The following is a 144,179-nucleotide window of genomic DNA, read 5'->3' on the forward strand; positions in this document are numbered from 1 at the left end:
ATCAAATATTTTTCCGTACTCTATGTGAATTGAATACAGGACTATGCATTCGTCTGTACTTCTGCCTGAATACTATCAAATATCTGCATATCGACTAATTTAGACCGTGTTAGTCAATATGTTAAATCGTGAAAGCATCACACTCAGAGCTAAAAGCTAAAATCATACGCATTTCTGTAAAAAATGGTACGCAGCTTGATTTCTTTCACAGAGCTAGGAATAAACTGAGTAATAAATGAGGTGCACCGTGAGAAAACCAGCATAGTGCGTTTGCGAATAACATGGATCCATGCTGTTTGTTAACGGTTTCTCTAATTGCAATAGGCTTTAAAAGCGAACAGCATGGATCCTGGCCAGGCTGAATGGATGCGCACGCTGGTCTGAATCCATGCTATTCGCAAATGCACTATGTTGGTTTTCTTATGGCACAGCTCATATGTTTTTTAATCATGGCAAACATTAAACTATCTTCCCTATATGCCTGTACTCAACAATTGCTTGTGATTTACTCAACACACATCAGGACCCAATTCAAATGAGAGTAACATTTTCCTGAAGGCTATATACCAATTAAAGAAATTGTTCTTTCTTTCATATAAAATTCAGCTACTTCAGAACAATTTTGATATAATTTTTAGATTATCATTCCGTCGTAGACATGTTTTCCACAAAATATCCATATATTTACTTCAAGAAAACGAAATGAAAAAGGGAATAGTATGCAGTGAAATGCAAGTCAACTGAAGTCAGATACCCACATATTGCCGCATTTAAAAAAGCGGTCCTCAGAATAACACCCTACTTTCGTTTTCAGGTAAACAAAACAATTCGAAAACATGCGAATATTAGCATGAAAAGTGTCCTATTTTATGTAAAATTCATTCCACGAGTGAAATAATGTCCATTTGCCCCTCCCACTCCCCCCACCCCACCCCATCCCCATCCGGTTTACTCGCGAATGCGCGAAAAATGGGGAAAAGAGGATCTATTTATTTGGGACTTCTTTCGACTACACCACGTACATATGCATATTCTTGACCGTATTCTACACCACGGAAGCACATTTTTGATCGAATTACTGCAATATAATCTATAGAAGAATATTGCCAGTGCTGAATAAAAAATCAAAAGGAAATTTGGGATTATTTTGATGCAAGAAAAATATTTTTAGTAAAAAACTCAAACTGCAAAATAAGCTAAAAATGAAACCCCAGATTAGCCGGGGCGTATGTTCTCCGTGACGAATTGATAAAAGACATTGCCTGCAGTCATACGTTCCCACCTCTGATAATTCATGTGGGGAAGTTGGCAGTTACTTGCGGAGAACAGGTTTGTACTGGTACAGAATCCAGGAACACCGGTTAGATTAACTGCCCGCCGTTACATGACTGAAATACTGTTGAAAAACGACGTTAAAACCAAAACAAACACACAAACAAACATTTTGGCTTTTTTTATGAGAGAAATTTCTTCAACGCAATACCAGTGGGTCGAGACGGACCAGAATGAGATTAGGCAGACAGTATGCATAACGTTAGTATCAAAGAAGCGTCTTTAACAATGTCTATTAGACATGTTTGTTGGCATCATTGTGTTGGAACACATAAGTATTACTGAGAGTTTATTTATAGAGCGCTTAGTGTGAAACTGGTCTATCTGCATAAAGAAATAGAAACAGTTACTAACATAAGAAGTTGTTGGTGCTTTAGGTTTCAAACGGAATTGCCGAGTGACTAGACGGTCAACTACCTTAAATGGTTTCTTTTTGAGCGTTTACGTTGCATTTATACCTGAAGTGGATGTGGGCGTTTTTTTTTAGTGTTTAAGAGATTGTTTGTGTTACGATACAGGCGTTGTGTTTGTTTGTTTGTTTGTTTTGGGTTTAATGCCGTTTTTCAACAGTATTTCAGTCATGTAACGGCGGGCAGTTAACCTAACCAGTGTTCCTGGATTCTGTACCAGTACAAACCTGTTCTCCGCAAGGCGTTGTGGGGTTAATTGGCTATAGATAACAACACTGTAAAATTTAAGAGATTTTTTTATTCCAGGAGAAAGTTACATGCTTTAAAGGAAATCAGAGAAATAGGAAGTCAACTCACATCTATTGTAGCGACACTATACAGTTGATCTAATATTTCTTAATGAAAATTATAAAATACTATAAACTAGTCAGGTTATATATTACTTCTGCTGTCAAGTTTAGTAAAATATTAAGGATATGTGTATAACAAAAATCTACCAGGGAAATACTAATTGGACGTATAAGTGCAGTTCATATGCGAACTGGTTTCAGAATGTACTAGTAAATCGCAGTCAATTACAGCGCAATTATAAGAGAGAAAAAAATCAACATACGAGAAATATATACATATTATTCAAAAGTCTTATATAAAATGTTGATAATATCTGAAAGACCTATTAATAGCTTAAAGAATCATTCATATGACGCTGTTTTGTTTGTTTGTTTGTTTGTTGTTTTTTTTTTTTTTTTTTGTTGTGGCGCATGAATACTAAATCTTAAAAATGGTGAATATGATTATGTTCAAATTGCCATAACTTTGTTTACTGTCTATTTATACTGAGACTTGAATGAACTTTCGTTTAAAGCTGTACAATATATTCTTTCTCTTATTTATTATTATTGTCATAAGGATCTCTGGGTATTTCCTCTTTTTGATTTGTAGGGCCAAAAGTAGCACAGTTTTTTTCCACATATTAGTTTTAGTCAATATTCAAACGTTTTCAAAAATAAAATTTAAAACAAAATGCATTGACATATTTCCAGTATGCGGCTGTCTACAATGGATTGCTATATTCAAATGAAGAAGTGTCGCATTAAAAACTGATAATTATAGTACATGGTAAGTTTAAAATCAGAACGATTGAAACAAAGGAAAGAAATAAAAAAAAAATCTAGAATTTACATTGAACAGAAGAAAAATGTAATCTAAAAAGAAACATAAACACAGTGAAATATTTGTAGGTGTTTTACCTTTCAAAAAAATACATCCAATAAAGTTTAATAATGATACACTTATTGATAGTATCTTAAGTCTGTTAACGTTAAAATTCTTATTTTTTGAAGGTTGAAGTTTTCACTGTATCACCTGGGCGTTTGTCCATTTTATCATTTGCGTTACAGGAAGCCTGATGTTGTTGGAGAGTATTTGGCGGACTAATTGTTATTTTTATTGGATGAATTAGGGTCTCTGTCTAATTCGTCAGGGTTATGTAATGTAGTTGATTTATCCGTTCTATCATCACTGTTTGTTCATCTAGTTCTTTGCGCCGTTTTGACTGTTTTCTCTGGAACGATCTCCATTTGAGTTTCCTTTGCCATCGTTACTGCCTGACTTTGCAGAACAGGCAGACTCTTCTTTGTCAAGGGTAGCAAGTAGATCCTTATTGTCGTAGTTGACATTTGTCTCGAGTGTTACCTTCACGTTTCTCTTTCCATTTGCTCTGCCACCAGCCACGTTTTGTCTTCCTTTCTTGATGAGATTCATTATCTTCTTAGCCGTTTTAGCGTCGACTGTTTCCTCCAAACGAAGTACTCCTTTGTAATCTGCATTCTGCTCTCCGCAGCCAGACACATCGTTGTTTGCTGAACTTGCCTCCTGATTGGCTTTCTCCGTAACACCTGAGTTGTCTGATGAGCCATCATCAGGTGGCATTGTTGGAACTGCTCCTCCCGTCCCGGTTCCATCGTTTGATTCACCTCTTTGTGCTTGTACATCCTCTGCGAATGCTACAACTAGTAGCATGGTAACTGACATTGTTATTATCAGACGCATTGTGAATCTGAAAAGAAACCATCATCGACGTATTATTTGATCAAAAATCTATCTATATTTATCATTTTGAGCCTCGATGTCTGTGTTTGCAAAAATAAACTTGATACATGAGTTTGAATCACTGACAAACGCGCGTAAGCTATTCTTTTTCTGAAAATTACTTTGATGCAAAAGTTTAAAATGTACTTATATTTTTTTTTCTTTTCTTTTTTTTTTTTTTTTTTTTTTTATTATGTCCGTTATGCGGTAGGACACTAAGACGTTTAACACTTTGCTTAGCACTTACGCTGAAATAGCTCGCTCGCTTTCACAATTTCCTTAGGTTTAAAGATATCTAATAGCTATATTTCCCCTTAGATATTTACGTCGAATATATTTAACTTTACTAAATATAAAAATTAATTGTTTATTGTAGCAGTCCATTATTTAAAAAATCCGTATTTTTAGCGTCAGTACACATTTATGCCGTGCTCAGCTATACTTGTATGAAGTCTGTTCTATTTCAAACCTAATGCATAGTACAGTAGACATTGTATTTAACGACCATCCAAGGGACTACCAAACTATGGTCTCTTAAAGCAATGAAGGTAATACAATTTGCTAAAATACCAGATCATGTGCTGTGTTGCAAAAAAGAGAGATAATTTTTAACATATTAAACATGTTTCTTTTCACTAAAATCTATCAAATGACAACGCAGACCAGGTGCAGTGTCGTTTTTGATGTCCATTCGCTAAATGTACTATTAATACTTATGGATTTATTAATTTTATGTAAAACTATATCTAGTATTTGTTCAAGTTTTCAAATACGTGTATGAAAACTGCGTCTGGCAAACCATTAATGAAAACAGTTTTACACAGAAAATGGTATATTTTGCCTAATAATTCTATGTAAACTCATTGATTGATGAAACAAAGTTATAGAAATAAATACAAAATAAATAGATAAATAAATAATTTTTTTTTTATTTATTTAAAGAAATAAAAGTTTAAAGAAATAAATAGATAAACAGTAGATAGCTAATTAGATAAATAAGTAAACAAATATAGAAATATAGAATGCAAATGTTAATAAAAATATTACCTCTTTTTGATTTGTAATCTCCTATCGACAGAGTTAACTAAGGCAGCTGTTCAATAACGTGCAGACAAGTGTGTGCCCGGGTATGATCTAGACGTCCCTATATAAAGCTGCACTCAACAAAGCCCGTTTCATTGGACCTATCTCATGCAAACAATGATTTACAAAATAGGGTTTTGAAACAACATAATAGAACTACGCTAAGCCAAATAATTTAAGAATGTTTTAAAAAACAAAGCTACAAATGATGAGCGGGAAAGCAGAAATATGGACTCCTTTTTTTCTTCTCGTTTTGTCGTCTCAATGAATTGCAGCGTTGAGAAGAGAGTAAATTAGAAAAAAAAATAAGCAAAAGCACCCGTGTTATTTGAAATTATGTTTGTACAGAGTATAAAGAAGGAAGAAAGAAAACAAAATACGCCCATACTTTAACGAATATTTAAAAAAATCGTTACATTAAGAGGCTCTGTAGAAAACTTGAAAGCGCGGAAATTGTCCATATGCTTTTTTCCTGTAAACCCGTAAACGGTAACCTAGGATTTTTTTTTTCAAAACACCTAATACATTAACAGATTCATTATTAACAAGGCAGTCTGAAAGACAGCTAAATCTCCCGCCACTGGTATGGATGGTGATAGGGTAAACCTTTGAGCTTGAGCTGTGACCTTGACCTTGAACTGACATGGCTGACCCATGTATCCTGCTCATCGTCTAGATGAGGTGATCATTTGACCCAAATTTCATTAAAATCCTTCAAGGGGTTTAGGAGATACAGAGCTCAAACCTTTGACCTTGAGTTGTGACCTTGACCTTGAGTTGACATGGCTGACTCATGAGTTCTTGATGAGGTGACCATTTGACCCAAATTTAATATAAAGCCTTCAAGGGGTTTAGGAGATACAGAGTGGACACAAAAGGAAAGGCTCAAACATTTGACCAGGCGTTGTGTCCTTGACCTTCAGCCAGTATGGCTGACTTATCAGTTCTGCACATTGTCTTGATGAGGTGATCATATGACCCAAGTTTTAAAAAATTCTTTCAAGGGGTTTAGGAGATATAGAGCAGATACGAAATGGAAGGCTAAAACCTTTGAACTTGATTTGTGACCTTGACCTTGAGCCGGCATGGCTGACTCATGAGTTCTGCACATCATCTTGGATAGGTGATAATTTGACCCAGCTTTCACATGAATTCTTCAAGGGGATTAGGAGATACAGAGCGGACACAAAATGGAAGGCTCAAACCTTTGACCCGGCGTTGTGACCTTGACCTTGAGTCAACGTGGCTGACTCATCAGTTCTGCACATTGTCTTGATGAGGTGATCATTTGACCCAAGTTTGATGAAAATCCTTCAAGGGGTTTAGGAGATAAAGAGCGGACACAAAATGGAAGGCTCAAAACTTTGACCTTGAGTTCAGACCTTGACCTTGAGCTAACATAGCTGACTTATGAGTTTTGCAAATTGTCTTGATGAGGTGATCATTTGACCCAGCTTTCATATGAATTCTACAAGGGGATTAGGAAATACAGAGCGGACACAGAATGGAAGGCTCAAACCTTTGACCCGGCGTTGTGATCTTGACCTTGAGTCAACCTAGCTGACTTATAAGTTTTGCACATTGTCTTGATGAGGTAATCATTTGACCCAAGTTTCATGATTATCCTTCAAGGGGTTTAGGAGATAAAGAGCGGGCACGAAATGGAAGGCTCAAACCTTTGACCTTGAGTTGTGACCTTGACCTTGAACCGACATGGTTGACTCATGGATTCTGCACATTGTCTTGATGAGGTGATCATTTGACCCAAGTTTCATGAAAATCTTTCAAGGGGTTTAGGAGATATAGAGCGGACACAAAATGTTACGGAAGGACGGAAGACGGAAGGACGGAATGACGGAAGTACGGACGGAGACCATTCCTATAACCCCCACCACTCGTGGCGGGGGATGAAAAATGCATACTAATTTGATGACGAGCATCGCTGAAAATTGACAAAATTTTCTACTTGCCTTTTTAGAATAATAGAGCTACCTAAAATTTGCATTAAAGTCAGCCGGACCCACTAGGAAATAAGTAAATTAGATTGCAGTTGCGACTTTAGGCGTATTGTAAGAGAACGTTATTTATTTATTTATTTATTTATTTATTTATTTATTTATTTTTCTTAATGAAAAAAGTAGTAACAACAACAAAAAACAATAAAGACGGTATTCGATCAAATAACTACTTTCTGTATGCTTTAATTTTGCTTTAGTATTAAGCATTAATCTACTTCATCGGTATTCATGTAATGCAGTAGGTTACATCACGTAGACTGTCATGGCCTCACATATTCCAACGAAATATATTTTTAATACCTATATCTTTCGACTGAATAATAATATACCTGGAAAAAAAGTAGACTTTAGAAAAACAAACAATTTCTTAAAAGACCAATATACGCCCGCTTTGAAATACACTACAGTATACTGATAAATCGCATGATGAGTTTTAACCTACTTGATAAATAATACCAAATTATGGTACAAATCTTTTAATTTATCTTATCTATTCCCTAGTTTTGAATCATATTATTTTACGTTCATGAAAATTCTGTAACAAGAAGTTTGTTAAATACAAATGAAAAACGCCTCTTTTCATCTGATATACGTCATTAATAATTAAAAAAAAATAAAATAAATAAAAGCGTTGTCGCAACTTTTTAGACTTCATTATATAGATCTATACAGCTTTTAAAGTGTTAATAGAATTGGTTTTTAATTGGTTTTCAAAAATGCATTTTGATCGTGGTATTTGCTGTAAAGTATTAGTTTAAGCCAACATTGTAAACCCTTTTTTATTAAATAGTAATTATGTCTCCTTTTTCCATTAGATCACTTTAATACTTTTGAATATCCCACTTTATTCAGATTTCTTTTATTATTTGCCAAAATTGCAGAAAGTTTTTCTAATGACATTTACATTCAATACTGAATTGAGCCGCACCATGAGAAAACCAACATAGTACATTTGCGACTAGCATGGATCCAAAGCAGTCTGGTCAGGATCCATGCTGTTTGCTTTCAAAGCCTATTGCAATTAGAGAAACCGTTAGCGAACAGCATGGATCCTGACCAGACTGCGTGGATGCGCAGGCTGGTCTGGATCCTTGCTGATCGCAAATGCACTATATTGGTTTCCTCATTGTGCGGCTCAGTTATAATGTCGAAAGAAGTAAAACGTTCCTCTGTGGCTCCTTAAAGCTCCGTATGTAAATGTAGTGAACCCGTATTGACAATCGGCAATTTCCGTACGTTTACGTATCTTCCATGCGTGATTTCGGCATCTTTCGGCCATAACAGTTTTTTTTCCATAACAACCGGAGATTGCCGAATACGCGTACGGAGAATACGTAAATGAACGGAAATTGACGATTGTATAAATTTCGAGTTCACTACCTTGAACAAAGGCCAATTTGAGAAGTTAGTTGACTGGCTGCAAAAACCCTGTGGTTTATTTATATAGGTGAGCACTAAGGCAGGTTCAACTGTAAATCAAAGTAACATAGCATACGAAATGCGCAATGATTGCACTAAATTTGAGTAACTTCATTTAATGTGTTTGAAACTAATAGGTTAAGCATTGACCTTCAGATCATGTACGACAACTTTCAACAAGGCTTTGAAACTTAGTTACAACATGACAGATTATATGTTATGCACACATAAGAATTAATTGGTTTCACATTTTTCTCATTCATAATCGAAAAGCATTTATAACGGGGTACTGGAGGTAAACTGCCTTAATAATTTTAAAAGGTTTCTATTTAAGTGTGTATTGATCAAGGTGGGAAAGTTTCTATAGCCGAGGCAATACAGGCAATATTAGGGGACGCCCATTAGAAAATGTTTTTCTTGAGTAGGAAATCCTTAATAGTGTTTAGAAACACAATTTCAGGTTCTAATGATCATAATATGACCAAACTTTGATTTTAAAGAAAGGCCATTTTAGCCAAAATCTGGAGTCCAGTAAGCAGTTTTCTGAGCTTCTCGGCCTAGAGTCGCCTACCCAACTTTCAAAACCTCACACAAAAGTCTGTAACCACACACCTGAAATAAAGATATTGCAACATTAACATCACTGTATGTCTATCGTTACAAACCATCTGCAATACATCTCTAATATCTAGTTTTCTGTTTACAAGACCTGAATTTTGTGCTCTCCCGGTCGCGGAAACTGATGACGAAAAAAGCTAAATTTGCCAATTTTCAAATCGCTGTAGAAAATTCCCTGCAAATGATAGCCCCAACAGCTACACTGTTCCATACTCCAGTAACACTGCAAAATCTGAAAATAAGCTCAAATATATGTGCCATCCATACCGTTTTTTCACTATTCCAGTTTTCCTGAGGTCCCTGCTAAAATGACAACCCCACTTTAAGCTAGCTCAGTGGAAGCATGTATACGCACATGCAAGTCATTACGTCATACTATCAAGATCAAGGCTACTCAACTGATTTTCTTTAAATAAGTGAAACTCAATTCCAGCCGCTGAAACTTCAATTCTAGCAATTATTATTATTTTAAACTTCAAATATCTACTTCAATCCGTAAATTGCCTCTTATTTGTAAATTTGACCTGGCCAATTCGACACTATAACAGCTCAAAGCTGTTTACTGCCTCCTTTATGTTTTGATTTTACTATAAAGATTTTTGGTTACCATAATCCGTAACTCATACGTTTGTTTTACTAAACCGGCTAAAATGTCGAATAAAAAGTATAAAAAGATCCTGTGGAAGCAAAGAAAGTAACCAAGAAGAATAATAGCAGACTCGAAAGTACATGTGGAACCCCAAATGTTAATCGGGCGTTAATTAAATCTCGTACAACTGGGTCCAGATGAAAAGATGAGAAAAAAGGTAATTTTGTGATATATTTAAATTTCAAATTTGTTCAAACAAGTATTCATATGCATTAACCTTTATGATCATTTCAGTACTGTCAAATAAACATCTGAATGTGCTGACTGAATATCACATGTGGTTAAGAGCACAGGAGTCTGAAATTCTATCAATAAGACCGTAGAAGTCTATCTTTACAAAAAATACCCCCCCCACCCATATATATAAAGTTTATTATATATATATATATATAGGCGGTTTTTTTTGTAAAGATAGACTTCTATGGTCTTATTGATAGAATTTCAGACTCCTGTGTTAAGAGCTATGAATAAATACACTTATTTTCCTCACAATCATAGTAAACCAATATAAAGTCAACAATGAACATTTTACCGCGTTTTCTACCATATTTAGAGTTGTTTATACTATTTTGATAATTAAGAAATAATAAATCTATATCTCATCGGTGATTTGTCGCTGAATAAATCACTGTTTGGAGTTCAGATGCGAAGGAATTATATCACGAGGGCGTAGCCCGAGTGATATAATGCTACGCATCTGAACGACAAACAGTGATTTATTCAAGAGCAAATCACTAAATGAGATATATTATTTCGATTCTAACACGTTATCAAAGACTTTAAAGTACACCTTGTCGGCATGCATTGGATATTTGCCCGTTTTCAATCGGGTTCTTTTCCAGCGCGCCGTTACGCCGCTTGACGCTATGACGTAATAGTTGTGACGTCAGAACAGTGAATTGTTGTTTAATAAATCACTGTCTCCAGCCTTCTTTGTTTAATAGGAAAATGAATCGGATCGTGTTAGAATATATGATATATTGCTAAAAGTAAATAAATCGTTAACCTCTACCCTTCTTAGTTTCTAAAATGGACTGGTCCATCATTCAGTTTGGGCAGTACCATTTATTATTTGAAGATGTGTTCATTGAAAATTAACTGACTGAATAGTGAACAGTGCAGACCATGATCAGACTTCACGAAGCTTATATACTATCGTCTTTGGAATGACGCTACCAGGAATGGAACCCCGAACTCCAGGACATAAAGCAGACACCCTAGCACTGAATATTGAGGCGGATGAGACTGGGATGTTTGATGAGCAAATTGCATTTTATACATTTTTATATATATAACATCGAAGCTGAAAGATTTTGTATATGCATGAAGAATTCACGATTCGTTTCCTACTTTTCTCACTGTGGGGAATCACAGGATCAAAATAATCTCTAAACCAAAGCTATGTTTTAAAGAACATGAATAAATTTCCTACCATGATAAGGTATAAATATTTCAACATAGCCTAACATATGACCTGGAACAACTGATACGTATTAGACCTTCCTATTATGACTAATGAAAATTGTTAAATCATTATGTAGTTGACAATGATGATAGATCCTGTAATTACAAACACAAAGGGCAATAAGAAGTCTGAGTGTGTTGAATTTTCCAGATAAAAAGATTACTGTAACTGAAAAGTTTGTAGTTTTAGGATATATCTTTGTCGCCATATAATATAGGCCTACTATATTTAAGATTTACAGCAAAAGTTGCTTCAATATTATCCCATATTATTCATAAATTTATTTTTGTTTAAAAGACCATTTTGATCATGTGATTCCCCGTAGTGTTTCCCAGGATATGTTTTTTCAGAGAAACGCATCACTATGGTTAATATAAAACTAGGTCTAATATGAAACATTGTCCATGAAACATTACGAATATACTTTGTAACTGTAATTTTGTAATACGAGTGCAAAAGGATTAATTATTGCTTTAATCTGCAATGTTTTTGTTTGTTTGTTTTCGGTTTTACGCCGTCTTTCAACAATATTTCAGTTATGTCACGGTGACAGTTAACCTGGAATATGTACCAGTACAAACCTGTTCTCCGCAAGTAACTGCAAACTTCCCGACTTGAATCAGAGGTAGAGGACGAATGATTTCCGACACAATGTATTCTATCAGCTTTATTCTAACACGATCCGATTCATTTTCCTATTAAACAAAGAAGGCTGAAAACAGTGAATTATTATACAACAATTCACTGTTCTGACGTCACAATTATTACGTCATATCGTCTAACGGCATAGCTTTATTCGACTGAGTAGATTTTGACGGACAACGGATAGCGTATGCCTTACGGGCCTTCGACACCCGGGGAATTAAAACACCAATGGTGGTTTTTCCGTTAATTATTAGGGGACGCCCATTAGAAAATAAGAGGGACTTGGCCTGTCAGATTTTTCTCAGACTCGTTTCAATTTTATTTTAAATAGGTAGGGGAGACCGGGGCTAGTGCGGCCCCATTTTAGAAAAAGCACAATCTATAAATGGTTTATACAGCCAGATCTCTGAAAATGTATATTTAAGTAAAATATGATGAGACTGTACTACTCCCCCTATTCCTTATAGTGTTTCTTTATCTCCATAAGGGTAATTTCTGTTCAAAGTGATCAGGTCAAGGTGACCGAACTTGCCCCGTGAAGGGGCAAGTTTGGCCACCCCAAGGGGCAAGTTCGGCTTGTCGAGACTTTATTATGCAATGTTAGTATATCACGGAACCATTCTGTAGATTGACAAATTAAAACATATTTATAACTCTAACACCATATAGTTTTTTTACTTTGAACAACAGCATGTGTGTTTATATTCACATTAAACATGAACTTGAACATTGAACTTGAACAGTTAACTTTTCCTGAATCCACAAGTCTAGAAACCCTGAACGTAAAAAAACTCTCTCAGTATATCTTTTTTTCATTTTGCTCTTATCTGTATCAGAATCACAGTTATGCATGTTGTGTCTGCATATTCTACATGTGCCCATATTTTAAACAAGAAGCTGCGTTCAATAAACGCTTGATGCCCCCGGCATCTTGTCGATACAAATCAACCTAAGTCCACAACGAGGTCAAGTTCAAGGCCAATCTGAGGTCAGGTGATGTCTGAAGACGAGGAATAGTTACAGGGTACATCTGCATTAGTATCAAGTCATTCTAGTAAGGGGTATTGATGCTAGACGAAACGGTCCCACTTGGTTAACCAAGAGATGGCCCATATAAAGCAACCTAAGTCCAAAATGAGGTCAAGATCAAGGTCAAACTGAGGTCAGGTGATGTCTGAAGATGAGAAATGGTCACATGTTACATCTGCATTCGTATCAAGTTATTCTAGTAAGGGATATTGATGCTAGACGAAACGGTCCCATTTGGTTAGCCTCGTACGGACGGACGGACGGACGAACGGACGGACGGACAGGACAATCACTATATGCCTTCTGCATCAGTAGATGCCGGGGGCATAAAAACAGTGCACTCGATCCATTATTCGCTAGGTCTACTGCTAGCCCAACTCTCACGACATACTAAGCAAAAAATATCCGTCACAACTCTGAGTTTCCTTTTTGTTTTATGTTCGATTTACTCCTTGAATTGATTTTGGTTTTTCTTGATTTCTATTGGTGTATTAGATTTCGGTAGCCCTTTGTCTGTTTCGTTGTTTTGTGTGACTTGCTTTGTGTAGTTTTCCACTTGTCTGGGTCTTTGATACCCGAATTTCATATTTGATGTAGCTTTATCCGGCTCGGGTGACTTGTCGATTTTTTTTCAAATAATCTTGTAGGGTTGAGCGTGGTACACAAAACAGTTGACTTGTTTTCTTGTATCCAGCAGAAATACTGTTGTAGTGATCTAACGCTTTTCTCAAAACGTCTTCTGATGTGGTGTCGCTACTTTTCTTCTTGTACGTACGCACCATGGTTAATTCTGAAATAAATAAGTAAAAAAAAGCTGTATTACCAATTTAATTATAATTGCATGTAGATCTATAGTTGCAACTGTTTCAAGACTAAAACTAAACAGCATTTCTCAAATGAAAATCTAACCCATGCACGACTATTATTCTACTAGACGTTAAAACTTGATAATGAAAATCTTAATATAAATGCCAGACAAATATTTCAACTTGCTAGATCTGCACGTGAACAAATGCTTTATTGTAATAAATAAATAAGGAATAAAACAATAACCATTAGTAAAATAGGCCGGCCAATAGATTGTTAGTGCGAGGCAAGTCCGGCTATAGGCCGAACGTGCCCCTTCTCAAAAGGCCGAACTAGCCCCAGACATTTACGAAATGTTCACGTGGCACCTCCTTGCATGGTGCAGAAAAATGAAATGTGGATGGTTTTATATTAAAGCCCAGTAACCTATGATAAAACATGTATAAAAGTTAAATCCGAATCTTAGCAGTTCTCAAGAAAAGTAAAAACTTAAATAGATGTGTAAATTTTACTCACCAATTGAAAAAATGAAGTTTCGGTTTCAAAACGACATAAACCATCACACGGCGGCCATTTTTGTAATTACGTTGATAAAAGCTTCACAAGTGACGTCACAATAGTCAATATTGATGACAGCTTTTTATCTTGGTTCACGCGCTATATATAATTATATGCCGAACATAACCCCGGCCTCCCCCTACATAAAAATTTGGTGCGAAACATCTATATATAAAATATAGTGCATGAAGTATAAACTCGCAATTTAACTGTGAGAAATTTTCAGTATTTATTCAAGATCATATCATATACTAAGTTTGTTCTGTGTTTTATCAGGAATAAAGTTTTTTTTATCCTACACAAATAATTCTAACATCATTTATTTTTCAAAACACAAATTGCCTTACCAAGCGAAAATTGAAAATGCAAGACATATAGGATTAGTAGGAAACGAATAATGAATGAGGGGAAGTAACTCTTACATCCTTATATTTCTTTGCATTACTGAGCTATACATCTTACAATGTAATGTACTTTATCTTTTGAAATTGAAATTAATATCTATAAAAAACATAAAAAGAGTTCAAAGGTCATGCATTTTACATAAAAGATGTTTAAAGCATTAATATATAAAAATAAATATGCACAAATGGATAAAAGCAGCAGGTTATGCACAATAAGAACTTAATTAAGCAAAAGGGTCATTTATTTTTCATGCCGTTTTTGAATTTAGTTTTAAATGGGCAACATAATTACTACACGAGAAGCAATATAATATGTGGATATCCTTGCTGGAATGAAAGTCAAATTATAACAATACTGTCTTTCAAACTGTAGGATATGGAAATCAATAATATCTTGTATTTTTGTTACGAGCGAATCGAACGTATTTTTTGTTTAATATGTAGACGACCCGCCCGCTTAGCTCAGTAGGAAGAGCACGGACCGCGGGGTCGTGAGTTCGATCCTCGGGCTAGGCGTATGTTCTCAGTGACTATTTGATAAAAGACATTGTGTCAGAAATCATTGTTTCTCCACCGCTGATTCATGGTGGGAAGTTGGCAGTTACTTGCGGAGAACAGGTTTGTACTGATACACAACCCTGATATTTCAAAACCTCAGAATATTTTAGAAAATTGCTAAAAAAAGAGAGGGCCGTGTGCTTGAATTTTTGCTTGACTGATCTGAAAAATCTGGACCTCACGCAAAATTTGCATAATAGGAGTCTATGGGAAATCTAAACTTTCATTATACCGTTTTCGCGAATAGAAATGAATAATAAATAACTTGATGGCTCCAAGTTTCCTATGAAATATGGTTGTGATTCCAAATTTGTGTAAAACTTTCACACTGGGCGACAGAATTATGAAGCGCAAATTAGAGGAGGCAAATGCATTATGCCATTGTGGAAATATTCCATTTATTTAGAAAGTTTAAATATTCAAACTGGCCATATACCAAACCATTACTTAGGGTGGCCAAACTTAGCTGTGCCATGACTATGAGACTTGGTATTAACATTAACCGATTATATGTTATTCGTTATTGTCTTGAGATAACCCCCCCATTTTTGTCCGAAGTACATTATACATGTACGTAGTCGCACACACATATATTTACGCCGAAAAGGTCTAATTTAGACCGTGTTAGTCAATATGTTAAATCGTGAAAGCGTCACACTCAGAGCTAAAAGCTAAAATCATATACATTTCCGTAAAAATGGTACGTAGCTTGATTTCTTTCACAGAGCTAGGAATAAACTGAGTAATAAATGAGCTGCACCATGAGAAAACCAACATAGTGCGTTTGCGAATAGCATGGATCCAGACCAGCCTGCGCATCCACGCAGTCATGCTGTTCCCTAACAGTTTCTCTAATTGCAATAGGCATTAAAAGCGAACTGCATGGATTCTGACCAGACTGCGTGGATGCGCAGGCTGGTCTGAATCCATGCTATTCACATATGCGTTATGTTGGTTTTCCCATGGCACGGCTCATATGCTTTTTAATGGTTAACAGTAAATTATTTTCCCTACATGCCTGTACTCAGTAATTACTTGTGATTCACTCAACACACATCAGAACCCAATTCAAATGAGAGTAACATTTTCCTGAAGGCTATATACCAATTAAAGAAATTGTTCTTTCTTTCATATAAAATTCAGCTACTTCAGATACAGTTTGATTTTGATACAGTTTTTAGATTTTCATTCCGTCGTAGACATATTTTCCACAAAATATCCATATATTTACTTCAAGTAAACGAAAACAAAAAGAGATATTGAATAGTATGCAGTGAAATGCACGTCAACTGAAGTCAGTTACCCTCATATTGCCGCATTTCAAAAATCGGTCCGCGCAATAAACACCCTACTTTCGTTTTCAGGTAAACAATTCGAAAACTTGCGAATATTAGCATGAAAAGTGTCCTATTTTATGTAAAATTCATTCCACGAGTGATATAATATCCACTTGCCCCCCGGTTTACTCGCAAATGCGGGAAAAATGGGGGGAAAAAGGATCTATTTATTTGGGACTTCTTTCGACTACACCACGTGCAGTAGTCTGGCTACCGACTAGATAATCTTTTTTTTTTTTAGAAAAAAAAATCTGTAAATAATTCTGACTTCATCAGTCCTGGCTCTGATTACCTAATGTTTTGAGAAGAAAAGGGACATAATTATACAAAATTTGAATAGTCTCAAGAGTTCTCTCCTATGAACAAAACATAAGGTCTGAACACAGGCTACACGTGCAGATGCACATTCTTGACCGAATTCTACACCACTGAAGCATCTTTTTGACCGAATTACTGCAATATAACCTATAGAAGAATATTGTCAGTGCTGAATAAAAAATCAAAAGGAAATTTTAGATTATTTTGATGCAAGAAAAATATTTTAGTCAAAAACTTAAACTGCAAAATCAGCTAAAAAGGAAACCCCAGATTTGGCGGGGCGTATGTTCTCCGTGTGGATTTGAAAAAAGACATTGTCTGAAATCATTCGTTCCCACTTCTGATAATTCATGTGGGGAAGTTGGCAGTTAATTGCGGAGAACAGGTTTGTACTGGTACAGAATCCAGGAGCACTGGTTAGATTAACTGCCCGCCGTTACATGACTGAAATACTCGGATGACAAACGGCGTTAAACCCAAAACAAACAAACATTTTGGGTTTTTTTTACGAGAGAAATTTCTTCAACGTAATACCAGCGCGTCGTGACGGACTAGAATGATATTAGGCAGACAGTATGCATAACGTGGATGTAGGACATTGCCCCCCAGGACATTTGCCCCCCAATGAAAAAATGAACTGCTGGACATTTGCCCCCCAGTTGAAATGGCAAATTGGACATTTGCCTCCCCCCCCCCCCCCCCCCCCCCCCCCATTGCTTACCTATAGAAGAATATTGTCAGTGCTGAATAAAGAATCAAAAGGAAATTTTGGATTATTTTGATGCAAGAAAAATATTTTTAGTCAAAAACTTAAACTGCAAAATCAGCTAAAATTGAAACCCCAGATTGGGCGGGGCGTATGTTCTCCGTGACGATTTGAAAAAAGACATTGTCTGAAATCATTCGTTCCCACTTCTGATAATTCATGTGGGGAAGTTGGCAGTTAATTGCGGAGAACAGGTTTGTACTGGTACAGAATCCAGGAGCACTGGTTAGATTAACTGCCCGCCGTTACATGACTGAAATACTCGGATGAAAAACGGCGTTAAACCCAAAACAAACAAACATTTTGGTTTTTTTTTTACGAGAGAAATTTCTTCAACGTAATACCAGCGCGTCGTGACGGACTAGAATGATATTAGGCAGACAGTATGCATAACGTGGATGTAGGACATTTGCCCCCCAGGACATTTGCCCCCAGGACATTTGCCCCCCAATGAAAAAATGAACTGCTGGACATTTGCCCCCCAGTTGAAATGGCAAATTGGACATTTGCCCCCCCCCCCTTGCTTTTTTTTGGAAGGGACATTTGCCCCCCCCCCCCCCCCCCCAATATTTGTGTCCTATATGCCAGTATATATAACTGTATTTTTTGTTGTTTTATTATCAAAATTACTCTAAAAGGCAATTTTCAGTAAAAAAAACTGTTTTATTGATAATAATTTGATAAATATGTTAATTACTTTCAGGTGTTAAGGTAAATAATAGCATATTATTGAGTAATAAAAGTGCTCATAGCAGCGTTATAATTTCTTAATTAGTGCAATGTTTTTAACACTCAAACTTGTTAATTTGGCAATTATCTACTACAAAATTGTATAAAACAAAGACATTGTCCCCTAAAATATGATGAATGTCTTGTACCAAGTTCCTAAAAAATCACTAGGGGACAAAAATATTGGGGGGGGGGGGGGGGGGGGAATGTCCGTTTCAGAAATAAAATTTGGGGGGCAAATGTCCTATCTACCATTTCAACTGGTGGACAAATGTCCAGCAGTCCAGTTTTTCATTGGGGGGCAAATGTCCTGGGGGGCAAATGTCCGGATCCCGCATAACGTTAGTATCAAAGAAGCGCGTTTAACAATGTCAATTAGACATGTTTGTTGGCATCATTGTGTTGGATGACATAAGTATTACTGAGAGTTTATTTATCGGGTGCTTAGAGTGAAACTGGTCTATCTGCATAAAGAAATAGAAACAGTTACAAACATAAGAAGTTGTTGGTGCTTTAGCTTTCAAACGGAATTGCCGATTGTCTAAACCGTCGACTACCTTAAATGGTTTCTTTTTGAGCGTTTACGTTGCTTTTATACCTGAAGTTGATGTTTTTTTAGTGTTTAAGAGATTGTTTGTGTTACGCGTTGTGGGGTTATATGGCTATAAATAACAACACTGTAAAATTTAAGAGAATTTTTTATTCCAGGAGAAAGTTACATGCTTCAAAGGAAATCAGAGAAATAGAAAGTCAACTCACATCTATTGTAGCGACACCATACAGCTGATCTAATATTTCTTAATGAAAATTATAAAATACTGTAAACTAGTCAGGTTATATATTACTTCTGCTGTTAAGTTTAGTAAAATATTAAGGATATATGTATAACAAAAAATATCTACCAGTGAAATACTATTTGGACGTATAAGTGTAGTTCATATGCAAATTGGTTTCAGAATGTAAATCGCACTCAGTTACAGCGCAATTATAAAAGAGAGAAAAATCAACATACAAGAAATATATACATATTATTCATGTCTTATATAAAATGTTGATAATATCTGAAAGACCTATTAATAGCTTAAAGAATCATTCATGTGACGCTGTTTTGTTTGTTTGTTTTTTTTTTTGTTTTTTTTTTTTTGGCGCGTGTAAGACCTTGGTACGTACTAGAACGCATAAATATTAAAACTTAAAAATGGTGAATATGATTATGTTCAAATTGCCATAACTTTGTTTACTGTCTATTTATACTGAGACTGGAATGAACTTTCGTTTAAAGCTGTATAATATTCTTTCTCTTATTTATTATTATTGTCATAAGGATCTCTGGGTATTTTCTCTTTTTGATTTGTACGCCCAAAAGTAGCACAGTTTTTCCATGTTAAGTTTAGCCAATATTCAAACATTTTCAATAAAACAAAATGCTTTTTAAAAATATTTCCAGCATGTGGCTGTCTACAATGAATTGTTATATTCAAATGAAGAAGTGTCGCATTAAAAACTGATAACTATAGTACATGATAAGTTTAAAATCAGAACGAGTGAAAAAAAACAAACAAAAGAAAAAAAAAGAGAAAACAAAAATAAAAATAAATCCAGAATTTACATAGAACAGGAGAAAAATGTAATATAAAAAGAAACATAAACACAGTGAATTATATTTAGGTGTTTTAACTTTTAAACAAAATACATCCAATAAAGTTTAATAATGATACACCTATTGATAGTATCTTTAGTCTTTTTATGTTAAAATTCTTTTTTCTTTCTGAAGGTCGAAGTCTGAGCGTTCATCCATTTTATCATTTGCGTTACAAGAAGCCGGACGTTGTTGGAAATTTAAATAGAACGTGTAATTGACGGAGTAATTGTTATTGGATTAATTCAAGCCACTGTCTAATTCGTCAGGGTTAGGATGATGTTGTTGATATATCCGTTCTATCATCACTTTTTGCTCGCCTCCGTGTTTCCGTCGTCATCACTGTCTTGAGAGCCGCCACTCTCAGCACTTTTGCTTCCACTGGCGCTATCAGCATCGCTGTTTTGGCTGTTTTCTTTGGCGCTATCCGTAGCTGCGCTTTCTTTTGTATCGTCACTGCCTGACTTTGCAGAACAGGCAGACTGGTCTTTGTCAAAGATAGCAAACAGATCCTTTTTGTCGTAGCCGACACTTGTCTGGAATGTGATCGCCACGTTTTTCTTTCCAGCTGCTTTGCCACCAGCCGCGTTTCCTTTTCCCTTCTTTATTACATTCAGAATCGTTTTAGCCGTTTTAGCGTCGACTGTAACCTCCCAACTAACTTCTCCTGTGTAGTCTGCTGTCTGTTCCCCGCAGGCAGACGCATCTTTGCTTGCTGAATTTTCGCTCTGAACGGTGCTGTCTTTAGATTGAGATTTAACCTCGTTCTCCTGATTGCCTCCATCGCCTGATGCAGATTTTTGAGGTGGTAAGGCCTCTGTAACAGCTACAGCCAATAGCATGGCAACTGACATTGTTATTATCAGACGCATTGTGAATCTGAAAAGAAAACATCATCGACATATTATTTTATCAAAAATCTTTCTTCATTTATTATTTTGAGTCTTGATGTCTATGTTTGCGAAATAAACTTGATACATTTGGTTGAATCAATAGAAAAAAAGTTATGACTAAAGTCGAATCACCTCGGTCTTTATCCTTCAATCTTAGCAATCAATATGCTCAACATGTTTCCGATATGGAGGACATAGCCATTTAAACAAATCTTAATTGGATAATAGTATAATGACCGGTTGCAAATGTTGCTATACATGCACTACCACTGAAATTTAACAACTGACTACTTATGCAAATTATTCATGTATCTAATAAAATTGCATAAATATAACGCGGATTTTCTACATTTGAAATACATGTAAATATGTATAGATACAATATTTTAGTGGAAGGCATTGAATATCTTTAACCCTTACCCTGCTTTTCTATAATGAACTTATCAGTTTCCTAATAACTGTTGAAAGGAGTGTTAACCCAAAAAAATATAATATTATGTATATGTATATACTGCATTGATGAATGGCGAACAGTGTACAGATCATGATAAGACTGCACGGAGGTGAAGGCTGATCAAGATCTACACTGGTCGCAAAGGCAGAACCAATCATGTCCAGCATGGTAAGGAAAGACTGATAGAATCTGGCCGCATATGTTTTGAAAATGTCATTTTTAACAAATGCAAGACCAACTATTTCTGCTCTTGCTGAATACAAATGTAACTTTTGCCATTCATGCGTTTAGAATGTTTTACTTCTAGAACATATACAACACAGCTTCCCAGAATGGCATTGCAAAAACGTCAAAACGTGCAGTACTGATCCTTCTGGCGGAATTTTTGATTGAAATTTCATATTATGGGCCGCACCATGAGAAAACCAGCATGGTGCGTTTGTGACCAGCATGGATCCCGACCAGCCTACGCATTGAAAACTTGTTTTTAATCCTAAGTATGGTATCCTAAGCTTCTGGCTCTAAAACATTATGCATTTGGGGAATAGAAAGCGTTCTAAATAACCCATCTTAAGTAAATTGTCTCAAAATCGTGATATTACGTTTGCTTATAATAACAACCCAAAAGAGCACATATTTTTTATAGACCATTGCAAGAACAGCTGCGTCTAAAACATGTACATTTTGCCGCATTGTAAGAAGATAAAACGTTTTTTCATGTCTTTTCTCCTGTACAGCGGATGGTTTTGTTCCAAAGTTGAAATGTTTGATTATGTGTAAGAAAAGATTCCAATAAGCATGGCATGGCCAGATGAACTATTGCTACAAGAGTTTAATTTAACGAAATGCTTATGTTAACACAATCAACATGCCTAGATATCTAGACTATTGTACTATCCTAATTATATGTAACAACGAATTATTCCTCACTAGTTTTGCACAGGAAAACAGTAATGTGTACTGTCGTTGCATTCTTTAGTTGTTTAAATAAATTTGATCAATGTTTGCGGACTACAACGGTTCCCTTTTATAGACAGACGCATAGCTAAAGTAACCACCAGCTGATGAAGTTCCATTGCCATCATTTTGATTTTTAGGACATCTCATAAAATGGAACGGTGACCAGGCAGCTAATGCTTTACAGTGAAATTAAGTTATAATTGAGCCGCGCCATGAGAAAACCATCATAGTGCGTTTGCGACCGGCATGGATCCAGACCAGGCAGCGCTTCAGCGCAGTCTGGTCAGAATCCATGCTGTTTGCTAACAGTTTCTCTAATTGCAATAGGCTTTGAAAGCGAACAGCTTTACAATTCCTTACACATTTAGTTATTTGATACATTTTTTTAAATGAAAATATGAGTTGATATATAAACAGCTTGTGCTCTTTTCGCAACATCCTTAAATGTAATTATCCTGTAAAAAATGGTAACTTCTGTCTAATCTGTGAATTATACGGTTGATATTTAGAAATAAATAAATAAATAAATAAATAAATAAATAAAGTATGTAATTAGTATCTTACCTTTTCGTAATCCTCTTTTGAACGAGTTTACTACTATTTGCAAACAAGTGAAGATCAGTATGTGCCCAAGTACGATCCTGCCGGCCCTATATATAGCTGGGCTCAACAAAGCCCGTTACATGGGACCTATCTCCTGCAAACAAAAATTTACAAAATGTGTTTTCAAAAAATGCAATAGAAGTACTCGGGGCCAAATAATTTCAGAATGTTTATAAAAAAACTACAAATTATCAGCGGGGAAGCAGAAATATGGACTCATTTTGTCGTTTTGACATCTCAATGAATCGCTGCGTTGGGAAAAAAGTATGTTAAAATAAGTAAGCCAAACTACATGTGTGATTTGAAATCATATTTGAGCCGCGCCATGAGAAAACCAACATAGTGCATTTGCAAATAGCATGGACCCAGACTAATCTGCGCATCCGCGCAGTCTGGTCAGGATCCATGCTGTTCGCTTTCAAATCCTGTTGCAATTAGAGAAACTGCGGATGCGCAGCTGGTCTGGATCCATGCTGGTCGCAAATGCACATTGTTGGTTTTCTCATGGCGCGGTTCATTTGTACAGAGTTTGAAAGAGGAAGAAGTAAACAAAATACGCCCTTACTAAACCGTTGTCTGCAATTAAGTACAGTAAACGAATATTTAAAAAATCGGTGTCTGATATGGAGTACAGTAATAGTCCCTGTAGAAAACATGAAAGCGCGAAAATTGGCCGTATACTTTTGTCCTGTAAACGGGAACTTACGGTGTTTTTTTTAAAACCACACAATTCATCTGCAGATTTATGATTTAAAATGCAGACTAATTTGATAACGAGCATTGCTGAAACTGTAATTTTCTACCTGCCTTTTTAGAATAATAGAGCTGCCTATAATTTGCATTAAATTCCGCGCCGGACCCACACGAGAATAAGAAAATTAGATTACAACGACCAATCCATGATCTATGGCATTATTACTGTGACTAGGCGTATTGTAAGAGAACTTTTTTTATCTATTTATTTATTTTTTATTTTTCTTAACGTAAAAACAAAACAAAAACAAACGTATGTTAGAACAACAAAGGTGGTATTCGATCAAATGACTTCTTTATGTAGGACTGAATATTGCGGAGTTAATAAGCCTTTCAATGTTAAATTTCTGTAATGAGCTTGTGCATCTTTCAGTTTGGACACTGAGTACCACAAATTGTAAAAAGGGGTACTTACTAAAACGTTTCTGGTTGAATGGCGAACAGTGCAGATTTTGATCAAACTGCACGGTATGCAGGTTTATCATGATTAATGTCGCAAGGAAATCGTTTGTCAGGCATGATAAGTTAAGAATTAAACTACTTCATGAGGAATTAAATATATGCACCAGGCTTGACATCAATAAGACTCTCATTGCCTACATTATTTCCAACGAGATTATTTTTTATTACTAGATACCTTTGGACTGAATAATAATATACCTTGAAAAAACTAGACTAGACAAACAAACAATTACTTATTAGGCCAATAATCGACCACTTTGAAAAAAAAGACCACCACAGCCTACTGGTTATTTGCACGAGGAGTTTAACCTACTTTAATATTAATAAATAATACAGAATTATGGTCCAAATCTTTTTTATCTATCTTAATAAGTATCTATTCGTAATTTTGAATCATATTATTTTGCTTTCATGAAAATTCTATGACAAGAAGTTTGTCAAATACAGATAAAAACTCTTCTTTACATCTGATATAATTATCCGTCATCAATAATATTGATAAAAAAAGCTAAGTAGTCTAAAATAAAGTTTAACGCGTTAATTTTAATATTTAGACTCGATTATGTATAAAGCTATAGTGTCAATTGTATTGGTTTTGAATAAATATTTACATTCGCCCTATTCATTTCCATTGAAATTTCTGACGTTCATAACATATTAATGTTACATGCTACAAACTATATGCAATTCATACTGTTATATAATTTTAAATGGAAAGAAATATAATGTAAATATAAGAAATGAAACTTTTTTTTCGGTGTTACCTTCGTTTGCGATTTCGGCATTTTTCTGCAATAACAGAAAAGGTATACAGACACTAAATAGAAAAACGGCGTGAAAAAGGGGTAGTCGCATAATAGCGGATACAAATAGTCCTCTTTTTTTTTTTTGATTTTTAAAGCTATTTTCCTTATTTTCTTTGCATTTTTCTTTTTGCTACAATCACATGACAGATCTATGCTTGACATGTAGTAGCATTTTCATAAAGAAATAACAACATGACAGAATTTCTTATGAAAACTTAGATCATACACCACCACTATAAATAGGGGTCAATTTTTAAGCTAATTTTGTACTTTTTGTGTTTGACTGAAATTATTTTTCTTGCTATTAAACATGACCCTCAATTTTCTTTTGATTTTTTATTTAGCAAGGACAATACGCTTCAAGAAAATGTAATTTACAGACATTTATAACTGGCCATGATGTTGCGGCCATTTAAAATAGGCCAATTTTATAAAGAATAAAGAAGAACAGCTATTTGGTGTGTTATAATCAAAAGCAGTTTTGCATAACGACCAAAGAAAACCGAAATCGCGTAATGAGAACACGAAAACGAACGGAAACGAACGGAAATTATCGATTGTCATTTCGGGTACTACCTCAAAACACATAAAGCACCAGTGCATTTATGACGTGCATAATTACGTAGTTGAAAAGCACTACTTTCACATACACAGCCATAAAGGGCAGTAATTATCCGTATTTGAAACTCACAGTCAGCAATTATTTGAGAAAACAATGATAGAAAAATCGAATTTAATTAAACATAGACAGATTTTATGTTTATAGCAACAAATGTGACAGCTACGTAAATTAAAGCATTGTGATAGTTTAAATCATGAAGTACTGAAGAAAAATTTTGGCAATTCTTGTTACAGAAATGGTGAATCGTACAGTAAGTTCAGATTGTGAATGCGTTTCTTACAGGATTATATATAGTTTACGATTAACACAATGATATTCAATTGCTTGCACCATTGACCTGCTGCGATTTTCATGATATCAATAAAGAATATTATACTAGTTGATATTTATATCAAAATTTTTATTTGAATGATCTTAGACGCACGCACAACGCAATGTATCCAAATTATCTGTTAAACAGTAGGGGTTCTTTCGCTTGAATATTAGACATAGGAACGCTAAATATTGAATTGGGCGTTCAGTTGTTTGTTTTGAATTTTAATTATATATTTTATTTTGTTGTGTTTAACGTCGCACCGACACAAATTTAGGTAATATGGCGACTTTCCAGCTAAGATGGTTGAGGAAGACCCCCAGGTGCCCCTCCGTGCATTATTTCATCACGAGAGGGTACCCGGGTAGAACCACCGACCTTCCGTAAGCCAGCTGGATAGCTTCTTCACATGAAGAATTCTAAGCCCCGAGTGAGACTCGAACTCGCATCGATTTGGGGAAAGTGTTTTCAAGTCAGCGACCTTAACCACCTGGCCACGGAGGCCCCTCTTGTATTTTAATGTATAACAAAAAATATATTATATATTGTATATAATATATATAATATATTTATGTCTTCAGATAACCTTTACTGAATAAGAGAGTCGTAGTTGTACCGTCTAACCTGTATGAAGCAGCCTAGGTAGGGAACTGTATAATATGTCTGTCTAAGGCAGGTCACTGCTGCAGACAAGTTAAAATGAGCCGCGCCATGAGAAAACCAACATAGTGCGTTTGCGAACAGCATGGATGCAGACCAGCCTGCGCATCCGCGCAGTCTGGTCAGGATCCATGCTGTTCGCTTTTAAAACCTATAGCAATTAGAGAAATCGTTAGCAAACGCACTATGTTGGTTTTCTCATGGTGCTGCTCAATTCTGTTTAATATTATTTTTTTGATCCTCGTAGTCAAATGATAGATCTAGAAATCTTTCTCACATTTTGTATGACCACGGCGACATTTTATGGGCACTAAGGCAGGTTTAACTGTAAATCCGAGTAGCATAGCATGTGAGATGCGCAATGATTGCACTAAATTTTAATAACTTCATTGTACTGTGTTTGAAATTAATAGCATTGACATTCAAATCATTTACTGCATGACAGATTATAATGTTATGCACACATAAGAATGAATTAGTTTCACTATTTTTTCCATTCATAATTGGAAAGCGTTTATAAATAATGGGGTACCGGAGGTAAACTGCCTTTATAATTAAGTATTTTATTTAAAGGTGGATAATCAGATTTTGGCCATGTAACGGATTTGTTCGAAACTTCAGCATCTGATCATTTACACTCATTTATGTTCACTTAACACTTAATACAAATTAGATTTTCACTGGAGGTATTTTTAAAATTTCATTTTCCTATCCTGGTTGCCCAACCAAGATAGAGTTATTTTATCATAAGTATAAATTTGATAAACATACTTTGCCTAAGGAAATGTATAAATATTAGACATATTGTAATATATTTGTAAAATATTTGCATTAAAAATTATGTATCTAGACGGAATTCATTAGAAACGCAAGTTTGAAAAATTATTATTACCTCCCTTTGCCTGTCTTGGTTGCGCAACCAAGATAGATTGGAAATAAATGAATTCAGAAGCTACACACAGCTTTTAAACTTGCATTTTGGTTCAGATTGTTCAATAATTGATATGTCTATCAAATGCAAATGTAAAACTAGACATTGTATCGAAATAAAAAGGAAATACCCAGCTTTTTATACACTTTCATATTAAAGGGGAGTAATTACAAAATTTTATAAAAATAATAAAATATACATTTCAAATAGGAATCTAACTCTATGTAATCGGTCTTTTTGTTCCTAAAATAATTCTCTACCAGAATATACAAAAAGTAAAAAAATGTCATTAAATGTTGTTTAAATGTGATTGACCACCTTTAAGGGTCGTTTAGTACGAATGTGTATTGATCAAGGCGGGAAAGTTTGTACAGCCGAGGCAATCCGGACCTAACTTTCGGCTCGAACATGTTTGCTTTTCTTGAGTAGGAGTTCTTTAAGGCTTTAGTGATCATAATATGACCAGACTTCAATGTTAAAGAAAGGCCATTTTTAGCCAAAATCTGGAGTCCAGTCCCTTTAACTAGATCTGACATTCAGGGTCCAGTTGTTCGAAACTTTAGCCGACTGTTGAACAAATCGCCTTTTAAATTTTTATTTCTTAACTCATACATTTGTTTTACTTAGTCGGCTAAAATGAATAAAATCTGTAAAAAGATCCTTTGGAAGCAAAGCATGCATCCAATAAGAATAATAACAGACTCGGAAGTACATGTATAACCCTAATTGTTAATCGGCGGTTAGTTAAATCTTCTGTTAAGATTTCATAAGACTGGGTCCAGATGAAAAGAAGAAGAAGAAGAAGAAGAAAAAGAAGAAGAAGAAGAAAAAAAAGAAAAACCGGGCAATTTGTGTTATTATATTTCAACTTCAAATTTGTTTAAACAAGTATTGATCTGCATTAACCTTTGTAATGATTTCAGAACTCCCAAATAAACAAATGAATGGGCTGATTGAATATCACATGCGGTGAAGAGCTCTGAATAGATATAATTATTTTCCTCACAATAAAGATAAACCAATAAGAAGTCAACAATGATCATTTTACCACGTTTTCTACCATATTTAGAGTTGTCTTTACAATTGTGATATATAAGTAAATATATTGTTAAAGACACCGACCTCCAGATCATATCATACCAAAAAGAAAAAAAAATAGAGATTAGGAAATTATAATATTAAAAACCGCCTTGAAACTTAGTTGCTGACAGAGTTTATGTAATGGAAACACATCAGAATGATTTGTTTACTACTTTATCCATTCAAAATTAAAAAAAGAAAACGTTTGTAAAGGGTTACCAGAAGTTAACTGCATTTTAATTTTAAATCTTTATAATTGAGCCGTGCCATGGGAAAACCAATATAGTGGGTTTACGCAGTCTGGTCAGGATCCATGCAGTTCGCTAACGGTTTCTCTAATTGCAATAGGCTTTAAAAGCGAACAGCATGGATCCTGACCAGACTGCGCGGATGCACAGGCTGGTCTGGATCCATGCTGGTCGCAAACCCACTATGTTGGTTTTCTCATGGCGTGGCTCATGTAATTTATTTTCACGATAATGAAGTAGATGTTCCTCCTCGGTGTTTTAGTCAAGAACGCTGGAAACGTTTTTTTTATTGCCGAGAGGGTCAGGGTTCGCTTCCCGACAGGACCATGTTTTTCATTTTCGATTTGGCATTTCTAGGGTAGTTTCACGTTCTACTGTTCATGATATGACTAAACTTAGAACTTTAAGGAAAGATCATTTTTAAACAAAATCTGGAGGCCAGTGCCTTTAAGCGAACATGGTCGCGGAGCATATGACATGCAAGGAATTGGGACATGTAACATCTTGCACAACTCTCCTGAAATTTATTTTTTCCTGTTCAAGTATTAATATTTAATAAACGGTGTAAATCATTAAGGAAAAGTTTCTGTGTTACATGTAGAATACTAAATTATTTGCCTTTTGCTTTTGTAACAGCGTACTTATACATAGTCTAATCATATAGGGATGCTTTTCAACTACTGTGAAATCATTTAAATTCGCTGACATGGAATTTTGCGCAAACGTGAAAAAGGACTGTTTCGCGCAGGCTTTAATTCGCGCATTTTCAAGTTTAGTAACGAAAAATTATAATTAAAAAATAATAATAGCGCGGTCTTAAATTCGCGCATCGGTCCTAGCGCGAAAATTCGTCCTACGCGAATAAAAATGATTTCACAGTAATTGCGCGTATTTAAGAAGACGCTGAAAAAGATGTAAAGAACTTCCGGATTTTACAAGATCTTATTAACATTACAAAAATCGATACACTGAGAGATGCTCAAACTCGAAACGGTAAAGGGCAAGTATTTGAAACGATCAGACCAACGATGCCTCACTTGGAGACCTATACTAATTTAGTACATTAACTACATATTGCCGATGTTTGTGTGTAAAGTTTGAGAGAGGTATGTGTAATAGTGTTCAAGTAGTTGCACGTCCAAATTTATGAGGACACACATACAAACATACCGAACAGACAGACCGAATGGTTACTCATATATACCACCATTCTTCACACTTCGTTTACGGGTTATAATTATGAAGAAATACTACTGGAGCATGGGGAAAGCATGCACATGAGCACCGGAAGGCGAAGGTACGGTAATGATAACGCAACAGTAAAATGGTGATAACGCGACAGTACGATAGTGATAATGCGACAGTACGATGGTGATAACGAGTACGATAATTAAATTGCTAAATCACGATACTACGATAACGAAAACGCGATAATGCGATAGTACGATGGCGAAAACGCGACAAAACGATGGTGAAAACGCGATAGTATATCGCATTATCATCATCGTATTATCGCGATTTTGCCATCGTACTATCGTATTATCGTGTTTTCGTTATCGTAGTATCGCGTTGTCATCATCATGTTGTCGCGTTTTCGTTATCGCAGTTTCGTGATTTCGCGTTTTCATCATCATAGTATCGAGTATCGCGTTTCAGATCAACACATTCAAAGGCGATGGCACTAACGGAATTCCGTAGCTAACAGGCATACAGTCTCTTTAACGAAAGTCGCAAATATTTGTACAGAACTGTAAGCAACCATGCATACAGTCAGAATATCACACCGAATCTTCTTTCATTGACGGTTATAAACAAATTGGAGATTTTAGCAATGATTTTATTTTATTTTACCAAACCAGTATTGTTTGTTTATCCATGAAACTGTGGGAGTTATATGTAGATCATTCTTCAAGCAAAAAAAAAAAAAAGAAAACATGTACTTTTGGGGCCGACAATGTACAATTTCTGGACAAAGTCAGTGATCGAGTTTTTTCGTTATAATTTTACCTGTCATCAGACTAACACATATTATATAAATCATGTTAAGCTTCCAATAAAATGTAAATACTAACAAAGCATATCAATCACTTTAAAATGGTGTTATCAACTTTAAGCGGTCAGTTTATTGCTTGGTTAGGTCGCATTAAAAACTGGCTAATTCATTTGGCTGCAACAAGAAGTATATATCATGCAACGAATATTGCTTCATACGCAATCACTGCTTACTTCATATTCTTTCTCTGAAGTGATAGCAAACTGTTTTATACAATTAGTCGATTTAACGTGCATTGAAATTCACCAAAAATTGTTTTTGTAGTTTTATGACAATTTAGGTACAGTCATTATCCTACTTTTTGAATGCTTATTTTGTAATGATCCTGTCCATGTAAAATTTTACATTCATACGCCGTCTGTGCTAATGGTTTAACGATTCAAATTTCTGTAATAAATTATAGTATAATGTCAAAACTTGACAAACTGTTAGTTGAGAAATCGGCAAGGAGACATTTTCAAGGCTAAAACTAAAAGCTTTTGAATACGACAATTTGTATAACACTGCAGACGTAATTTATTACGTTATTTTCAGATATCAAAGATATATCTTATAAAGACTTAAATGTATGAAATTATCAATTATTCCATGGTCCAAATGTTGTAGAAAATAAAATATAAAAGAAATCAAATAATTACACCTAGTTAAATCCTACGCGTATTGCCAAGGTTTGACAACGCCATTTTACGATATTACAGTATCTGACAACCAATTCACAGTGAGATTATGTTCTTTCTTCATAATTAGAGATTGCAATTGCCTTATAGGTAACTATATTGTATGTGTTATATTTCAGAAGCCCTTAAACAGCATTCTTAAAAATTATCCAGTCAAGATTTCAGTGTAAAACATGGTTTTAGAGTGTCGTTGAGATATATCAACAATCACAATATGTTTTTTGATGATTCATCATTGTTGGTAAAATGTGTACCCAATCATATTGTTAAAGCCTGATTTTTTTTGTGATCTCGCGCTTCCCCCATCATGAGCAGGCGATACGCGGAGCGCGGCATCATGGTGGCAAAGCTCGAAATCATGATGGCAAAACGCGAGATCATGATGTCTAAGCGCGAGATCATGATGTCAAAGCGCGAGATCACGATGACAAAGCGTGAAATCGAGAATTTTCACATGCGCGAAATCACGATTGCAAAGCGCAAATTGCTAAAATGTTTCGCGATCTCGCCATTTGCCATCGTTATCTCGCACTTTGCATATCGTTAGAGAAAGCGATGCACGAAGCGCGAACTTTCCCACAGTCGTTAAGAAATGTCCCATATATTGTCATTGAGGAACGCCCTACATAATCACGAAGAAACTCGAGTTTGTCAAGATTGACAGTGGATAAATCTTGACATTTTTAAAATAAAATAAAATAAAAGAAAATAACCCCTGTTTTGAAAAGAAACTTGAAAATTTAAAAGATACAAGAGCAAACATAATTATTGTGGCTATAAAATATTCAGAAAAATCAATAATCAAGTTAAACACCATTTCTAAGTATCACCATGAAACAATAATCTGCTCACTAATGAGATAATTATGAGAACAATAGAAAATAGAAAATACATCTCAAAGGCCTAAAACTTTTCATTTACTCATCTTTCTCTAAGTATTGAAATTTTCAGTGACAGTATTCAAGAATCACTACACTGAAATGTTAGTTTGACCTTGCACAATTCATACAAGAAGTCGGCCATTTTATATCAAAACAATTGCGAATGACACATTTTCTGCTGACTTCTATTACCACGATTATGAATGTCGGCTAAACGAGTCTTGGACGAGCACTGGTAACAGATTTCTGGTGTTTACGGGTGTAAATGCAAACAACGTAAGAAACGCAACATTGAACCTACTTCACCTCACCCCTGTTTTTGATCTTTAAAGCTACTTGCCATAGAATCGCAAGCAATCTTATCATTTGTCTATATTTTTTTTTCTTTATGGTTTCAGTCTACGCAAATAGCAATTATTTTATCTAAATTCCAGTTTTTTACGTATTCGCTCATTTTCAACGGAGTACCGAAACCTAATTTTAGAATGTGAAATTGAAAGTAGACTATGAGAATCAAAAGAGCGCACACGTAGCTGGCAAACAGTAACAAAATGGCTGCCCTTGCGCACAGTAACACACTGGCCATAGCTTTCGTAGAAGCGGTGGTTCCAACGCCGAGGCGGTGGAGAATTCGTCGCAGAAGCGGTGGAGAAATATGGCCGACTGACTCATCGGTACTTTTTCTAACGAATGTTTCACGTTTGACTGAAAACAACCAGTGAGACAGGAGCCCACATGTGTATTCTTCCAGCCACAAACACTTGTTCAGTGCAATTCTTTGTCATTAATGTAAACACTTCTGTACAGTTTGACGAGACACTGCCATTTTTGTAGAATGTCTATCAGAAAAGGTAAAATCTTGTACAAAACGACCCCTGAGCACGTTTGCATCAACATTTAAGTCTGACACTGTCAAGCAAAAGCTTTTTCTCTGTAATCGGTGATTTTTGATTGCAGGCATACAAAATGATCGACCAAAAATCATTCCAACGCAGTGTGCGATGGGTACAGTTGCAACGCATTACGGTGGATCTTGTTTCTTTAATGTTAGCTATTGACTTTAAATTGGAGTAAACAGCATTTTCCTGGGATTTTGATTGGAGTAGGTCAATGAAATCACTTTGACATCAGACAGCAACAGAAACGTAATGCTTAGTAATAATATACTATTGATGTGCACTTCCGTTCTGTTGAATGCACACACGAAAAGCTTTATTTTAAACCATATTATTTTACTAATCAACTGCCAAAAATAACGCCATGTTCTTTCGTACTAAATACACTCAATTATGATTTTGATATTAAACATGCAGGTTTCCTTATTTTCCTTTTCCATTATTATATACAAAATATCAACTGACAATACGATTGTTTCTTAAATGCTTACCACATGCGACTTTTAATCATAGAACAGACCAACTTATCTAATATACAAACTGACAGGGTTTCTGCTGTCTCTTATGTTTTGAACACATAATATCGAAGTCAGGTTCGCGTTGGGGTGTGGGCGGGGGAGTATTCTCCAAAACATTGTACATGCTGCAACCATTTGTCATTTTTATAGGTATTTTAATCATGTTTTAGCATATTTAAGTATGTTCACAGCTGTAATTTCTCTTCAGCTGTTATAATAAAAATAACTGAAATGAGCTGATTCCTCGTCGTCCTCTTGGCACTAGAACAAGGCGTTAAAGGTCTCTTAATATGTTTGATTGGCGCTGTGACAGTTTTCAGAGGAGAATGAAGTTTTTGTCTTTTATTTATTGTAACATTTCTTTCTGCTTGTCTGTTGTTTGTACTCTGTTTCTCCGTTCATCTTTCAATGTTAAACTTAGCCTTAGAATCATCAAGATAAACATTACTGAAAATAAGGCCATGAATGTGACGTATGACGTTAATAGGCTTTTCCTTTGATTTGACCTGGTGACCTAGTTTTTGACCCCACTTGACATAGTTTCGAACTTGACCTAGAGATTATTAAGGTAAAAATTCCATGCACAGTGTGCCTAATCACGTGATCCTGCTATGTCATTTTGAGCTCGAATGTGAAAGTAGAAAGGTAAACAAAAATTGAAAATCAGGGCGTAAGTTTGTTAATCTATATATTGTTTTTATATGCATATGATTGGAAACCTATTTGAAAGTGCTATCCTCGGTACTACGATTTCCCCAACAAATGCTTTTCGTTTTAATGCTATTCCTGTTCAATTGACTTGCACATTGAGTGCATACTGTCGAAAGTGGTTGAACAGGAATAGCGTTAAAACGAGGTTTTGACGAGACAATTTTAGTACCGGGGGTAGCACTTTCAAATAGGTTTCGAATGATGTACATGATATTAACACAATATATTGAATAATAAAACTTACGCCCTGATTTATTATTTTTGTTTACGTTTCCACTTTCACTTTCGAGCTCAAAATGACGTAGCGCGATCATGTGATTTGGCACACACATATGCAAGTTTGTATCAAATCCAAGCATAAATGAAAACTTATATGCCTGAGAGGACCAGAATAGAAAACTTGCCCATTTCAGGGGTAGTATCACTTAAACATACGATGGAATCTAGATGGTTTTCAACCGAGATCTTATTGTGACTTAATTTGTGTGCAAGTGTGGTTAAAGACAAAAGTAAAATGTCACTGCTATCATGTTCTTAAGCTGAACATTTGGTCCTTCAGGGATTAAAATCTGTTAAAAAAAGAGGTCTCTATCGTGTTCAAAAGAAATTGTGGACGGACGATGGACGGACAGACGACTGACGGACGTCGAGCAATCAAATAATCTCATCTTGTCACTATGAAAAAATCTAAACGTTTTCCTTGACACTTTGAGATTCTGTGGTAAACGTCTAAAAATAAAAGGATATTGTTGGAGTGTGATTTGTGCTAAATCAATGCTCAAAATTTATATTCTAAAACTTGTCAGTTTTTACGAGGTTGGCTATCTATAATGTGCATAAGTTAATTTCATGACCCGTACTACACAATCAAAATTCTGGGAAAATGCTGTTTATTCCAATTTAAAGTCCATAACGAACATTAAAGAAACAAGATCCACCGTAATGCGTTGCAACTGTACCCATCGCACACTGCGTTGGAATGATTTTCGGTCGATTGCTTGCAATGAAAAATCACCGTTTACGGAGAAAATGTTTTTGCTTTACAGTGTCTTACTTGTTGATGCAAACGTGCTCAGGGGTCGTTTTGTACAAGATTTTACCATTTCTGATAAATTGAAATTTAATGACAAAGTAATTGAAAATGCATGAACAAGTGTTTGCGGCTGGAAGAATACACATGTGGATGCTCCTGTACGTCAACGTGATGTCTTCAGGTACAAAGCGTGAACACCAACTCCGTTAGCACCCGCCGCGGCGTTGGAACCACCGCTTCTGCGAAAGCTATGGCCAGTGTGAGTAAGGCTTCTGGGTTAAGAAATTCGGTACTTAACGGCATATATTTTAATATACGGCCTTGGATGCAGTGTAAATATTCGTTGGGGTATATTCAACAGCTTAAAGACACTCTGTAAGGGAATGTGACACAAATTATTATACATGAATTTAAACGTTATTTAAATTTCTTTAAATGCTTGTAGGGCAACGCGCATACTTTGAGAACGAATAGGGTGTATCAATCAATTTTTTATGTAGCTATCAAGGGAGAAATGCCGTTAGTGAACATAATGAAGAGCCAACAATTACTACCTAAATCATACCAGAGATAAAACGTGGGCCATAATGACTTTGAAAGACAGTAATTATCTGTAAAATGATGTATGGTGAATTGTATTAATAATTATATATTCACTGAAAGAGAACCTGTACCGCACATTTTTAAGCTCCGTCGACTAATAAACGTTAGCGTTTGCAAACAGTGTTACTGCTGTTTCTGTTACTGTAAGCCAAAAAGTGGTTATCCTATAACTGCTAATTAAGTGTCGTCGAAGATTAATAGTTTACCACTGAAATCTTTGTAAGTACGCCGAATTTAACAATTATCAATATTTCACTATTGAAACCAGAATTATTTGACCACGTACAAGTAGAATTATTTTTTTTTCTATAACGAAATTTAATTAGGGTGTGGAAAGCAGATTTAAATCACTAACACATTTTCATTTCCGATTTTCTGCTAACATAATATTAAATGTATATTTTTGCTCAGTGGGGAAGTAACAATGCCAGCAATATTTAGCTACTATATCAGGGTTACTTCCCTTATCTTTTATGTGCGTGGTATTACGCTTACAAATGTTTTTAGTTTGTTATTACTTTACCAATGTTGACGGGAAAAGCTTTAACCTAATTTTTTGTTTCTTTTTTTCTATCATTTTCTGTTAACATTATTATATGTATATTTATTCCCTTCCTGTTTTTGCTTGGCGGGGAAGTAACAATGTCAGCAATATTTAGCTACTATAACAGGGTTACTTCCCTTATCTTTTATGTGCGTGGTATTACGCTTACAAACTTTTTTAGTTTGTTATTACTTTACCAATGTTGACGGGAAAAGCTTTAACCTAATTTTTTGTTTCTTTTTTTCTATCATTTTCTGTTAACATTATTATATGTATATTTATTCCCTTCCTGTTTTTGCTTGGCGGGAAGTAACAATGTCAGCAATATTTAGCTACTATAACAGGGTTACTTCCCTTATCTTTTATGTGCGTGGTATTACGCTTACAAATGTTTTTAGTTTGTTATTACTTTACCAATGTTTGTCGGGAAAAAGCTTTAACCTAATGTTGTTTTTTTTTTCGTTTCTTTCTATCATTTTCTGCTAACATTATTATATGTATAATTATTTATTCCCTTCCCATTTTTGCTTAGCGGGGGAGTAACCATGTCAGTAATATTTATCTACTATAACAGAGTAACTTCCCTTACCTTTTATGCGCGTGATATTACGCTTACAGCTGTTTTTAGTTTGTTATTACTTTACCAATGTTTGTCGGGAAAAAATTTTAACCTAAGGTGTTTTTCTTTGTTTAATATAATATCTGACGTTAAATAAAGACTTAAGTTTCTTGTATATTGTACAACTTGTATCGTGTAACAATCTTTATGGCTGGACGCGCAATTATTGTAATAAAAACGAAATAATTTAACTGAAACAAAATATATATTTATTCACAGATCATCTGTATCTCTCAGCCTCGTATTACAAGAAAACAACACAGTGGTCATGAAATGAAAAAAAAAAAAAAAAAAAAAAAAAAAAAATAAACAAACAAATTAACAAAAGCAATAGATTTGAAATATGAACATATGAAAACTGGAATCCTTTGAAAAACCAAACGGTCTGCCTTTTAAGACATGATCCCTATTTTTTTTATAGTTTGAGCGGTTGGCGTTTAATACTTATATGTATACGTGTACGCGTACCTGTAGGATTTTATTCAATTTTCAAGTAAGCGTCTAATGTTTCAAAATTTAGAATATTGCACTTATCTGACACACAGGTTATTCAATTTTCAAGTAAGCGTCTAAGGTTTCAAAATTTAGAACATTGCACTTATCTGACACACAGGTTTTATTTTCATGTTCTTACAAAAGCTTTATTCTAGATATTTGGCATGTGCATCTATGTGTAAAAAGGAAACTTATTATCATTTTATATAGATATTTATAACGTATGAGCTGTGCCATGAGAAAACCAACATAGTGGCTTTGCGACCAGCATTGATCCAGACCAGCATGAGCATCCCCGCAGTCTGGTCAGGATCAATGCTGTTCGCTAACGGTTTTTCTAATTACAATAGGCTTTAAAAGCGAACAGCATGGATCCTGACCAGACTGCGCGGATGCTGGTCGCAAAGCCAATATGTTGGTTTTCTCATGGCGCGGCTCATATAATCTAACATGCACAAGTTTGCAGTCGTAACCTAAATAGTCTTACTGTGTGCACGAGGAAAACTGTACAACATGTATGTTTCTAAGATCAGCTGGAACGCGGAACCTTATTTCTAACCTTATCGGGCTGTCTGAAACAAACTACTCCTATTTCTTCCAATGTACACCTTACGACAACCTACCTAAATGAAGTTAGCAGATTTTGTCCTTTTACTCGAATAACTATTCTCTGCTGTATGGCATTATGAATGTGGACAATAAACGAATATTTCTTCTGCCACTACTACATTGAAAATTTAAAACGGTTTGACGGAGGCGAAAGAATCTTTCTAAAAAAACGCTTATGCATCCATCCCCAAGACGTCCCCCCCCCCTCCCCCATCCCCACATTCTTCTACATTACTCAACCTACATCTACTGAACATTATAACTTCTCCTTTTTAGTCTTCTTTTCCATTACTTTAAATAAGTAATATGTATGCCAAAACAACTCTATCATACAGTTTTATTTTGTCTAATTATCTTTTTAGATCGCCATATCTTGTAGCAATATTGTAAAGTATGCAGTGGAGAGAATTCCTATAAGGTTATTTGTTTTTTTTGTTTTGGGTTTAACGCCGTTTTTCAACAGTATTTCAGTTATGTAACGGCGGGCAGTTAACCTAACCAGTGTTCCTGGATTCTGTACCAGTACAAACCTGTTCTCCGCAAGTAACTGCCAACTTCCCCACATGAATCAGAGGTGGAGGACTAATGATTTCAGACACAATGTCGTTTATCAAATAGTCACGGAGAACACACGCCCCGCCCGAGGATCGAACTCGCGACCCCGCGATCCGTAGACCGACGCTCTACCTACTGAGCTAAGCGGGCGGGCTCCTATAAGGTTAAGCTTTCAATTTAATCCATATGTCTATACTATGTGTAAAACTGTTTAACAGTCAATTGCTAAGCGATACTATATAGAATAAATGAGCCACACCATGAGGAAACCTACACAGTGCTTTTGCGACCAGTATGAATCCAGACCAGCATGCGCATCCGCGCAGTCTGGTCAGGAGATCCATCCTGTTTGCTAACGGTTTCTCTAACTGCAATAGGCTTTGAAAGTGAACAGCATGGCTCCTGACCAGACTGCGCGGATGCACTGGATCTATGCTAGTCGCAAATGCACTATGTTGTTGTTTCTTTTTTCATGGCGCGGCTCAAGTACGTTTAACCCAAAAAATATAACTTTAATACCATGAAGCTCAATTCCATTATTATGTGACTGTTTCCCCGTCAAAATTTGAAATGTTGGATACAAAAGAGACCATAAGAGAACAATATAAGTCTATAATGCGTCATTGAAATGAACCACATGAAGTGAATTTGCCAACTCAGTAAACGACAAACAATTTTTATTTTATTTATTATATACTCAACTATAAATAGTATTCTAATATGGTTGCTAAAATGACGTGAACGTGTGATGACGTCGCTACTAATTTTTGTCTATAGATTTAGGGCATATAAGAAGTGAAATATGTCTAGCATGATCGTGTTTTACTTAAATCAATTACACTTAAAATGAAAACACCAAAATAGATATTAAGGTAGTTCTGCACGTTTGGATCGAATTTTTTTCTACAATGTAGAATTTGATAAAACTCTAATTTTTCAAAACTTCAGAAGAGACCTAGAAAAATTCAGCAAATAAAAAGGATAGGGTCATGTGCTTGACTTTTTGCTAGACTGATTTGAAAACTTTGGACTTCAGGCAATTTTTCATAACCGGACTCTATGGGAAAATCATAACTTTCAAAACATTTTTGCGAATAGAAATTTTTCTACAATGTAGATTTTGATAAAACTTCTCACAGTTGTAAATAAACACATGGCCTATAATGTGGTGAAATAAAATGTATAGGTCCGTGTGCTTATTTTTGCTATATTTGACCATGATTAAAGTGAACCGAATATTTCACGCTAATTTTAAGACATAATTTTGAATTATTTAACGTGTCATATTTTGACTTCAGAAATACAGTAACAGTGCCATTTTAATAAGTTTACTCACAAGTTGTCATTAATTCATAAAATGATTTTCATTTCCGTACGCCGAATCCAGGCTTTACTCTACGTTTTCCGGATAAATGACGTTATGCCATCACTTCCGGTTTATCAAACGTGCAGAACTACCTTAAGAGAATATATATGATAAAAGGTGTATGCCTTCTAGCCATTATGGCAAGAAGGCACAACCAAACCGTACATATGTACCTCTTATCACGATAAAAATATTTAAAAGCCACATTGGTAGTTTCATTCCACTTATAAATTCTAGCTAAGTATATATGTTCTGTTGTTCTGACACGGTTTAGTAACGAAACTTAGCAACATTTGTATAAAAACGTGCTCACACTTGTTTCGTTTAGAAAAAAAGAAAGTTATCGCGTTTTTCGAATCTTACTGATTGACGCAATGTTTAATTATTAGAATAGATAAATGGGTCAGCGATATGTAAACGTCCCGACTAAATCTATCAAAAAAGTCTTATTACACAGTAAAGTCGCCACAAATTATGAGTGCTAAAAAGTATTTAGACTCTTTAATTCTGTCTTCATTATCTGTTTAGTAATTACTTTTTAATGTTAAATAAATTATTATGTTAATTTTCCAGTAAATGCTTTGACCCTTATAAGCTTTCGGTATAATATTAAAATAAATATTGCATTCCTGAGAGAGTGATATGAAAAATGTTCATCTCTCGAAATATGAATATAGACCTCGGCTGGCGCCTCGGTCAATATTCATATATCTCGTGGTAAGCATTTTTCATATCACCCTCTCAGGAATGCAATATTTATATAATATCACACTGAAAGAAGCAAATATTCTCGTTATTTAAGTTTGTATCTTATTTCAATATGCGAAACGCTCGAAATTTCATAAAGTGTTACAGTTACTAGTACAGGACCTACGTTTTCATACACACAAAAGATATGAAAGAAATAAACTCGTTGCACGAAAATGCGATTTGCTTTGTAAATACATGTTGTATAGTATGTTTTGTAACATAGTTACATCAGCTACAAAAGAAATGATGAAATGATATATGAAGCATTTGCTATCTATGGGCGACAAAATAAGGCATGTACTCGCGCGCCTAAAGGGGCCAACACGCCAAAAAACTATAAATAAGGCACTTATGGTACGGGCAATTTGTCGTGCTGATGCTTTCCAAAAACGCCAACAAGCCAAAACGAACTTGCAAAGTAATCAGACATACACGATACATGTCAAATATGGCTGAACAGTACTTCGATCAAACGAAAATTTGTCAAACACAGACATGACCCTATTACCGGACATAGCGAAAATGTCTAAACTGTTCTTTAAAAGTTTAAAACTTTGTAGTCCTCGTCAACAGTTTCGTTTTGAAGTTCAGGATACTTCTGAAATGAAGAAGGATATTTGATGACTGTGTTCAACCCACAGTAAAACTGTTCTAGTATACAAAGGGTTAATTGATAGGCACACATTTCCCTTATGTCAAATATCAGAAAAAATAAACCAGGATAACGCGTAGAATGAAAATGTACTTTTTTTGTATCTACATGGAAACTGTATTTGTCATATTATCCATCATATAGAGGTCATAGAGATATACATAATGACACTAAAATCCCAATTTTACCAAAACTTGACTTATGTCTCAAGAATAAAGGCATCGAACTATTAATGCATGTACAATTGTATATTAATATAACATTAGATAGATTCAAACTAGGAAATTTGGTATGTAAGTGTCTGTTCCTGTAAAAAATATTTTCTGCTCTGATGAAAATAGATAGTAATATTTTTTTTTGTATTTACTTGCTGTTGTAACCGAAAACTCCCTCTAGAACCTACACGGCTACCATCTTCATTTTCAGAGTAATGTATGCGTCTGTGCATGTCTTTTTTATCTGACAATTGGAAAAAAGTCATTATTTTTTACAAACATTTCTCATACATATCGGTCATGATCATGTGTTAAGACATCAATTAGATAATTATGAACCATAAAGCTGTTTCTAAGAAAAATATTAACTACAAAATGCAAATATACAGTTATACACAATTACAAATTATGGAAAGTAAATTTCTTTTCCATACACAGTAACAGCAGCATGCGCAAATAAAAAATCTTGGTCTAAGCCCATTTGCTAGCATGCCCAGTATAAAAGTAACTATTGTTAAGAAATTGCTTGAAAATTTAAACCCGTTAAAAACAGGAGGTCCAGACCAAATTAAACCTAGAATTTTAAAAGAATGTGCAACTGAAATAGCTCCAGTCTTTACGATATTGTTTAATAATCTCTTGATAGTGGTATTGTTCCCTCAGATTGGTCTGAGGCTTACCTAACACCAATCTTTTAAAAGGGTGAGACGTTTCAATCTTCAAATTATAAACCAGTCTCATTGACAAGTACAGCTTGCAAGCTATTAGAACACAATGTGGTCAGTAATATCTGGGATCACATAGACAAATTTAGCATCCCGGTGGACAACTAGCATAAGTTTCGTTCTCGGCGGTCTTGCTAGACCCCACTTGTCGGTTTTAATCAAGTCTAAGCTAAATCAATACAGCGAAGCCAAGTTGATGTTGCCATCATAGAGCGTTTGATGTAGATCACCATGGTCGGCTCTTATTAAAACTGGACCATTATGTTATCAGGGGCTCTGCACATTCCTGGATCAGACAAGAAAATAGAACACAAATAGTGATGGTAGATAGGGCAACACCTGGCTTGACTCTTGTAATATTAGCCGTCCCCCAGGGGCCCGTCCTGGAACCTCTACTTTTCCTGCTCTACATAAATGACCTACCGGGTTCTGTATCTTCCAATGTGTGTCGTTTATGCAGATGACTGTGTTATCTACAGAACAATTAAGTCACAGGCAGACTCAGCTCAACAGCAACATAACCTTAACAGTTTGTCAATATGGGAGCAGAAATAGAAGATGCCCTTTAACGTTACCAAATGTCATAACATGCATGTTTCTAGATCTAGAAAGCCAGTAACATTTAACTTATTTTGGTCCCCTTATATAAACAGACTATCTAGTAAAGCATGTCAAAATGGTTTCTTAAAACGTAAATATACGTTCTGCTGATAGTAGTACCAAAACAGCTGCCTATAACAGCATCTTTATATCACCAACTGTCAGGGTGTACTAGGTGGCTTGGGAAACCTGATAGTCTTTCTCTTTTTAATCCCATCACCCTGCATGACCAAAATGTATCAGTAATTGAACGAGGCATTTATCGTAGAAGAAGAAGAAGAAAAGGAAGAAGATATAGCACTAGAATAAGCATATAAATGGCGTCATTAGCCGATGTAGGAATACATGGTGAGTGAACTGGGCAATATCTTTTGTGCTTAACATATTGGTAATAATTAAATATGTGTAGGCCCTCCTGGTACAGATGATAAACTCGGACAGAAAATGACATTTTTACCTGCATTGTTTTTTTTTATTTCTGCAAATTGTTATCAATGGTTAGTATCATAACAATGCTTAACAGCTGCTAAAAAAATGACACAATATAAATTTATATTTAGTATGCATATCGTACTGTAACAGTACGTTTTTTGAATCGAGAAATGTACTATATGGAAGTGAAAAAAATCTTTCAATGTACTTGATCTTTTACATACACAATATATTATAAAAGCATGACTCGCTTAGTTGTAGCTAACAGCACGACATTCATCTGGCATTGGGGGTGCCAGATAGGTTTGGCCACCATGGGTAAAATCATCGGAGACGCCAGTCCAGTGGGCAAGAAAAAAGAAACATTGTCAAAACTGAAGTTGTCGTCGCATAGATTGACTTTAGAGACTGATAGAAATATTCTATCAAATAATACATGTTAAGTTATGCTATGGAAATAGAGTATGGCCTAGTCGTCACGTATAAGAGGATAAGTACCGAAGCTTAGGACTTTGTTGACTTAAGAATAAGGTATATTAAAATAATTTGACATTATCCAAGTAATTTTGAATTTTTGCAGTTATTTATTAATGAAAATAGTAAAGATAAACTCTGATAACGTATGTCTTTAAAGCTTTTGAAAAAGATATAATTCAAAAAGATAAAGTCTAACTTCAATGAAATGTACGTTTAAACAGTTAGCTTACATGGTAGGGATGTCCAAAGTGTCTTTCCAAAATGTGTGTTATAAGTGATACCTAACTGAAAGAAGTGTTATATATCCTGTCTTGCCATACATGTTATTTCTATTACTTTGTACGTTTACTGAAGATTTACTGCAAGGTAAAGGCATTTTCTTTTAAGTAAATGTTAGATTATTCTCTAGCCCATGAAAATAATAATGACTGTTTACCAAAATATGACGAAAACTGACTCGTAGACAAATGGAAACCAGCGGTGCTAGGTAGGTGTACTGGCACCAAAACAGAAAGAAAATGCCACTGTACATGTTATACCTTACCCCTAGGTATTCTATAAGAACCATGGTCATGAACGGGAAAAAATTATACTAACCCGTTTTAATCGCGCATTTCATACCTAAAATACGCAGTTTGGTAAATGTGTACTATGGATATCAAACAAGTGGAAATTTATCTTTCATTGAGTACCGGTCACATTTCTACAATACATCTTATCTTATAAAAACAACGCGTAGTTTATAGTTATTTCAACGTTACACAAAAAACTTGCTTGAACTTCCCTGTTGAAGTTCCGTTCTAGATTACAAAACCATTCTGATTGGCTGTTGTGAAAATGTATGTCAATCGTCATTTTACTACACGTGTTCGCTGAAATGTGAAAATGTAGTATAAATGTGCAAAATGAATAAAATAAACAGAACAGATACAGACTAATGTACGATTTCAAATATAAGATCATAATCATACAAGATGAATTTCATTCATCATTTCGAGTTTTAGTATACAATTGTGACTTTTTTAATTCTGTTCTTTGTTTGTTTACATTTTGCCAAACATGTGCACACTGCCGTGACCTCTAGACCGGATATTCATTAGGGAAGGTCACGCAAGATTTTTTCTGTAACGTTGACGAAAGCATAAAATATGTTGATAATCTCAGCAATAAGGAGTATTGAGGCAATGTGACTGGTGCACGATGGAAGATAAATTATCGCTTGTTCAATATACTAGGTACCCATTCACCGAACCGCGTGTTTAAGTTGAGAAATGTACGATTGAAACGGGTTAGTATATTTTCCCGTTCATGACCATGGTTCTTATAGAATACCTAGGGGTAGGGTATAACATGTACAGAGGTATTTTCTTTCTGGTCTGGCTCCAATGGGTAGGTGTACCTGATAGTTTTTTTGATTTGATGAAGTATGTGCTTAAATGCTGCCTTTAATGAAGGAACAAGCACGACATGTATTATGTAAGCAGAGAACAGTTATTAAACAAGCCTTTATCTCATCATTTTACAATTAATTTCATTCTTCAAATAGTATGAATGACTAGCAAATATTGATAGTCTATGATTAAAAATAAATTGTTTATTACAATGTATTAAAATGTAACTTGTCGATGCTCTATAAACGTGAAAATATTGAAACTAATAAAAAAATGGGAGTGCTGTCCCCCTTCCGAGAAGTACGATAATGATAATGATCTATATTCTTACTTCGTTTACCCTTGCTTTTATACTTTCTTTCTTGCTCAGCTACGACGCGAACTGGTTCCTCAACTAGTTTGATGTGTTCAAAATTGGTATGCATTGTGCTGATTGGAGAAGCCAATTTTCCGAAATTTATAGTTGAACTCAATAAACTTTGCAGTTGTTTATCGGGAACAAAATCGTAATTTTTTATACTGGTTTCTGTTTGCACTCTGAAAACTCTTTTCTCAATGTCAAGAATGTGTGCTTTGCAATCGACGGTTTGAATAAACAGTGTATTTTCCGAGTATAATTCTGTGTCCAGTTTTTGTTCAACTTCACTTATTGTAGAAGAAAGTAGCTTGCACTCGTCATCTAGCTTGTTCAGTAATTTGTCATTGATGTTTTCAATGTCTTTTGCCTCGCTTGTAATGCATGCTTCTGCCTTATCTAAATAATCATTGACATCTTTTCTAAACTTTTTTATATCTTTCAAGGCTCTTTCACACACTGATTTATTAGCTTTCTTGGTTTCATTGACCTTTCTCCCGTTTTCATTATTTGCCACCGCAAGTCCTTCAAGTTTTTTTCTTTAGACTCTTGAAATCTTCACTGACTTCAAATCCTTTGGCTAAGTCTTTTATATTTTCAGATTTGCAACCACTATGATCTGGTATCATACACTCACCACATCCTACAATATCATGTGTATGACAATAAAATTTTATTTGTTCATTAACATGGTGTTTACACTTCTCAACATTTCCAGCACTTTTATGAGCCGCTATCAAAGACACACTTTGTGTGTCAACCAGAACATGATTTCTACACTGCTTAGCTTTCAAATGATGCCGAAAACATGTGTTGCACATATATTCTTCACATTCGCGGCATATTCCATTCGCTGTGGCTGCAACATGCTCACCCTTGCATGGTTCACATTCCTGCACAATTTCTTTTATAATCTGTTCCTCATCATCAGAAACTCTTCTTCCGGCGACTTCCATATTTGCAGTTATTTGTCACAAATCAAATTACAATTAAACGTTTTGAGCATGAATTACATCAATCACGCAAGTTGCGTACTCCTAAAACTCTACATGTTACGAAGCGACAAATGTGTTGGCTAGTATCCGTTTATGCAAAAACAACTGCATATTTCTTCGTGTATTTGATATAAAGCGATATTGAAACAACTTAATAAGTTTATATTTTATACGCAGTTCCTTTATCAATACTTCCCTTTTCACCCGAGTATCATAATTCAGTTCACTCCATTCGAAAAGACATTTGATATGCTATCTTATGTAAATACTGGCCGATAAATTCGTGTGTATAATTGTTAAGCCGTGACTGCAATTCAAAACATAAACTGTATATATACTCCTCGTTTAAATGGGTCAACAGTGTTGACATATCGACTGTGGTAAACAACAAACTTTTATTGTATGCTAACGACCTTGTTAATGGTAATATCCCACATGGAATCTCTTTTATCTGTGGAGCTGGAACATGTAAGTGAATGGCTTGTTGATAACATCTTGGTAAGGCAGGCTTTATTATCTTTGGTTCAAAGCTTAAGTTAAGGTTACAAAGTACTTTAAATATTTCGTGTAATGGTACAAGTATTCAGGCCACCAGTTCAGTTAAGTATTTTGGATCAGAATCAGTCAGTTGATGAAAAAAGAAAGGTCAGTGGTTACAAAATCATATGTCCGTTTGAAATACTTGCATAGAAAAAGTCGTTCTTCGATCTTCACACTAGGAAACTTTTGGTCATGTCCTTTGTACAATGTCACTTTGACTATGTATGTTCTTTTTTGTACCCTAGTTTGTCCCAGTATTGGAAAGACAGGCATCAGACTACCTAGAATAAATTGGTTTGCTTTGTCTTGAATATTGATAGTGGGTCTCCAGTTGGGTCAGATGCATTCAAGTCTCTTAACTGGTTACCTGTTTCAAAGAGAGTAGATCAGATAACTCTCTGTCATGAACATAAAATAAAGTCAAACACAGCTGCACCAGAATACATTAAGAAGCATTTTGTAGCCCTTACTCATGTCCATGACCGTTGTACCAGATTCAGAGTGTTTGCACTTCTTTCTTCCCATTCAATTGATGCTAGCTATACTTTTGTGGCAGGTATGGTTAATTCTGAATTTAAAGATAATAAACTATGCTTATTTTGATTTAATATAAAGCAATAACTTCTATTTCCTTAAGTGAAAAGTTGACAGAATTTAAATTTTACACTAACCACTTTATTTGAATGTGGGCTGTTCAGGCATTATCTTGGCCTATCTCTAGTTAATCCCTCTACTGTTACAGTACCTTTATCGGTTTAATTTGTACAATATAAATACTTTATGTATACTCCTTGTGTGTTACTGAATATCTGAGCATAACATTCTCATGCTTTTGGGCTATGCCAGGGTATATATAGAGTAATACTTTTCATTTTAGTTGACTAGTTCACAGACACCCGCAAGGTAACTTCTACCTTTTGTCAGAGCTTAGCCACTTCTAGAAATAATAAGGGCTATTTTATTTTTCGATCTGGGTGTTTTAAGTTCAAAAAGCTACAACTTTCCCCACTATTTTGGCCATGTTACTCTTGGGTTTTTTCACTATAATATTTGCCAGCCATATTCATGTATTGTTAGTTACATAAGGTCTATACTTTTGATAAAATGCTGTGATTTGGTACTGTAATGAATAAAAGCTGACTGAACCCAGTTGATCCTTTCTTGTACTTTTAACTAAGTATGCAGTAATATACAACAGAGAACCTGGGAGATAACAGGATTTAATTGAGTACTGACTGATCTGTTAAAGTGTTGACAGTACCGTTACATTTTGGGGGCTCGTCCGTTCTGTTAAATTATTCTGCTGCATAAAAAAGGAATGGCTACCCTACCACAGTCATGGTGTATTTCTACTGAAATTACAAAGAAAACGGATGCCTTTTTATCTGAACTAAATATTTACAATGGTGATCTTACACAGAGTGATTGCATTTATATGTCTATAAATGACAATACATATAACAATTACACACTACAGGGTATCCCCGAAAACTCTAGGACAGCCATTTACTTTTAGAGATTTCTACAAGGTACAGGGCAGTGCAAAAAGGTTCACCTCATTCCAGCACAGTACGTACAGTAAAATAATTACCTTCAGTGTTAATTAAATTCTTGTCAGTTGGTAGCTTACAATAGATTAATGTTCTAAAAATACACATCTTAATTTCTCTTTTGTCTATCTTTTTCTTTGTGTTAGTCATTATTGACCAAAATGCTTGACGCATTTAAGGTATATTAATGCACTCCCCTTTATGTATATAGTCTACATAGCACTTAGTATATAATATAGCCAGCTATTAGTTGCTAATATTTTGGCAAATCGTGCATAAATGTAAATAACTTGATTAAGTTTAAATATGTTGTATATAAAATAAATCTATTACACATTACCTGTATAACATAACTAGCAAAAGATGTAATCCACATCTTGCTAGAGTATATTATATTAAGTAGATAATAATATTTTATGAAAGAATTTTTTGTAATAGTACCATCAAAAAACTGTGGGTTTTTTCTTCTTTAATAACTTCATATTGTCTTGATGAACATCTTATAAATATCTTGTAATTTATTTTTTTATGCAAGTTACAGTTCATGTTTGGTGTTTTACCCGAACTGGTTATTAATTTGACTAAATGTGGTTAATTAAATCAATTTGAAGAAGACCACTTATTTGATAATTTTAGGTTTTGGCAAACCTTTATTTTATATCAATTGTATGGTTTGACTCTTCAGTTATGAACCTAGGGTATATCCCTTCGATGGAGTTTATCCCAGAAAACTTTATTTAACCGGACTGGGATGTTTTGTTAAATTGTTTCATAGTTTTGGTGTTGCGCTATTCTAATGTTCTGTTCTTGCATACTTTTTCAAAATTGGAAATACCCAGTTTATTGTATGTAGAACGGCTAAGGCATTCAATGCCATTATCTTATCGCTAATGCCAAATTAGGTTTAGGTTGGGTAGATTTAATCTTTATTATGTTGTAAAAAATCGTGTACCAAAAAAAAATTACTAATGTATGTGAAAAAAATGTTTCATTACATTTACTAGTATCAAGAAAGTCACTGCTTTCTTGATGATTTATGTATGTTTTAATTATAAAGAAAAGGGAAAAGACGGTAGAAAATAATATTCTACATATAATCACTTCAATACTTTAATGATTGTCAAGTGATCATATTACAAATATCTTTTTTTTTCTTAGCCTTTAACTTGAGATGATTAAACCGGGTTCAATCTTTCCCTATCTTAAGATAAGAAAATTTACAATAACCTTCCTGGATTCTGGAAGTGGCTATGCAAACATATCGATGATAAGCATACTTTATAGTAAAACTTATGGCTCAACATTTACCAGGTCTGTTCACCAAGAAATGCAATTTATGTTTCATTCTATATTGAATTGAAATACTTCTTTATTACAAATGAATTTATATGGACAATATAATTGTACAAACTTAATTGTGCTATAACAAAGGAAATGTGGATTTCCTGATGTTTGACACATTTTGTCACTTTTACAATTCCTAGAAAATAGTATGTTTTCTTTGATGGGATTTATCCTTGAAAATTTATATTGTCCGGTTCCAGGATATACTTTTTATTTGTGTTTAACTTATTTCAGTCACAATGTAGATCTTTGAAAATTTATGTGAAAATTTAATTACATATCACTGCGATGAAATGTATGGTTATACTGTTAAACTGTCAACATATAATCCATATATTTTCCTGCATCTACGGGAATTAATTATCCTGGAAATTTTATTGTTTGGTTGTAGGACTGTTAAAAATTCGTATAATATATTTCACTAAAAGTTAACGATGCAAAAACACATGTTATTTTTTGGTGTCATTGTAAAGTACGGACAATTTTTAAAATAATGAATTTCAAAGTAGTGTTAAAAAAGGACTAACTGTACTTATCAGCATGCTATTCAATCAATTTTTCCTGTTCATAAGCGATGGGGGTTATCCTGGAAACTAAAATTGTCCAGTCTAGGATATTTGACAATGACAGTTTGAATTAATGTTTTATCCATCTATCAATCATTTAATCAATCAAGCAGTCAATCAATCAATCAATCAATCATTTAACAACTTACTATCAGTCAAGTAAAACATGCATGTCCATCTGTCCATACATTACGGGTCGTTCTTAGCCATTATATAACACTACTTTAATGTTGAAAAATGCCTTTATATTATTTCAGAATGGCTGAATTACAGGAGCTTGTGGGAGATAACCAGGAAATAGAAGATTCTGTAAAACAAGAAAGGTCTGTGTGGCCTAATAATCCTACTTCATGTCCTGTAGAAGCATGTGGTGCACACAAATATGCAACTTTCCAATGCTTCTTCCGGTACTTGAATCAAGTACATCTTCCAAAGAAAACATCGTACACTTGCCCTGTTTGCGCACGCAGACTTTGGCGTAAATATTATGCCGCAAGGCATCTAAGTAAGAAACACAATTTTGGCCCCCACATCACTTTCAAACCGAGGAAGAAGCCAACAAGATTTACATCAACCCTAATGGAGTTATTCCGTACCAGGCTGACCACCGAGAGAGAGTGGCAACAAAGCGCCGCCAAACACATCTACACCCGGAGAGGCACTCGTGACCTCGGCGGCTGACTGCCGAGACGAAGTTATCCAATTTGACAATTATGGAAAGACTCTTGGAAAGAAATACAAAACGAAATGAACATTTGAATTTAATACAGAATAATGTGATTTAACCAGGTTTTTAGGTTGTTATAGTTGTTCTAAAAGTTTAATTATGTATTAAAGATGACATGTCGTAGCAAATTGTTTTTAAAGAGTACATGTTTTTTCAAAATATAATTAAATTTTTGTTGTCAATTTAAAGTTTAATGTTTCAATAAGTAATTATTGTCTAATTATATCCAATTTGGTATTTATTATTTGGTTCGGAAGTTTATTCAAAATTTTGAAATTTAATACTCGGTGAATTTTATGTTAAAATTCATATGCCGAAGCTGATGTTTAATAAGTACTGTTGTTTTTTTGGTAATAACAGCTCGTGTTCTTAACTTTAAAATTTTCGGTTTGTTATTCTGTATCTAGTAAACATAGTAAAGGCTGTTTCACTTACGGTGTCGAATAATCTTCATGCAGTTCTGTAGTACAATGTTGTATTTCCATTCCATGGTAAACTTTTGTTGTTGTTTTCTTTTTAAGAAAAAGCAAGTCTAATGTTTTGCTTACTGTGCAAAATATGTTAAAACTGTAGATCTTAATCTATGCAGTTTCCATGAACTTTTTCTTTATGAAAAAAAAAAAAAAAAATACACCTACTTAAAAAATTTTCTAACAAGTTCTATTCGTAACTTTAATTCCTGAATCAATATTTTATCATATTTTCAGCCATACTTTTCTTTTTTTAGAAAATATTAGCTACTTATGTTTAACATTCAATATTGTTTAACTGAAATGTTGCAGTTTCGAGTAAAAATACATCTAATTTGCTTACATTCCTGCCTTTTTTTAGTAACATTTATCGCAAAATTGTAATTTTGTTCTTTTAGGGAAAGTGGAGTGTGGCAGGAATGCTTGTTTTATAGCACAGATTTATATGTATAATTACTGAAGCATTTAAATTTTACACTTACCACTTTATTTGAATGTGGGCTATTCAATCATTATCTTGGCCTATCTCTAGTTAATCCCTCTACTGTTACATTACCTTTATCGGTTTAATTTGTACAATATAAATACTTAATGTATACTCCTTGTGTGTTACTGAATGTCTGAGCATGAAATTCTCATGCTTTTGGGCTATGCCAGGGCATATATAGAGTAATACTTTTCATTTTAGTTGACTAGTTCACAGACACTCGCAAGGTAACTTCTACCTTTTGTCAGAGCTTAGCCACTTCTAGAAATAATAAGGGATATTTTATTTTTCGATCTGGGTGTTTCAAATTCAAACAGCTATAACTTTCCCCACTATTTTGGCCATGTTACTCTTGGGTTTTTTCACTATAAATCTTGCCAGCCATATATATGTATTGTTAGTTACATCAGGTCTATACTTTTGATAAAATGCTGTGATTTGGTATTGTAATGAATAAAAGCTGACTGAACCCAGTTGATCCTTTCTTGTACTTTTACGTACGTATGCAGTAATATATAACAGAGAACCTGATACCGGTAGATAACAGGATTTAACTGAGTACTAACTGATCTGTTAAAGTGTTGACAGTCCTGCTACACTTTTAGTGACACAGTGGGATTTTCTTTACCAAAGGTAGGAATCTTTGGTAGAACATCTTTTGCTTTTAATAGTATTGATCTGTGGAACAGTATCCATCAACATAGTAGAGGTATTAAATCTTCCAGTATTCAAGCATTCCATCAAAGCCCACTTAATGGCCAGTAAATTTCATTTTAGTCACTCTCAATTAGTATTTGGATCTTTTGATATGTTTAATGATGAGAATCTTAGTTTAATGATATTTTCTCAAAGTAATTTATCTTTTTTTTTTTCACTCTACTGCAGTACTGATTTCATATCAATGTATTCATTTTTACAATATCAATACCCCCACTATAATAATATCAGTTTTTAAAGTTTTGCTAACAAATTCTGTAATGAACTATTTCATGTTTCAATAATGTGATACAAACTTTGATTCTAATATATGTGATCTCTAATGCATTTCTGAATTATGTAATTTTGTGCAATACTCATACTGAATATTTAATTACAACATGACTTTCTGTGTCATAACTCCAATATCAGGAATCGCAATGCAAATAAGAGGAATCCTTTCCTCTTTTTAACCAGGTTTTCGTAGAAAAAAAGTTATTAGATTTGGATATGTCGTCGGGCGGGCGAACGTCAAACTTGGTTTCCGCACAATAACTTTAAATTGGAACAAGCTATATACACCAAACTTAGCTTGAAGATAGATGATAAGGCGACAAGGCTTTGGAATTGCATTTTGGGCAATTTGGGTCAAGGTCACTGTTGCTAAAATAAAAAAAATTGGTTTCCGTACAATAACTTTAGTTTTTATTTGTGTATTGAAATTAAACTTGGCCTTTAGATAGATTATAGAAACACCAAGGTTGGGATTGTATATGGGGTCAAGTTCAAGGTCAGGATAACTTATTTAATATTCACACTTAGAAAATTCCACGGTGTCGCAGTGGTCTAGAGCATTGTGCCAAAACCTGCATTTAGTCAGTGGTGCGAAAGGGCGTCGGTTCAAATCCTATTGAGATCCAAAATAAAAGTTTTTCTTGTCAAGGTCAAGGTCACAGTTACTAAAAATAGATTCCGCTTTATAAGTTTTGTTTGAACTTAATTACTGCCGCCAAACTTTGTGTACAGCCAGCTTATAAGAAAAATTAGCTTTGAATGATATTTGAGATCACTGTTACTGAAGATAGAATAACAGTTTCCACTCAATATCTTCAGTTTTGGTACACCTATTGTCAGTATACTTGGTGTGTAGATAGATTTTATTAAACACAAAAGGTTGGGAATGTATATGAGGTCACACTAGCTAAAAATAAAAATATGGGGCCATATTTGAAATGAAAAATAAATTTTTGTGCTTTGGAATGGAAGGGTGTCGGTTCAAATCTCACTAAAGATAACATGTCAGTACACGTGGAATGCACATTCTTATGATATCTTTCTCCTTTCCCTCTAACATTTCAAGAATGCTCACAGATGTCTAACATTCAACACTTTAATATATGTAGGAAAAGAAAGGCCACCTGAAATAGATTACTAGATGACTCTAGTGTGTCCGTTGGTTGATTTATTCAATATTTAGTTTATCCACTGAGATAAGTAGGAAGTAGAAATAGAGATGATCTTTATATTCACATTTTTTTCTCAAATTGGTAATACAGTCTTTCCTTTAACAATGTTTAATCAATTATATTTTATTAACTTATTTGTGAAGGAATTCAAACGGTTAAAAGATGTGTTTTGACACTAGTTGCTTTAATAGCAGAACATAATCAACTCAATAGCTTATAGCTGTTTTGACTTTAGCTGAAACTAGCCAATTCGCTTAACCTAATCCGTGATACATGCAGGCCTTTCACGTAAGCGACAAGAAAAAAAAATCTTGCTGGTTTATGAATAAACTAACATTCCGGCGTGCAGTAAGAACGTGAGCTGCAAGAAAAAATAACATTTTTTCAATTTGTTATAATTCGCTATTTTGGTCTGTTCAAAGTAGGTGAATTGTGATGGTATGTTTCTTCCTCTTCTGGTATCAACTACACATTTCTAAATGTTACTCCATATTAGTATCTGGAAAATATATTTATTTAATTGACACTTATGTATGTCACAAGACCGACAGATATCTCATAGACGCGGGCAATGCCGGGGAGTACAACGAATGCCTAGCTGGTTCCCAGCGTCGAACCAGTGCATGTCGCAAATCTGAAACGAAAGGGCCCAATGAAAAAATTACTCAAAAAGCAACAGGAAAGGAAAGATCTCCATTTCATTTGAACACTATTTCTCAACAGAATAGCTTGAAACAAGAGGACCTAAAACATGAAAACATGTATTTATACATATGAACAGTAAAAAACGTTAACGTTAACGTGGATTTGTACTTTTGCTTGATAAATGTGCAGATTTGAAGTCTGTTTTTATAGTTTCAAATTAATATTCATCGAATCGTTTCGACGTTGATGCAATATTATTTTCTAGTTTGTTGACTGCATCGAGTCGAGTATTCAACTTTTGTAGCTCATCAGTCATAATATATTCTGCCAACCCAAGTATCTTCTAACGGAAAGGTGAGCAGATAGGTTAAACCACCTTCGGAAATTGCTTCATTACATCTGATAAGTGCTCGAACCAACAGAGAAAAGGGGCGTACTTTTCGAGGACAGCGACAAACGTCACACAGTCCCGGAAGAGCTACATGACAGAAAATATCAACTGTTCAGTAATTTGGGTATTAATTTTGCAGTTGACCTGCATTCGTCTTGTAGTAGAAGTAGGAGGTTATTGATAACATGCAACACCTTTTCTGTCATATCAAGGATCCCATGATTGAGACTGATTTGCAGGAATTAATATACAAAATAGCAATTACAGAGGAAGCCTGAAAAGATATACACAATATATTACAATTTAAATTTATGAAGAAAAGTATATAAGATATCTAGAAACGAAGTAAAAAAGAAAAAGCAGAAACTCCAGTTATTTAAAATTACCAAGTACATGTACATGTAATTTGTATTATAATCTATAATCTACCAGGAACCAAATACTTAATCTAACATTGTTTATACTTTAACGAAATAAAGAACACTTTAAAGAGTCAAAAGTTCTTTGCATTGATCATTGTTAAAACATTTAAATGTTTCCTTTTTTCATGTCTTAGTCTAAGTGAATAAAGAAAAACAAGCTCATTTAACGCAGCAATATTTTAGTAGAAAACAAATCTTTATCTTGTGTGTTAAACTCGATATTAAGTGCCGCTACTTTATCATACACAATACTTTATTTTCTGACCTGACAATTTTATAGGTGTGAAATGTGAACTGACTTATTGGTGGTCCATAAGTTATAGGGTTAGTTTTGAGCTTCAACATGTAGACTCAATAGCGAATGGCGGATTTGTACCTTAAAAGGGACTGACGACCATTGAAATATAGAAGAAATACCTCCGTTCTGGAAACGAGTGGTCGTTATAATGAAGTTTTCTTAATCTAGGAGTGACCTGAATACGGGATTCTACTTTAATTTGAAGAAACAAAACAACAAAAAAGCAACGATTTGTAAAAGCGAAACAAAGTGTTTTATATTTTATTACAATCGTGAAACAATTAAACAACAGAGTTACTCGATAAAAAGCGCACACAATATAAACTAACAAATGAATTAACTCCTAAGAGTTGAATATGGTGTCGTCCGCTCAATCCAGGGGTCTTGGGTCAAGCCCCAACGGGGTCACGACCATGACCTCATATGACACCAGTACTGGTTTTTCCAAAAAGCGGACTCGACAGTGGTTCTAATAAGCTTGAAGCTTTCATCATAATCGAGCTTAAACAAATTAGTATAAACTAATTAACTTCTGATTACAAAGGTTAAAAAAATGTTCTAGTTAATTTGATTTACAACAATAAGCATAATATACACAAAAACGTAACACGGTAAAACAAAATTATGAATAGTGTTACATAAAAATGCACCAAACTTAAAAATCTGTTGTTGATAGAAATATATTTAGGAGTCTATTAACTAAGTAAAACAAAAAGCAGACAGAGATTGTCTAAAACTCGCGTACTATACATGTGGTGATATATACATATGGTGATATATGACCTAGATAAATATTACGATAACTGAAAATAAACGGCTTTTGCACTTGTTATTTAAATATAAATATTTTTCAAGAAAACTTTATATGCTACGTAAATATGTATGTTTATGTTGACCATAAACCCGAACAGTTATTCTATTAGGTTTATTCGTTATTTATTTTGAATAATCAGTCAGTGTAATAAACCTTCACATGTGTCCCATTTAATGCAATACATTGTACTGTCCTATAGTACACATTCTACTAAATAAATCTCAAGCCTGCTTGACCAAAGCTTCTAATATATTTTATGAGTTGAATGTATTTATCTCCCGTTGATATATGGCAAGTGTTGTAAATTTATACAGACGTTTATGTTCTCTTTCTTCGTTTTAACAATGAAATAAAAAGAACAATAATAAAAGTTTCTCATTCTTGTCTTAGACGCAATATGAACAGAATAAGAACTTAATTTAGGATCGTGAAGCTACAACAAGTGAGTACTGAACAGAAAAGCTAACACAATGCCAAACAAAACAACTAGCACAACACTAAACTTAAAGGGTTAACTAAGTACCGAATAAAACAGCTAACACAATACCGAACCAAACAACTAGCACAACACTAAACTAAAAGGGTTAATCAATCCCGAAAAAAAAAAACAGCTAACACAATACCGGACAAACAGCTTGTCAATATCTTAAACTTGCAAAATGTACGTTAAACTTAGCAAATTTAAGCAAACATGTAGATTGGCGTTTCAATATTTCATAAATATCAAATAACTCAAATGACTTTAGTCAGTCTGTTTTTGTACAGTCGCAAAAAATACACATAAACGTGTTGCGTTTGGAAAACCGTTGAACACCACTTGCAAAAATACAAAGGTGTAAATTTTTAATGTAAACAGAAAACAACTAAACATTCTACGTACAGAGAGAAGAAAAAGTCTAGTTAATTTCATAATTCAAGAATTTTAACCATTATGGCTCCCTTCCACAAGTTTGATAAAATGTAATACAATGTCTAAACATATATACATATAGATATTATAATGTTTCAAAGGTATAGTATTATCAAGCATAGTATTGAGAATGATATAAAATGATATTGTTACATATAACACAACACATCTTCATTTAACATTTTTGTAGAAGTACAAACATATTTAATGCAAATTATAGTATTGCGTAGTAAGTCTATTTCTAACTCACAATCATAAAATATTATTAATACTAGCAGATTAGCTAAACAGCTTATCGATAATTATTTGTATCATTTTCGTCACCTGGGATAAGCAAACCTTGCATCTATTTTCCTGGAAAGTAACCACTGTCAAAAATCAAATTTAACAAGTGTGTTAAATGATCAATAAATATTCCATGAAAAATTTATTGATAAGATCATCATTTGATGATCATATTGATCTTTCAGCCGAAACAGAAAAGCAAATGTGTCCGTGATCTGAAAACGTATTGAAAACAAACACTTGAAATGATATTATTGACGTAATGTCGTCACTATTTGCTAGTAAACACCGAGTCCTGTTTCGCTATAGAAAGTATATTGGTCCGTCTTATAAAGTCTCCCATTACATTGCCTTACAAAAGTGTATTGACTGTAGTCAATGGTAGATACTAACTGAAAAACCGCTGAAAAACATTTGAGTGGTACACCAACACTGTAGGTTACAGCATTTATTCCATCATGCATTTTATTATTTGGCATATAATCTGGCTTTAAGCATGTCCTTCCGTTAAAATCACATGCCTATTTACTGAAATTCATACCTTATTGTAAAATTTCAAAAAGGTTTACATTTACAATATTGTATGCCGGTGAACTGTAGCACAATACATAAGCGCCGCGTAAGTATTTTTTCATGTATTAATCCGAAAAAATCCACACAACACTATCTTACATTGTACTCAATTGTACCTTTTCACAATTTTGATACACTTCTATCATTATCATGTCTATAAGCGTAAACCACAATGACACCGCTGTTTTGTTTTGCGTTTCTATTTTTAAACTGTCTGAACAAATGTTTACAAATATAGCTGTACATGTCGGTCGTACTAGGGTTTTAGCAATTTCAGTATAAATTAATTTCATATTGTGCTTGTACCCGCACACAATCATCGTTTTGAGCTTTTTTTAAGTCGTTAAGCCGTTACAATTCCATATACATATTTGTACGTCGCCCTCCTGTTTATCCTCTTCAGCTTTACCGTAATCCCCGTCGTGTACACTTTTCCGTCAACTTTCATTCTATTACATTTGTTTAATGCGATATTTTTGTCTTTTCTGGTAGCCGCTTCTATAAGACTGAGACGTTTTCGTTGTCGGACTATTTCCTGCAGAAATTGATACCAGGACTCTCTTCTTTAATTTCTCTTAAAGATTGTGATAAAAATAAAAATACATTTAGCATTCAAATACCCAACGGAGCCGGTCAAAACTCATGTCAGTACTACTATCATTTTAGAAAATATACAGTCTACCAGCCGAATTATCAAATGACCTGCCTATGGGAGTGCTATTTAGTTTGGCAACAAAATCCTGTACTGATATTTTTCATTCCAGCCTGAATTTTTAAGTAAGAAGAATTGTTCACCACCTTTCATTAGTAATTACATAGTCATGATGTTCTCCATATACGTACTTGAAATACAATTAATACATTTTTGTCCCAGTTTAACATGATAAAAAACAGTATAGTGATAACTTCCAGGACATGAACAATTATTATACAATTTATTTGTCAAACAAAGCTATGATAGCATTACCACGCAAGGTGAAAAAAATGTTTAAATAAGCTTAACATCTGAAGTGAGATAATTTCCAGTATATCCTGTTGCATCCCATTTCACGCAGACATTACATGTACCATAGTTTCGGTTTACAGTGGTTACAGTTTCAGGCTGATTTCTATGTTCCTGAAAGTTGAGACATAATTATTGCATAGACAGTTCATGATCGTTCGTTTGGTGAGCGAAGTTATGTTGAATACAATAATCAATCAATGGACAATTATCATAAAAACACACTAAAACAACTTGGTGTGTTTAATAATGGAATATAGATTCCAGTCAATTAATGTGAATCAGAAAGATAACTTCTAACTATCACTTATATAAGTATGTCCAATTTTCAACAAGATGTAAGTAATTATGGTATATAGATTCCAGCTCAATTATTAGCGTGAAAAAAAACTTCTGATTGACACTGATATAATTATGTCCTATTCAATTCTACCTTCAAAACTTCTCTGCCTATCTCTTCGTTTAAGTTACCATTTTGTTTGAAAACATTCAAAATTATATGAACGGCTTAAGACAGAGATAACCCACTCGTATCTACAGCAGAAAGATAATGCACTCCACTCTTTGGACTTTTTTGAAGAAAATTACTTTTCTGTTCTATATCCTTATAGATATTATTTTCTAGATTACAAATTATTCCCAAGACTTTTCTTCTATTCTGGCACTGGAAGCTTACATACTACACTTACATAGCATAAATACATAAAACTTATCAAGATTATCAACACATACCTTGAATTGACTCAATCTGACTTTTATTTTCTTGTATGAATTCCGGAACGTGCGAGAAACTTTATAATCAACTTGATATTTGATAATACGTCACTAAACATTTAATATCATCCACTCTTCTACTCACTTAATATATACACAACATCTTTATATATATAAATAAGAAGTACATAACATTTAAGAGGAAGAAATCTTGTGTTTAATATTCGTATTAATTCCAGGTGGTTCAGTATTGAAACAATCATAGATTTTACTGATTTGCTTACCTTATATGTGCCTTTCGGCATCCAGTTGGATGCGCGTACATATGCACCGACAACAAATAATGGAGCTACTTTCAATTCTGAAAAACAAAGAAATCATTTGTAATTATTTTCTTTGTATTTTTTACGGCATGAACTTTTTTGTCGAGCTCGCTTACTGAGGGCGAAGACAAAGTCGTCCAAGTGGCTGTTCGTTGTATGTGCGTTAGCGCGTTGGTGCGTCCGTCCCAATGTTTTGTCCGGACAATAACTTTGACATACATGGAATAATCTTGTTAATAATTTGCAGGAATATTTACCTCTATAACACGGAGTATCTCACGAAAACCTCAGATTCCTATCTCAAAGGTCAATGTCAATTAGTGGACAAAAGTTATTTAAGAGCTTGTCCGGGCCATAACTTTGATAAATATAGAGCAACCTTTGTATCTGACATTTAACTTTTCACATCCATGAGACGGTCTTTCATGCTCAAATCCAAAGTCCCTACATCAATGGTCAAGGTCACGCTTAAGGGTCAAATGTCATTTTAGAACTTGTCAAGGCTGCAACTTTGCCATGCAGAGAGCAGTCTTATTTTTATAAATATTTGCCCCAATGTGTTGTATAGTCACGCGCAAACAGCAGGTCCTTATCTAAAAGGGCAATGTCACACTTAGCGGTCAAAGTCATATAAGATCTTAGGCCATACCTTTAACATGCAAGATTTTTTCTTTTCACTGAAAAATACTTTTTGTAGACATATAATATGTTTAGGATTACTTCCCTTTGTTCTTCCTATAAATATGTCATTTTGTACGGAAAACAAACACCACATTTCTGTGGTTCAAATTGTAGGTTTGTTTTACCTTGTACAGAATTTTTGGGACTTAGAGTATCTTTTTTTGTGTAGATGGTCTTTTTTTTAAATAACTTTAGTTTGGAACAAGATACTGAAATGATCATTGTTTTAATTGCGGGCTGAAATGTTTGAGTCAGTAACAATGACGGGCTCGACATTGTTTCCCAATGGGCTTCAAAACTCTACAAAATCTGCTGTACAAAGCTTATTGCATCAGAATATGAATAAATAGAATATGAATTAAGATGCCGCAAGATTGGTCACCATTTATTTTGCAGTCTTGAGAAATCTTAATGTCATATGTTTAGTATAAGTATTTGAATTAACTTCTAAATACAGACAGAAATGGCCGGTATAAATGATTTTTTTTTGTTTTTGTTTCTTTTTGTTTTGGGTTTAACGCCGTTTTTCAACAGTATTGCAGTCACGTAACGGCGGGCAGTTAACCTAACCAGTGTTCCTGGATTCTGTACCAGTACAAACCTGTTCTCCGCAAGTAACTTTCAACCACCCCACATGAATTATCAGAGGTAGAGGACTAATGATTTCAGACACAATGTCGTTTATCAAATAGTCACGGAGAACATACGCCCCGCCCGAGGATCAAACTCGCGACCCCGCGATCCGTAGACCAACGCTCTTACCTACTGAGCTAAGCGGGCGGGCTCCGGTATAAATGAACAATGTAACAGAGTACTTTGTTAATTATCGTTATTTCATACGTTGTAAAACTAAAATAATTGAGGACTATAAATATTGCCTCTAATCAAGCAGTAACATATAAATATCAAACCCTTTTTCTCTTGGTAATTGCTTTTAGATACAGGCTCCTCCACAAGAACAACGGACTTGTCTTGTCCTCCAAAAGGCAGTTTTATAGCTTCTAAACTGGCATTTACTTTTCTAACTGAAGTTGTAATTCGTCCGAAATTGTGTACGGAGCTACACAGATGCTGCATCTGCTTTTCTGGTACAAATTCAAATTCTTTGATACAATTTGCTGTTTGCACTCCAGATACTCCCTGCTTAATGGCAAGAACTAAGGGCTTGCAATTTACCGTCTGAATAAACAGGGCACTGTCAGAGTACAGTTCTGTGTTTAGTTTCTGTTCAGTTTCAGTTATTTTAGAGGAAAGAAGTTGGCAATCCTGCTCTAGCGTGGTCAGTAAACTGGCATTTCTGTCTTTAATGGCCGCTATCAAAGATACTCTTTTTGTGTCAACCAGAACGTGATTTCTGCATTGCTTTGCTTTCAAATGATGCCGAAAGCATTTGTTGCACATATATTCTTCACATTCGCGACATAGCCCATTCGCTGTGGTTCCAACATGTTCATCCTTGCATGGTTCGCATTCCTTTCCAAGTTCTTCCTTAACTTGTTCCTCATCATCAGAAGCTTTTCTTCCGGGACTTCCATATTGAGTTGTTTTGCACAAATCAAATCTTAATCGAACGTTTTAAGCATGAATTACAGCAATTATCTGAACTTCAAACAAGGGATAATTGTCACGTTCTGTTTATACAAATATATAGTGCGCACATGATTTTTTGCTAGTGCCCGTTTATATAAAAATATTCTCCTGAAGCTTATATCAACACAATAGAAAAAGTGTAACAAGCTTGATATTCTATAATTATCTTATATAAAATAACTCCCTTTTACACCCAACTATTATTCAATGTAAACTTAAAAAAACTACAATGCGTAACGATACTTGATATGATATCTATAGGTAAACTTTAATAGATAAAGTCCCGAGTGTCACTGTTACTGACGGAAATCAATAGATCGACAATTGCGTATTAAAGTATATTTAAATAAATCAATACCCATATTATCCGGTTAGCTGAAGTCCTTGGCTTTTAAATTTGAGTAACTTGAGTCCAGATTGATATTTAAACAAACAAATCACTCGGGCTTAGGGATATCTGTCACACGAACGAAATGGTTTCGGACGAGCCTTGCTAACGCATTTCTAAGCTGAGTGGAAGCTAAATGTATTTCAGAACAATGTCTGTGTTGTTTTCCGAAATAGAAAACGAAAGTAGCTCGTCATGGCATAGAGTTGTTCTTTCTATTTACTATTTAACAAGTTGTAATAATTTATTGTTATTTTGCTTCAGATGAGACTAAAATGGAACAAATTATATCAATAGCAAAATAAACCAAATGCCATTTGGTCTCTTAAATGTAAAGGATTTCATGAAGACACATTTTTGATGTAAAGGATTTTTGTTTATAGTATAGACATATTTATATATTAGAATATGGGTAATTTTAACATTTTTGTCATCTAAAATTCATCTGTGATACATGAAACAGACATATCATGTATCTGTAAGCTACCAACACGTCTTCATTCAATTTCAGTGACAGTACATACTCAAAAAAAAAAAAAGAACTCTCACTTACATGTAACAAAAGCCTTTTGAAAACAGAACTTCCATGGTTACGGTATCGATCGCTTGGATGTTAGACAGAGTGAATCCTGCAATTATGGTGACTTTCCATCCGGTCTGTCAAATTTGTTAGATCTTGTTTCTTGCTCTAAATTAATATGCACATCATGTTTTACTTTACTGATAGCTTTTAAATCGCCCTTGAACTGGATATACTTTGTATAAATACGCGTGTGTTCTCGGAGTTAACGCCTTTTTTAAGAGATTTTAAGTCATATAAACGACAGAGTCTACTTGTAGCAGTAAGCACAATGTCCAACTCAAATAGTGCTGCCTAACTGGAATATCAGGCCATAGACACGTGACATGTTACCCCACCTAGTCACATTATATTGACACCGGCCTGACTAGTCCAAGCACTTTCTGCTAAATGCTGAGCGCTTAGCGGCGAAGCTACTGGTACCGTCATTACGACCAGAGATCGAACCCACGGCCTTCCGCACTTGTATAGTAGGCACTCTACCAATAGGCTACCGAGGCGGTCTTTGAATAAATAAGGATAACTCTACAGACAAAAAGATTCCTTAACTGGCGTTATTAAACGTTATCAATTTGAATTTGGGAAGTCCTAAAACAACAGGCTTGCTACCTATCTTTAGTATACATGTACTTCAATATAACATTCGAAAACAAGTTTTAAAATATGAACAGCAAAACCAAGTGTTAAGACCCTATTGGCCGCCTCTTACGATCATGCAAGGGTAAGTCAGTGGTTCTAATTCTATTCATACACAGATTGTCCCAGAAATACATGGGGCACCTCCGGATGATTCTGGGAAAGACTCATTGGCTTGACGAGGTGACTCTTGAGAAGACTAATGGACGAGCTAACCCTGGAAACCCTTCAAACCATCACTACAGATACACAGTGCATGATCACAAACCAACCGCTGACTCAGGTTCCATCCATTCAAGAGGATCCTAGACCGCAGCATACCTGTTGTATGGCCGCCAGACGACATCATTGCCATATTCCAACGACTTTGATGCCAGTAACTGTGATGTAACGATAGAACACACATCACTTGCAAAGCAAGTCCGCAGATGTATTGTGACCAAGTATTTTTCGTCGACCCGACTATGTCAGGAATTGGCGCGCTTTAACGTAACGTAAACGTCAACGTCACATCCATGCAATGTTTTGTATGTAACGTCATTACTAAAAAAAGGTATCGAACCTGGAACAGCATCGTTATTGCTTCATTCCACTTCATTCCACTCTACTCCAAGGTAAGCCATTTGAAATTGTATTTAAATTTACATATTGAAACATCAAATGCAAATATAAACTAAATAAATACAAAAGATTGAATGAAATTATTGCAAGTTATAAAGACTAGTGATGAATTGTCTAGTATATACAGATGTACTTGCCATTTAGAAGGAAAAGAGGAATTTGCTTATGCCCGCGGATTGGTGGTTTTAATTTGCCTAACGAGAAGTAGGTTTTACAAATTTGCATAATATGTGCTTAATGAAGGGCTGGTATGGATATAAACCTTCTTTGACAAATCACATTTTATTGTTAATTTCCTGCAAAAATACACGCATATTAATTTTTTCTCCGTCAGATTTGCAAGTAAGTGAACTAACATCTCTATCTAAATTTATACCGAACAAAACAACTTGCCCTATACCGAACAAAACAGCTTGCCCTATACCGAACAAAACAACTTGCCCTATACCGAACAAAAACAACCAACGCAATACTGGAAAAAAGTTACAATACATTACTGAGCAAAACAGCAAACGCAATACCAAACAAACGGCTTACGCAATACTGGAAAAAGTGCAAACACAATATTGTGCAAAGCTACTAACACAATACCGAACAAAACCGCTAGCATAATACTGAACAAAACAGCTAGCACAATACTGAACAAAACTGAAATTAAGCATACATGTAGATCAGCATGCTGTAAATACTATTTCAGTATTTCAAAAATATCAAATTACTCAAATAAATTGATGCTTTATTAATTCTGTTTTTGTACAATCACTAAAATACAAAAGACGTGTTGCCTTTAGAAAACTGCTGAATACCATTTACAAGAATACAGAGGTATTATTGTTAATTTTTACCAGAAAACAGCTAGTAAATACTCTACATTTGCGATGGGAAAAAGAAAATTAGTTTATTTCTTAAATCAAGGCTTTAAGTCATTATCGGTCTCCATCCACAAATCTGTTATAATGTACATTGTATTACAAGGTCCAAACAAACATACATACATAAAGATATTATAATGTTTCAATTGTGGTCATTCACATTTGAGCGACATTTTTCATACTATATATGTGACGTCGTCTTTGAAAACCGGTCCAGATGCGGCATGACGTAATATCGAGAAACGACGTTTAAAGTTGCGCCAAGTTTACGCGCGCAGCTTTCTTACACATGTTTTAATTAGCAAAAGTTTGACCGTTAAAGTACGACTGCTTGTTACATGATTGATGACAGCCTACTACAGAAAGAATATTTAGACATCAGACCTGTAAATAAATAGTGGTATTACGCCTGAGACAAAATACTTCGTTCAAAATCAGTTGTTTCCCCTTCGCTACTGTATGTTTCCGGTTTCGGATTTTATCAGGGAAGCATGTGAAGTTTACTTTTGTTTAACTGCCTTTTGTTCAACGATGAAGGGATCTGAGACTTGTAGTACTGTTTACTGATTTGGTAAGTACTGTTTATAAACAGTTGTTAATGTAGATTCTCTAAAATATTTTAAACTTTCACTGAAATAAGTCTGTCTTTTTACCCGGAAGTGAATCCAAAACATACCGAGAGAAATTTATGAAATTTATCTTGTGGCTGGCCACTAAACACAGATGATTTCATTATGCCTGTGTATTTAATATAAAATGGCCAGTTGGGTTGTCACAAAGATTATTGAAGGCAGGCAGCTTCTTACTCAAGGTGACCAGGATTCAACAAATTATTTCATTGTCCATAGTAAGCATTAGTATGGAAAAATACAAAATACATGTAGCTATGATAATTAATAAATTTGATGCAGTCTTATAGATGCCTGCCTATTTCACATCATTTCTCGAAAATTCCCCTCTCACAGCAGTAGCAAAGGTATTTTAAAAGGAAATATGTAGATGTCCGGTAACCGGACGCCTACCCTGCATTCTAGCTGTCCGGCAACAAGACGACTAGCCTCTCCGCGAATGTTTTTCTAGCTGTTCGGCGATCATTTTATATATGAATACTGTAATGAATAAATTTATTGTATCATATATTTTTTTGCATACTAAGGTTTGAATATTCACATGTAAGGCTTATTCAGACAATATTTTAAAATTGATTACCAGACGCCTAGAAACCCCTACAGGATAAGATAGGCTAGGCGTCCTGTTACCGGTTGGCTAAAACACTGGCTATATATAGGTTTCTGGTTACCGGATGTCTAGACGCTTCCATTTATAAAATGGTAACTGTTTTTGCTGTGGGTCTCATAAGTCATGTTATTTCTGTGTGGTGACTACTCTCTTTCCATTATTGTTGATTCAGAATGTTTTGTAACAGGATGATTGTAATATGGATAGTGGGAATTTATGTTATATAATGAAAATCTTTTTATTTTTTAAATTTTTGAGCCTTGCTGTGTGTAAAACAATTTATGATCCTTTAAAAAATAGATTCATAGTATAATAACTTTTATAGTATTTTGTGGTAAGTTAATGAAACCTTTCACAATCACATTATTAATTAAGTATTCAGTTTTTGATTTTTAGTGATGTTTACAGTACATGTATTATATCTTCTTTCAGATTATATTCCTTGTTCCTTTGATGGTTCATTCTACTACAGCTGGTTCATATACCCTACAACAGCCAGGAAATTGGTCTGTTTACTTTAAGATCAGAAGAAAATGTAACATATTTTGGATGTGCTTTGAGGAATCAGGTAAGTAACATGCAGCTGATGGCTCCTATTATAATTTTAATGCAATATATTATTTAATTATACCTCTGTCTAAGTTTTGTTGGAGTCTATACAAAATAAGTCTACTTCTACACTAATGATTTGTACAATGTATGTACATGTACTATGACTATTGAATGGCTTAAACTGACAAAACTGGCATTATTGAAATTTCATTTCAACAATCCGGTTTTGAGGAGGATCAGTTTGTGAAAAGTCTTCATTACATTGGCTATTAGCCTGAGAAAAGTCTGTGGCACTCAATAAGTACATGGATAATTTGAATGCTTAACACTACATGTACATGTGTATAAATTGATATCTCATTTAATTGTAGAAGAGTTCTAAATAATAGGAATTTTAATTAATTATTTGAAGTAAATCAGTTAATTGTAATTTAGTTTAATTGTAATGTGATTATTTTCAAATTTAATTAACCCATTCTTGACTTAGAAATTGTGATGTGATTGAATTTTTTTACCAGTTTTATTGCACCAAGAATATGGATTAGAATGAAGGCTGTAAAGGTTCCTGAGATACATGAAGATAACAGATACTTTTACCAAAGACTTTTAAATCTTTTTTCAGGAAGGCAAGTGTTTCCTCTTGTTTATGAAAGAAACTCAGTTGGTTAAGGGGCAGACAACTTGTGAGCATGGTACATCACTACCTGTATTGGTATTCCATTTTGACAATGCTGCTAGCTAGAATAGAAATAACATCTTGCTGTGGTATGGTCTGTGGAGAGTTTTACTAGGTAACAACCATTTTTTATAGCTGTTAAAACAGTGTATACTTTTAACCCTTAGGCTAAATGAGGCAGCTATGTCTGCCTTTGCAACCAGTGCAGATCAAGATCAACCTGCACATTTGTGCAGTCTGATCATGATCTGCAGTGTTTGATATTTAGTCAGCAAATTTTCTATGAGAACCCCCTATAAGCTATTAATGGTACTGTCTCTATTTAAGATGGAGTAGTCCATTTTGCAAATTTAGCAGGTTAAGTGTTAACACAGTAAATGCAAAAAATGTGTTTTAGAACATCCTATTTGCAGTAATCAAAATTTACAAACAAAGTACATTTTATATACTGACAGCACGCTGTTGTCAGTCTGTCAATATTTTAGAGCATTGGTTGTAAGAATCATCTATTATCAAATAGTGATAACTCTGCTTTTATTAAATAAAGCGACTCCCAGGTTAATTTTTTAAAATAAAATGTTTTACTTATTTGTTACAGGATATCACAGATCGATTGAATATTCAACAATGATCACAGACCATGCAAAGTTTGAATCTGACTTGCACTTTTGAATTTAGAAGAATCTGTGGAGGAGGGTGAATGCTGAGACCTTTAATAATACATGATATTGCTGACACAGTGTGTCAGTCATCAAAGAAAGGTCATAACATTGCACAGTTGGTCAACAATGATTTAAATCCTGTCACATTCTACCAGTGGAGAAATATCTTATCACAATATTTTAAACTTTTGAAGAAGATAACTAAGTATTACCACTTTACCATGTCTGCAGAAACACCTGGATTGTTAGTGTTAAAAGTGACAGTCCAGTTGAGACAGTTAACTTACTAAAATATACTCCCCCTTGCCAAACGAATATTACTGACATGGAATGACACAAGCCTGACAATGGTACCTGTATGAACTCCTAAGAGAATAGTATTTGTCTGAAAAGTCAAAGGATTCTGTTTGTCCCAGACCACTTGAACTGAAAACTGAAATTGTGATTGACGAGGATTTTTCTGAGAACTGAAAAAAGGAAGTGAATATAAAAGATAGAAATTGTTGTAGAATTCAAACGTTTTAATACACAACACTTTAGCCTGTTTTGCTGTTCATATAGATGTGTTTAGCTGTTAAGGTTAAACATCAAGTAAAGGTTGTAGTTTCAGTTACCTACATTAAAGTATTGGCTGGAAATAAATATTTACTTTTCACCAGAGCTTGTAGCAGTGTAACCTTCATCAAAAGTTAAGCTATTGTGTTAATTATTAAAGTATTTTTAGAAAAAAGGAATTTAGTATGTATGTTGCCATGGTAACATAATTCAAATTATATTTCATTGAAATTATGGATTTGTATTTCAATAAGGGATCTACAGTATATAATGTAATGGTAAAAGAATGTTCACTTTCTTCAGTATTGTCAGTTATAACTAGACAGTGAAAAAAACAGATTATGAGGAAAGGGATGACTGAAATGTTTATTCTTACGATAACTACTTTTGTTACTTTTTTTGTTTTGTTATTTTAAAGTTTTTATGTGAAATTTTCAGATTTCTTTCCTGAATACTTATACTTTAAAATATTTAACTTATTAGAAATACTTTTTTAAAATAAGCTCTTGTTTTTAGGTATTATTGTAGGAAAAGGGAATTTAAAACATATGTCGCCATGGTAACACGATTTTCTTAGAAAATATGGAAATTTTTTAATTAGCTCTACTTTCTAGTATTCTACTTTAAAATAAGCATAAACAATAAAAAAAATCAGTAGTAATATATGTTTCATTTATTTCAAAATAGTCATTTATTACCAACAGGTAAAAGGCAAGTTATGAAGAAACAATGACAGAAATGTCTTATTCTTATAGTTATTACTCATGTTACAAACGCTGTCATAAAACAAAACATTTTAATTTTTTTAACATGGAATTTTTTAGATAATATTTTTTAATACACACCACTTGATAATATTCAAGTTATCTGAAACACTTTTCCAAATTTAGCTCTTTTTTAAAGTATTATTATAGAAAATAGAATCGAATGCATATGTTGCCATGGTAACATAATTTAATAATGTTTTTATAGAAAATGTGAAGGACTTTAGCCAGCTAGATGTTTGCACTTTAAGTGAATATCTAAATATTCTTTGTAAAGAAGATTCATCTATTTAAAAATAGCCAGTGATTACCAATAAGTGAAAACACAAACTGAAGAAACAAGGACTGAAATAGTTTATTCTTGTGGTTATTACCCGTGTTACGAAATCTGTCATAAAACCAAACATTTTATATCTTTTCACATAAAATTTTCAAATTTTACTTACGAATACATATACTTCGGAATATTCAACTTATAAGAAACATTATTTCAAATCAAGCTTTTATTTTTAAGTTCTATTGTAGAAAAAGGAATTTAATGCATATGTTGCCATGGTAACACAATTTGAATAATGTTTTCATATAAAATATGAAAGATTTTAATTAGCTGTATTTTTGTGTTTTAAGTAAGCATCACAAGAATAAAATTTCATAGTAAAAGAAGGTTCATTTTTCCCAAAATAGTCATTTATTACCAGTATCTAAAAGACAAGTTATAAAGACACAATGACAAATCTAACTTATTCTTATGGTTATTACCCATGCTACAAAAACTTGTCATCAAACCAAACATTCTTAATATTTTCATGTGAAATTTTCAGAATATTTTTATAAATACATAGGCCTTCTAATATTTTACTTTTTAAAGTCCTTACTTTAAGTGAACAAGTCTTTTTTAAAGTTTTATCATAGAAAGGGAATTTAATATATTTGTTGCCATGGTAACACAATTTGAGAAATATTTTTATAGAAATTGTTGTAGATTTTAGTTTATTATCATTTTGTGTAATAAGAAGGGGTCTAATATATATCATACAATTGTTACAGAAGATAAATTTATTTCAGAATTGTTAGCCATTACCAGTAAGTGAGAAATAAACTAGAAAGAAAGAATAACTGAAATGTTCTGTTCTTATTTTTAATATCTATGTTACAAAATCTGTCATAAAACTGACAATTTTGAAGATTTTCATCTGAAATTTTCAGGATTTATTTCTGAATGAGTAAACTTTCTAAATATGCAAAAACCTGAAAATGTCAAATTTCCTCATCTGGACCCATTTTCTCAGTCACGGTCACATATTCTGTTAGAGATTTATTTAAGGAACAAAAAGACCCATTACATAGAGTAAGATCCCTATTGGAAATGTATGATTTATTACTTTTTCATGAAATTTTGTTATTATCTCCCTTTAATTACAAAAATGTTTAAAAAGTAGATTATTTCTTCTAAATTCAATATAATTTTTACTTTTATAGTTTCATTTGATATATATTGGAATATTTCAACTACCCGAAACAAAAGGTAAGTTTTGAGACAACTTGTTAGTTCGGAATTAATTTAATTTAAATATATCTTGGTTGCGCAACAAAGATAAACAAAAGGGGGGTAATAATAATTTTATAAACTTGCATTTTTAATGAATTTTGGCAAAGTATGTTCATGTCAATGCAAACATTTTACAACCCTTTTAATCATAACTTTCCTGAGGCAAAGTGTGTTTATTAAATTTATACTTACATGTTTTGTACGTTGAAATAACGCTATCTTGGTTGGGCAAACATGATAGAAAAGTCAAAGTTCGAAAATACTTCCAATCAAAATCTGATGTGTATTTTGAGCTCGATGAACAGAAGTTTTAAAAAATCCGTAAGGCGACAAAAATCTGATTAACCACCTTAAAATAGATAGTATGATCAAGCATAATATTGAAAATAAACAAAAATAAAATAAAATAATATTGTTGGCTCTGGATATTGTATTAACTTATCTTCATAAAATATTTGTAGATTACAGCATCTATTCCATTATGCATTTTATTATTTGGTATATAATCAGTCAGATTCTGGTTTTAAGCATGTCCTTTTAACATTTTCTGAAATCCATATTTCAAACAGGTTTACATTTACAATATTGTACGTCGGTGAGCCGTTGCCTAATACATAAGCACCGCATTAGCATTTTTTTTATATATACAATTCCGAAAATAATGCACATATATAGTATCACACTCAGTTTGACTTTTTCATAATTTTGATATTCTTCTATAAGCGTAAACCATAATGGCACCGCTGTTTTGTTTAGCAATTTTATTTCGAAACTGTCTTTACATATTCTTATAAATATAATTGTGCATGTCGATCTTACTAGAGTAGGGTGCTTGTACCCACACAAAATCATCGTTTTCAAGTTCTTTAAAGTCGTTTAGCTGTTACAATTCCATATACATATTTGCACGTCGCCCTCCTGTTTATCCTCTTTACCGTTATCCCCGTCGTATACACTTTTCCGTCAACTTTCAGTCTATTACATTTAATGTATGCGATCTTTTTTGGCAACCGCTTATATAGGTCTGAGATGTTTTCGTTGTCGGAATACTTCCGGCGGTGACTGATGATGTATATAATACCCAGACTCATATCTTTCTTTATCTGTTAGAGATTTTGATAAAACCTAAACCACTTTTAGCATTCAAAAACCAAACGGAGCCGACCAAAAATCATATCATTACAGAAATCATTTTAGAAATCATACAGTCTTCCAGTCAAATTATCAAATCACCTGTCTATGAGAGTGCTACATTTGTACTTAGTTTGGCAAGTTGAACAGAGAAAAAGATGAAAGATATTTCTCTTTCCAACCTATATTTTGACGAAAACCGAATTATTTCACCACGTTGTTTCAGTTGTCCTAAAACCCTTCATTAGTAATAACACAGGTTGTTCTCTGTGTACGTATTTAAGATACAGTTTATACATTTTTGGCTAATAAGTTGTATGTGACAACATCCAGGATATGAAAAATTGTCAAACAGTTTATTTGTCAAACAAAGTTTGAACAGTATTGCCACGCAAAGTGATAAAATGTTCAAATAAGCCGAAGTAATGAAATATGATAACTTCCAGTATATCCTGTTGCATCCCATTTCACGTCGACAGTACCATAGTTTTTATTTATAGCAGTTACAGTACCAGGCCTACTTCTATGATCCTGAAAGTTGAAACATAATTATTGAATAGACAGTTCATGATCGATTATCTGAAGAGCAAATTTATGTTAAATATAAAATACAATGATGGAAAACTATCGTAAATAGACCACAATGAAACAGTTTAGTGTGTTTAATAATGGAATATAGATTAAAGCCTATTAACGAGATTCAAAATTAGCTCTAGTATAATTATGAGAATTTACAGAGAGTGACTTCAACAGCACGACAATTCTACATCGTACAAGACCTTAGAAACAAATTTAAGTTTATATTAAGATTTGACCATATATCCTAGAATTATTGATATCTATATCTCTGTGACTTATTCTTTAATATTAGCCCGCCGGCTTAGCTCAACAGGGAGTGTGCAGCTCTACGGATAGAAAGGTTGTAAGTTCGATCCTTGGCTGAGGCGTATGTCCTCCATAATAAAATACAATGTGTCTGAAATTATTCCACCATCACCTTTGACTCATGGAGAGGTTGAAAGTTACATTTACTTGCAGAGAACTGGGGCCTGTTTCAAAAAACTATGTACAGTTTGGTTTCTTCGTACTACTGGAAAAGCTGTTTCACAAAAGTTCGCAAATTTGCAAACTTCGTATATTTGCGAAGTTAAAATAGTTGTCGCACCGAATGCGTTTGTCACACTTTTACTCCAGATAAACTGTTTCGATTATAAATATCTATATTTTGATGTCAGTATACACTACTTCAGCTATAGCGCTACTGGTTACGACGTTGGGAAAATGTCATTATTGCCGCGGCGGTCCGGGGGTTCGATTCACGACGCGGTCATCTTCTTTTCTCAATTTGGAACTTTTAAAATATTTTAGGAACATATTCTAATGTTCATATTAATATGATCCAAACTTCAGATTATTTTTTAGCCAAATCTGGCGGCATGCTGCTTTAAATTGAAGAATGAAAATGCTCCATCATATTTATTCGTTGATGTACTATTAATATTAACGTCCTGGCAAAAAATGTAAATAACTCCTTATGTTGATAAAACTTCATTTTGATTTTTGTTTGTATAGTCTAAGATTTTGTTACTGAAGACAGAACGATGAGATCAGAAGAAATACTGAAGAAATTATGAAACGTGTATTTATGATAAAAAAATGTCAGAGCTCTATTGAAAGCGGTTGTACAACGTACTGTTTTCTTTCACTTATAAGTAAACATTTGTACACAATATTATAACAAAAAACATCCAAATATATCAATATGTGTTTCTGCCAGCGACGTAAGAGCACATTCTAACACCGACAAATTTAATTCCCTATTTAAAAAAAAGATAAGACTGAAACTATCTGTTATCACACAAGAAAAACGTTTTACGGTTCAAAAACGGATAATTAAAAAGGGAAATGGCATCAACGTAAAAAAAAAAACTCATTTTCTCGCATTTCATGAAAATGTAACGACATTGAGTGACAATGTATTCATGTATCAGTTTTAGTGTTATAGTGTTTTATCTCAGAATAGCGTTAGCGCACGTTTATTTCGTGTTATAATGTTTCCAGGATTCTTCGGGACAAATTGGTACCCTCGTCCTACCGTGGGCACCAACCGATCCCTCGGGATTCTGCAGATGTTATAACACGAAAAAAGCATGCGTAATCCCTATAAATTACTACGTCATGGCGTCAGACGGCATGGCGGTGCACTTGAAAAAGAAAAGCTCACTAATAGGGCAAATATTTGGAGACTATCTTTAAGATGTACATTATAATACTTAATAACGCGTGTGGTTTACTCTGGAATAAAATCATTTTCAACGTTTAGGCTTGGTTGTCAATGAGTGTATTGTACATAGTTGTCATCGAAAAAATCTAATGTGCCCTCTGTCAAACGGAACGCTTCTTAAAAGTATATATCGCATATTTCACATTTTTAGCAGGTTTATGAGTGCTTCCATGTCGCTTATGCTGTTACCTGATAATTGGAGGCTGTCTGACCTAAATGAATTTTTGGGAACTACGCTCTTCAACATTTTCACAGTTAATGAAACTGCACACAGTTGATCAGTACTAACCCTAGTTTTTCATGGTGCATGTTACGTCCTTTATTTTAAATACTCTGCAGTTATTGGACTTTGTTTTTCGTCACTATGCTATATACATAGAAACTGCATATGTAATCATGTGCGCGTCTGATTTCCACAAGTGATCATTAACAACCTTACTTGTGCATAATGTATGTTAGGTTCTTTCAGAAAAAATATTCCGAGTTATGGGACTTTGTTTTTTTGTTACTTAACTATATACATAGACTCTATATACATACAGTCCACATAATCATGCAATCTTGTGTGCGTCAAATTGCAATGTACTGTGTCAGTGGGTGCGGGGGTTACATTCATCACCATCAGCTCTAGTTAGTTCAGTATCAAAATTAATATTATTAAATGAAAAGAGTTTTTGTGGTTAAAATTCGAAGTAATTCCAATCTGTACTGCCCTGGTCAAAATTAGTTACTTACCATACAAAAACCTAGACCTGATTTACGTACACGTGCACCGACAGCAAATGTCTGAAGTGATTTTAGGTCTGAAACGAAATGACATTATTTATAATTCTTCTATTTTTTGTTTTCTCTTACAACTTTAACTGTTTTATTCTTGAGATAATTTGTAAAAATACGTTTCAGATGCACAAGAGAAAATAGTATTTACATCTTATATGTATTGTTGAAATATCATTATGCTCAAACAGGTTGAAACTTCAAGACCAGAAAAACTATAGTGGTGTTCGGAAATGTGCATGTCAAGAGCCATAACTTTTAATTTTCAATAGTTTTCTTATACATATTTCACATTCATAGCTATGATTTACTGCAGACAAGTTGCAGCAGAAGAAATGACGAGCGATTTCTTATTTCGCAAACATGCTTTCACCATAAGCTGTGTACTCAAAATCTTGTATCTACACAGATAAAAAAAGTAAGAACATAATTACTTGTTGAAGGATGAGAAGTGTAATTGTAAGATAACAGAAGCAGTCCAATTGAAACAAATTTTATAATTTATAATTGATAGTTTGTCAAATTGTCCCGCTACCTTTTCCTACTGAAATAGTTTCTACACCAATGGAGATTCTATCAGTGGTTAAGGTCGCTGACATTGAAATATTTCAGATGTTACGAAGGACACCTGTTTTTGTTGTTGAGTGTAACGTCACATCAACCGACACAATTATAGGTTACTTTTGTATATTATGTCATAGAAGGCTATGTTTGAACTAAGATGTTGTAAATATTTTATTTGCATGTCTGTACATGTTACCTTCTGAAAATAAAGAATTCATTATTACTGTTATATGGCGACTTTCAAGTTTTAAAGATGGAGGATGACCCCAGGTTCCCCTCCGTGCATTCTTTCATTACGGGTGGGCATCTGGGTAGAACCAGCTGGATGGCTTTCTCACATGAAGACTTCAACGCCCCGAGTGAGGTTCCTTGAGGGGCAATTAATTTGAAGTCGGTGTCCTTTACCACTCAACCACGGAGGCCCCTACCTGGGTCTTACCACATAATCTATAATTGAATAATGACTTCCTCAGTACATGAAAATAAATTGTATAATGTTACATTTCGGTCAAAAATTTCCAAAATTAATTTAACAAACAGTCTATGTATAATACCTTATTTAACATTGGCCCTTATCATTATAACTGATATTAAAGAAGTTCTTCGTCCCAATGAAACGAATATAAAGTTATTGTGATGACACAAGTCTTTACGGACGGACAGATAATTCTTGTTTCTTTCCGCACTGCGATGAAGATAGAGAGACCATAAATCAAGTTCAATGTTGTACAGGGACAATAAAACCAGCATATGAATAAATATTCTTTATAAATGAACACGCCAGTTTGGTCGCATTTTGTATTTTTCGCAGTTGACTTAAGGAATCATGACGTCATATTTTACTGTCTAGATTCAAAGCTACTTATATACCTAAAATTTTCAAGAATTATGTGCTGGGTTTCGGAACAAATCCAGCCCTGTTTACCGTACAACAGTTAAAAATGGACGATATATATGGACAATATATCAGTTGTACTTCGTTATTTTTCAATGATTCATATATTATATGCAGTTAAAATGAAATGATCGAAGACTATAGATTAATATTGCGTCTGATTAAGTAGTAACATAATAATGTCAAACCAGGTTTCTCCTTGTCCAAGGGTTTCGCCACAGCTGCATCCTCAAGATCAACAGACTTGTCTTCTCCTCCACTAGGCAGTTTCATAGCTTCTAAACTGGCATTTACTGCTCTAACTGAAGTTGTAATTCGTCCGAAATTGTGTACGGAGCTACGTAGATGCTGCATCTGCTTTTCTGGTACAAATTCAAATTCTTTGATACAATTTGCTGTTTGTACTCTGGAAACTTCCTGCTCAATTGCAAGAATTAAGGGCTTGCAATTTACAGTCTGGATAAACAGTGAACTATCCGAGTACAGTTCTGTGTTTAGTTTTTGTTCAATTTCAGTAATTTTAGAGGAGAGGTGTTGCCAGTCCTGTTCTAGCCTCGTCAGTAAACTGGTATTCCTATTTTCAATGCCCTTTGCCTCATTTGTTACATATGTTTCTGCCTTATCTAAATAATCGTTGACATCTTTTCTAAATTTTCTTATATCTTTCAAGGCCCTTTCATACATTAATTTATTAGCTTTCTGGTTTTCACGGACCTTTCTCTCGTTTTCGTTATTCGAAGCCCCAAGTCCTTCAAGTTTTTTCCTCAGACATTTAAAATCTTCAGTGACTTCAAACCCTCTAGCTAAGCCTTTTATATTTTCAGCGTTGCACCCACTGTGATCTGGTATCATACACTCACCACATCCTACAATGTCATGTTTACGACAATAAAATTTTATTTCTTCATTAACATGGTGTTTACACTTCTCAACATTTCCAGCACTTTTATGAGACGCTATCAAAGACACATTTTGTGTGTCAACCAGAACGTGACTTCTACACTGTTTAGCTTTCAAATGATGTCGAAAACATGTGTTACACATATATTCTTCACATTCACGACACATTCCATTCGCGGTGGTTGCAACATGCTCACCCTTGCATGGTTCACATTCGATGTCAGTTTCTTCAACAATATCTCCCTCATCATCAATAACTCTTCTTCCAGCGACTTCCATGTTTATGGTTATTTTTCACAAATGATATTATAATCAAACGTTCAGACCATGAATTATATCAGTCATCCAATTTTCGAACATCTACACTATTCAAACTATCAAGTTTTACTACATATACGCCAGAAGTATTTGCTAGTATCCGGTTCTTCAAATAAAAACAACTTAAAGTTATTTGTTTGTTAAAAGCACATCGATATTGAAGCAGTTTAACAAGTTAAATATTTCATAAACTGGTCCTATATAAATATTTTCTTTTACACCCGACTATCATAATTCAATACACTCCATTCGTAAAGACATTTGATATGTTATCTATTGTAAACACTATCCGATCGATTCGTGTCGCCGCGTTTTAATCCGTGACAGTCACTGCAATTCAAAATCTAAACTGTTGTGTTTTATTATGTCATTAAATTCAATACTGTCCAAATGTATACCATAAACTGCGCAATCTAATTCAAGCGTTTGATGTACGTGTGTATTTGTGTGTTTATGCGTGCGTGCGTGCGTGTGTGTGTGTCCGCTTTTTATAGTATTGTTCAACAAATTCATATACATGTAAACGACTACGAAAATTAACAATGAGCATCGACATTTTGTTACGAATGAAACTGTGATTGGAACCAGTGTTTGTTTGATGAGCTATGTATAGACCGAGGTCATAAGTTATAACGAAGTGGTCGCTGAAATCCTGTTCCTATTCAAACAACATAATCAATATCTAAGTGTTTCGATAAAATTTTAATTCGATATGTTGTATATTATTAATAACTCTTACATTTTGTATAATTATTTACTTTATCTCTGCTTATTACACAGTGTGTGTACTATGTCATTGAGTTTTACCTTACGAAAGACGAAAAAGCTCCATTCATGCGGATATTTCATTCAACGGGGCGAATTAATTTACATTCATTATATAATATTTTCTAATGTTTATGGAGGGATAACAAAGAGCTGCATGACAAGATCACGTAGAAATAATAGTATTCTGTGTATTTTGGACAGCTATATATGAATTTATCTGTCATACATGATATTACTGTTCTGCGGAAATATTAGGACTAGTACTTGTTCACTCTGGGACTCTAAAATCTCCCCAAACACATCCGTAATATACGGTGTTCCTTTAGGGCCGTCGTGGTTTCGCGCTGTCGTCCTAAAGGTGATATTGCGAAAACACGATGCATTGACGCGAAAACACGTTGTAATGATGCGAAAACACAATGTGATAGAGTGAAAACACCATGCCAAAAACATTGCGTTTTCGCGGAATTAGTATCGTCTTTTCGCGTGTTTTTTTCGCCCTTGATCTCCCGTCGTGTTTTGTTTTTTTCGCCTTTGTGTTGAGTTGGGCGAAAACACGAAAACAAGATATTAATAGCGCAAAAACGTAATACTTTTCGCATCGTTTGTTTGCTTAATCAATACATGTGCATCATTGTTTTAACGTATGCATAAATTGTTACATATTCAAAATATTTCACCATTAAAATATCTTTACACATTACATAAACTGCAAAAGTTAAGAAAAATATCTGAAGTTCTGACAAAACCGGCTAGAAATACTCCCTAATACGCGAGTCATATTCGTCTTCCATGTTCACGCATGTCCAACGAGAAAACGAAAGTGCGATATTAAAATATCATGTTTTCGCATTTTCGCCCTCGATCTCCCATCGTGTTTTCGCGTTCAAGGTTAGTAAAAAAACGAAAACAGTATTAAAAAATCGCGCAAAAACACGATGCGAAAAATATCGCGTTTATCGTCTTTTCACGTTTTCGCCCTACGGACCGCGAAGGCGAAAATAGGAAAACATGATGGAAGATCGAGGGCGAAAACGCTTAAACACGATATTAATAGCTTGAAAACGCAATATTTTTGGCATCGTGATTTTGCTTTATCGCATTTTAGGCAACAGATCATCCACTTCAGCCATTAATACATTCATTCCGGGATTGCATAAGACAGGATGTCGCTTTCTACCGTATGTTAAACAAAAAATATACTCACATTTATAAGTAAACCTTTTGCATTAAAAATGCAGAATTCTCACTCTTTGAAATTAGTATTGCTATATACGTATTTTTAGTAAACTATATCAAAACTGACTCTAAGATATTAGCGTTTTACTTATGTTACTGTTCTAAATCAATTAAAGGCTCACAGTAACAATTTATTCCAAATTTTGACGATTTCTACCTAATATTTACGGGTTAAAATACCCCACCCACCCGAGAGACAATTTTTTGATAACTCATAAAATTATCAAAATTACCGTGTTTTAAATGAGACATAATCAAATAATTGTATTAAGGTTCACAATGTTATATATTTTCATGGGAAAATATAATTCTTTACGTTAGTTTAGGTTATAGACAACGTGCATACAAATCACATGGTGTTTTCTCAATAAATCGAGCCTATTTTGTGTTTCATTCAGAAAGGTTCGGGATACAAATAGTTTCCTTCTATTTTAGATGTCAAAGTAAGCTTACTTGTATAAGTTTTGACTTTTGTTGATAAAGATACTTTAAAATATAACATACGTAACAGTTGCAACTAAAATAATCAGCTTGAGGTATTAGCAACATTGAAAACACTCCAACAATTATCTGATTATTGCAATTGTATGCTTTTAATTTGGATAAAAAATTATAGGTAACGGTAGATTTCTCGGAAGCACAGAACACTAAAACACAGCCTCAGAGCCATCTATTTACAAAAAAGGCCCACGACAAAAAGTAAATCATGTTTACTGATCATTCACACATGACAGTTATAATTTTGTTTGACTTAACCCCGTTACTATACTTAATAATTATTATAGAATGTCGACAAACTACAGTAAGACAATGATGCATCTTTCAGTAACACGGTAAGGATAACATAGGTTAGCACTTTTATGGCTTCTGCGTTTTACATAGATTGCATATTGATAATTAGCAGACTTGGCTACAGTGTGTGCGCAGTCTGAATATTTTTTAACTTTCATTCAAAAGAAATACAGAACATGAGGGTATCTAAGATTCAAATACGTTACCTAGGCTTTAAAGGTCACCTGTTTAATTTCATATTTCGTATATTATTATTTCAGGCTAGTGCATAGCCATGCTTATTTGCACTGCAAATCATCTACTAGTTCAGTTTTTACAGCCTTACAAAATAAGAAATGAAACATACATTATGATGCATACGTTACCAAGATTACACAGAACACTGGTTTCAAGACAGATGCTTTTTATATTTTCAATGCGTTGCTTTTATATTTATGGATGGTATGATTGTTATTATTACTGAACAGACACAGTTATAGGTCAAATAGGTTATTTGTAAAACAGTTTTCTTCAAACAATTCTCTTTCTTTGATCATAGTGATTTTCAAATATCGCTTATACTGTGGGACGGAGTTACTAAACTACGCAACCATATTACATTTCCTTAACGAAAACCTACTAGTAGATGAGATTCCTTGTTCACATTGTGGTTGTGGCATTATTGTTGTCAATTCTGAGTTCTTATTTAAATTCAAATAAATAAACTAGTTCACTCAAAAGATGATGTATTTCAACTGTGACATATAAGTGTGTGAAAAAGGTGTGTTCCTATTATCACCATAGGCTTCATTTTCAAATGAGTAGACATGTGCCCCTGTAATTTAAAAATTCAAACAAGAATTCATATCAGTTTTAGAAAATTGAATAAAAATATAATTATTTCCAGACAAACTGGACTTTTTTGTCTATAAAACATATATATTTTGAAATCACTCAATTTCGAAAAGGCAAATATGTTCACTACCCCCATCCACTTAATTAAACAGTTTACTTGTACTAGTCACTTAAATAAATTCATGATTCTGGCGAAAGTAGCTTATAGGTATGTTCATCGGAAAATGAAAACGTTCAATCAATGTAACAGCTAGCCTATAAAATATTAAGCAGCTTAAATTTTAGAAGTGGCATTTTCCAAACTCAGCACAGTTTATAAATGTAATATCTAGCTTACAGTCTACATGACAAATTGCATTTGATGACATTCTTGTATACCAAACAGTTTTTACAGTAATACTGTAATACGTGCAACAAAATCCATTCAACACTATTCAGTTTATTAACAAAAACGAATAGGAACGAATTTTGGAACTGTGCTTAAAACATTAAGTCTAGTAACTACCTTGATCTAAATTCGAACAGAATTACACAAGAGGACACAATTTAACATCCATGTACAATATATGACTCTAAAATTTGATGTGAGAGATTGCGAGAAATCACTTTTTGGTATCAGTATCAGAATAAGTTCATCATACATGCATAGCTGCATATGCACATACTTAGAAAGTCAGCACCATTTGTTTGAAACACGCCGGTCAGGTGCATTGATGCCTTTATGACATATTTGTAAAAACTCTTTAGTTAAGTTCTTTATTCCGTAGTAATATCATTAAGCTATCCTAAAATGAATCGAAACAGACGTCACTTAAAATATTAATTACAACTATACCAATTAGTATTACTCATACGACCAAATAACAAACAGATAAGATACACGACTTGATTTCAGGACTTGCTCAATTTATAATACTACCGTCACAATGTTAAGCAAAATGTATGACTATAGATGTATTCATAATAGTTTGGCACTATTTCAGAGGCATGCGCATTGAAAGTTGTCTGCTGAAGGATATTGAAGGGATTTGGCATTGTGATATATCTGAAAATTTTTATTTCAAACAAAACAGAAAAAACGTTCAAGACATCAATATATACGTATCATAAATTGCTCTGCTAGGTTTATAACTGTATACATGTATGCTCATTTCCATTTGTTTAATCAGAAAGGGCTTTGTCCTTTAAAGAGGTCGTAAATACTAGTAAGCTTAATTGTGTCAGAAAAGTCAGAAAAATATAATTTGCTTTCAAACATATAGTTTACTTTATAAATCTTTTCAAATGTTGAAAAACTGTTTGTACAATGATCTTTTTCACTTGACTTTTAAAAGAAATATGTTCGATTTTCCATTTTTCATTTTTTTTTACTTGGATACACTGTACATGTATCAGGCAGCCTTTCTGATATAGATCAATATTACATTGTAGATACATTCAAAATCCTTTTAATGAAACTTGAGGGTAACATGCATAGTTTAAAAGAAATAAAAGCAGCTTTTAAATTATATTATTTTTTGCGTCTTTTACGGTATGCATTTTCGAAACTGGCGTTATCGTGATTTTAAAACAAGAGAAATAGCTTATATTGGTAAAATAGTTGAGATTATTTTAACAAATTCAGATGATTTCTATTAGAGCAATGATTACTTAGATCTTATCCATGTTTGCAAACTTATTTCTGGCGTTAAAATGACAGGACAGTATCTTTATAAAATTTATCTGAATAACCAAACTTCAATCCCATGAAAACTTATTGATTTGTTTTATAATACTTAATATTTGAACAGAAGAAGTTCATCAATATTTGTACGTGTAACCGATTTCAGTTGGTCATTTTTGGAGCGGTAAAATCCTCCGAAATATGTTTAAATCAATATCAGGTGATTTTTCTGTTATAGCTTTGATTTTTTAACAGCTATACCTCTTTCATATGTACATGTTTGATCGTACAGAATTTAAGGCAGTTATTCGGAAATTTAGGACAGGCTTAAATTTTGGGCGATTTAATTATTACGTATTGTACATAATAACTACTAAAAGACCTATAGGCCTAAAAAAATCTTTGTTTCGGTAACATGCTCAAAATAATTGGGGTAGGTAGATCGTATTGTTTTTTCGGGGGAGGAGCGGTGGGGGGGGGGGGGGGGGGGGGGGGGGTTATTAAGGGAGACTTTTTAGAAATTATTTTTGTGTCAAAAAATGAATACAAATAAGGGGGTTATGCCTTTAGAGCATCAGGAAGTTGATTTGTAACATCACTGACCATGTTTAAAGCATAAAAAGTTAAAGCATAAAAAAGTGCAGTTTGACAACTTCTTGTCAAAAAGTTGAAAACATTATTCTCCAAGGCCATAAAAACATTTAGGGTCGGGCCAAAAATTTAGGGTAGGTCGGGATACCGGAAACAAACATTTTTTTTACGCCAAAGCTAGCATAGAAGATAATTAAAGTCATCAAAATATTAAAACTTTGGTGGCATTAACTCATATGTATAATAATTTCAGATGAATTTGAAATAGCTGTCATCTTAAATAAAGACTGATATTGCTGGATCTGGTCACATAAATTTCTTTTTCACCATCAAATCAGCGTTATCCCTATCCAATGCTAAATTGTATTCATTAGACATCAACATTTTTAAAATCGTCATTAGATTTTACTGACATGTTGCTCGGACCGACATCCACCTTAAAAGTATCCCGAATAATAGTATATCATCGTGGCATAGCTCAACCTTTGCCAAACTTCATTTTTGCCTTGGCCTACACACAAAACAGAATCGCAGCTGGTTCCCAGCGGCGAACGGGTTTATGTCCATTAATTCTTGGACGAATCCAGTGAAAAAAGTTGTTATTTACTCTAGAATTAGTTTGAATTAGAATTCCTTAAACCCAGTTCATGATTCGCCGTTCACATGCGCGGCAAGAAAATTATTCTCGTTAGGTTTTAATTACATGTGCGCTCCGACATACGCCAACTACGTTTGTGAGCTGCAAGTAAAAAAAAATCTAATATGCTACATTATTCACTGTGGCCTGTCCCAAGTAACTTAGCGAAATTGTTCTTGTGTGATGTTTTTCCGGTATAGGTATAAACTACAAATTTCTAAATGTTTATCAGAATTCATATCGCGAAAATATATTACCTGACGCTTCGCTTATCTCGTAAGACCGCCTTTTATCGGACAGACCCTGTAGTATCTGAAAGTAAAACGAAATCCCAGCCGGTGTCTGGCGCAAATGTGCAATGAAATGGCCCAATGAAAAGAGTATTCTGGAAGCAACAGGAAAGGAACGGCCTCTATTTCCTTTGAATACTATTTCATAAGAACAATTTGCAACATAAATCCCAACATTGCGACAAGATTAATTTATACAAACAAATAATTAACAACATTAACGTGGTTTGGTACTTTTTGCTTGTGCAGACTTGAAGTCTACTTTTCTAGAGTCAAATTTAGACATTCTGGACATTTTTATTTCTATTTCATCCAGTCGTTTCAAGATTGATGCAACAGTTTTTTCAAGTTTGTCTACTGCTTCGAGTCGAGTACTAAACATCTGTAGCTCTTCCATAATTTTGTTTGCCCAAGGCGGGATATTTTCTGAATTTTAAGAAGCATCTGATTCTGCCTCGACAGCCACGCCCTCTGTCTCGTTAGCTACACTTCCTGTGTCCATTCTAGCAACGTTTTCCTGTATTGGTTTTAAAAGAAAAAACATTATTATTATGTACAGGTTAGTGTTTATAAGTAAGCATTTAACAAATTAAATTGGTCTGTTGCGGCGCAGCCACACGACTAATTTAACTTGACAAATAAGAATTCTTATTTAATAAACACTAACCTGCTTAGTGTTTTGAAATTAATTTTTGTTTACAAATTTAAGCTCCGCCTACAGTATGTGACTTATCGGGTTAATAACCGATTGGAAGTAAATGTTGATTTTCAAAAATATATTTCCCGATGAAAAAATACTGCAATGCCTTTGCACAAACATATCAAAACAAAGAAAAATATCAAACAGGGAATGCCACGCACCAAAAGCGCAGCCTCCTCAAAACGAACCCCCCAGCACGCAAACGCGTGCACCACACACACACACACACACACACACACACACACACACACTCAAAGCTTACACATCAGGACAAAACGAACAACACACACACACACACTCAAAGCCAACACATAAGGACAAGACGAACAATAAGCATACACACACGCGCGCACACAAAGTCAACACACAAGGACAAAACGAACAAACAAAGGAACACAGTGGGGCACCGCCTTGGAACGGTCAGTGGCAAAAACACCACTGGGGAGCTTAAACCGGTTTATGGTGCGCACCCAAACTCACTCTTACCCCCACCATGTTCCAAAGACATGGGACAGTGTAAATAAAAGTAATCCCCACTCCAGGAGAATCTCTAACACACGTAATGGAAACAAAAAGGCAAAAAAAAACACACTTAATCACTGTAAATGTAGCAAGGCAGTTACAAATACACACAAACAACAGCAAATTAACATAACGTCAATATCATGAATTAAATTATTAATTACATGCTCATTTTCAGCACTCTTAAAATGGAAATTAAAATGGAACCTAAAACATCGATATGCTTTCCATATTGACGCTAAAATTTGACATAGGGTACTTGACGTCATTTGTGACGTCATTATCATGACTACTTTGTAGATGTATTAAAACATTTATTTATGACGGTTTTATTATTTAAACTCAAGATGAAAAGAAATATTGACGATATCGCTCATACACTATTAATAACTGCAAACGTAATAAAATCAATTAGATCTAAAAGTTTTGCACCGGAAAAATATGCACTCGTCCTTGCGCTGAATAGTACTTCGATCCTCATGTCGCGCAACGATTTCTTTCGCAGGACTCATGCATATATTTCTATATATATATCCTTGTTATAAAACCTTAAACTATTAGATTAAACACTAAGCCTCTAAAACATGACATGAATAACAACAGATATATATCAGCATGAAACTTGCTTTTAGATAATTACCTACTAAAAATAGATACAAATGCCGACGACAAGTTTATTCTTGCAATGAAGGCCAAAAGGATGAAACTAAACTTGTTGAAGAATATTTGTATGTTAGAACAAAATAATAGACAGGAATTTACCATTGGCGGTGCTTGTTTTGTCATTTTCTTGCTTAGTTCTGAAAAATAAAAGGATGCTTAGCGTAACTAAATCAATATTATACGTGCCATGGGAAACCAACATAGTGGCTTTGCGACCAGCACGAATCCAGACCAGCCTGTGCATCCGCGCAGTCTGGTCAGGATCCATACTGTTCGCTTTTAATTGTAATTAGAGAAAAATGTAATTAGAGAAATCATTAGCGAACATCGAGGATCCCGACCAGACTGTGCTGATCTCAAAGCTACTATGTTGGTTTTCTCATGGCACGGATCATATAGGAAGTAATGTAAGTTGACTTAATTCAACCGTTATCTTATTGCTCCTCTACATCGGCCGAGTGGTTAGGGTCGCTGACTTCAAATTGCTTATGGGTTCGAGCCTCACTAGGGGCGTTGAATTCTTCATATGAGGAAGCTATCCAGCTGGCTTACAGAAGGCCGGTGGTTGTACACAGGTTCGCGTTCGTGATGAAATTATACACGGAGGGTCAACGGGGTTCTTCCCCCACCATCAAAGCTAGAAAGTCGCCATATGACCTGTAATTGTGTCGGTGTGACGTTAAACCCAACAAAATGTAATAAAATTTTCTGAATCTGTAAAGACTCACACAAGTACGCATTCTACGTATAAACTTTAGCAGAAAAAAAAAGAAAGTAGAATTTTTTTTCCTTATTTTATTATCTTACGTGAGGCGAAACTGAATGTATGTATTTTACGTAAAATTATGAGTGAATCGAAAGTTAAAAGAAAAGACAATCCCCAAAAGCCATTTCTATGATATTGTATTGGCACTTACCAGCATAAAGTTTACCAAATGCGTTTTCTACATTGATGTTTGTGTTGGCAGAGGTTTCTATGTATTTCATGTTAATTATAACTGAAATAAACAAACGATAAATTGAAAATGTTATGATCAGTAGGCCTACATAAAACTAAAATCTTAGAAAATCGTTGTCGCATAATAAATATTTAGACTATGTAAGGTCTGTAATTATAAGTATCTCTGTTGGACTGGGATTTCTAAACATGAGAGACAGCGATAAATGAGATACAGAGTGCTGCCGCTGGTAAGCTGTTGAGGGTTGGGAAAACAGCCGTCTGCGACATTCTGAAATTGGAGGTTATTTTCTTGCTCTGTTTCAAGAAATAGTAAACTATTAAACCGTGCAATGCCATGTAGTTAATGATGTTCAAATTATGACGTAACAATTAATGTAGCTTGTCTTTTGTTTAGGCAAAGAGTAAGGTGATCTGTTACCGGGATGTCCTTTGTCTTTCCTCACTAGGTAGGCAAGAAATTCTTTATACAAATGATTTTCTGAAGTGAACTGTATATGTATTAAACAACCTTAAGATAGGTTCTTCTTTTTATGACACGTTCAATGGCGCTTTAGCTATAGCAAATGCAGTCACACACGGCGTTACTGGTGCAAACAGAGCGGTCTGACCAGCGGGACAGAACAAACAGAGGCAAATCCTTTTTAGATACATGCCTGTTCGGCTAACGTAGCCTAGCTCTTTGAGTCTGGGAAGTACATGCCTCCTAATTAAGTGGGAGACACTCGAGAGCATTTCAGGAATTTCCAGTACCTGGACCGGGATCCGAAACCCGGACCTCTGTATTTACAGTCAAGCATTTTACCACTAGGCAACCGGCCCATTCATAAAATCTTCTCGAAACTTCTCTGGTCTTACCAGCAAGCGACTTTGCCTCTTCGTTTGTCACACACATCCGTTCACTCTGGTCACATTTATTGCCAACAAGCACTTTGGACACGGATTCAGAACCATAGTGCTACACAATAGAACCAATTCAAACTAATTACACATTTATGATATTAAAGACCTAACATGTTTGTTTTCAACTAGATCTATAACAGAATAGAAACATTTAGATTATAGTTTCTTTAATACTGCCTACTTTAAGTTAGTATATTGTGATTTCGAAACGATTAAGAATAAAGAATTAATACATAAATGTTTGCGGGTATCTTTAGGTTCATATCGTATGTCATATTGCAGTTGAATACAATAACATACAGTAATGAAACCAAGTGTTTTAGAAAAAATTCCTACACTATACTTCAAATGCAGTATTTCGGAACATATATGAAAATAATCTGTTTTATTGCAAACAATGAATTTTACGCCCCTCACCCGCCCCAATACCGACTTAAGAAGGATGCTATTAAAGTAAAAATGAAAGCATAAAGCAAAAATAATCTAAATTATTGCTAACTACCTCTAAGTCTGTTATCCAGTTATCAACACGTTTGAAAGATGCGCGATTGGTGACATCAAAGACAATAACTGCACCATGGCATCCTCGGTAATAGCTGCAAAAGATCCACTTAATGTAATTTACATACTACAAAAAGCAAAACAAAAAGAACACACTTATAGAACACCTAACTATATTTAACGCAGAATTTTAATCTTTTGGAATATATGAATATTATATGTTTGAAATGATGAAACGAATGTATTAATAAATTAAGAAGCAAGTTTTGGTAGATGCATTGCTGTGTCTTCCGTGTAACATGTGTAAGCTAAACATTCATAAGTTTAACATATACATTAAGAAATTTGGAGTTCGGGAAGATTCTTATTTTCAATTTCAAAAAAAAAAAAAATGCTGGTCCAGAAGATTGCACAGCTGTATGAGGTAAAATGAATGCCTAAATATACAACTTGAGCCGCGCCATGAAAAAAACAAGAACACACTCAAAGACCAGCATAGATCCAGACCAGCCTACGCATCCGCGCAGTCTGATCAGGATCTATGCTGTTCGCTAACAGTTTCTCTAATTGCAATAGGCTTTGAAAGCGAACAGCATGGATTCTGACCAGACTGCGCGGATACAAACGCACTATGTTGGTTTTCTCATGGCGCGGCTAATTTGTTTTTTTAAAGAGTAAGTTAATGAACAGAGAGAAAATTAACCAATCAATATTTGGTTAAGTTTCAAGTAAAGCATTTCACTAGATTAAGGGTTCCTTATTAGTCTAGAAATCTCACCATTAAAACATTTTACGGTCGTATTTTCAAACTAATGGTATTTTGAATTCCATCACATAAATGTTTCTGTTTCGAATTGTCATGCTAGAAAACGAAAAGAGTAGAAAATTGTAAATAATTTGACATGTTTCGCCCGCATGTTTATTTTTTTCTAAACATCAATATTGTCTTTTCTGGCGGATTTTATTTATGCATAGAATTACACGACATTTGCTGGCCTCAGTATAAAATGTAACTAGAATAACTTATCAGATTATTCATGTATCACAATATTTTCATTTGAAATTGCTTGTTCTTTCAGTATATAGACAAAAGGTACTACCTTGAAGTTATATTTCTGAATTTTTCTGGGCCCGCCGTGTCCCATATCTGTGCTTTTATATTCCTTCCGTCTTGATTGACACTCCTTAATTAAAGAAATAAGTATACGATATGATGATATAATTAGACATCATTTCCTTGGTAGTGTGATTCTTAATCAGTTTCAAATATATAAGACTCAAGACGGACAAATATTTGGTGAAGATGGTCACTGATGTAATCAGAAATTTCCTCTTCAATCACTGTTTGTCGTTCAGATGCGTACAATTCCGTGTGAAATAACGTTATTCAGTGAAATTTTACTGTTTTTTTTATTTTTTTTATTTTTTTTTTTAGATAGATTAGCTATTAAGAATGTTTTTCAATCGTCATATAATTATACTTCAAGAGCACATAATATATCCATATTGTAAAACAACAAGATCTTAACGATCCTCTGCTCATACATTTAACATAAAGATCTATATCAGATGAAATTCTTACTTTATTTTAAAGTCAACCCCTATGGTTGACACGTATGCGCTGTAAAGGCGCCTTCGACATATCTAGTTAACAATGCTGTCTTCCCTGAATCTTCTTCGCCAATAATTACAACTGCAATGTTAAGTAAATGTCAGAATACTTTGATTTTGTTCTCCATTTGGCTATAATTGCATCTCCCGTTCACTACGACTTCCATTAGTCTAGTCTTTAAAGGAATAACAAGATGAAATGTCAAGCAGAATCGAGTCATAATATGAAACTGTTTCGATAGCTATATGGTAAAGCATTCGCTCCGAGTGCGGAAGGGTCGTGGGTTCGATACTCGGCCATGTCATACCAAAGACGCAAAACATAGTACCGTGCCAGTAGCTCCCTTGCTTGGCGCTCAGTATTAAAAAAAGAGAAACTGGCCTCTTGTCTCATACCCTCGTGGCGATGGATTCCATCAAGAATGAGGTGTCAACAGTGATATAAGTTGTAAAACTTCCTTCACAATCGACCGAAAATAATTATGTATAAAATAAATAATTTAAGATTTCGAATGAATCTTACTACGACTTAACTATTTGATGAACATGTCATTTACAATGTATACACTATATGATACTTCGAACAAGACAAAGACATTTTCGAGTATCGTCCAGAAAGCAAGTGCACAAAATATAATTTTAGGTCGAATTTCGGTGATCTCAAAAGTATTAAGTAAATTATTAATTAAAAGTTTCACACTTTAACTATTGAAGTTTAAATCTAAATACAAGATATATTTCTTTACAAACCCAAACACGTTGATAGCTAATATGAGCCGCGCCATGAGAAAACCAACATAGTGCATCCGCGCAGACTGGTCAGGATACATGGATGTGAAGGCTGATCTGGATACATTTTAATTTCTATTTCATCAGGACGCTTCGACACTGATGCAACTGTACTTTCAAATTCGTCTACAGATTCGGGTTTATTACTTCTGTAACCCGTCGATAATTCCTTTTGCCCATAACGGCTTATCTTCTGAATTCACAGAAGCATCAGATTTTGCCTCGACAGCCACGCCCCCATTCTCGCTAGACATGCCCTCTGTCTCGCTAGTCACGCCTTCTGCGTCCAGTCTGGATATATTTGCCTGTAAAATGTATTTAGAAACAAATAAATTCATCTTTATTTAAATATATAACAGTACATCGCGGAACTGGTCAGTTTACGAAACAAGAATAATGAAAGACAGTGATCCTCATATTATTACCTTAAACATAAATGTTGTGCAGAATAAACATAAATTGTAGAATTTCAGAAACTGTGTCAAACCACGACCGTTGAATAAATGTTGAATTAACTTACCGATGGTGAAACCTGATGAGATGCATTCTTGAGCACATCTGAAAATAAAACCAAACCAGGTCAAGGTAAGTTTAAGATAATACCTTCGTAGCCGGTCATACACCTACAGATATTGAACATATTTACTTGTTTATTTTATAGTTTAAATGACACGCAACAATAGAATGCAAAATCGGAAACCATTATTTAACTAGCAAACGGCTCCCCAACCCGTTCAGTGACAAGAACCTTTACCCTAACTAGACATATAGTTAGACTACACTTTGTATAAATACGCGTGTGTTCTTGGAGTTAACGTCTTTCAAGAGTTTTTAAGTCATATAACCGAGAGAGTCTACTTGTAGCAGTGAGCACAATGTCCAACTAAATAGTGCTGCCTCACTGGAATATCAGGCCATAGACACGTGACATGTTACCCCACCCAGTCACATTATATTGACACCGGCCTGACTAGTCAAAGCACTTTCTACTAAATGCTGAGCGCTTAGCTTACTGGTACCATCATTACGGCCAGAGATCGTAACCTACGGCCTCCCGCACTCGAAGTGGGCACTCTACCAATAGGCTACCGAAGCGGTCTTTGAATAAATAAGGATAACTCTACAGACAAAAACATTCCTCTACTGGCGTTATTAAACGTTATCAATTTGAATTTGGGAAGTCCTAAAACAACAGGCTTGCTACTTATCTTTAATATACTTCAATATAACTTTCCAAAACAAGTTTTAAAATATGAAATTCATTTCTGTTCCCGTTTCTTTTTCGACAAAATGTGCCATAACATTGTCAAACAACAATTTGAAGCCACTAGCAGACTAAAGAAAATGCCATTCCACTATTCTCGTTAGTAAATGTCTACCTTTTTCTTATTTGGGTTTACGGCGCACCAACACAGTATCGGTTATATGGCACCAATTTAGACTACAAATTTTTGTTTCACATCTCATGTACATCGAAATAAAAACATGAGGTATGGAATCAAAATTTGCATACCTTATCGAGTTACAGCAATACCAAGTGTTAAGACCCTATTGGCCGCCTCTTACGATCATGCAAGGGTAAGTCAGTGGTTCCAATTCTATTCATACACAGATTGTCCCAGAAATACATGGGGCACCTCCGGATGATTCTGGGAAAGACTCATTGGCTTGACGAGGTGACTCTTAAGAAGATTAATGGACGAGCTTACGTTACCCTGGAAACCCTTCAAACCATCACTACAGATACACAGTGCATGATCACAAACCAACCGCTGACGCAAGTTCCACCCATTCAAGAGGATCCTAGACCGCAGCACACCTGTTGTATGGCCTGTTGTTTCGCCGCCAGACGACATCATTGCCACATTCCAACGACTTTGATACCAGTAACTGTGATGTAACGACAGAGCACACATCACTTACAAAGAAAGTCCTCAGATGTATTGTGACCAAGTATTTTTCGTCGACCCAAGTATGTCGGGAATTGGCGCGCTTTAACGTAACGTAAACGTCAACGTCACATCCATGCAATGTTTGGTATGTAACATCATTACTAAAAAATGGCATCGAACCTGGAACAGCGACGTTATTGCTTCATTCCACTTCATTCCACTCTACTCCAAGCCATTTGAAATCGTATTTAAATTTACATATTGAAACATCAAATGCAAATATAAACTAAATAAATACAAAAGACTGAATGAAATTATTGCAAGTTATAAAGACTAGTTAAGAATTGTCTAGTATATACAGATGTACTTGCCATTTAGAAGGAAAGGAGGAATGTGCTTCTGCCCGGGGACTGGTGGTTTTAATTTGCCCAACGAGAAGTAGGTTTTATAATATTGCGTAATATGTGCTTAATAATGGGCTGCTATGGATATAAACCTTCTATGACAAATCACATTTTATTGTTAATTTCCCGCAAAATTACACGCATATTATTTTTTTCTCCGTCAGATTTGCAAGTAAATGAACTAACATCTCTATCAAAATTTATACCGAACAAAACAACTTGCCCTATACCGAACAAAACAACTTGCCCTATACCGATCAAAAACAACTAATGCAATACTGGAAAAAAGTGATAATACATTACTGAGCAAAACAGCTAACACAATACCAAACAAACAGCTTACGCAATACTGGAAAAAGTGCAAACACAATATTGAGCAAAACTGCTAAGTTAAACACAATGCCGAAAAAAACGCTAGCACAATACTGAACAAAACAGCTAAGACAATACTGAACAAAACTGAAATTAAGCATACATGTAGATCAGCATGCTGTAAATACTATTTCAGTATTTCAAAAATATCAAATTACTCAAATAAATTCATGACTTTATTAATTCCATTTCTGTACAATCACTTATATTCAAATGACGTAATGCCTTTAGAAAACCGCTGAATACCATTTACAAGAATACAGAGGTATTATTTTTATTTTTTTACCAGAAAACAGCTAGTAAATATTCTACATTTGCGATAGAAAAAAATGAAAAATGGTTAACTTCTTAAATCAAGGATTTAAGTCATTATGGCTCCCCTCCACAATTTTGTTATAATGTACATTGTATTTAAAGGTCCAAACATACATACATAAAGATATTATAATGTTTCAATGGTGGTCAATCACATTTGAGCGACATTTTTCATATTATATATTCTGTTAGAGATTTATTTAAGGAACAAAAAGACCCATTACATAGAGTAAGATCCCTATTGGAAATGTATGATTTATTACTTTTTATGAAATTTTGTAATTATCTCCCTTTAATTAAAAAAGTGTTTAAAAAGTATATTATTTTTTCTAATTTCAATATAATTTTTACTTTTATTGTTTCATTTGATATATATTGGAACATTTCAACTACCCGAAACAAAAGGTAAGTTTTGAGACAACGTGTAGCTTTGGAATGAATTTAATTTAAGTCTATCTTGGTTGCGCAACAAAGATAGACAAAGGGAGGTAATAGTAATTTTATAAACTTGCATTTTTAATTAATTTTGACAAAGTATGTTCATGTCAATGCAAACATTTGACAACTCTAATACTGCAAATCATAACATTCCTTAGGCAAAGTGTGTTATTAAATTTATACCTTGGTTGGGCAAACGTGATAGAAAAGTCAAAGTTTGAAAATACTTCCAATGAAAATCAGCAATGTTTTAAATCATAACATTCCTTAGGCAAAGTGTGTTTATTAAATTTATACTTATGCTGAAATAACACTATCTTGGTGGGGAAAACAGGATAGAAAAGTCAAAGTTTGAAATTACTTCCTATGAAAATCTGATGTGTGTTTTGAGCTCGATGAACAGAAGTTTAAAAAAAATCCGTACGGCGACAAAAATCTGATTAACCACCTTAAAAGGGATAGTATGGTCAAGTATAATATTGAGAATGAACAAAAATACTATAAAATAATATTGTTGGCTCTTTGGATATTTTATAACATATCTTCATAAAATATTTGTAGATTACAGCATCTATTCCATCATGCATTTTATTATTTAGTATATAATCAGTCAGATTCTGGTTTTAAGCATGTCCTTTCAAAATGTTCTTAAATCAATATTTCAAATAGGTTTACATTTAAAATATTGTACGCCGTTGAGCCGTTGCCTAATACATAAGCACCGTATAAGCATTTTTCCATATATACAATTCCGAAAAAATGCACATATATAGTCAGTTTGACTTTTCATAATTTTGATATTCTTCTTTAAGCGTAAACCATAATGGCTCCGCTGTTTCGTTTTGCAATTTTATTTCGAAACTGTCTGTACATATTCTTACAAATATAATTGTGCATGTCGATCTTACTAGAGTAGGGTTAAGCAAGCAATATAACTATTTCATATTTTGCTTGTACCCACACAAAACCATCGTTTTCGAGTTCTTTAAAGTCGTTTGGCTGTTATAATTCCATATACGTAAATGTACGTCGCTCTCCTGTCTATCCTCTTTACCGTTATCCCCGTCGTGTACACTTTTCCGTCAACTTTCAGTCTATTACAGTTAATGTATGCGGTCTTTTTCTGGCAACCGCTTATATAGGTCTGAGAAGTTTTCGTTGTCTGAATACTTCCGGCGGAAACTGATGATGTATATAATACCCAGACTCATATCTTTCTTTATCTGTTAGAGATTTTGATAAAAATTAAAACACTTTTAGCATTCAAAAACCAAACGGAGCCGATCAAAAATCATATCAATACAGAAATCATTTTAGAAATCATACAGTCTTCCAGTCGAATTATCAAAAAAAAGATGAAAGATATTTCTCTTTCCAACCTATATTTTGACGAAAACGGAATTATTTCACCACGTTGTTTCAGTTGTCCTATAACCTTTCATTAGTAACAACACAGGCTGTTCTCTATGTACGTATTTAAAATACAGTTTATACATTTTTTTGGGTAATAAGAGTAGTATGTGATAACTTCCAGAATATAAAAAGTTGTTAAACTGTTTATTTGTCAAAAAAAAAAAAAAACGTTTTGATAGCATTACCACCAAAAGTGATAAAATGTTTAAATAAGCTGAAGTAATGACATATGATAACTTCTAGAATATCCTGTTGCATCCCATTTCACTATGGCTCTACAAGAGTTGTGATTTACAGCAGTTACAGTACCAGGCTGATTTCTATGTGTCTGAAAGTTGAAACATAATTATTGAATAGACAGTTCATGATCGATCAACTGAGGAGCAAATTTATGTTATATATAAAGTACAATGATGGGAAAATATCGTAAATAGACCACAGTGAAACAACTTGGTGTGTTTAATAATGAATTATTGATTAAAGCCAATTAACGTGATTCAGAAATATATAGAGGATATTTGTTTGTTTTTAAAGAATATGGAATATATCTCACTGAGAAGTGAGAAAATTTCAAATATTTTCACGAGCGCGTAGCGCGAGTGAAATCGTGAAAATTTTCTCACTTCGAGGTGAGATATATTCCATATTCACGAAAAACAAACAAATTTTCTTTTTATTTTGTGCTCAGTTACGTTGAGGTGTGCATTTTGCAACTATTTTAATCTCAGCGCGGGAAACAGACGCGCGTAAACAGACATGACGTCAGACGTGCTGTGACGTTATAAAGACGCACACAACATAAAGTTCCATTTTATTTTATTTTTTGCTGCATAACGTTATGAAATTCTCTTAAAGTAAAATAATTTGAATCGAGAAATATACTACAAAGAACAAAGTGCGACTACAATTTTCAACCTGTTTTAAGCAAATAATTTAAAATTCATACACAATGTAATGAGGGGCGGAGCTATATCTCTCACAGTGTGAAAATATAGATTTCATATTTTCACAGTGTGAGTGATGAGATATGAAAATATTTAACTGCAATAATACAATATTTCATTAGTTAGCATAAAATAAAACTTCATATTATCACTAGTATAATTATGAGAATTTACAGAGATTGACTTCTACAGCACTACAATTCTACATCGTACAGGGCCTTAGAAACAAATTTAAGTTTATTTTGAGATTTGACCATATCTCATTGAATTATTGATATCTATATCTCTGTGACTTATTATTTAATATTAGCCCTCCCGCTTAACTCAACAGGAAGTGCGCAGATCTACGGATAGAAAGGTAGTAAGTTCAATCCTCGGGTGAGGCGTTTGTCCTCCACAATAAACTACAATGTGTCTGAAATTATTCCACCTTCACCTTTGACTCATGGAGAAGTTGAAAGTTACATTTACTTGCAGAGAACTGGGGCCCGTTTCAAATCAAAGTACTGAAAGTACAGAAAGGCTGGCTACCAAAAAGCACTGAATGAAAACTGTGCGGGAAAGATGACTGCAAAATCTTAGATATTATGGGTTTTCCATATCAAACTTAGGTGAGCAAAGGGTATTGTTGTGATGAACCATCTTGATTAACTTGTTCATCCAAGTTAAAGTTCAGTCGAGAAACCTAGTTTATCGGACGTATTTTCATGGGTTCAAGAGAGTAAACTATAGTTTATGCCCGTTTTCCTGTGTGTTCGCTCGAAAAATTATGTTAGTAGATCTATTCGATAATCATAGTTTTTCGACCAAGAATTAATTACTGGATAATTTGATTGTTTACGAACATGAACTTGGGTTTACAAGTGTGAACCATAGTTTACGAACGTGAACCTAGGTTTACGTTCGAAAAACTTGGATTCTCGAACAAAACTATGATTTTTGGTCATTATCCTAAAGTATGTTTACGAGCGTGAACCTATGTTTACGGTCGTAAACCCATGTTCACGGTCGTAAACCTAAGTTCTCGATCGTTAACATAATTATGTTCACGTTCGTAAACTATGGTTTACATTCGTGAACCCTGGTTTACTCCCGTAAACATAGGTTCACGCTCGAGAACTTAGAATAACGGCCGAAATTCAAAGTTCAATTGAAAAAATCCTAGTTTTAACCTGGGTTAACGTGCGTGTCTTCGCTCGAAAATATGAGTAAGTATTAGAAAAACCTGGTTTTACGTTCGAAAACCCTAATTTATCTATTGGTAAATCCTAGTGTTTCGATCGTGAACCTGGATTCACGTTATTATTGAACAATTGGCGTTCCATAACCGTTGATATCTAAAGAAGCGATATTGACATTGAGGGACATAATATCAGCTAAAATATAAAAGTAACAAACACAACATTTAGATATGCACACCCCCACCCACACACATCATGTATGAATGTATGAACACTGATCAGATGGGGCGATTTTCTTGTCGGTATGAGGGAAATTGTGGGCTCTAACCCCGCTATAAACCGGACTGGTAATGATTATTGTCTCGTCATGTTCCTTCCCTAATACGATGGTTAGGAAAATTAACGTACCCGTAATAATGTACTCCTTTCCTTGAAGAGTATTCAGTTCCTACCATGAGATTACTTTAACTGATTTTTCAGGAGGGCGTAGGTTCAAGCCCCACTAGGACCAAACTTTGTTAATTATATTTCTTTTTTCAAGTAAGATAACTGTCGTACAAAAGCGGAAATGTTTTATTTGGTTAGCCATTTATTGCTGTTTAAAATGAATTTAACCTGAAGGGTGAATGTTGAGACATCTTTGAAAATACTAAGTTACATTTGTAAAAGTTCTTGATTTTGCATTTATTCTTTAGTTTACAAAGTTTGGAAGAAATGTAGGTAGGTAGGTTTTACTTCTGCCCTATGGTTCTTTATGAATGCAGAGAGCAAGGCCATAATTTCGTGCTTAATTTCTGTCCGATTAAATCCTTTTACTCGAGGCTCCGCAGAAAAAATTGTTATCGACAATTTTATTTGTGTTTTACATTTATAATTGTTACGCAATACTTTGAGGTTTCATTTAGAAAAATATTTGGTAAAATGAATTCTCTGCGATCATTTTGCGGAATGGCTATCATTTTGAATTTTTTGTCTGTTTCAGCTGGAGGAAAATAAAGACATAATTTATACAAAATTAACAAATAATTAAAAAAAGAAGAAAAAACAAGTACAAGGTAAAAGTCGTTTAAAGATAAATCACAGTGCGAAATATGTTAATATGTTAACTTCAGGACTGTATCAAGTTAATGCAATTGTTAAACATTACCAATACGGATCCACTATGATCTTAATATAACCTAAAACCAGATAAAAACGTGTGTTTAAACAAAACTCGCTTACATCTACGTTGCCACCCTTTAAGCAAATTGTTAACAATGCACGTTTTACATTATATCTTTTCAGTATTCGTCAGAATGTTTAAAACGAATTAAGTACAAGTTTATAGCCTAAATGAAAAAGGTATAATGTGGTCATTTGTTTCTTCGCACGTTACTGTTGCAATTCCACGCAGCGATTACATCCCGTAGTTCCTATAGCAAATGATCTGAAAGAATTGATTCTTAAAACTTAAGCCCTAAACATGACCGATAACTCATATCACTATAAGTTCATTTTAATTGATATTTCGTATTTCTTAATTTTCCATGTTATGTCAGATCGTCGAATAATGCGCAGTATAACTCAAATCGACGATTGTTTCTCGGAACAAGGGTTTGTTCAATTAGCTACTTAAAGACCGGGGTCATAATCTATAACGAAGCGGTCAACAGTGAGGACTGACGAATACGTGCCATTCATACAGACATTTCATTGATAGAGGCGAATTTATCTACCAGCATTATGTAATATTTTCTAATGTTATCTTTCAAGTATTTACCGTTAGGAAAATAAAACATCATTAAAACATGTTTGAGTAAATAGATCTATTGAAACAGGTATGTTTAACAATCTTTATTCAACTCTTTGCCAAAACTGAGAAACGTGGCGGACTATCTGAATGGCGCATGAAATTACATTTGTGTTGTTAGTTTCAGCACCTGTTGAACTTTGTGGAGAATCGATATATGGTAAAAATAATAGTCTGGCGAATATCGCCAGCCTAAAAACTATGTACGGTTCGGTTTCTTCGTACTAATGGAAAAGCTGTTTCACAAAAGTTTGCAAATTTGCAAACTTCGTATATTTGCGAAGTTAAAATAGTTGTCGCACCGTGTTCGTATATGTAGTTAAACATCTATAAAACACAGCACAAGTACTGTTATAACATTTTCATAATTGAAGACTAACTTTATGTTACGGAAACACATGAGAATAAGCTGTTTTTATTACATTTTACGATGAAAATCGAAAAGCGTCTGTCACGCTTTTACTCCAGGTAAACTGTCTCGATTATAAATATCTATATTTTGAAGTCAACATTCGCTACTTCAGCTATAGCGCTATTGGTTACGACGACGGGAAAATGTATTTATTGCCGCGGCGGTCCGGTGTTCGATTCCCGACGCGGTCATTTCTTTCTTGATTTGGAACTTTTAAAATATTTTAGAAACAAAAATTCATATTCTAATGTTCATAATATGACCGAAACTTCAGATTATTTTTTAGCCAAATCTGGAGGCATGCGGCTTTAAATTGAATTGAAATTTGTATAGCCTAAGGCCAGAATAGGTTTGAGACTTGTAAGAGGCAGGTGGTATTACAGAAGACAGAACGATGAGATCAGAAGAAATACTGAAGAAATTGTGAAACGTGTATTTATAAAAAAAAATGTCAGAGCTCTATTGAAAGCGGTTGTACAACGTACTGTTTTCTTTCACATATAAGAAAACATTTGTACACAAAATTATAACAAAAATCATTCAAGTATATCAATATGTGTTTCTGCCACCGACATAAGAGCACATTCTAACACCAACAAATTTAATTCCCTTTTAAAAAGATAAGACTAAAACTATCTGTTATCACGCAATACATGCAATGTAATGCATGTAGGGATAACGCATGTTTTTTGTGTTATAATGTCAGCAGAATATCAACGGATTGGTACAAATTTTACGCTTATCTAGCATAAAACGCGCACATATCAATTAAAAATGACGTCAACGTAAAAAAACAACTCATTTCCTCACATTTCATGAAAATGTAACGACATTGAGTGACAATGTATTCATTTATCAGTTTTAGTGTTAAAGTGTTTTATCTCAGAATAGCGTTAGCGCACGTTTATTTCGTGTTATAACTTCTCCAGGATTCCTCGGGATAAATTGGTACCCTCGTCCTACCGTGAGCACCAAACGATCCCCCGGGATTCTGCAGATGTTATAACACGAAAAAAAACATGCGTTATCCCTATAAATTACTGCGTCATGGCGTCAGACGTCATTGCGGTGCACTTGAAAAAGAAAAGCTTACTAATAGGGCAAATATTTGGAGAATATCTTTAAGATGTACATTATAATACTTGATAACGCGTTAGAATCGAAAACAATATAAGCAAAACAGTGGTTTACTCTGGAATAAAATCATTTTCAATGTTTAGGCTAAGTACTTGAGTGTATTGTACATAGTTGTCAACAAAAGATCTAATGTGCTCTCTGTCGAACGGAACGCTTCTTACAAGTATATATCGCATATTTCATACTTTTTAGCAGGTTTATGAGTGCTTTCATATCGCGTATGCTGTTACCTGACAATTGAAGGCTGTCTGACCTAAATGAATTTTTTTGGGAACTACGCTCTTCAACATTTTCACAGTTAATGAACTTCACACAATTGATCAGTATTAACCCTAGTTTTTCATGGTGCATGTTACGTCCTTTAAGATAAATATTCTGCAGCTATTGGACTTTGTTTTTCAATATTATGCTATATACATAGAATCTGCATGTGTAATATTTTACGTGACTAATTTCCACAAGTGATCATTAACAACCTTACTTGCGCATAATGCATGTTAGTTTCTTTCAGAAAAAAATATTCCGAGTTACGGGACTTTGTTTTTTGTTACTTAACTATATACATAGAGTCTATATACATACAGTCCACATAATTATGCAATATTGTGTGCGTCAAATTGCAATGTACTGCGTCAATGCGTGCGGGGGTACATTCATCACCATCAGTGATATAGCTCTAGTTAGTTAAGTATCAAAATTAATATAATTTAATGATAAGAGTTTTCGTTGTTAATATTCGAAGTAGTTCCAATCCGTACTTCCCTGGTCAAAAATAGTGTTTAGAATTTACTGATTTACTTACCGTAAAAGGACCCACACCTGCAAAACGTACACGTGCACCGACAGCAATTGTTTTAGGTGATTTTAGGTCTGAAACAAAATGACATTATTTATAATTCTTTTATACTTTGTTTTCTCTTACTATTTTAACTTTTCATTCTTGAGATCATTTGTAAAAAAACGTTTCAGATGCGCAAGAGAAAATATTATTTACATCTTACATGTATCAAGACGTGGTGGAAATATCATTTTGCTTAAACAGGTGGAAACTTCAAGTTAGACCAGAAAAACTATGAGGGATGTTCGGATATTTTCGTGACAAGAGCCATAACTTAAAAATTTTTAACAGTCTTCTAATACATATTTCACATTCATAGCTATGATTTATTGCAGACAAGTTACAATAGAGCAAATAGCAAGTTTTTCCGCAATATCAGTGCAGTGTCGGTGTGGGAGGGGCGAAGTAAGACAACAAAAATATTTCCAGAATGATGCAAACGCTTCTTGTATTCATGGAATCGAGATTCGAAACAGTCCTTGAAATTTCCTGGTTAATTTCTCCTGATAGATTCACAAATAACGACTTCATCAGTACGCGGCCATGGTCATTTTCCCGCCGGAGAACACCACGATGAGTGACCTTCTAACAAAAATATGTTACAAATGCCCTTCCTAAAATCGAATAGATAGATATCCGTCTAAAAATCTACATAAACACTTGATTAACCCTAAGCCTGCTGGTGGAAAGTAAGCTTGCCTTTGTGTCCAGTGCAGACCAAGTTCAGCCTTCATACCCGTGCACTCTGCTCATGGTCTGCACTGTTCGCTCTTTAGTCAGTATCGTTTTGCTAAGCACCCTATTAACAGTTAATGGTACAAATTAGAAGACGGAAACGTTCATTATGAAAATTTAAAAAATAATAAATGAATCAATTTTAAATTATAATGTAGAAATGTGTGCGGCGAGAACAGTCTTAGAGCATATTTTAATACTTTGATTAAATATGAGTTTGGTATGATTAATGGGCTATGTGCTCAAATATCTGCATACACATTTTTAAGTTATATTATCGTTGGGAAAACAAAATAGATGTATATATTACTATTCATTGTATATGACTTCACAATTATCAAATTGCCACATGAAAATTACAACTCGAAAAATAAATAAAATGTTATACTAGTATCAAAGAGGCCTAAACAAAAACTACCAAGGAAATCCGGTGTAGGAACGGATGGAAAAAGAAGTAAGCTCTGATAGACTCCTAATCTCACTAACAGACTGGTCCTAGTCATATTACGAAAGACCGGTGGTGACATTTAAAATCCACGATTTCTTGACTTCACAATTTTACTTCACAATTTCACGATTTCTCGATTTCACTTCACAATTTCACGATTTAACTTCACAGTTTCATGATTTCACAATGCATCTATTTCACGATTTCTCGGTTTAATCTTTCAATTTTACGAAACCAAGAAATCGTGCAAATCTTAGAAATCGTTAAAATGCAATGTGAAATCAAGAAGTCATAAAATCGTGAAATTAGAGAAATCAGGAAATTGTAAAACTGTGAAAAAAAATCGAAAACTCGTGGAAACGTGAAATTTTGAAGTAGAATCGAGTAATCATGAAATCGTGAAATCGTGAAATAGTGAAATTCTGAAATTAAATCGAGAAAACATAAAATCACAAAATTGAGAAATCGTACAATCATGAAATTGTGAAGTAAAATTGAGAAATCGTGAATTTGAAATGTCACCAACTGTTTTCTTATGGTTGAAATTATATTGTTTTTAGATACAAAGCTACTTAGATATGTAAAATATAATTTTCACGAATCATGTGCCGGGCTTCTGAAAAAAATCCAGCCCTGTACAGGTAGAAATGGTCGTACTTTGCTATTTGTCAATGATTCATATATAATTGAAATGCTATTTATCAATGACTCATATAGTAAAAATTAAATGATCGAATACTATAAATTGATATTGTCTCTGATTAAGTAGTAACATAATAATGCCAAACCACTTTTCTTCTTGTCTCTGGTTTTCGCCACAGGCTCCTCCTCAAGATGAATAGACTTGTCTCGTCCTTCAATAGGCAGTTTCATAGCTTCTAATCTGGCATTTACTGCTCTAACTGAAGTTGTAATTCGCCCGAAATTGTGTACGGAGCTACGTAGATGCTGCATCTGCTTTTCTGGTACAAATTCAAATTCTTTGATACAATTTGCTGTTTGCACTTTGGATACTCCATGCTCAATGGCAAGAATTAAGGGCTTGCAATTGACAGTCTGAATAAACAGTGCACTGTCCAAGTACAGTTCTGTGTTTAGTTCTTGTTCCATTTCAGTAATTTCAGAGGAAGAATATGACAATTCTGCTCTAGCTTGGTCAGTAGACTGGCGTTCCTATTTTCAATGTCCTTTGCCTCATTTGTTACATATATTTGCGCCTTATCTAAATAATCGTTGACATCTTTTCTAAATTTTCTAATATCATTCAAGGCTCTTTCATACATCGATTTATTAGCTTTCTGGTTTTCACGGAGCTTTCTCTCGTTTTCATTATTTGACATCCCAAGTCCTTCAAGTTTTTTCCTTAGACACTTAAAATCTTCAGTGACTTCAAACCCTCTAGCTAAGCCTTTTATATTTTCAGGGTGACACCCACTGTGATCTGGTATCATACACTCACCACATCCTACAATGTCATGTTTACGACAGTAAAATTTTATTTGTTCATTAGCATGGTGTTTACACTTCTCAACATTTTCAGTACTTTTATGAGCTGCTATCAAAGACACATTTTGTGTGTCAATCAGAACGTGATTTCGACACTGTTTAGCTTTCAAATGATGCCGAAAACATGTGTTACACATATATTCTTCACATTCACGACACATTCCATTCGCTGTGGTTTCAACATGCTCACCCTTGCATGGTTCACATTCGATGTCAATTTCTTCAACAATATCTCCCTCATCATCAATAACTCTTCTTCCAGCGACTTCCATGTTTACGGTTATTTTTCACAAATGATATTATAATCAAACGTTCAGACTATGAATTATATCAGTCATCAAATTTTCGAACATCTACACTATTCAAACGATCAAGTTTTAATACATATACAGCAGAAGTGTTTACTAGTATCCGTTTCTTCAAATATAAACAACTTAAAGTTATTTGTTTGTTAAAAACACATCGATATTGAAGCAGTTAAACAAGTTAAATATTTTATAAACTGGTCCTGTATAAATACCTCCTTTTACACCCGACTATCATAATTTCGTAAAGACATTTGATACGTTATCTAATGTAAACACTGGCTGATCGATTCGCGTCACTGTCTTTCAAGCTGTTGTGTTTATTCAATACTAAATGTATACATATCGTTTAAATGGGTCAGCCGTGTTGATATGTACTTATAAAACAGACTTGCCCGGTTTATAAGTTGGTCAGGGCTACGGATATCATATGTATTGTATTTTGCCATCGGAATATTTCTATAAAATGCTTCTTCTCCTTCCGTTTGGATCCATCTATGTTTACAAACACGTTTGTTTATTTCATGGACTGTACGATAAACTGCACAATCTATTTCAAGCGTTTGATGTGCGTATGTATATATATGTGTGTTTGCGTGTGTGTCCCCTTTTTAACGTCTTTTTCAGCAAATTAATATAATACCTCCTTCACATCTACGAATTTTTCTTACTATTCCTTACGATTTGCCAACTCGTAGGCAGTCGCACGCAATCGTAAATTGCTCGTCGGTAGTCGTAAATAGCTCGGCACTACTCGCAAACGATCGCAAGCAATCGAGAACGTTGAGGTAATATTTTTGACATGTCAGAAATTTCGTACGATCGTCCACGCTTTGAATTATCGGTGAATAGCTCGTAAAGAGCTCATAACAAGTCGTAAGTATCGTAAACAACACGTAAACCACTCGTAAGCGCTCGTAAATGTATCGTAAAGACTTTTACGATTAAATACGATGTGTTTACGATGTGTTTACGAGTTCTTACGATTTCTTTCACGATGCGGTACGAGGGGTTTACGAATTGTTACGGGCACTTTACAAGTATTTTACGAGTACGTATGCTTTACGATTTATGAGATATATAAAAGCTGCCAAATGGAACAGTTCCTTTCAGTTGCTGTCAATACGTCAAAGGAGTGAGGCCGTAATCATATCTGCAACAATGCCACCTAAAAAGAAGGTAGTCAAAAAGAAGAGGAGAGCACGCTCGCCTTCACCAGGACCACAACCAATGTTAAATGTCACTGAGGTAAAAAAACATGATATTCGTAAATACTCGTATCTAACACGCAACTACTCGTAACAACTCGTAAACAAATCGTAATGTACTCGTAAAACCTTTGGTGAATCATTATATTCCGTAATTCACTCGCAACGGCTCGTAAATAACTCGTAAATAGCTCGTAAAACGATCGTATTGATCCGTAATTACTCGGAACAAATCGGTAATTTAAGTCGTAAATGCATCGTAATAACTCGAAATAAATCGCAATTTGATCGTAAACAGCTCTGAAATAGCTCGTAAATGTGGGGAATCGGTGAATTTTAATCCGTCACAAATCGTAAGAAAAATCGTAGATGTGAAGGGGGAACGACTATGTCTATTTGTAGCATGAACACAATGTCTAAATTTATAGTGCTGTCTCATTGGAATATCATGACACGTGGCATGATACCAAATCCGATCACATTATACTGACTTATGGCTGACCAGTCTTAGAACTACCCTCTTAATGTTGATAACCAAAACAGCGAGGAGGCTACTAGTACAGTCCATAAAATAAACAAACGTGTAAACTGGGACGGATCCAAACGGAAGTGGAAGAAGCATTTTACAGAAATATTTCGATGGCAAAATACAATACATACCGTAGCCCTGACCAACCTATAAACCGGGAAGTCTATTTTATAAGTACATCAACACGGTTGACCCATTTAAACGGGCTGTACCATTCTTTACGTCTTTAGTATGAGTAGAAAGCGAACCCACAACCTCACGGTCTCAAAGCGGATGCTCTATCACTTTGCTACCGAGGTTGTCACTAAATAAAAACAATCGATGAAATTTCAAAGGATTGTTACATATTTGCCTAATATTTAAAGAACAATGATGGCAATATACGCTAGTTAACACAATAATACTGATATATTACCGAAAACTCAGCTTATCTTCCTTTGGAAAATTCGAATCTATTTAATGTTCCAAAATTCCCCCAATGTCACTGACAAGAAGGATGATTGACCGAGTGTCATTACCATACACAACTTCACCAGCTATTATTAGACATTTACGGATTAAGTCTACGTGGACTGTGAACACCTAAGACGATCGATTTTTCAAGGGGACCGTCTCAACATGATAATTTTAATTTATGTTTGGTAGGAAAACATTCCTATAATGATGGTAAGGTCTGGCTTAAAATGTCACTGCACAGGATAATATTTGGATTTGTCTGTCCGTCCGTCTGTTCGCCAGAGAAATGTTTTGTTATACATATCGCAAAAAGTATTTGATCTAGCGCCATAACACTTTCCTGTGGTACAACATGGATGGTACCTGCAAAGTTAAGGTGTATTTTGACATATCTGTACCTGGTAATGATTTTAGTGGACTTAGAGTTTTTCGGGGAATTTCTTCCCTTTGTTCTCCTTTTCGTTTGGGCTTCAACAGTAAAGTTCTTTAAATTTTGCTCCCATCCCCTGATATAATCCTTCGGGCGTATATTGCCCCGCTTGGCGGAGCACTTGTTATTTCTGTATTAGCGTTAAAGACTTTGTATTTGTATAACTTTATTGTTTTAATTTGTCAGTAGTGGATGGACGAAGAGATGGACAGCTTTTTACTAGATAAATGAACGGAAGATAGGAAAATAACCAAAATAAAAAAATCTTCCCATTTATACTGTATTATGGCAAAAACATGAATGAAATGAAATTCATTTCTTGTTGACAGTTATCAGTTTATACAATCAATCCGACATGTTTTCTTCTACACGCCAGGAATGCACAGACATGTACGTTCTTGAAAGTCGTTGTCGTGAGTGCCTCCATACAGACCTTACGCTCTTGTAACACTTCAATTCTGCGATTGAATGTTCTACAGTTATTCTGTAATGACATATATATTTGTTCAATTTAGTACATTTAAATAAAAAGGGGCATAATTCTGTCAAAATCCAAACAGAGTTATGGGGATCGCTTTTCTTGGTGTAGATTTCGATAGTAAATAACTATTTTAAGTTTCAAGTCAAAAGCTTTGATAGTAACAGAGATATTTGACTTTATCAAAAACATTAACAAAAAATTCTAAGTTAAAAAGGGGCATAATTCTATCAAAATTCAATCAGAGTTATGCGGATAGTTTCTCCTGGTGAAGCCTTTGATTGTAAATAACTATTTTAAGTTTCAAGTCAATAGCTTCGATAGTAACAGAGATTTTTGCCTTTATCAAACACTTTAACCAAAAATTCTAAGTTAAAAAGGGACATAATTCTAATAAAATTCAAATCAGAGTTATGGGGATTGTTTCTACGCGTGTAGACTTAAATAGTAAATTAGTATTTTAAGATTCAAGTCAATAGCTTTGAAAGTAACAAAGATATTTGACTTAATCAAAAAAATTAACAGAAAATTCTTAATTAAAAAAGGGCATAATTCTGTAAAAATTCAAATCAGAGTTATGGGGATTGATTTTCCATGTGTAGACTTCGATAGTAAATGAGTATTTTAAGTTTCAAGTCAATAGCTTTGATAGGAACAGAGATATTTGACTTTATCCAAATATTTAACCAAAAATTCTAAGTTAAAAAGGGACATAATTCTAGCAGAATGTTTTTCCTGGTGTAGACTTCGATAGTAAATAATTGTTTTAAGTTTCAAGTCAGTAGCTTTGATAGTAACAGAGATATTTGACTTTATAACAAAATTTAACAGAAAATTCTTAATTAAAAAGGGGCATAATTTTGTAAAAAAATCAAACAGAGTTATGGAGTTTGTTCTTCCTTGTGTAGACTTCGATAGTAAATAACTATTTTAAGTTTCAAGTCAATAGCTTTGATAGTAACAGAGATATTTGACTTTATCACAAACTTTAACCAATAATTCTAAGTTAAAAAGGGGCATAATTCTATCAAAATTAAATAAGAGTTATGCAGATAGTTTCTCCTGGTGAAGCCTTTGACGATAAGTAACTATTTTAAGTGTCAAGTCAATAGCTTCGATAGTAACAGAGATATTTGCCTTTATCAAAAACTTTAACCAAAAATGCTAAATTAAAAAGGGGCATAATTCTGTAAAAAATCAATCAGAGTTATGGGGATTGTTCTTCCTTGTGTAGACTTTAATAGTAAATAAGTATTTTAAGTTTCAAGTCAATATCTTTGACAGTAACAGAGATATTTGACTTTATCAAAATTTTAACCCAACGGAGACGCCGACTCCGGAGCGAGTGCAATAGCTCTACTTTTTCTTCGAAAAGTCGAGCTAAAAACAGGCACATCCAAATTTATATCACCTACCGCATAGTGATGATATAATAACTCAAACCCTATTGCCGTTATAAACTCTTTTTCATATCGCGCATAATATAATTAGACTATGTTGAGACGGTCCCCTTGAAAAATCTATCGCCTTAGGTGTCCACAGTCCACGTAGACCTAATCCGTAAATGTCTATTATTCCGTTGTTAACTCTGTATACTTACTAATATAGGAAATGTCAAGCGATGGTTTTTGTGTTAAAGGGTAAAAGTTACCCTACCATTCAGTTTTCCTACACCTAATACTATAAAATATGAAAGAGAAGGCACTAGCAAAATATTATTATTTGAAGCGTATCTGTTTGCCCCGATTATGATAGGCCACTAGGTCAGTTATTTACTAGATATGCATGATGAAGTGAGATGTTCATGAAGTTTTGAATATGTATTTCTTTAAAGAAAAACGTCAGCACGTGTTGAATGCACATTCTTATGATATCTTTCTTTCTCCTTTCCCTCTAACATTTTAAGAAATCTAACAGATGTCTTATATCCGGTGCTATAATACATGAGGAAACAGAAAGGGCACTTAAAATAGATTCCGTTAGAATGAGTGTGTCTGTTGGTTCATTTATTAAACTTTTGGTTAATCCATTGATATCACATGTTTAACATCGCGGGAGTGTAATAAAGGCATTCTATAAAAATGATAATACACTAGTGTAACAAAGCCGTGACGTCGACATCGCTTATAGTGGTAGGCGACGTTTGTCAAACTGACTTGTTTATTTAGTAAAAAGAAAGTTGAATTTTTGATGTTTCGACAGGAAAATCTAATATGATGAAAAGCATAGTATATTTGTAACTTTACACATTGAATTTATTAAACTCGTTGGATAGAGCCTCGAATTTTATCATTTTATTCAACTCGTTTAATAAATTCAATATTAAAAGTCAGTCATGTAATATCCTCTATATATATGTAAAGTTATTTTTATATTGACATTATTGTTTCTCAAGTTCGTAATAGAGGCTTTTCTTTATCCAGTTATATCTTATTAACTAATTTGTGAAGGCATTCAAAAGATTAAAGATGTGTTTTGACAATAGTTGCTTTAACATCAGCATATGACCCACTCAATATTGCGACTTTACCTAAAAATTGGTAATTTGTTTAATACATTCCGTAAGAAATTACATCTTTCAAGTAAGCGGCAAGCTGTTTTTTTTTTTAAATAAACGAACATTCCGACGTACGTACACTTACTACGTGAGATGCATGTGAAACATAACAAATTTTAAACTTGTTATAGTTTTCTATTGTGGTCTGTTCCAAGTAGGTGAAAGGAATGGTGATGGTATGTTTCTTCCTTACATGTAATTAGTATCAACTACACATTTCTAAATAATAATCCTTACTAATAGCGCAAAAGTATATTATCTGATTGCAGATGTGGTTTTGTCGCAAAACCGGCACAAATCGGACAGGCACGGGTAATACCGGGAAGTTAAACAAAAACCAAGCTGTTTCCCAGCGGCGAACGGGTGCAAGTCCGTAAATTCTTGGACGGATCCAGTGAAAAAAAATAGTAGTTCTTATTCTACAATTAGTTTGAATAAGAATTCCTTTAACCCACTCTATGATTCACCGTTCACATAAGCGGCAAGAAAATAAGTCATGCTGGGTTTTGATTAAATGTATGTTCCGACATACGCCTACTACGTATGTGAGCTGTAAGTAAAAAAAATCTATTTTGTTATATTTTTTTTACTGAGGCATTTTCCAAATCAGCTTAGAAAATTGTGCTTGTGTAATGTCTCTTCTTGTATTTGTATATCTACAGATTTCTAAATGTTTATCAGAATTTATATCGCAAAAATATTTTATTTGACGCTTAGCTTATCTCGCAAAACCGGCACATATCGAACAGACCCGGGTAGTGTCAGGAAGTACAACGAAAGCCAAGCCGGTTCCCTGCGGAGGACCCACGTATACCGCAGATGTGAAACGAAATGGCCCAATGAAAGCAGTATTCTGGGAGCAAAAAGAAAGGAACGGCCTAGATTTCGTTTGAACTCTATTTCTCAACAAAACTTCAACTTGCAACTTGAGGACCAAAAATATGAAAACATGTATTTATACATATGAACAATTAAAAAGTTAACGTGGATTTGTAATTTTTGCTTGTGCAGATTTAAAGTCTGTTTTTATAGTATCAAATATGGAGATTTTAATATTCATCGAATCGTTTCGACGTTGATGTAGTATTATTTTCTAGTTTGTTGACTGCTTCGAGTCGAGTATTCAACTTTTGTAGCTCATCAATTATAATATATTCTGCCAACCCAACAATCTTCTAATGCAAAGGCGTGCAGATATGTTAAACCACTTTCAGAAATTGCTTCATTACATAACGACCTGATCAGTGCTCGAATCAATAGAGAAAATGGGCGTACTTTTCGAGGACAGCGGCAAAAATCACACGGTCGTGGAAGAACTACATGACGGAAAATATCAACTTTTCAGTAATTTGGGTATTAATTTTGCAGTTCCCCTGTATTCGTCTTGTAGTAGAAGTAGGAGGTTGTTAATATCATACACCCCGTTTTCTGTCGTATCAAGGATCCCATGATTGAGACTGATTTGCAGGATTTTATATACAAAAAAGCAATTACAAAGAAAGTCTGAAAAGTTATACACATTATTACAATTGAAAGGGGGGGTCCCAGTTAGGTGTCTGCGCAAAATGTTTTTTGATTTTATTTATATTTTGTGGTAATATACTCACATGTATAAAGTTTCATTAACAAGTGTTACTGTTACCAGTTTTGACTTACTTTTATAGATATTCACATTTAAAGTGGGTGGGGTAATCTGACATGTGACAAGCCAGGAACACAATTTCTGTTATTTTTTCAAAAATGGTTCTAACTTTTACCTGAAACTTTCATGATAAAATAACTATACAATGGACATTCACACAACATGTTGCATTTTAAATTGTACTGAATACTTTTTTCAGCATAGAGCCACAAAGTGGTCTCATCAAATTTACTGCTTTTCAATTGACGAACTTTACCAAAAGGCTAAAACATTTTTCATTACTTGAGATATTAAGTTGTTATTTACAGCAGATATTGCAAACTAAATAAACATTAAAATGACAGTATATCAGTACACTCTGATTAATATTGGAAGAATGGTACACTCTCAAACTGGGAAAAAGTGGGTGGGGTAAATAAATATTCGAAGCAACACTACAAAAATTGTGCATTTGTTAAGAAATGGCCTCAGATTGTCTATTACTATCTTAATTTTATTAAATACAGCATTGATTGATAAATTTTTACAAAAAAAAATCCCATTTTATACATGTGTGTCATGGAAAAAGCATGGACCTTGAACATGACATGTAGACAAACCAAATTAACCCTGAAAGCTCAAAGTATTTAACAAAAGGTTTTGCCTGAGGCAGTATATTTTGAGGAAAACTATTGTTCAAATAAACATTAAATTTTCAGCATTGATTTTTCCATGGCACACATGTATAAAGTCTTACTAAAGTGAACAAATTTTGTTAAAATTTATCAACCAAGTCTGTATTTAATAAAACTAGAATGTGTCTGTAGGACACAGGGTGTCCCCCTCCCCCCGCATGGTACATTTGTCACAAAAAAGTGGAAATAATTCAAATGTTTGCAGTCTTAATGGGGTATAGCCTCAAAAAATACTATGGAAAGGATTCATTATTCTATACCATATACTTTTTGAGCTATGAGCATCACAAACAAAAAATCCATTATTTTAGCTATTTCAAGGGCCATTACTCTGTAATAAATGCTAAAATTCTCAAGAAGTGCCATGTGTGCAAAGGTCACATTATGATAAAGACTCAAGCAAGGTTTCATGAATTTACATTTAAATACTTCTGAGTAAGGCACCGATAATACTTCTGAGTAAGGCACATAATTAGGTAAAAATGTAAATTTTGTTGCTATTTCAGGGGCCATAACTCTGGAAATAGGGGCAAACCCAGATAAAAAATAGCAGATGCGCAAGTTCATATCATGATAAACACTCATCAATTCATCAAATACTTTTTGAGCTAGGCATGTCACAAGGTGAAAATGTGCACTTTTGACTATTTCAGGGGCCATAACTCTAGAAATAGGGCGCTGACCCAGATTAACAATAGGAGATGCGCAAGTTCATATCATGATTAACACTAATGCAAGGTTTCATGAATCTATATCAAATACTTTTTGAGCTAGGCGTGTCACAAGGTGAAAATGTACAATTTTTACTATTTCAGGGGCCATAACTCTAGAAATAGGGAGCGGACCCAGACGAAAAATAGGAGGTGTGCAAGTTCATATCATTATAAAGACTCATGCAAGATTTCATCAATTTATATCAAATACTTTTTGAGCCAGGCGTGTCACAAGATGAAAATGAGCATTTTTTACTATTTCAGAGGCAGTAATTCTAAAATTAGGGGGCGGGACCAGACGAAAAATAGAAGGTGTGTGCAAGTTCATATCATGATAAAGACTCTTGCAAGGTTTCATCAATTTATATTAGATACTTTTTGATCTAAGCGCGTCACGAACTTCGGACGGACACACGGACGAATTGACAGACGGACGCACGGACAAGAGCAAATCTATATGCCCCAACTACTCATATGGGCACAATTAAGATAGTAATAGACAATCTGGGGCCATTTCGTAACAACTGCACAATTTTTGTAGTGTTGCTTCGAATATTTATTTATCCCACCCACTTTTTCCCAGTTTGAGAGTGTACCACTCTTCCAATATTAATCAGAGTGTACTGATATACTGTCATTTTAATGTTTATTTAGTTTGCAATATCTGCTGTAAATAACACCTTAATATCTCAAGTAATGAAAAATCTTTTAGCTTTTTGGTAAAGTTCGTCATTTGAAAATCAGTAAATTTGATTAGACCACTTTGTGGCTCTATGCTGAAAAAAGTATTCAGTACAATTTAAAATGCAACATGTTGTGTGAATGTCCATTGTATAGTTATTTTATCATGAAAGTTTCAGGTAAAAAGTTAGAACCATTTTTGAAAAAATACAGAAATTGTGTTCCTGGCTGGTCACATGTCAGATTACCCCACCCACTTTAAATGTGAATATCTATAAAAGTAAGTCAAAACTGGTAACAGTAACACTTGTTAATGAAACTTTATACATGTGAGTATATTACCACAAAATATAAATAAAATCAAAAAACATTTTGCGCAGACACCTAACTGGGACCCCCCCCTTTATGAAGAAAAGTTTATAAAATATCTACAAACGAAGTGAAAAAGAAAAAGCAGAAACTCCAGTTATTTAAAATTACCAAGTACATGTACATGTAATTAGTATTCTAATCTATACACTTAATCTAACATTGTTTTCACCCTAATGAAATGAAAAACACTTCAAAAAGTCAAAAGTTCTTTTGCATTGATCATTTCTAAACATTAAAATGTTTCATTTTTTCCATGTCTAGTCTTATTGAAAAAAGGAAAAGAAGCTCATTTAACGCAGCAATATTTTAGTAGAAAAAATCTTTATCTTGTGTGTTAAACTCAATATTAAGTGCCGCTACTTTACCATGCACAAGATTTTATTTCCAGACCTGACAAGTCAGTGGGTGTGAAATGTGAAATGACTTATTAGTGGGTCAGGGGCCGTATTCATAAAGCATCTTAAGTATATGTATAAGAAATTGAGTATTTACTTAAGCATTACTTAGGTAAGAATTTTATTTTACTTAAGTATATTTGTTATTCATAAAACAAATTAATAAGTAATTATTGGCTTTTATTGTGGACGAAAACATTAAAAAACAACATTAATTTCAGACATACAATATGCACAATTATGTTTAAAGTGCTTTTATCTGAAAAACAACACTTTAATCGTACTCACGACGCCATTTTGTTTTCTGATTTAAGTCATTTCTTACGTATCTTAAGTTTAAGCAGTTTTATGAATAGGGCTTAGACTTAAGCTGAAATCACTACAAACTTAAGTAAAATCTTCAACTTAAGTCAAAACATATACTTAAGATGCTTTATGAATACTGCCTCAGGTGTTTTAGGTTCAGTTTTGAACATCAACATGTAGTCTAAACAGAAAATGGCGGATTGGTACCTTTAATGGGCCTTACAACTGTTGACATATAGAAGAAATAACTCCGTTCTGGAAATGAGTGGTCTTCATAATGAAGTTGTCTTAAGGAGTGACCTTAATACGGGGTTCTACTTTAAATTGAAGAAACAAAACAACAACAAAAAACAATGATAAGTGAAAGTGAAACAAAGTGTTTTATATTTTATTACAATCGTGAAACAATGAAGCAACAGAGTTACTTGATACAAAGCGCACACAATATAAATTAACGAATGAATTAACTCCTAAGTGTTGGGTAAGGTGTCGTCCGCTCAATCGAGAGGTCGTGGGTTCGAGCCCCGACGGGGTCACGACCATGACTTCTCATATAACATCAGTACTGGTTTTTCCAGGAATCGGACTCAATAGTGGTTCCAGTATCTATGAATCTTTCATCACAATCGAGCCTAAACAAATCAGTATAAATTAATTAATTTCTGATTACAAAGGTTGAAAACAAATGTTCTAGTTAATTTGATTTACAACAATAAGCATAATATACACAAAAACGTAACATGGTCAAACAAAATTATGAATAGTGTTATATAAGAATGCATCACACTAAAATATCTACTGTTTATAGAAATTTATTTAGGAGCGTATTAACTAAGTAAAAGAAAAAGCAGACAGAGATTGTCTAAAACTCGCGTACTATACATGTGGTTATATTTGATCTACGTACATATTACGATGGTTACAAATAAACGGCTTCTGCGCTTGTTAATTTAAAATGAATATTTGTCAAACAAATTTCAAATGCTACGTGAATATGTATTGTTATGTTGACCATAATCCCGAACAATTATTCAACTAGTTTTTTGCCCTTTATTCTGAATAGTCAGCCATTCTGATAAACCTTCACACTTGTGCCAATTAATGCAATAGGGTCCTTCAGTAAACACAATACTAAGCACATCTAAACCCTACTTGATCAAAGCTTTTAATTGATTTTATAAGTTAAGTATGTTTATCTCTCATTGATATGTCTCATGTGTTGTAAATTGAAACAAACATACGAGTACATCTTGCTTTCTTCGTTTTAACAATGAAAAAAGGATGCTGTATAACATTCAAATAAAAGTTTCTTGTTCTTTACTTTATTACTGTATGAAAAAAATAAAATCCTAATCGTGGATCGTGAAGGTACAACAATACCAAAAGAACCTTAAGAAAGGATATGACATATGTAATTCAGCAACGTTTGACCTAACATAGCTTATATTTGAGATAAATCAAACTTATGACTTTCAAAACAAATATCCTGTCAAAAACAACACAATATGAAAACTATTTTAGAAAATATACATACTTTCAACAATATGATCAAATGAATAGAAAATGTTTTACGCCAACATTATTGCTCTTACTGGACATTCGATGCGTGCGTACATTCAGTGTTTGAAAATAAAAGACAACCATTTATTTTACCAGAACACGGCAATACTTAAGTTTCTGATGAGCTTGCGTCCCTAAGATCAGAGTTCTTTACGGCATGGCTGTCACCATTTTGTGTTTGTATGAGCTCCTGTTTCATAGTCTACAAAGTTGATTGAGTGTTTTGTGATTGAAGCCCTGAAGACACAAACTACTATATGCGGTCCAACAATCGCTTGTGGTGGTGGTTTCTGGCACAATGTCATCACAATTAAGGGTCTCTGCTCTCCGGTTTTCAACACACTGAAGTAATTCCCCAAACATATATTATAAAAACAACATTTGGTTATCAGATCGTGATAACAAAAAAACTCTCGCTATCTGTTTGATGCTCGGTTGCTCAGAGATGAGCGCATTATCCTGTTTCCTGAAAAATGAGGCTAAAAATTGCGATAAAAGTGGGAATTCAATATAAACCGGACCGAGTGTCAGGGTGATTTTTTCTGAAAATGTATATTTTAGTAACCTTATTTTCTCAGCAAAACTTCAGCTTGACACCAGGTCCGGCTCACAATGAAACTCGAGCATGTAGTGTGTAAATCGCGTGTAAAAACGATAAAAGTCACAGACCTCGACATTTTTGAAGGTCTGAGTTGTACTAATAACTTGGTTTTGAAGTTTTTAAAAGTCATAGTTTTAGTGATTATGATCTTCTTCTTTTTTTAAAGTAAAAATTTCAATTATGGAGTTTTCATATTCTAATTATCTAGGGGTCATTTTGTATATCATATCATATCTCGTCCTTTAATGAAAATTAATGTGTTGATATTTATAAAGGCTTTGGATTCATTGATAAATATTAATGTAAACAAGAGCTTTCTAATGACAGATCGCTCGACTATTTCCCGTCTGATACATACAAAAGCTGTAGCATAATTGTTTTAAGTAGAACAAGGGGAAATAATTGAAAAAAAATATAAGGAAAAGTTATGAAACTTGCCATGTGAGATCATCTTATGATGCCAAAGAGATGCGAACAATCTAGAAAATCAATTCAAATCAAGTTATTCCTGAGCAACATGCTCGCATGCATTACTTTTACAAAATTCCGAAGTTACAAAGGGTAACCTTTAATAAAGTAAAAGTTAAATTAAGAACTCCTGTTAGGGCATCTCAGAAACCATGTTATGTGTGAAGCTTTTTTCTTTTTCTTGTTTTCTTTTTTAAAAAAATCTTGATAAAATGCAATACTCTATACCTGGAATAAATTCAAACTTAAAGGACATAATTTTGACAACATAAAACTTTTGTGATGTTTACGCCGACACCGACGCCGAAGCCAAGGAAAGGGTGATAATAAAAGCTTTTTTTTTCGAAGTATCTAAAATATATAAATATATATGCTAAAAGATTACGAGAACCACATTTGTGCTAATGATTTTAATTGATATTACTTATTTAGGCCGACGAGCAGCGCGCTCTTGTGAGTTTCGCTTTCGTGTAATTTTGTCAAGCACGTCAGCACGCTATTATTGTTTCCTTTCCTTGGTTCGCAAAACTAGATGTGTTTGTGCTAAAATAACTCGGAAACTTTCATCATTCAAATAAAAAAAGAAAACAGAGAAAATTAAATGATCGAAAACATAAAAGATAAAAACAAACAAACGGAAATCATTTATTAAAATATACATACACTTAATCGTATGAATGAGCAAGAGGTCTATAGTAGTGCGATTTAGATTTTCAACAAAATCCAGACCTATACTTATGTATTTGATACTTCTCATCCCATCCTGATTTTTGTTTGGAAATAGGAATTGTTACACAACGTGCTTTTCATTGTCCTAAACTCCTTCATTAGAAGTTACAGATGCTGTTTTCCATAATTATACGCACCTGAAACATAATTGTTTTGCATCGCGGGCGTGGTGGGAAAATGTTCAAATAAGCTTAAGTTGAGAAATGCCATGAACCGTTTTTAATCCTGTTGCATCCCATGTCACGCTGACTTGGCCAGGGTTTGTATGTACAGCTGTCACAGTACCAGGCCCGCCCATATTGAACTGAAAGTAATATTATTGAACAGTTTTTTTTTGTGATCGCTCATTTCAAGACTAAAATAATTGAAATTTGAGATACACTTTTAATAAATAAAACAAATACCATGCTTTAAAAAGTGATGTTCTTAATAACTGAAAATAGATTGAGGTCAATTAATTACGGGAATATAACAGCGCTTCTGTTTACCATGCGTGATGCTTACAATTCCATTTGTTATGCCGTTGAAAAGCCCAATATTTTATGTCATAACACATTTCCTAAATAGGTTGAGATTAACATACAAGTTCCTAACCAGTGGCTAGCTGTTAGTGTTTTAGTGACCGAACCTATACACACATATATCAAGCTAGGATACGACCTGGATATAAAATTAATTATTGATTTGTGCAAAACATGCACGCGACCCGAAGGGTCTAATGTTCATAACATGACCAAAATTTAAATTATTTTTAGCCAAATCTGGAGGCATGTTGCTTTAAACTGAAGAATAAAAATGCTCCATCAAATTTATTCGTTACTGTACTATTAGTATTAGCTTCCTGGCAAAAATTTTGAATAACTCCTTATGCACGTATCCAATTCAGCCATGTCCAAACGTCAGCTAACGATATAAAATTGTTTATTAGAGTCTCATACACTTACAAACATCAATATATACATGTTTTTCATTAAAGTTCATAAAACTACATTTTGATTTTTGTTTGTATAGCCTAAGGCCAGAATAGGTTTGAGACTTGTAAGGGGCAGGTCGTAATACTGAAGACAGAACGATGAGATCAGAAGAAATACTGAAGCAATTGTGAAACATGAATTTATAATAAAAATGTCACAGCTCTATTGAAAGCGGTTGTACGACGTACTGTTTTCTTTCACATATAAGTAAACATTTGTACACAAAATTATAACAAAAATCCTTCAAACATGTCAAATATATCAATATGTGAACCTTCAAAAATATTTCAGCCGCCGACGTAAGAGCATATTCTAACACCAACACATTTAATACCCTATTAAAAAGATAAGACTGAAACTATCTGTTATCACGCAATACATGCAATGTAATGCATGTAGGGATAACGCGTGTTTTCGTGTTATGATGTCTGCAGAATATCAACGGATTGCTTGGTGGTCGAGACCGTAGGTACAAATATTACGCTTTTCTAGCATAAAACGCCCACATATGAATTATAACAGCTAGTGAACACACGTTTTCTATTGTTTTAAAACAACACCGAAAAGAGACAAGGAAAACGTTTTACGGTTGGAATACGGGTAATTAAAAAAGGAAATTACGTCAACGTAAAAAACAATTCATTTGAAAATGTAACGACATTGAGTGACAATGTATTCATTTATCAGTTTTAGCGTTATAGCGTTTTATGCCAGAATAGCGTTAGCGCACGTTTATTTCGTGTTATAACGTCTCCAGGATTCCTCTGGACAAATTGGTACCCTTGTCCTACCGTGGGCGCCAACCGATCCCTCGGGATTCTGAAGATGTTATAACACGAAAAAAACAACATGCGTTATCCCTATAAAGTACACCGTCATGGCGTCAGAAAAAGAAACGTTCACTAATAGGGCAAATGTTTGGAGAATATCTTTAAGATGTACATTATAATACTTGATAACACGTTAGAATCGAAAACAATATAAGCTAAACAGTGGGTTACTCTGGAAAAAAAATTAGTGCTTGAGTGTATTGTACATAGTTGTCATCGAAAAAATCTAATGTGATCTCTGTCAAAAGGAACGCTTACAAGTATATATCGCATATTTCATACTTTTTAGCAGGTTTACGAGGGCTTCCACATGTTCCATGTCGCGTATGCTGTTACCTGATAATTAAAGGCTGTCTGACCTAAATAATTTTTTTGGGGAACTTTGCTCTTCAACATTTTCACAGTTAATGAAACTTCACACAATTGATTAGACTAACCCTAGTTTTTCATGGTGCATGTTACGTCCTTTAAGATAAATATTCTGCAGTTATTGGACTTTGCTTTTCGTTACTATGTTATATACATAGAATCTGCACATGTAACCATGCCTAATTTCCACAAGTGATAATTAACAACCTTACTTGTGCATAATGCATGTTAGGTTACTTAACTACACTCAACAAAATTCCTAATTAAGATTGCCTAGAAATTGCCTTTGATGGCATTTTTGTTAATGCCCGACAGCCATGTTCATTGTTAACTTTATAAAAACTGGAAAAGTTTCAGGGGTGTGGGGTGGGCGGGGGGGGGGGGGGGGGGGTGGCTGTCGTCTTCTAAGGGTCATAGTAAGGTCTCAACACAAGTTCAAAGGTCAATAAGTGCATTTTTGTTATAAACGTCAGAAAATGATTAAACCCAATATAATGGAATAATAGTCCCACTTTACAAGCTATAGATGTATTAGCCTGACATATTCAATCGGCAGTATTTGTTTATTATAAATCCATCGTTTTGAATTTTAAATCTCTTCCTTATACCAAAAAAAATATGATGATAAATGTCTGACCGATAGCAGAAAAAAGGAAAGAAATTAGAGCAAATCAAAGACATGGTGTATAGAGTACATAGTTGAATTCCTAGAGATCTGTTCTGTTTTGTTTATTACCGTACATGTACTAGGTACACCTATAATGTGACCAATATTTCAGTTATTCCTCTAAAATGGTCCTATTTAACCATCACCTCGTGGGCAAATTAACATAAATCTATATAATATAATAGGGTTATTATAACAGTAGCTCGATCTGGGACGCAGTATTCGGCTCGAGTGGATTTGCTAGATCGGATCTCACGAGGCGCGCAAGCGCCGGGTTTGATCCGACCTTGCAAAATCTACAGGAGCCGAATACAAAGTCCCAGATCTAGCTACTGTTATAATAGCCCTTTTATTATATATCTTTAATTTACCATTTTGATTCTTGTTTTGTTCTGTAAAGAAATCTTCAATGTTTAATGGATATTAAATGGAACTTAGTGAAGTTTTTATGTGCGCTTTTTTTAGAAATGTGTCGGCTCATACATATTAATGAAAATAGTCCGGAAGCATACAATACGGAAGGTACAATACGGAATTTTTGTCTGTCTGTTCATATTTAATTGTGAAATACAAGCCGATTTTTTATACAATTTATATAGGTATATAGTAAAATGAATTATCACCAGTATTGAAATAATTTCTTTAGAAGCTGGAGAAGCATTCCATATAATTTTATGTAAATGTTACTTTCAACAATATTTCAGTCATGTAACGGCGGTCAATTAACCTAATCACTGTTTCTAGAGTCTCTACAAGTATCAGCTTTTTCCAATTTCAAAATGATTAAGAAGTGGATGACGAAAATACTCCTGGCAATGTCTATTATCAAATCATCATCGAGAACATACACCTCTCCCGGGGATCGACTCACGATCCCGCGATCCTTAGATCTGCGCAGCATCGAGAAGTTGGCACTGACATCGAAGATCGAAGATCGAAATTAAATTTCTAGCCAGCTTTAAATTTCGAGCCAGGTCGAAGATCGAAATTCAACATTGAATATCAATTTCGTGCTAGCTTTTAACTTCTAGCAAGCTCGAAGATCGAAATTCAATATAGAATTTCGAGCTGGAATTGAATTTCGAGCCAGCTCGAAGATCGAAATTCAGATTTTCTAAAACTTGAATATCGAGCTGGGGTTGAACTTCTAGCTAGCTCGAAGATCGAAATTCAAATTATCGAAAAGTTGAATTTCGAGCTGGGGTTGAATTTCGAGCCAGCTCGAAGATCGAAATTCAAATTATCAAAAAAATTGAATATCGGGTTGGGTTAAATTTCGAGCTAGCTCGAAGATTGAAATTCAAATTATCAAAAAGTTGAATTTCGAGCTGGGGTTGAATTTCGAGCCAGCTCGAAGATCGAAATTCAGATTTTAGAAAAAGTTGAAATTCGAGCCGGGGTTGAATTTCGAGCTAGCTCGAAGATCGAAATTCAGATTTAAAAAAAAGTTGAATTTCGAGCTGGGGTTGAATTTCGAGCCAGCTCGAAGATCGAAATTCAGATTTTAGAAAAAGTTGAATTTCGAGCTGGGGTTGAATTTCGAGACAGCTCGAAGATCGAAATATAAATGATCAAAAAGTTGAATTTCGAGCTTAGGTTGAATTTCGAGCCAGCTCGAAGATCGAAATTCAGATTTTAGAAAAAGTGGAATTTTGAGCTGGGGTTGAATTTCGAGCCAGATCGAAGATCGAAATTCAGATTTAAAAAAAAATGTTGAATTTCGAGCTGGGGTTAATTTTTCGAGCCAGCTCGAAGATCGAAATTCAAATTATCAAAAAAATTGAATATCGGGTTGGGTTGAATTTCGAGCTAGCTCGAAGATTGAAATTCAAATTATCAAAAAGTTGAATTTCGAGCTGGGGTTGAATTTCGAGCCAGCTCGAAGATCGAAATTCAGATTTTAGAAAAAGTTGAAATTCGAGCCGGGGTTGAATTCCGAGCTAGCTCGAAGATCGAAATTCAGATTTAAAAATAAAGTTGAATTTCGAGCTGGGGTTGAATTTCGAGCCAGCTCGAAGATCGAAATTCAGATTTTAGAAAAAGTTGAATTTCGAGCTGGGGTTGAATTTCGAGACAGCTCGAAGATCGAAATATAAATGATCAAAAAGTTGAATTTCGAGCTTAGGTTGAATTTCGAGCCAGCTCGAAGATCGAAATTCAGATTTTAGAAAAAGTGGAAATTTGACCTGGGGTTGAATTTCGAGCCAGATCGAAGATCGAAATTCAGATTTAAAAAAAAATGTTGAATTTCGAGCTGGGGTTGAATTTCGAGCCAGCTCGAAGATCGAAATTTAAATTATCAAAAAGTTGAATTTCGAACTGGGGTTGAATTTCGAGCCAGCTCGAAGATCGAAATTCAGATTTTAGAAAAAGTTGAATTTGAAGCTGGGGTTGAATTTCGAGCCAGCTCGTAGATCGAAATTCAGATTTTTTTAAAAGTTGAATTTCGAGCTGGGGTTGAATTTCGAGCCAGCTCGAAGACCGAAATTCAAATTATCAAAAAGTTGAATTTCGAGCTGGGGTTGAATTTCGAGCTAGCTCGAAGATCGAAATTCAGATTTTTGAAAAAGTTGAATTTCGAGCTAGGGTTGAATTTCGAGCCAGCTCGAAGATCGAAATTCAGATTTTAGAAAAAGTTGAATTTCGACCTGGGGAGGAATTTCGAGCCAGCTCAAAGATCAAAATTCAGATTTAAAAAAAAGAGTTGAATTTCGAACTAGGGTTGAATTTCGAGCTAGCTCGAAGATCGAAATTCAAATTATTAAAATGTTGAATTTCGAGCTGGGGTTGAATTTCGAGCCAGCTCGAAGATCGAAATTCAGATTTTAAAAACAGTTGAATTTCGAGCTGGGACTGGATTTCCAGCCGGCTCGAAGATCGAAATTCAAATTATCAAAAAGTTGAATTTCGAGCTGGGGTTGAATTTCGAGCTAGCTCGAAGATCGAAATTCAGATTTTAGAAAAAGTTGAATTTCGAGCTGGGGTTGAATTTCGAGACAGTTCGAAGATAGAATATAAATGATCAAGAAGTTGAATTTCGAGCTGAGGTTGAATTTCGAGCCAGCTCGAAGATCGAAATTCAGATTTTAGAAAAAGTGGAATTTTGAGCTGGGGTTGAATTTCGAGCCAGATCGAAGATCGAAATTCAGATTTAAAAAAAAATGTTGAATTTCAAGCTGGGGTTGAATTTCGAGCCAGCTCGAAGATCGAAATTCAAATTATCAAAAAAATTGAATATCGGGTTGGGCTGAATTTCGAGCTAGCTCGAAGATTGAAATTCAAATTGTCAAAAAGTTGAATTTCGAACTGGGGTTGAATTTCGAGCCAGCTCGAAGATCGAAATTCAGATTTTAGAAAAAGTTGAAATTCGAGCCGGGGTTGAATTCCGAGCTTGCTCGAAGATCGAAATTCAGATTTAAAAAAAAAGTTTAATTTCGAGCTGGGGTTGAATTTCGAGCCAGCTCGAAGATCGAAATTCAGATTTTAGAAAAAGTTGAATTTTGAGCTGGGGTTGAATTTCGAGACAGCTCGAAGATCGAAATATAAATGATCAAAAAGTTGAATTTCGAGCTGGGGTTGAATTTCGAGCCAGCTCGAAGATCGAAATTCAGATTTTAGAAAAAGTTGAATTTTGAGCTGGGGTTGAATTTCGAGACAGCTCGAAGATCGAAATATAAATGATCAAAAAGTTGAATTTCGAGCTGGGGTTGAATTTCGAGCCAGCTCGAAGATCGAAATTCAGATTTTAGAAAAAGTGGAAATTTGACCTGGGGTTGAATTTCGAGCCAGATCGAAGATCGAAATTCAGATTTAAAAAAAAATGTTGAATTTCGAGCTGGGGTTGAATTTCGAGCCAGCTCGAAGATCGAAATTTAAATTATCAAAAAGTTGAATTTCGAACTGGGGTTGAATTTCGAGCCAGGTCGAAGATCGAAATTCAGATTTTAGAAAAAGTTGAATTTCGAGCTGGGGTTGAATTTCGAGCCAGCTCGTAGATCGAAATTCAGATTTTTTTAAAAGTTGAATTTCGAGCTGGGGTTGAATTTCGAGCCAGCTCGAAGACCGAAATTCAAATTATCAAAAAGTTGAATTTCGAGCTGGGGTTGAATTTCGAGCTAGCTCGAAGATCGAAATTCAGATTTTTGAAAAAGTTGAATTTCGAGCTAGGGTTGAATTTCGAGCCAGCTCGAAGATCGAAATTCAGATTTTAGAAAAAGTTGAATTTCGACCTGGGGAGGAATTTCGAGCCAGCTCAAAGATCAAAATTCAGATTTAAAAAAAAGAGTTGAATTTCGAACTAGGGTTGAATTTCGAGCTAGCTCGAAGATCGAAATTCAAATTATCAAAAAGTTGAATTTCGAGCTGGGGTTGAATTTCGAGCTAGCTCGGAGATCGAAATTCATATTTTTGAAAAAGTTGAACTTCGAGCTGGGGTTGAATTTCGAGGCAGCTCGAAGATCGAAATTCAAATTATCAAAAAGTTGAATTTCGAGCTGAGGTTGAATTTCGACCAGCTCGAAGGTCGAATATCAAGTTATAAAAAAGTTGAATTTCGAGCTTGGACTGAATTTCGAGCTAGCTCGAATATCAAAATTTAAATTATCAAAAAGTTGAATTTCGAGCTGGGGTTGAATTTCGAGCCTGCTCGAAGATCGAAATTCAAATTATCAAGAAGTTGAATTTCGAGCTGGGGTTGAATTTCGAGTCAGCTCGAAGATCGAAATTCCGATTTTTGAAAAAGTTGAATTTCGAGCTGGGGTTGAATTTCGAGGTGGGGTTGAATTTGGAGGCAGCCCGAAGATCGAAATTCAAGTTATAAACAAGTTGAATTTCGAGCTGGGGTCGAATTTAGAGCCAGCTCGAAGATCGAAATTCAAGTTATAAAATAGTTGAATTTCGAGCTGGGGTTGAATTTCGAGCCAGCTCAAAGATCGAAATTCAAATTATCAAAAAACACTTTCAGGCTCCGAAAAAAAGATAAAAACAAAACAAAAAAATACTTGTGAAAATACAATAAAGGAAATATTGCATAAAATGTACATGTTCAAAGTGCTTTTTAAAATTTGTGAAATAAAACACAGACACTGAACGGTTTCGATCTTACGACCTCCAAGTTTCAGGCTATAGACGATGACCATTGAGCTATCGTGATTTGCCCTCATCCATATACACGCCTTGAATATATTTTAAATTCAGTGAACTTCTAAACAACTCCTCCATTAAACATTTTATGTAAATTTATTGAAATACTCTTTAAAAGGTTCAAGACATGATCCTGAAGAAGTATACTCATGTATTTTATAAAAGCTTTGTCTTATAGGCCTATGTATATACACTATTTGTCTGAATTCGTAATGCTTGATGTTTGATGCAAACATCCGACTGTTTCCTTAAAGCTGTATTGTTATATGTTCTTAAAATAACCTGAATTTCATTGGCCGAAACCGCTCATCATCTTTCAAAATATATTTCATGTTTACTGCTTAGTGGGTTTTCCCCATTAAACACTACTTTCTAAAAATAGAATGGCAGTTGAACTGACATGTAGCTCTAGTTACAATATGAACAGTGGGAAATTCAGCTACAGGTGTTACTCCAGCCAGTGATAACTAGCTACAATCGACTACAATATATTTCAATGATATTTTAAGAAACCGTATATACACACTGAATGATTCCGGGAAATTTAAGTGTCTTTATTTAATTAATCGTTATTAAGTTTTCACAGAGCTAATGTTACTTTCAAACATAGAATATGTTGCATTAAATACTTGTTAGTTATTCATAAACCTGAACCCATATAATAAAACAGTTATCGCCTCGGTCAATATTGCCATTTTCCGGTGAATATCACATCATATCCAATGGCTCAAGAATCAATAATTGTATATTCTACATGTCTACATAATCATTTATGCTGGTGCGAAGTAACGCGCTGGTGTCACTGGTGACGGGGCGCGGGCCCGGTGACGGGCTGGGAATGCGGCATCACATGGGAATCCATGTGACCATGGAGACTCATGTCGTGCTGGGTATCCCTAGCCGCGGCCTTGGGAGCGTGCTCCCGGAACTTTGGACAGTACAGCGTTATTTTGCACCTATCCTACAACTGTTAACTGTAAAATAAGTAATTTAATTCAGACAAAGCACATGCCGACCGAAATGCTATTTTCAAGCACATGTCTGCACTAGCGCTTTGAAGATGTGCCCATTTAGCTTCTCAATGACAGCTGAATCCCAGCACAGCATTTTCGCCCATGTGCTGTGTGAGTTTGTTACAAAGTATTTAAAATAATAAACATAATAATGTTTCTAATCAACTTACTAATGCATCTTTTGACATCCAGTGATACTCCCATCTGTATTATTATTAATCCACAATGACTGAATACTATTGTAATTCCTACTTCTAACAAAACAAATACCAGGACATCTTTCCACTGTCAGTGCACATACTTTTACCAAGCGAACCAATCAGTTGCGAGAACGTACCGATAAACACGCCCATGTGTATTCATTCACACGTTTAATAGCTTTGACCCAGTGATCGAGTCAATACACATTGTCACGTGACCTGTGTATCCCATATTAATAAACAAAATACCTTAAAAGATATAGTTTCCCTTTCCCGCTGTCGAAATGCTCCAAAAAGATCATAATCATAAAAATGGTATTTGTTTTGCGCGTAGGACGGCGTGTAGGACCCAAGCTCCAAATGCTCCAAAAAGATCATAATCATAAAAATGGTGTTTGTTTTGCGTGTAGGACCCCAGCTCGAAATTCAACCTTTTTTTAAAATCTGAATTTCGATCTTCGAGCTGGCTCGAAATTAAACCCCAGCTTAAAATTCAGTTTTTTCTAAAATCTGAATTTCGATCTTCGAGCTGGCTCGAAATTCAACCCCAGCTCGAAATTTAACTTTGTCTAAAATCTGAATTTTGATCTTCGAGCTAGCTCCAAATTCAACCTCAGCTCGAAATTCAACTTCATTTTAAAATTTGAATTTCGATCTTTGAGCTGGCTCGAAATTCAACCCCAGCTCGATATTCAACTTTTTTTTTGTTAAATCTGAATTTCGATCTTCGACCTAGCTCGAAATTCAACCCCAGCTCGAAATTCAATTTTTTGTAAAATCTGAATTTCGATCTCCGAGCTGCCTCGAAATTCAACCCCAGCTCGAAATTCAACTTTTTGATCATTTGAATTTCGATCTTCGAGCCGGCTCGAAATTCAACTCCAGCTCGAAATTCAACTCTTTTTAAAGTCTGAATTTCGATCTTCGAGCTAGCTCGAAATTCATCCCCAGTTCGATATTCAAAATTTTTTTAAAAAAATCTGAATTTCGATCTTCGAGCTAGCTCGAAATTTATTCTCAGCTCGAAATTCCACTTTTTCTAAAATCTGAATTTCGCTCTTCGAGCTGACTTGAAATTTAACCCCAGCTCGAAATTCAACTTTTTGATGATTTGAATTTCGATCTTCGAGCTAGCTCGAAATTCGATCCCAGCTCAAACTTCAACTTTTTGATAATTTGAATTTCGATCTTCGAGCTGGCTCGAAATTCATCCCCAGCTCGAAATTCAACTTTTTAATAATTTGAATCTCGATCTTCGAGCTAGCTCGAAATTCAATCCCAGCTCGAAATTCAACTTTTTGATAATTTGAATTTCGATCTTCGAACTGGCTCGAAATTCAACCCAGGCTCGATATTAAACTTTTTGATAATTTGAATTTCGATCTTCGAGCTAGCTCGAAATTCAACCCCAGCTCGAAATTCAACTTTTTGATAATCTGAATTTCGATCTTCGAGCTGGTTCGAAATTAAACCCTAGCTCGAAATTCAAGTTTTTTTAAAATATGAATTTCGATTTTCGAGCTGGCTCGAAATTTAACTTTTTCTAAAATCTGAATTTCGATCTACGAACTAGCTCGAAATTCAACCCCAGCTCGAAATTCAACTGTTTGATAATTTGAAGTTCGATCTTTGAGCTGGCTCGAAATTCAACCCCAGCTCGAAATTCAACTTTTTGATAATTTGAATTCCGATCTTCGAGCTGGCTCGAAATTCAACCCCAGCCCGATATTCAACTTTTTTTTAAAAATCTGAATTTCGATCTTGGAGCTGGCTCGAAATTTATCCCCAGCTCAAAATTCAACTCTTTTTTTAAAAATCTGAATTTCGATCTTCGAGCTGACTCGAAATTCAACTTTTTCTAAGATCTGAATTTCGATTTTCGAGCTGTCTCGAAATTCAACCCCAGCTCGAAATTGAACTCCTTCTAAAATCTGAATTTTTATCATAGAGCTGGCTCGAAATTCAACCCAAGTTCGAAATTCAATTTTTTTTTAAAATCTTAATTTCGATCTTCGAGCTGGCTCGAAATTCAACCCAGGCTCGAAATTCAACTTTTTGATAATTTGAATTTCGATCTACGAGCTAGCTCGAAATTCAACCTCAGCTGGAAATTCAACTTTTTGATGATCTGAATTTCGATCTTCGAGCTAGCTCGAAATTCAACCCCAGCTCGAAATTGAACTCCTTCTAAAATCTGAATTTTTATCATTGAGCTGGCTCGAAATTAAACCTCAGTTCGAAATTCATTTTTTTTTTTAAATCTTAATTTCGATCTTCGAGCTGGCTCGAAATTCAACACCAGCTCGAAATTCAACTTTTTGATAATTTGAATTTCGATCTACGAGCTAGCTCGAAATTCAACCCCAGCTCGAAATTCAACTTTTTGATAATCTGAATTTCGATCTTCGAGCTAGCTCGAAATTCAACCCCAGCTCGAAATTCAACTTTTTGATAATCTGAATTTCGATCTTCGAGCTAGCTCGAAATTCAACCCCAGCTCGAAATTCAACTTTTTGATAATTTGAATTTCGATCTTCGAGCTGGCTCGAAATTTAACCCCAGCTCGATATTCAAGTTTTAGAAAATCTGAATTTCGATCTTCGAGCTGGCTCGAAATTCAATTCCAGCTCGAAATTCTATCTTGAACTTCGATCTTTGAGCTGGCTAGAAGTTAAAAGCTAGCACGAAATTGATATGCAATTTTAAATTTCGATCTTCGAGCTGGCTCGAAATTTAAAGCTGGCTAGAAATTTAATTTCGATCTTCGATCTTCGATCTTCGATGTCAGTGCCAACTTCTCGATGCTGATCTGCGCTCTCCTTATTGAGCTAAAATACTTGGTTGTATACATGACAGTAAATTGATTTTAACTGCTAATGAGAGTATCTTTATATATTTATATGTAATTCATTTCCGTTGTAGTCTTCTTCCTCGAAACCAACCATATTTTCTCTTTCGCACATATTTATCAAAAGGTGTACAATATGTAAATAATATTTTGATAGTCAGTTCAAAGCTTAAATTCAAATTTTATTGCTATCTTACTTCTGTTTTTATCTCTGCCAAATTTTGACAGATTTAAATGAAAATAGAACACATTGTTTAATGACCAGTTCAATTAGATAAACATAACAGCGATATCAACTGTGGGTACATTTAATGAGCCGTGACAGTTCAAATAATGTAACCTAAAAATTAAACGTCACAGAATGGATGCAACTTGGTGCTGGTCTCTATGTGGCAAGTACTGCCATCTGCAGTATTAAACAATATTGTCATTAATTGGTGTCATTAATGACGTCAAAAACCTGATATAAAATTAACATGTTCATACTGAAAATATTGACGGGTGTTCAATTTCAACTAAACATAGTTGAACAATCACAACATGATACTTTGAATTTGTGCTGTGATCAATTTACTAATTATGTGATATTTAATTTAAGGGTTACCTTATTGTTACCCTTACGGTTGCATGAATATAATTCAGGCTATGGTCGTTTTTATGTTTTAGTATAATAAAATAATCATTAAACATTGTGAAGAACATTCATCCAAATCTGTCAAAATTTGGCGATAAAAGAAAAAAAACAGGTGCGGAGTTAGAAAAGTTGTTGAGTATGTAATTAATAAACGCACCATTTTGATATCTTTAGTACCATAGAAGTCATTTTCAAAAGTTCATTTTTGACCTTGACATTTCTGTGACCTTGAAATTACATTAAAATAACCCCTGGATACGACAATACCAAACATATTTTTGCAGTTGATCCGGTCCATATATATAGATTGGCAAACTTGTTATATATAACACACTTTGCTGTCGTATGCCACTTGTCCCAGATATATATTATTCTATATAATACAATATATATAATATAAATATTTTAATATTATCATCAGTTTTATTTACAAAATACTAAAGGGCGTTGAAAAACAATATTAAAGGTGGATAATCATATTTTGGCCATGTAACGGATTTGTTCGAAACTTTAGCATCTGATCATTTACACCCATTTATGTTCACTTAACACTTAATACAAATTAGATTTTCACTGGAGGTATTTTTAAAATTTCATTTTCCTATCCTGGTTGCCCAACCAAGATAGAGTTATTTTATCATAAGTATAAATTTGATAAACATACTTTGCCTAAGGAAATGTATAAATATTAGACATATTGTAATATATTTGTAACATATTTGCATTAAAAATTATGTATTTAGATGGAATTCATTAGAAACGCAAGTTTGAAAAATTATTATTACCTCCCTTTGCCTATCTTGGTTGCGCAACCAAGATAGATTGGAAATAAATGAATTCAGAAGCTACACACAACTTGCATTTTGGTTCAGATTGTTCAATAGTTGATATGTCTACCAAATGCAAATGTAAAACTAGACATTGTATCGAAATAAAAAGAAATACCCAGCTTTTTATATACTTTCATATTAAAGGGGAGTAATTACAAAATTTTATACAAATAATAAAATATACATTTCAAATAGGAATCTAACTCTATGTAAGCGGTCTTTTTGTTCCTTAAATAATTCTCTACCAGAATATACAAAAAGTAAAAAATGTCATTAAATGTTGTTTAAATGTGATTGACCACCTTTAAAACCAATTTAGATGTTTATATGAAAACAACACGAGAGCACAGCGGTGTAGTTTATTCGTAAATGCACTCATTTGACCTTTGACCCCACTATACTGTAAGGATGAACCCTAGAAGGCGACAACCCATTTTAAATTTCATGTTTGATCCTAAGGAACACTTTTATAATAATATCCGAGCATTAACAAAAAATGCCATCAGAAGTCACATTTTCCTCAGATATTGGCAGACTAAATCGGTCAGTTTATATTTGTATTACTATTTTGTCAATAATGCAGGTGTTTACACGAAAATTCACATGCCGACATTTGAATAGGTACTGCAGCTAATTATTAATTTATTTTTGGTGACTCATGGCAAAAGTAACCGCATTAGGCGTTTCCCTAATATTGGATATTTTGCACGTGCAATGCATATGCACCAACATTCACGTGTTCGTTTACAATTTTGGCATTACTGACGAAAGTCCAACTAGAAAAACACATATTATGGTGAAACTGACACAAGAACAATGGGATCGAGCAGTCCGAATTTTGCTAGCTGGAACACATTTACGGCACGTGTGTTACTGTTTTTAAAATGTCAATAGAATTTTGATGTTATTTGTTTGTAACTGTTACTTTGATGGTTATTTCCATTTGTAACCTTATTTCCGTTTACGGGAACCTTCACTCGTTAGTCATCTACCATCCGCGCTCTTTTTTCGAAAGTGGGGAGGGGGCCCAGCTAGGTGTCTGCGCAAAATGTTTTTTGATTTTATTTATACCTTGTGGTAATATACCTACATGTATTAAGTTTCATTAACAAGTGTTACTGTTACCAGTTTTGACTTACTTTTATAGAGATTCACATTTAAAGTGGGTGGGGTAATCTGACATGTGACCAGCCACGAACACAATTTCTGTTATTTTTTTTTAAAATGGTTCTAACTTTTTACCTGAATCTTTCATGATAAAATAACTATGCAACGGACATTCACACAACATGTTGCATTTTAAATTGTACTGAATACTTTTTTCATCACAGAGCCACAAAGTGGTCTAATCAAATTTACTGATTTTCAATGGACAAACTTTACCAAAAAGCTAAAACATTTTTTATTAGTTGGGATATTAAGGTGTTATTTTCAACAGATATTGTAAACTAAATAAACATTAAAATCACAGTATATCAGTACACTCTGATTAATATTAGTCAAACTGGGAAAAAGTGGGTGGGGTAAATAAATACTGGAAGCAACACTACAAAAATTGTGCAGTTGTTAAGAAATGGCCTCAGATTGTTTATTACTGTCTTAATTTTATTAATAAATACAGCATTGATTGATAAATTTTAACAAAAAAATCCCACTTTATACACGTGTGTCATGGAAAAAGCATGGACCTTGAACATGACATGTAGACAAACCAAATTAACCCTGAAAGCTCAAAGTATTTAACAAAAGGTTTTGCCTGAGGCAGTATATTTTGAGGAAATCTGTTGTTCAAATTAACAATAAATTTTCTGCATTGATTTTCAATTCCACGCATGAAAAAAGTCTTATTAAAGAGATTTTTTTTTGTAAAAATCTATGAATCAAGTCTGTATTTAATAAAACTAGAATGTGTCAGTAGGACACAGGGTGTTGTTTACTATTTCAGGGGCCATAACTCTGGAAATAAGGGGCAGACCTAGATACAAAATAGTAGGTGCGCAAGTTCATATCATGATAAATATATCAAATACTTCTTCAGCTAGGCGTGTCACAAGGTAAAAATGTGCATTTTTGACTATTTCAGGGGCCATAACTCTAGAAATAGGGCGCGGACCCAGATTAAAAATAAAAGATGCGCAAGTTCATATCATGATTAAGACTAATGCAAAGTTTCATGAATCTATATCAAATACTTTTTTAGCTAGGCGTGTCACAATGTGAAAATGTGACATAACTCTAGAAATAGGGGCGGAGTCAGACGAAAAATAGGAGCTGTGCAAGTTCATATCATTATAAAGACTCATGCAAGATTTCATTAATTTATATCAAATATTTTTTGAGCTAGGCGTGTCACAAGGAGAAAATGTTCATTTTTTACTATTTCGGGGGCAGTAACTGTAAAATTAGGGGGCGGAGCCAGACGAAAAATAGACGGTGAGCAAGTTCATATCATGATAAAGACTCTTGCAAGGTTTCATCAATTTATATCAAATACTTTTTGAGCTAGGCGCGTCACGAACTTCGGACGGACGCACGGACGGATGGATGCACGGACAAGGGCAAATCTATATGCCCCCACCATGGGGGCACAATTAAGATAGTAATAGACAATCTGATGCCATTTCGTAACAACTGCACAAATTTTGTAGTGTTGCTTCGAATATTTATTTACCCCACCCACTTTTACCTAGTTTGAGAGTGTACCACTCTTCCAATATTAATCAGAGTATACTGATATTGCATTTTTTTTTTATTTAGTTTACAATATCTGCTGAAAATAACAGCTTAATATCTCAACTAATAAAAAATGTTTTAGCTTTTGGGTGAAGTTCGTCCATTGAAAATCAGTAAATTTGATTAGACCACTTTGTGGCTCTGTGATGAAAAAAGTATTCAGTACAATTTAAAATGCAACATGTTGTGTGAATGTCCATTGCATAGTTATTTATCATGAAAGTTTCAGGTAAAAGGTTAGAACCAATTTAAAAAAAAAATAACAGAAATTGTGTTCGTGGCTGGTCACATGTCAGATTACCCCACCCACTTTGAATGTGAATCTCTATAAAAGTAAGTCAAAACTGGTAACAGTAACACTTGTTAATGAAACATAATACATGTTGGTATATTACCACAAAGTATAAATAAAATCAAAAACATTTTGCGCAGACACCTAACTGTGACACCCCCCCCCCCCCCCGCCCCCAACTTTAACCAAAGTACAATTCATTGAAATAACCGATTTTGAATTTTGTTGTATAATTCCGACAGCCCGGGTGCGTTGCTCTTGTGTCAATTTAACGATGATATGTGTTTTTCTAATAGGACTTTCGTCAGTAATGCCAAAAGTGTTTGTTAACACGTGCATATTGGTACACATGCCATGCACGTGCAAAATATGCTAAATTGGCCAAAACGCCTACAGCGGTTACTTTGGCGGTGAGTCGATCAAAATTAATCAATAATTAGCTGTAGTACCTATTTAAATGTCGGTCCATGAAATTTCGTGTAAATACTTGCATTATAATTATTAACAAAATAGTAATACAATAAAAAACTGAACTATTAGGAATTTTGTTGAGCGTATTTTTAATTTTACAGATCAACTATTGATCAACTACTGAGGACCATCTGGCATATTGCTGTGACCTTAAACAAAAAAAGGAATTCTCAAGGCATGCCTACATACCACATGTTGGAAGAGTTTGTGGGTTTGTAATTTTCTTCATTTTTGCAGTTTTTCTATTGTAAGAAAGATAGATACACCCTAAAAATATATACAAAAAATAAATTCCTCTTAAAATAAGTACAAGTAAGTTAAATACATCTTAAAATATCATACACATAAATGACCTGATTGTATTAATAGCATTTTCAAAGAAATCATTACTAACAGATTTCTTCAACAAACATATCTAGCATATTGAGAGAGTGGGGAAATAAGCATAATGATTGAATATTAACATACATGTATTTTTCCAAGAAACTGTTGCAGAATTTGAGTATTAATTTAGTTAGACTGAATGAATTAATTCTTTTAAGTGTATGTCTAGTATGTCAGAAGATTAGCTAGCTTTTATATTCTTGAAAATTATAAGATTGAAGGATGGATGGATACTTATTAGTCATGCTTTTATGTAGATTATACAAAAAGACACTTTTATTTTTAAAAAATGCTTCACAGTATTCTATTCTGTAACTTTCTATTTAAAGTTACTAATACTAATGTATGTTTGTTTTGCAGAATGACTGAAGGATGATAGAATTTCCAAAAAAAAAATTCTTTATGAATTAGTGAATGGAAATGAAACCCAAGGAACTAACATATTTGCTGACCATCCAGTTGAAAGTGTGCCAATGGAATAAAGTGCAACTGTTACAGAAGTGCATAAAATAAGGCCATGTTTTCTGCAAAAGTTCATCAAGCTGATTCAAACTACAAATGGGAGTCAGTCAAGAAAAAAGTAAAACTAACTGAACTGTCACAGTTCAACTGTGAGAAATGTTTAGTAGAAGTATGTCTTGTTGCAAGAACAGCAGCGAAATGGTTAGAGTAAAACTGTCTTAATAGTTACAGAATATATATTTTTTAAACTTCTCCATGCATAAAATATCTTGTCAATGAGTGCTCTTTTTTTTTATTTAAATAATCATACAGTTTCAAGAAATTTGACAATAAACACTACTTTTATTTTTATAAGAATATAGTGCATTGTTGCCATGGTATTAAACATTAATCTGACTATAAATTATTGTAAAACATCTTTCATGTTTACATGTTCTATTTGTCAAAAAGAAAATGTAAGGTCATATTCTTTTCTAAGTAATAACTGCATCAACAAAACATTATGTTATCATTTGAATCTGCCTTAAACTAGCAAGAGTTGTAACTGTGTTGTATGTATCCGAAAATTATGTACACCCCAAACAGTGTCACATCAGTTTACATGAAATGAGGTTTTCTTACTTTTGAATATGAAAGTAGACAGCTTTCGATGAAAAAAGTATTTTGAAAAACACTTTTAACATATTCAATTATTTCAAGAACTTGATAGAAATGGTACTTTTGGTTAGAAAAAACATCACTGTTGCCATGGTAACGGGTCACTGATCAGTATGACATCTGTACTACTACTTTGAGAAAAATCAGTTTATAAATAATATTTCTAATAATTATATCTTTTTGCCTGATTTTCTGTCTTACCAGTTACAAAGAAATATGCCGATGAGTCAAGGTTAATGTCCTAGATTTGTCATGCTATCTAACTCGATATCCAGTAAATCTATTTTGTACAAAAAAAAGCCATAAGAGTTTTGCAAAAAAACTGTTATCTTTAAACTCTGTCTGTACACTAGAAAATGTTGACAGTATATTAACTTCACTTTCTAGATGTTAATTTTGGCTAAATTTATCAAGGAACTATCAAAATTGGATTTAACAACTGTGTTGCCATAGAAACGATTTTTAGGGGAAAATAATTTGTGCTAATATGAAAGAAAGAAGCAGAAAGAAATAAATTTAATAAACTGCATGTTGTGTTTGATATTTCATCATATATTTTCTTTTCATATTATTTTAAGAAGGAGTTTGCATTAAGATATTCTGTCTCTATTTTGATTCAGTTAGACGAAAATATGGTGTCCGAAAAGCGGTAATTTCTCCATAACAATGGCTGATTTCTATTGTCAAATTGCAAATTTTTACTTTGAACACGATAATCTGTCAGATTAGCTGAAAACCCCATTTTCGAACAAAATCGCATTTGGGCCAAAAATCTCATGTCCTGACACATATACATAGAGTCTATATACATACAGTCCACATAATTATGCAATCTTGTGTGCATCAAATTGCAATGTACTGTGTCAGTGTATGTCGGGGTACATTCATCACATTCAGTGATAGCTCTAGTTAGTTCAGTATCAAAATCAATATCATTAAATGATAAGAGTTTTTGTGGTGAATATTCGAAGTAATTCCAATCTGTCAAAATTAGTGTTTAGAATTTACTGATTTACTTACCTTATGAATATTCCGATCTGCTAAACGTACACGTGCACCGACAGCAAATGTCTGAGGTGATTTTAGGTCTGAAACGAAATGACATTATTTATAATTCTGCTATACTTTGTTTTCTCTTACGACTGAAACTGTTTTATTCTTGAGATCATCTGTAAAAATAAGTTTCAGATGCGCTAAAGAAAATATTATTTACATCTTATATGAACACGTGGTGGAAATATCATTTTGCTCAAAAAGGTTAAACCTTCTAGACCAGAAAATAACCATGAGGGGTATTCGGAAATTTTCCGTGACATGTGACATAACTTTAAATTTTTAACAGTCTTCTAATATATATTTCACATTCACAGCTATGATTTACTGCAGACAAGTTACAATAGAGCAAATAGCAAGTTTTCCGCAATATCAGCGCAGTGTGGGAGGGGCAAAGTAAGACAACAGAAGTATTTCCAGAATGATGCACACGCTTCTCGTATTCATGGAATCGAGATTCGAAACAGTCCTTGAAATTTTCTTGTTGATTTCTCCTGATAGATTCACAAATAACGACGGGCATGTCATTGATTTCATTAGAACGCGGGCCTGGTAATTGTCCCATGAGAGAACACCACGATGACCTTCTAAAAATATGATTTTTAAACATGCCCTTCGTAAAATCGAATTAGATATTCGTCTAATGAAACTACATAAACACTTGATTAACCCTAAGCCTGCTGGCGGCAAGTGAGCTTGCTTTTGCGACCAGTACAGACCAAGATCAGCCTTCATATCCGTGCAGTCTGCTCATGGTCTGCTCTGTTCGCTTTTTAGTCAGTATCGCTTTGCTAAGCACCTTATTAACAGTTAATGGTACAGTCCAAATTAGAAGACGGAAAAGTTCATTATGAAAATTTAAAAATAATAAATTTTAAATTATGATGTAGAAATGTGTGTGGCAAGAACAGTCTTAGAGCATATTTTAATACTTTGAGTTAATATGAGTTTGGTATGATTAATGGGCTATGTGCTCAAACATTTACATACACATTTTTAAGTTATATTAGCGTTGGGAAAACAAAATAGATGTATATATTACTATTTTTTGTATATGACTTCACAATTATCAAATTGCCCATGAAAATTACAACTCAAAAAATAAATAAAATGTTATACTAGTATCAAAGAGACCTAAACAAAAACTATCATGGAAATCCGGTGTAGGAACGGATGGAAAAGAAGAAAGCTCTAACAGACTCTTAACATCTCTAACAGACTGGTCCTGGTCGTATTACAAAAGACCGGTGGTGACATTTCAAATCCACGATTTTTCTATTTCACGATTTTTTGACTTCACAATTTTACTTCACAATTTCACGATTTCTCGATTTCACCTCACAATTTCACGATTTCTCGATTTTATTTCACAATTTCACGATTTCTCTGTTTAGTCTCGCAATTTTACGAAACCAAGAAATCGTGCAATTCTTCAGTAAAATCTAGAAATCGAGATAATGCAATGTAAAATCAAGAAATCATAAAGTCGGGAAATCGAGAAATCAGGAAATCGTAAAAGTGTGAAATTGTGAAGTAAAATCGAGAAATCGTGGAAAAGTGAAATTTTGAAGTAGAATCGAGAAATCATGAAATCGTGAAATAGTGAAATTCTGAAATTAAATCGAGAAATCATAAAATGTTGAAGCATAATTAAGAAATCGTGAATTTGAAATGTCACCAACTGTTTTTTTTATTGTTGAAAATAGTTTGGTTTTAGATATAAAGCTACTAAAATATCTAGAATATAAATTTCACGATCTATGAGCGGGGATTTTGATAACAAATCCAGCCCAGAACAGGTAGAAATGGTCGATTCATATGGCAATACACCAGTTGTTCTTTGCTATTTATCAATGAATCATATATAATTGAAATACTACTTATCAATGACTCATAGAGTTACAGTTAAAAGATCGAATGTTATAAATTGATATTGCCTCTGAATAAGTAGTAATATAATAATGCCAAACCACTTTTCTTCTTGTCTCTTGTTTTCCACACAGGCTCCTCCTCAAGATGAATAGACTTGTCTTGTTCTTCCCTAGGCAGTTTCATAGCTTCTAAACTGGCATTTACTGCGCTAACTTTAGTTGTAATTCGCCCGAAATTGTGTATGGAGCTACGTAGATGCATCTGCTTTTCTGGTACAAATACAAATTCTTTGGTACAATTTGTAGTTTGCACTCTGGATACTCCCTGCTCTATAGCAAGAACTAAGGGCTTGCAATTTACAGTCTGAATAAACAGTGCACTGTCCGAGTATAGTTCTTTGTTTAGGATTTGTTCAATTTCAGTAATTTTAGAAGAAAGAAGTTGACAATCCTGTTCCAGCTTGGTCAGAAGACTGGCGTTCCTATTTTCAATGTCCTTTGCCTCATTTATTATATATATTTCTGCCTTATCTAAATAATCGTTGACATCTTTTCTAAATTTTCTTACATCTTTCAATGCTCTTTCATACATCGATTTAATAGCTTTCTGGTTTTCATGGACCTTTATCTTGTTGTCATCATTTGATACCGAAAGCCCTTTAAGCTTTTTCTTCAGACACTTGAAATCTTCAGTGACTTCATATCCTTTAGCAAAGCCTTTTATATTTTCAGGGTTGCATCCACTATGATCTGGTATCATACACTCGCCACATCCTACAATGTCATGTGTACGACAATAAAATTTTATTTGTTCATTAGTATGACGGTTACACTTCTCAACATTTTCAGCACTTTTATGAGCCACTTTCAAAGACAAACATTGTGTGTCAACCAGAACGTGATTTCTGCACTGTTTAGCTTTTAAATGGTGCCGAAAGCATGTGTTACACATATATTCTTCACATTCGCGGCATATTCCATTCGCTGTGGTTGCAACATTCTCACCCTTGCATGGTTCACATTCCTTTTCAAATTCTTCAACAATCAGTTCCTCTTCTTCAGTAACTCTTTTTCCGGCGACTTCCATATTTTCGGTTATTTTTCACAAATGAAATAATAATCCAACGTTTATACCATGAGTTATATCAACCATCCAACTTTCGACTTGCTGAATATCTACACGTTTCAAATTATAAAATGTTAATACGTATACGCCAAAAATACTTGCTACTATCCGTTTTATATGCATAAACAAACAATGCACATCTCTGCGTTTGTTTATTTCATGTAAAGCAATATTGAAACAGTTTAACACGTAAAATGTTTTATAAACTACTTCATTTTACACCCGACTATCATAATTCAATACACTCCTTCGTAAGGACATTTGATATGTTATCTTAATATGTAAACCCTGGCCGATCGATTCGTGTCACTGTTTTTAAGCCGTGACAGCAATTCAAAATTTAACTATAGTGTAAGGTTATATTATTAAATTCAATACTTAATGTATACTGTAAACGCACAATCTAATTCGAGCGTTTGGTGAGCGACTGTATATATAATATGTGAGTGTGCGTGCGTGCGTGCGTGTCCGCTTGTTATCGTATTTTTCAACAAACTCATATATATATAACCATGTCTTCTTTTAGCAATGAACACAAAGTCTAAATTTATAGTGCTGCCTCATTGGAATATCATGACACGTGTCATGATACCCAATCCGATCACATTAAACTGACATTTGGTCGACCAGTCCTTACGTCTTTAGTATGAGTAGAAAGCAAACCCACAACCTCACGGCCTCAAAGCGGATGCTCTATCACTAGGTTGCCTAGTTTGTCATTAAATGAAAACAATCAATGAAATTGCCAAGGATTGTTACATCTTTGCCTAATATTTAAAGAACCATGATGGCAATATACGCTAGTTACCACAGTAATACTGCTATATTACCGAAAACTCAGCTTCTCTTCATTTGGAAAATTCCAATCTATTTAATGTTCTATAATAGAGTTCCCCCAATGTCACTGACAAGAAGGATGATTGGCAGAGTGTCATTACAAGACACAACTTCACCAGGTATTATT

At 34.2% G+C, this 144,179-nt stretch overlaps 7 protein-coding genes and 1 long non-coding RNA gene across 13 annotated transcripts; 1 reads left to right on the forward strand and 7 right to left on the reverse strand.

Moving 5' to 3' along the window:
• Window positions 1–2,862: 2,862 nt before the first annotated feature.
• On the reverse strand, window positions 2,863–4,950 carry LOC123542864 (uncharacterized). The gene is made up of 2 exons (XM_045328888.2): window positions 4,881–4,950; window positions 2,863–3,801 (listed from the first exon to the last, which is right to left on the reverse strand). The coding sequence occupies exon 2, from the start codon at window positions 3,792–3,794 to the stop codon at window positions 3,276–3,278; it is 519 nt and encodes a 172-aa protein (XP_045184823.2). The 5' UTR covers window positions 3,795–3,801; window positions 4,881–4,950; the 3' UTR covers window positions 2,863–3,275.
• Window positions 4,951–19,342: 14,392 nt separating this feature from the next.
• LOC123541881 (uncharacterized) lies at window positions 19,343–45,914 on the reverse strand. The gene is made up of 3 exons (XM_045327502.2): window positions 45,794–45,914; window positions 22,747–22,879; window positions 19,343–20,754 (listed from the first exon to the last, which is right to left on the reverse strand). The coding sequence occupies exon 3, from the start codon at window positions 20,745–20,747 to the stop codon at window positions 20,181–20,183; it is 567 nt and encodes a 188-aa protein (XP_045183437.2). The 5' UTR covers window positions 20,748–20,754; window positions 22,747–22,879; window positions 45,794–45,914; the 3' UTR covers window positions 19,343–20,180.
• Window positions 45,915–56,642: 10,728 nt separating this feature from the next.
• LOC123542918 (uncharacterized) lies at window positions 56,643–63,588 on the reverse strand. The gene is made up of 3 exons (XM_045328966.2): window positions 62,629–63,588; window positions 60,998–61,074; window positions 56,643–60,113 (listed from the first exon to the last, which is right to left on the reverse strand). The coding sequence occupies exons 1-3, from the start codon at window positions 63,116–63,118 to the stop codon at window positions 59,985–59,987; spliced, it is 696 nt and encodes a 231-aa protein (XP_045184901.1). The 5' UTR covers window positions 63,119–63,588; the 3' UTR covers window positions 56,643–59,984.
• A 3,007-nt stretch (window positions 63,589–66,595) lies between these two features.
• Window positions 66,596–70,601, forward strand: LOC128551134 (uncharacterized). The gene is made up of 4 exons (XR_008368643.1): window positions 66,596–66,975; window positions 68,076–68,211; window positions 68,818–68,986; window positions 69,470–70,601. It is a non-coding gene; the product is annotated as an uncharacterized LOC128551134 (long non-coding RNA).
• Window positions 70,602–72,871: 2,270 nt separating this feature from the next.
• On the reverse strand, window positions 72,872–79,616 carry LOC123542398 (E3 ubiquitin-protein ligase TRIM33-like). 3 transcript variants are annotated; one of them, XR_006684728.2, is made up of 4 exons: window positions 78,241–79,616; window positions 77,382–77,604; window positions 76,552–76,619; window positions 73,994–74,063 (listed from the first exon to the last, which is right to left on the reverse strand). XR_006684728.2 is itself a non-coding variant. In XM_045328231.2 (3 exons), exons 1-3 carry the CDS (start codon window positions 79,229–79,231, stop codon window positions 73,941–73,943), a joined length of 1,182 nt encoding a protein of 393 aa, XP_045184166.2. In that variant the 5' UTR covers window positions 79,232–79,614; the 3' UTR covers window positions 72,872–73,940. The 3 variants fall into 3 exon arrangements, 2 of the variants coding, with proteins under 2 accessions (XP_045184166.2, XP_045184167.2); XM_045328231.2 differs by lacking the exon at window positions 77,382–77,604 and having other exon boundaries at window positions 72,872–74,063; window positions 78,241–79,614; XM_045328232.2 differs by lacking the exons at window positions 76,552–76,619; window positions 77,382–77,604 and having other exon boundaries at window positions 73,928–74,063; window positions 78,241–79,615.
• A 5,455-nt stretch (window positions 79,617–85,071) lies between these two features.
• LOC123541884 (uncharacterized) lies at window positions 85,072–91,903 on the reverse strand. Its single transcript, XM_053531908.1, has 6 exons — window positions 91,432–91,903; window positions 90,333–90,426; window positions 89,786–89,885; window positions 88,887–88,967; window positions 88,069–88,106; window positions 85,072–86,601 (listed from the first exon to the last, which is right to left on the reverse strand). Exons 3-6 carry the CDS (start codon window positions 89,820–89,822, stop codon window positions 86,518–86,520), a joined length of 240 nt encoding a protein of 79 aa, XP_053387883.1. The 5' UTR covers window positions 89,823–89,885; window positions 90,333–90,426; window positions 91,432–91,903; the 3' UTR covers window positions 85,072–86,517.
• Window positions 91,904–97,364: 5,461 nt separating this feature from the next.
• On the reverse strand, window positions 97,365–107,149 carry LOC123543114 (uncharacterized). Of its 4 annotated transcripts, XM_045329180.2 has the most exons (3): window positions 105,838–107,149; window positions 103,831–103,898; window positions 97,365–97,893 (listed from the first exon to the last, which is right to left on the reverse strand). In XM_045329180.2, the coding sequence occupies exons 1-3, from the start codon at window positions 106,157–106,159 to the stop codon at window positions 97,771–97,773; spliced, it is 513 nt and encodes a 170-aa protein (XP_045185115.1). In that variant the 5' UTR covers window positions 106,160–107,149; the 3' UTR covers window positions 97,365–97,770. The 4 variants fall into 4 exon arrangements, 1 of the variants encoding a protein (XP_045185115.1); XR_006684889.2 differs by lacking the exon at window positions 103,831–103,898 and having other exon boundaries at window positions 105,838–107,147; XR_008368724.1 differs by lacking the exons at window positions 97,365–97,893; window positions 103,831–103,898 and adding an exon at window positions 104,389–104,480 and having other exon boundaries at window positions 105,838–107,147.
• Window positions 107,150–117,674: 10,525 nt separating this feature from the next.
• LOC128550891 (E3 ubiquitin-protein ligase TRIM71-like) lies at window positions 117,675–143,452 on the reverse strand. Its single transcript, XM_053530866.1, has 4 exons — window positions 142,189–143,452; window positions 140,186–140,253; window positions 120,797–120,963; window positions 117,675–119,203 (listed from the first exon to the last, which is right to left on the reverse strand). The coding sequence occupies exons 1-3, from the start codon at window positions 143,174–143,176 to the stop codon at window positions 120,841–120,843; spliced, it is 1,179 nt and encodes a 392-aa protein (XP_053386841.1). The 5' UTR covers window positions 143,177–143,452; the 3' UTR covers window positions 117,675–119,203; window positions 120,797–120,840.
• Window positions 143,453–144,179: the final 727 nt, after the last annotated feature.

The sequence above is a fragment of the Mercenaria mercenaria genome, chromosome 19 (assembly GCF_021730395.1).
Source record: "Mercenaria mercenaria strain notata chromosome 19, MADL_Memer_1, whole genome shotgun sequence".
NCBI lineage: Eukaryota > Metazoa > Mollusca > Bivalvia > Venerida > Veneridae > Mercenaria > Mercenaria mercenaria.

Bases quoted from the DNA above. Each gene is read 5' to 3' on its own strand.
- LOC123541884 (XM_053531908.1), bottom strand. From the start codon at position 89,822: ATGTGTGTGACAAACGAAGAGGCAAAGTCGCTTGCTG. The intron at 88,107-88,886 runs GTAAGTGCCAAT...TTTATTTTTCAG, and splicing joins ATTTGGTAAACTTTATGCTG to AACTAAGCAAGAAAATGACA. The intron at 86,602-88,068 runs GTAAATTCCTGT...AAACCAATACAG, and splicing joins CAAAACAAGCACCGCCAATG to GAAAACGTTGCTAGAATGGA.
- LOC123542864 (XM_045328888.2), bottom strand. From the start codon at position 3,794: ATGCGTCTGATAATAACAATGTCAGTTACCATGCTACTAGTTGTAGCA.
- LOC123543114 (XM_045329180.2), bottom strand. From the start codon at position 106,159: ATGGAACAAGAACTAAACACAGAACTGTACTTGGACAGTGCACTGTTT. The intron at 103,899-105,837 runs GTTTGGCATTAT...ATTTTGTTTCAG, and splicing joins CAGAGACAAGAAGAAAAGTG to ACCTAAAATCACCTAAAACA. The intron at 97,894-103,830 runs GTAAGTAAATCA...TTCAACTTTCAG, and splicing joins CAGGTGTGGGTCCTTTTACG to ACACATAGAAATCAGCCTGG.
- LOC128550891 (XM_053530866.1), bottom strand. From the start codon at position 143,176: ATGGAAGTCGCCGGAAAAAGAGTTACTGAAGAAGAGGAACTGATTGTT. The intron at 140,254-142,188 runs GTTTGGCATTAT...ATTTCGTTTCAG, and splicing joins AAGAGACAAGAAGAAAAGTG to ACCTAAAATCACCTCAGACA. The intron at 120,964-140,185 runs GTAAGTAAATCA...TATTACTTTCAG, and splicing joins CAGATCGGAATATTCATAAG to TTCAATATGGGCGGGCCTGG.
- LOC123542398 (XM_045328231.2), bottom strand. From the start codon at position 79,231: ATGGAAGTCGCTGGAAGAAGAGTTATTGATGATGAGGGAGATATTGTT. The intron at 76,620-78,240 runs GTTTGACATTAT...ATTTCGTTTCAG, and splicing joins CTTGGACAAGGAGAAACCTG to ACCTAAAATCACTTCAGACA. The intron at 74,064-76,551 runs GTAAGTAACTAA...TTCAACTTTCAG, and splicing joins CAGGTCTAGGTTTTTGTATG to GATCATAGAAGTAGGCCTGG.
- LOC123542918 (XM_045328966.2), bottom strand. From the start codon at position 63,118: ATGTGCAACAAATGCTTTCGGCATCATTTGAAAGCAAAGCAATGCAGA. The intron at 61,075-62,628 runs GTTTGATATTTA...TTTGTTTTTCAG, and splicing joins CAATTACCAAGAGAAAAAGG to AATTGAAAGTAGCTCCATTA. The intron at 60,114-60,997 runs GTAAGCAAATCA...CTCAACTTTCAG, and splicing joins TGCCGAAAGGCACATATAAG to GAACATAGAAATCAGCCTGA.
- LOC123541881 (XM_045327502.2), bottom strand. From the start codon at position 20,747: ATGCGTCTGATAATAACAATGTCAGTTGCCATGCTATTGGCTGTAGCT.